This window comes from Heloderma suspectum, chromosome 3 (genome assembly GCF_057233095.1).
Source record: "Heloderma suspectum isolate Gila_16-S chromosome 3, 16-S_ref, whole genome shotgun sequence".
In the NCBI taxonomy this organism is placed as follows: Eukaryota; Metazoa; Chordata; class Lepidosauria; order Squamata; family Helodermatidae; genus Heloderma; species Heloderma suspectum.
Window position 1 is genome coordinate 21498560 of NC_139460.1, and position 144179 is coordinate 21642738.

Sequence of the window (144179 nt, forward strand, 5' to 3'; positions counted from 1 at the left end):
GTGGACCAGGAACCACAGCTGAGGCCTCAGAGGTGTGGTGGTGGTGGTGAAGACGGAACAAACAGACATACTACATGGCCGTGCTGACTAGGGATGGCGGGAATTGTAGAAGAACACATATGGTGGGCACCAGGATAGGGAAGTCTGAGTTAGAGCCACAGTGGCCAATTACAACAAGAACCATCAAAGAGGGAGTCCAGTTGTTGAGAATGGGCAGTGCTAGGTACCAAGAAAATCAGGAGGAGATTACACCTGCCCAATGTCAGAAAAATAGGTGCAGGTTTTTTGTGCAATGTGCCTTTATATTTTTATTTTCTTTTAAAGGGAACTGCCAATTATTCCATGGAAGAATTGGATGAAAACTTCATGATTCATTGCCCCATCAGAGAGGATAATATCTGCCAAATACCAGAATGATAGCCAGAGGGAGTTTTGTGCAAGGGTAGCCTTGACATTTTGAGGGTCTCCGTGAGAGGGCATACTTATCTCCAGATGTTCCTTGCAGACCATTGTTCTGAAAATTAGAGACAGCCTAGAGGTGTCCCTAAGAAAGAAACCAGAAACGTTTCTGAAGGATAAGTGCAGCAGTTCATGTGTAGGGGGAGCTGTCCAATTTGGAAGAAAGAGTGATTTGCTTTCCCTTCCCTTCACCCCCACCCCATGGTTTTTGGGTAAATTTGTGTGGAAATGCACAGGTCAGGCAAGAAACCTGCAAAGTTTCAGAAGGATAGGAGCAGGAGCTAGGGAATTATAATGCTTGAAATCCAGTTTAAGGCTTTTTCATAATGAAGTGTGCTGGCATTGGAAGAATGGCCATCTCATGGTCTCACCCTTACCCTCCCCCAAAGCGCAATGATGTAAGCCCATGATAAAAATGTGCCCTTCGATTAGAAGGTGGACCTGTATGTCATTGAACCAACTCCCTCCCTCCTCCTGCAGCACTTAGCAAAATTAAACCAAAATATGTTATTTTGAGACAAAAAGACTGCCCTATTCTGCTCGGGCTTCAAACTTGGTCCGAATTCAATGCACATCCCTAATTATGTATGCATGCAAATTTAGAATTACTGGAATTTATTTACATTGCACCACTGTTAGCAACAGGGGAACATGGGCAGGAAGGTGCTTTTGCACTCCTGTCCTGCTTGTGAGTTTCACATGGACAACTGGTTGGCTACTGTGTGAACAGAATGCTGGACTAGATGGACCCTTGGTCTGATGCAGCACAGCTTTTCTTATAGTCTTAAATATAGAGTGCATCTGAGAATACACAGAATGCTTTTCTTCCACCACTGAGCACTTTGTCTCCCCCAACCCTTCTCTTCCCCTCCATACAACAATGCCTCTTTATTCTTCCATCCTCCAGCAACTCTTCATAAAAACAGATGTTTTGTTTTGTGCACCTCTCCTCTACATCCTCCTTGTTGTGCACAAGGTCTCATTGTATCTTCCTCCCCATAACTTCATTTGTGCCAAGACTTCACCAGGATTCAGTCAAAGAGTCTTTTTGCAAAACCAGGGCTAAGTTGTGGAGAAACTCTGAGCTTATACTAAATGCCTTTCCCTCACTACTGAAGCTAGAGTTTATGCAAAATGAAAAACACAAATGACAAAACAAGCATAGGACTGGGCAGAAAGAGTAGTCAATTCACTGGATTGGAATCAGATGTGCAGTGCATGAAGCCTGCAGTACCATGCTCACAACTCAGGACTTATTTTTGAGTAAATGTGCAGAAGATCAGGCTGCAAACCTACCTACAAAAGTAACTTGTGTGAGAATCCTATGCACACTTTCCTGGGAGTAGGCATACATGTGTGAGTAGGCATACATAGGACTGCATAAGTAAGCAATATTTATCTCCCCTCCACTTAAAAAAAAAACCCTCCTATTTTTATTAAAGCCTTCTGTTCACAGGAACATAGGAAGCTGCCTTATACTGAATCAGAAGCTTGGTCCATCCAGCCCATTATTGTCTACACTGACTGGGTGTGGCTCTCCAGGGTTTCAAGCAGGATTCTTTCCTAGCCTACCAGGAATGGAACCTGGGACCTTCTGCATGCCAAACACGTGCTTGACCACCAAGCTACAGCCCTTCCTACTGTTGGATAATGGCAACTGACAAACAAAGCAGCCCTAGATTTGTTCCTCTGCAAGCATGTGAACCCACTTTTCTCAAAGGCTTGAGGGAGGAGGAGGAGAAAACCCAACCCTCTTGTCTGTTTGTATAAAGTCAAATACAGCTCAGAACTTCTCTTGCCCACCAAACAGAATTCTCTTTAAAAATTTCCCAAGATATGCTCTGGGTGGAATAAAGAAGAGAAAGAAAGACCAGGATAAGGAAGAGAAGGGGAAAAGAAGAGAAGAATCGTGACTGGAAATGGAGAGAGAGAATTCCCCAAGCCAAATGGCTCCTTTCAGAGAGGTAGCACTTCAGAGGAATGTAGGAGGCTTGTAAGGATTGCACAGGGAGCAAGTCCTATGGTCTCTCAGTAACTGAAAGGCTATTGAGCTCAGAGGGAAGAAGCAGGCCTGTAAGTAAGGCAGATGATGGCAATTGGCACAGTTCTAAGGATCTGGGGCCCATACTCAGGTGGCCTTTATTCACAATGCCCATGGTTGGCACTTGTAACTTGAATGGTAATGCTGTGGTAGAGTAGAAGTGGTAAGTTCAGAGAGGAGAATTCAGCATCAGAGGAGCTGAGAAAGATGATCTACACGTATAGCAAAACGAGAAGCCAGGGGAGAGTGCTGAGGTGGTATCATTTCCCCTAACAGCAAACTCAGGTGGTTTGCTGTTAGCAAAGCCTATCAGTCTGAAAGCAAAATGGGTCCACCCAAAATAAGGCAGTGGTTTCTACACACTTGGGGGCACACACACAACTACATATGCTTGTGAATTAAAAAGAAATACATTTTAAAAAAAGCCCGGCAAGAACCTCAACTAACAGAATGTTGATGGCAGCTGAACCTACAGAGAGGAGTGGCGGGGGGGACAGGGTTGGGTGGGAGAGAGAGTATTGCCTGGCAGCAGCTCTCCAGGGCTTTAGAGACAGTCTTTCTGAGCCCTGCCTAGAGATTTTGAAGACTGAATGTGCGACCTTCTGCATGCAGACCATTTGCTATGCCATTGCGCTATGGCCCTTACCTGTGGCACGTGCACGTGTGCCCTTGTTTTTATAACTGTATTTAACTTGCTTGCATCATCATCATCAATCATCATCACTATTATTATTTCTGCAGGCAGATTTGGCAAAGAAGGGCAGGATATAAATACTAAAATAAAGCGTACTTTCTGGCCTGAAATCCGATTTCCTCTGTTGTCAACTATATATGGGACAGTTGTGAGTATTCAGTGCTGTTGAGGGAAGCTACTCTACACATGCTGGAGAAGACTCTTACGAGTCCCCTGGACTGCAAGGAGGTCAAATCAGTCCATCCTAAAGGAAATCAACCCTGAGTGCTCACTGGAAGGACAGATACTGAAGCTGAAGCTCAAATATTTTGGCCACCTAATGCGAAGAGAAAACTCCCTGGAAAAGACCCTGATGCTGGGAAAGACTGAGGGCAAAAGGAGAAGGGGACAGCAGAGGATGAGATGGCTAGATAGCATCACTGATGCAATGAATATGGACTTGAGCACGCTCCGGGAGAGAGCGCAGGACAGGAAGGCCTGGCGTGCTATGGTCCGTGGGGTCACGAAGAGTCGGACACGACTGAACGACTGAACAACAACAACAACAACAACTCTACACATACTTCAGAAGCACGCTGCTATCTCTTCCGAGATGCCAGAGGTCTGGCGCTGACTGCACAATGTGCATCTGAGACCTGGATCAAAACTGAAGTGAGGGGTGGTGGTGGTAGGAATACATTTGGTTAACTTTAAAAAAAAAATGTATCTTAGGACACATCAAAATTTTAATGGTAGTAGGATTGAAGTGATCTGTTTGGATTGCTGCATTAGGTTTTGAAATGAATTAGTACTTAGTGTAATGGTATTCCAGTTTGTATATTCCTGTTCTTGTATTGCTATTCTTGAGTTGTGAGCTCTTTGTGGATAATAATAATTATTATGTGGATAATAATTATAATTAATTATTAATTATAATTAATAATTATTATGTGGATAATTATTTGTACAGCATTTATTAAGAGTGCAGTCCTAGCCATGTCTGTTCAGAAGTAAGCCCTACTGAGTTCAATGAGACTTACTCCCAGGTAAGCGTGTGTAGGCTTACAGACATAATCCTCCTCGCAACAACTGCTTAATCCAAGTGAGCATTTGACCCCATTTCCCAGGTCCGAGCAAGCAGTGGGTCTTCACAAAAAGGGGTTTATGTGTGTAAAAGAAAAAAAGGGAGAAAGACTCAAAGCATGCATAAAGGCGAAGCTTAGATGGTTATTTACTTTTTAAAGGAGGAAGGTTTGTTTTAAAACCAAATGGGGCCCTCATACAAAGGCACTTTATACTGCTAAATACCAGAAGCTAGGGACAAACAAGAAGGTTGGCTTCAGATTCTGTTTGGGAGCTTCTGGCTGGCTGCTGAAGTGAAAACAGGATACTGGGCTAAATAGAGCCTTGGTCTGATCTAGCAAGGCAGTTCTCAAGTTCCCATTATGAAGGCAGTTCAAAATGCTGGAAGGAGGCCAGTTGTCAAGCCCAGACATTAGATGGGTTCAGACACCAGGCTAAATCTCTTGTGAGTAGCACTTGGACCAATTTGAACCTTGAATTTTTATGCTAGGTCTGCCTTCTGCTTTCTGTGTGATTCCAGATTTCTGCTATGAATTTTTATTGAGCTTGCTGAGGTTTTTTTGGTGCTTTGGATTCATGCCCCCCTCCGTTTTGGTATTTTGTAATGCTTGCTTGCTTACTGTGATATTGTTTTAATGAAATATTATTAGCCGCTTTTGGTTATAAGAAAGGTGGAATGGGTGTGTGTGTGTGTGTGCATATACGCACACACGCACCACATTTTTATTTGTTACAATTATATCCTGCCTTTCCTCTAAGGAGAACAAAGTGGCATACATGGTTCTCCCCGGCATTTTATTCTCACCACAACCCTCCAAGGTGGGTTCAACTGTGAGAGCATGAGGAGGGGCCCAAGGTCACTTAGTGAGCTTTGTGGCTGAGCAGGGATTTCAACTTGGGTCTCCCTCATCCTACTCTGACATTCTAACAACTATACCACACTGGCACCAGAGGGATAAGATGGGATACACTGCTACATAAAAGCTAGCAGATGGACACTTGGAACCTCTGTCTAATATCTTTGAGAGATCCTGGAGAATATGTGAAGTACCAGAGGACTGGAGGAGGGCAAATTCGTCCCAGTGTTCAAAAACTGCAAAAGATCCAAGAAATTATAGACCAGCCAGTCTGACCTCAACACTTGGGAAGTTTCTGGAGCAGATTATAAAGCACTCGATCTGTACGCTCCTTGACACTAATGCAGTGATCACTCAGAGCCAGCTTGAATTTGTCAAGAACAAGTCCTGTCAGACTAATCTTATTTCGTTTTTTCATCAGGTAACTTCCTAGGTAGATTGTGGAAATGCTGTGGACTTAATATATCTTGACCTCAGCAAGGCATTTGACAAAGTTCCCCATGATATCCTGATTAGCAAGCTAGTTGTGTGAGTTGGATGGCACTCCTACCAGGTGGATCCACAGCTGGCTGGAGAACCATACTCAAAATGTGTTCATCAATGGTTCTTCATCAAACGGGGTGGGGGGGTATTGTGGGGTGCTGCAAGGCTCAGTCCTGGGCCCTGAACTCGTCAACATTTTTTATTAAGGGCTACGAGGAAGAGGTGGGGAAATGCTTATCAGATTTGCAAATGACACGAAATTGGGTAGGATACTAAATACCTCAGAAGACAGAAACAAAAGTCAAAATTATCTTCGTAGGTTAGAAAACTGGGAAGAAAATAACAGAATGGAATTTAACAGAGACAAGTGCAAAGTTTTTCATTTAGGAAAGAGAAATCAAATTGACAGGTATAAGATGGGGATACCTGGCTTGTCAACAGTACGTTTGAAAAGGATCTCGGAGTTGTAGTCAATCACAAGCTGAATACGTGTCAGCAGTGTGATGTGGCTGCAAAAAAAAAGCAAATGCAATTTTAGGTTGCAACATCAGAAGTAAAACTTCTAGGTCACGGGAAATCATATTTCCTCTATACTCCACACTATTTCCTCTATACTCCATATTTGAGACCTCACCTCAACTACTGTGTCCAGTTGTGGACACCACACTTTAAGAACAATTCAGACAAATTTAAACAAGTTTAGAGAAGGGCAACAAACATGATCAGGGGACTAGAAACTTGAGTCCTATGATGAAAGATTGAAGGAACTGGGTATGTTTAGCCTTGTGAAAAGAAGACTGCGGGGGGAGATATAATAGCACTTTTCAAGTACCTAAATGGTTGTCACACAAAAGAGGATTGGAACCTGTTCTCTATTGTCCAAGACTGGAAGACATGAAACAACACACTTAAGCTACAGAAAGGCAGATTTCTGTTGAACATCAGGAAAAACTTCCTAACAGTCAGTGAAATCAGACAATGGAACTAATTGCCTATGGAGCTCTCCTTTGCTGGAAGTATTCCAGTGGAGACTGGACAAGCCACCTGTCAGGGGTGCTTTAAACTGGATTCCCAAATGGCCCCTTCCAACTCTGATTCTATGATAAACATTTGCGAGAGACACATGTCAGATGTTTGGGAAGAAAAGTTTGCCTGACCTGTAGAGGCACCCAAGCCTTTTACCTATGCATTTTAAGGAAGTCATCAAGGCTGTTATAGCTGGACTGAAAGGAACAACGTTGCTCCCCCGCCCCCGCAACCCTTTAAGTACCACTTCCGTCAACTCAAACCTCATTACATCCTGGAAGACATAAAGAGCCCAGGCATGTTTCAAAGCAAGGTAATATATACCAGAGAGGCAGAGAAAAGAGCTGGGCAAGGGAACCTTAGAGATGTTAGGAAGCTTAATAAAGGTAAGGAAGAGATTTAAGAAGTTGCAGACGTCCTTAACCAGTGCATAGCTCTGCAGTCAATATGGTTTTAAGCCAAGGGAGATTAGCAGGCTGAGGGACAGAGTTCTATGACAGCCCCTTCCCCCTGGTGTGGGGCAGCCCCTCCCCCGCTCAGAGGAGTGGACAGACCCCTTCTTCAGGGACTATAGGGGTGCCAGTGCCTTTACTCAGATGGGGCAGACACAATGTGTCCAATTCTGAGAGCTGTGTAACTTTGCTTGAAGGCTTCACTGTATTAAACTAAGAGCTGTTCCAACCCGTGCAAAGTCAGATCCGTTCACTAGTGATAAATAATCATGCTTCAGTGTTAAAAGCATTTTATCTCAGTAATTTTTACAACAACCCTGTAAAGTATATCAGTATTAGTATCTCCCTCTCCCCATGGCAGATGGAGAGACTGAGGGTGAAAGAATAAGTACCTTCCCTATGGCCTCCTTGGTTAAGTTCATGGCAGAGTTAAAATTTGAACCCAGTATTTCCTTGTTCATGGAACTGGCCTAGCACTTCTCTTTGCCAAGATATCCTGTTCCAATTGGCTTTTGATATTCCTCCCACATACTACGCTGAATTGAGGAATTATGTTCTTTTAATGAGTTAGCTGGTATAGTGTCTTTTAATCAGTTTTTATTGCTCTGCTGCATTTTAAATTTAAATGGATTATAACTGAATGCCTGTTGCTGAGCAGTATACGTTAACATCTGTAATATAACCATGTATGTTTTGATGGATTAAAAAAAAACATGGCATTGTTTATCTTTTATTTGTAAACCACTTTGAATTTGATGGGCGGGGGGGAGAGGGGGGGTCTATACCAGGCTTCCTCAACCTAGAGCCCCCCAGATGAGTTGGACTGCAATTCCCATAATCCCCAGTCAGCATAATGGGGGTTGTAGTCCAACACATCTGGGGGCCTCTAGGTTGGTCTACACATTATAGGTCTACACTTTCCATTTTTCTTGGCAACACTGCGTATACCTTTTTATGGCAATAGCATAAAGCTTCAACCAAAAGCTGAACTGATTTTCTGAAAAGTGAATGGGGACCTGTGATCACCGTGATAGAAAGATCTGCACACAGAATATTTTTATGCTCTGGTTGAGGGTGGGTGGCATGACTAATTGGCTGATGCCCTGATTTGGGATGCAGGTGGCGAGACTTGCCTTGTATTGTGATGGCTAGAAGGACATTGTGCTAACTGGAGCTGGGATGCACAGAGGAGATCTGACCATTGTGGTGACCTCCTTGGTATTAGCCCTTTGGACGCTGCCTCACAGTAGGTCCATCTAGTCCAGTGCAGACTACTCTGGGGAGCATTCCCCATCACCTGCTACCTGGTCTTTTTAACTGGCCATGCCAAGGACTGAACCTGGGACCTTCTGTGTGCAAAGCAGGTGCTCGACCACCGAGCTCGGCTCCTCCCAAAACAGAGGCGGCTGGATATTTGGGGCGAATGGGGCAGCCACCCTCTGCCTCTCCCCCACCTACTTGTGGCACAGAAATCCCCCCCCCAACCTTCTCAGCAGAATATTGACTATCTGCCCTGCCCTCCACCCCACTAGTCCCAATAAGCACAAGCTGCTACTGTCCCAACAGGCAGCTCCTTGTGTCCATGTAGCCCAGCACTGTCTTTAACAGCCCTGCTGCCTGAGGTTCTTTTAACTAGAGCTGCTGGAGACTGAGCACTGGACCCTCACCTGTAGGGATTTGTTAGTAGGCCCTTGCAGGTGGCTGGCAAATACCTGCTTTTGGAAGGGTTGTGAGTTTTGGACTCAGTGAAACACAGGAAGCTGCCTTACACCATGTTAGACTGTTGGTCATCTGGCTCAGTACTGTTCACACAGACTGGCACTGGCTCTTCAGGCTTTCAGGCAGGGCTTTTTCTAGCCCTACCTGGAGATGTCAGAGGTTGAACCTGGGACTTGCGGCTCTCAAAGCATGTGCTGTAGCACTGAGCTGCACCACTTTCCCTATAGGGCAGGAGTGGGCAACCTGGGGCCCTCCTTTTGGTCAACAACTCCCTTGAACCTTCACCATTGGCTGTGCTGATGCGGGCTGATGGGGCTTGGAAGGCCAAAACATCTGGAGGGCCACAAGTTGCCTACTCCTGCTACAGGGGAAGGTATAGGGCAGGGGTATCGAACCTTTTTCAGCCTGAGGGCCACATTCCATTTCGGGGAAGGGGGGGAGAGACATTCGAGTGGTGCGCAAGGCCAAAGGCAAAAGCCCCCTCCCAAAATACCAGCCTATTTTTGCTAAAAGTTCTTACTGCTAATAACTGGGCCATGAGAGGCTTTTCAACCTTTCCAAATCATCAGTAGTTGGGGGAAAGGGTGTGGGGCCAGGGGAAAGGGCTATAGCCATCTGGGGGCCCCAGGTGGGCCCAATTGGGACCCCAAGCCTGGTGTAGGGGCTAGTATTGGCTAACCTCATGAGAAGTGGCTATGATGGGGATGGTTGTCCTATGCCTTACGTTGTGGGGAGCAAGGGAGTGTTCCTGGAGAATGTTACCCCCTGGAATTCAAACTCTAAAGAAGAGGGAAAGGAACTAAGAAAGTTATGTGCAGGGAGAGGGCTTTTTCTACTGTGGCACCCCAGTTGTGGAATGCCCTCCCCTTGGAGGCCCAATTGGCACAGACACTGGTTTCATTTCGGCGCCAAGTTAAAACATGCCTCTTTACCAAAGCCTTTGAGGGCTAATTGGATCCCCTGAGTTTGCACACTGTTTTAACTGTGTTATTGTTTTAGATTTTAAATTGGTATTAGCTAGCTTAATGATTTAATATGTTTTTAGCTATTTAAATTATTTATTGTTTTTCACTGTTTAAATTGATTTTATCTGTATGCTGCCCTGAGATCCTAATGATATAGGGCAGGATACAAAGGTTTTAAATAAATAAATAAATACATACATACATACATACATACATGTCAAGGAAAGGATTATTTCCCCATGTGCAAAGGAGCTTAGTTAGTGATAGAACAGCTGATGCCCTGGAGACAGCATGTGGCTAATCCTTTGCTGAGGGTGTGGAAGTAACTGGTGCCTTGATTTTGAGGGAAGGAGACAGGCAAGACTCAGGTCAGCTCTGGCCCCCGTTTTTAGTGCCAGGGCTATCTTTCCACCCCACCCCAGGATCCACCTCATCCATATACAATGCAATGCCCTTGAGCGTGCACAGAGCTCATTTCTTTCCTTGCTTAGTAATCACAACTTGAGTCTTATTCATTTGATTTTGAGTGACTGGCCGCTTGCCATGACTCTGCAAGTCTTGGCTTTCCTGGTTGTAGACACAAACCTCCAGCTCAGCCACCTTTCATACTAAAAACTTTAGGGTGCAATCCTATGCATGTTTAGACAGAAAAAAGCCCTACAACGCCCAGCATTGTTGAATGCTGGGAATTGTAGGATCCCCCCCCCCATCTCAACACTCATAACACTGTGCCCTTTTATCACTGTTTCTCTGAGCAGACCCGAATGGCAGAGGCAACACGGCTGATAATTTTAGACCCTGGACTAAATGGTCTTATGGGTACCCTCTTAAGATGGCCGTGTGTATTACCGAAACACATAGCTAACATTCCCCCTCCCGCCACAGCCCGTGCTGTGCTTTTACAACTGCTTCTACAAAACCATTTGCTGACCCTGGTAAAAGGAATACTCTAAACACCCGCAGTTTAGCACTGTAAACTCACATCACAGCACCACCAGAACTACAGAAATGAAATGGAGTTTGCTTCTGCTGCCAAGGCGCTCTCATCACCTGCCACCCTCGGGGCAGTAATGGGGGGGGGGGGGCGCGAGCTGCACCACTGGAGCCTGACGCTATGCTCGATTGCAGGGGCAGAGGCTGATAAGAACCACCGCCTGCCTTTCCAATGCTGGCACGGCGGGCAGAAATCCAGCCGACGAAGCCCTAACCTCCCCCATCTAGTTCCAGGCTGCACCGGACGAATCGCCGCCGATCTGCCCGGCGGCGGCTGTTGAAAGCCAAAGAAGCTTAATAAGAAGAACGGCCGCATCGCGTCCGGCGGCGCTCCAAGAAGGGGGATCCCCGGGGTGAAGCTGGCCCCGATGATGCCGGGGAGGGGAGAGGCTGCGCCGCCGCCAGGCAAGGCGGGACCGGGTGTGAAGAGCCCCGCGGGAGCATGGCCGGGCGGGGCTGCGCCTCCGGGCAGCTCGGCAGGCAGGACCGGGGCCCGCCGCAGGAGGGGCCAGGCGCTGGGCGGAGGCGGTGGCAACAGCAGCACCAGCAGCGGCGCGAGGATGCCTCACTCCCGGCCCCTCATTCGGCCCCTCGGGCGCCGCCGGCGGCCGCCTGCGCCTGGGCTGCCCCTGCGCCTGCTGCTCGCGGAGGCCGGCGGCGCCGGTGCCCGGACGAGGCCGAAGGCGCGCCCGCCATGGCAGCCGCCGCGCCGGGCTTGTGGCAGCGGCGAGCGCGCCGCCGCGCGCGCTGGGGCTTCCTCCGGCGCCGCCGCTGCCCGAGCTTGGCCAGGCGGCGGCGGCAGCTGCTGGCGGCCGGCCTGACCTGCTGCACCGCGCTGGCCTTGTACGCCGCCAGCAGCCTGCAGGCGCCGGCGCCCGCGGGGAGGCCCGAGGGCGGCGACGACGGCCCGCCCGTGACCGTGCTGCTGTGGTGGGAGCCCTTCGGGCGCAGCCGGCGCTTGGGCGACTGCCTGCGCCGCTTCAACGTCAGCGCCTGCCGGCTCACCACCGACCGCGCGCGCCAGCGGGAGGCGCACGCCGTCCTGTTCCACCACAGGGACCTCGTCCTGCAGGGGCCTGGGCAGCTGCCCCAGCTCAGGCCCCCTGCGCAGCGCTGGGTGTGGATGAACTTCGAGTCGCCCTCCCACACCCAGGGCCTCCGTGACCTGGCCGGCCTCTTCAACTGGACCATGTCCTACCGGGTGGACTCGGACGTCTTCGTGCCCTACGGCTACCTCCGGCCCCGCCGGGCCCCGGGGCCCCGCCTGGCCTTGCCCAGGAAGACCAAGCTGGTGGCCTGGGTCATCAGCAACTGGAACGAGGAACATGCCCGGGTGCGCTACTACCGCCAGCTGAGAGACTACCTCCCCATCGACGTGTACGGGGCACAGGGCCTGGAGCTGAAAGATGACAGCATTGTCAAGACCGTCTCAGAGTACAAGTTCTACTTGGCCTTCGAAAACTCCCAGCATCCGGACTACATCACCGAGAAGCTCTGGAGGAATGCCTTCAAGGCCTCGGCCGTGCCCATCGTGTTGGGGCCCCCCAGGCCCAACTACGAGCTTTTTGTGCCCTCGGATTCCTTCATTCATATAGATGACTTCTCCAGCCCCAGGCAGCTGGCCTTGTACCTGAAATTCCTCGATAAGAACAAGAGCAGCTACCGGAGGTATTTTGCCTGGAGGAAGCGGTACGACGTCCAGGTGACGTCCTTCTGGGACGAACATTGCTGCAGGGTTTGCGATGTGGTCAGGACTGCAGGAAAGCAACGCAAGACCATCCAGAATCTAGCCAACTGGTTTGAGAGTTCACCGCGTGGGGTTGGCTAGATTATCATGCAAGAACCTCTTTAAAAAAAAAAAAATTGAGGGGAGTATGAGGCATACTGAAGACTGGGGTTGACCTATTCTTGCACCCAGTGCACAAGAATAAAGTAAAGTCTCAGGGTTTGTTTTTTTAATCTGAAGGCAAATTCACAAGGATTGCTTGCTTCAGTCACCATGTGGTGAGTCATCGTGGCTTTTTAACTTTCAGTGCCTCTTGGCTCTTAGGGTAGATTTGCATGATTGCCGAGCACACATAGGAGACTCCTTGTAGGGTTCTATGTCAGATGGGGAAATTGCATATGAACACTTCCATTTTTTTCCTGCATCTAGAAAGCTAGTGCGTTAGGGAAGGCTATAGCTCTTCTCACTGATGTACTGGTTTTCCTATGTAGGGATTTTTTTTTAATGTGGGTAGCATTAAAAATGTGGTCCCTCCCATGCACAGAAAGTATGATATATAAGAGTCTCAGAAGCATTCCACCAAATAGTTTTGCTTTAACGTGTAACTCAGCTGTTATTTTGCAGAGGGTGGTTGAGGTGGTGATCTTAACTTGTGACTTAACACAAGTTGACTATTATGGCCAGTTTGAGATTGTGACGTTACCCACATTTTGAAGCTTTTCTTTGTCATGGTGAGACATGGAAACAGATGGTTTCACAAGACCAGTCATCACAGCAAAATCGCCTGGAAATGTCAGCACCCAGTCTCTTCACTGCATCAGCGCCACATGTGTATAATTGCATAAACTGGGCCCAGTACGGTCATTTTACAGGTTACCTGTTTCATGATATTAAAATGTGTGGACTTGTAGGAACCTGCTTTATACTGAGATGCCATTGGTCCATCTAACTCAGTATTGCCTAACAGGGGCGGGCAGTAGGTAGATCTCCAGATGTTTGGGACTTCAACTCCCCGAAGCCCCTGTGAGCATGGCCAATGTTCAGGAATGCTGGGAATTGAAGTCCAAAACATTTGAAGACCTACTTTCTGCCCACCTCTTGTCTACACCAGCATTGCCCATTCTGGCACAACTCTACCCAGCCATTAGCCCACCCTACCTGGAATTGTCAGGGATTGAACCTTGGACCTTTTTCATACAAAGCATGTTCTCTACCATTGAGCTATGACTCACCTTGATAAAGTATTGAGAGGGAGCATTATATGTCCCAACTACATAAAATTCCGTCGTTGCACACTGATAAACCCAGTGCTGCTTCAGAGCTGATGTTCTACCAATTATAAATGATCCTGGCTTTCTGCTGTGGAATTCATAGCTGCTACACAGATTGGATGTGCCATGCCAAGAAACTACAGATGTGTCGCTATAACTAATGTTAGCTCTTTGGATTGCTTGTCTCCGTTGTATCTAAAAGCATATCTAAACAGATCATTTTCATATAGTGTACCTAGGAACTCTGAGCTTGCTTAGAAGCTTCCCAGAGCTTCCTTTGTGAGAAGTTCAGCAAGAGTGGGGAAGCTTCTCTACCACCACTACTGAGTTTCCCATACAGTATGCATGGTGTAGGGATGTGTGCGTGTCTTTTCCAGTCACACTCTTAGGGGGAACACAGACATAATAGTTAAAGAGAAGTTACCCCTCCTGTATTTTAGATCTGTGTGATCAACTTGCCAGTGAATCCAGGGTAGGCAACCCTAATATCCTCCAGACCTTTTGGACTACAAGTCCAGTAATCCCTGACCATTGGCCATGCTGGCTGTGGCTTATGGGAACTGTGGTCTCAAACATTTGGAGGGCACCAGGTTGCCTACCCCACTTCAGACACTTAAAATATTAAGTGGCAGACGCATGTTTATATGTTCATCCTTCTCTCTTTTAAATGTCGTTGCATTGTGCTGATTGCAGTGAGGATGTTTTCAAATTAGCCCCACTGCTCTTCATTTATTATGTTTGTCATCACCCTTAATTCACACAAGACAGTGGCAAGGTCCAACAAGATTAGACAATGTCCTGCATATAGAGAGAGGGAGAAGACCGTAGCTTAGTAGTAAAACATGTGCTTTGCATGCAGAACATCCCAGGTTCAATCCCAGGTATGCCCAGTTTCAAAAAAAAAAGATCAAGATGCAAATGATGGGAAAAATCCTTGTTTGAGACCCTAGAGACCTGCTGCCAGGACTGGTTGAAAGATTTTGTATGTTTAGCCTGGAGAAGAGAAGATTAAAGGGAGACATGATAGCAGTCTTCAAATACCTGAAAGGCCGTCATGCAGAAAATGGAGCAGAGTTGTTCACTGTTGCTCCAGAGGGCAGGAGTAGAAATGATGGTTAGAAGTGCAGGGAAGCAGATTTTGGCTAAACATTAGGAGAATCTTCCTATCAGTGAGGACTGTTCTGCAGTAGAACAGATCGCCTTGGGAGGTGGTGGGTTCTCCTTCACTGGAGGTGTTTAAGAAGAGGTTGGATGGCCATTTGTCAGTGATGCTGTAGCTGCATCCTGCGCTGCAGGGCCTGCACTGAGCAGGGGATTGGACTAGATGATCTCTCCCTTCCAACTCTATGATTCTATGAGTGCTGACAATAATGAGCTAGATCAGTCTTTTCCAACCAGATGCCCTCCATGTGTGCCAATCTACAATTCCCATCAGCCCCAGCAGGCATGGGAGTTGTAGTCCCAACATACCTGGAAGGCACCAGGTTGGGGAAGACTGATCAAGACTGACCAATCTTCTAACTCAATATAATGAAGCTTCCTGCGTGTTTTCCATGCATGGGCGGATATTTGAGCTGCTGTGATTATCACAGATTCCTGCGTGCACACAAGATCTGTGTTCACATGTCTTCCCCCCTGGGCCCCTGTGCGTTTAACTCTCGCAGATGTAATGCCAAAGCCAAATCTCACATACATGCCCTCATAGAAATAATTTAAACTGAAAGTGCCTCAGTACAGTCCATATTTATGAATCTTGAGATAAATCCTGGCAGACAATAATTGTGGGGGGGAAAGTGCAGATGCTGTGATAACAAACAGCTCTGGAAAGTATAAAGGGTTTATTTCACTAAAAATAACTGTACTTGTGCCCAGGGAGAAGAGTGAAGAGCCAAGGCAGGAAAAAATGAAGCAAACATATGTTCAGAGCTTTAGCTGGGAGTTCGCATATGTTTACCGCTGTTTGCACAACTTTCCTATGTCATCATGGGGGAAAAAATTAGATGTGATCTCTTACTGCATCAGACTTATTTATGAAGGATGAAGGCTGCAATCCCATGCATGCTTACACTGGAGTAAGTCTCACTGAATTCAATGGGAACTACATCTAAATAGACATGTATAGGATGCTGCTATAATTTATTTATTTATTGTGTTAGTGGTATGAATCATGGTGCAGTGATTAATCAAGAGACTCTGGATTAAGAGACTGTGATTGGATGGCATTGTGCAAATCAGGCAAGTTTACATAGTCAATTTGCATTCATTCCAAAATTTGCCTAGCTTCAAATCTGGTTTATTGTGTGGGCTTCGAAAGGGAAAAGAGTGTTAAGTTAGATGACAGATCTGTTTTAGTAGAAACTGCCAGTGTGTTTTCACTCTGGTTCTTACAACCATGACGGCTACTAACTTGCTTCAAACAAATACAATGTAAATCAGCTCAGAAGCCTGAGATTTTTCTCTGGCTGCTGGATTCTGCATTGGACGCTCCAATCCACACTCTTGTGGTATGACTGCAGTAATACAGACCCGTTTTATTAATCCTAATCTGCTTTATGCATTTTATGTTACTCATATCAGAAGGTTTATATGGTACCCATATCAGTTTTGACAGCTGTTTTGCAATTTGTTCATTAGGATACAGGAATTGAATATTGCTGAATATCAGATCCAGGGTATATTTTAATCGTATTGGGTCAGAAAAGAATTCTGTGGAGAGAGGATAATGCTTTATTATTTCATCACTTTGGGCACAATCCAACTGCAAGCAAACACTTTTAAGCCCCATTAGTTTCAGTGGGGACATTAAGCATGTACTTGAGCTCTTCCGCTGAAATCACTGGGACTTAAAAGGGATTAACTTTGACTGGATGGGGCACTTTATTTTATGTCTGCAAATGTGTAGTTTCAGAATCTTTTCTTTCTCTTTAAAATAATGGAAATAATGGGCAGAATCCAATGTGGCGCTTATGGCCCTATCAATTCTCATGCACCCCACTGATTCCATTGCGCAAGCGGGATTCACCGCTTAGAATCATAGAATATGATTGGTTGGAAAGGGCCTATAAGACCGTCGAGTCCAACCCCCTGCTCAATGCAGGAATCCAAGTCAGAGCATCCCTGACAGGTGGCTGCCCATCCTTTTCTTGAATGCCTCCACTGTGGGAGAGCCTACCACTTCCCTAGGTCATTGGTTCCATTGTCGTATTGCTCTAACAGTCAGGATGTTTTTCCTGATGTTCAGCTGGAATCGGGCTTCCTGTAACTTGAGCCCATTATTCCGTGTTCTGCACTCTGGGATGATCGAGAAGAGGTCCTGGCCTTCCTCTCTGTGACAACCTTTCAAGTACTTGAAGAGTGCTATCATATCTCCCCTCAGTCTTCTCTTCTCAAGGCTAAACATGCCCAGTTCTTTCAGTCTCTCTTCATAGGGTTTTGTTTCCAGTCCCCTGATCATCTTTGTTGTCCTCCTCTGAACCCTCTCCGGTTTGTCTGCATCCTTCTTAAAGTGTGGTGCCCAGAACTGGACACAGTACTCCAGATGAGGCCTAACCAGTGCTGAGTAGAGGGGAACTAGTACTTCCCGGGATTGGAAGCTATGCTTCTATTAATGCAGCCCAAAATGGCATTTTCCTTTTTTGCAGCCACAACACATTGTTGGCTCGTATTCAGCTTGTGATCAACAACAATTCCAAGATCCTGATCGCTTGTAGTGTTGTTGAGCCACGTATCCCCCATCTTGTGCCCATAACTGTGCATTTGGTGTCTTTTTCCTAGGTGCAGAACTTGGCATTTATCCCTATTAAATGTCATTCTGTTGTTTTCTGCCCAGCACTCTAGTCTATCCAGATCACTTTGAATTTTGTTTCTGTCTTCCAAAATATTAGCTATCCCGCCCAATTCTGTGTCATCTGCAGATTTTATCAGCATTCCCTGTTCCTCCTCCTCCTCCTCCTCCAAGTCATTAATAAAAATGTTGAAGAGCAAAGAGCCCAGGACTGAGCCCTGCGGTACCCCACTCGTTACCTCTCCCCAGTTTGAGAAGGTCCCATTGATAAGCACTCTTTGAGTCCAATTCTGTAGCCAACGGTGGATCCACTGGATCATTGTTTCATCTAGCCCACTTTGAGCTAGTTTGCTCATCAGGATATCATGGGGCACTTTGTCGAAAGCTTTGCTGAAGTTGAGGTATATTATGTCTACAGCATTCCCACGGTCCACAAGGGAGGTTACTTGATCCAAAAATGAGATCAGATTAGTCTGGCAGGATTTGTCCTTGACAAATCCATGTTGGCTTCGAGTAATCACTGCATTGTTTTGAAGGTGCTTCCAGATGGATTGCTTTATCATCTGCTCCAGAATTTTCCCAGGGATTGATGTCAGACTGACTGGTCTGTAGTTCCTGGGTTTCTCCTTTTTACCCTTTTTGAAGAAAGGGACAACATTAGCCCTCCTCCAGTTATCTGGCACTTCACCCATCCTCCATGATTTCTCAAAGAGAATAGACAGTTCCTTTATGACTCTAGGATGCAGTTCATCTGGCCCTGGAGATTTGAACTCATTCAAAATAATTAGGTGTTCCTTGACCATATGCCTATCGATCTCAAGCTGCAATCCTGCCCCTTCAGCCTGTACTTCGCCTTTGCCAGGGGGGGTCATAGACCCTCTTTTGGGAGAAGACTGAGCCAAAGTAGGAATTGAGCACTTCTGCCTTTTCTTTGTCATCTGTTATCATTTTGCCATCCTTATTTAATAGCTTAACAACCATTTCTTTCCTCTGTCTTTTACTGTGCACGTAGCTGAAGAAAGTATTTTTGTTGCTTTTAGCATCCCTCGCTAACCTCAGCTCGTTCTCAGCTTTAGCCTTCCTGACGCCATCCCTGCAATTCTGTGCTACCTGCCTGTGCAATTCCTTGGTTGCTTGGCCTTCTTTCCACTTCCTATATGTGTCCTTTTTTGTTTTCAGCTTGTGCAAAAGAGATTTAATGTTTCCCAGGAGCCCCAAAATGAGCAGAAATGCTTGTTTCTTCATTGGAACAGGTTGGTGGAGCTTCCTTATGTGAGCTCCGCCAACCTGCCTTGTTCCAGAAACTAGTGTTTTCGCTCATTTTGGTTGCCCCCAGAAGTGCTGAATTTTGTTCCACAAGTGGTGGGTGCCGCTTGCAGATGGGAATTGGTGGGGTGCAAGATAATTGGTGGGGGCGTAAGTGCCCCATTGGATTCTGCCCAGTGTTTTGTTTTGTTTTTTACAAAGACTAGACCTTAGCTTTAGAAACAAAACAACGGGGGTCTTCTGATTTCACACTAAACCATCCTTCCCCAACCTGGAGACCTCCAGATGTGTTGGAGTACAACACGTGCTGGCTGAGGGATTATGGGAGTTGTAGCCCAACTCATCTGGAAGACACCAGGTTAGGGAAGGCTGCACAAACCACAGCTTAGTGTGACATGAACAGGCCTAGGAGAGCCTTGGGCTCATGCATTCCTTCCTCCCCTCTCCTCTAGCACAGCCATGTGGAGAGGTTCAGAAGCTTTTTGCTTCCACTTTTGCTTAACCACAGTTTAGCATTTCGTCCAAACCCTAAACTGTGGTTAATGCCAACTATGGTTTGTTTAAACAAGCCAGCTTCATAACCCATGGTTTGAAGTTGGCTTGTTACCTATGGTTTGCTTCAAACATTCATCATAGTTTGTCTGGACGACACAAGCCACAGATAAGCAAAAACAGAAGGCAAAGCTTCCGGTAATCCAACTGCATGTAAGGAAGAGTAGGGGTGTTCCCAAGGCTCACCTAAGCTCATTCATGCCATGCTGAAACTATGGTTTAGCATGAGATCTGAACATGGCCAATACCTTTTGCTAAATTAGTTGGACACTTAGACTGATCATCTGTGCAGATTATTCATGGGCCAAATCCAAGTTTTCTTTTGAGTTGTGGCTTTGCTCCCAGGGAGGTGAGGTGGATGACCAGCTCTACTGTTCAAGGTCCAAGCAGCCCTGCTGAAAACTGCCAGTACACTTTGCCTCAGAAATACAATAAAGTCATGAAGGAGAGTGAGTGTGTACCATTTTGAAGACAAAGAATGCCATTCTGCACCAGTAGTTGGAGTTATACCACCTACAGACATATTTTCCAAATGATTAACTGCTTAAGCATTGGGATTTGGCCAGCTCTCTCCTTAACTATTAAGGAGAGAACAGTCCAGATCTTAATGCGTAAGCATTTGATGCAGGCAGTGAAGAATTTGAATTTTTTTTTCCCCAAGCCCCAGTCAAGGTGGTGGTGTAATTTGAAATATTTGTAAACAAGTGAGACCTTTAACAAAGTTTTTCAGAGAGCTTCCCGCAGGCGAGGGGATATAGCTCATTGGTAGAGCATGTGCTTTGCCTGCTGTAGGTCTTAGGTTCAATCCCCAGCATCTCCAGGTAGGGCTAGGGGAAAAAATCCTGCCTGAAGCCTTGGAGAGCTGCTGCCAGTCAGTGTTGACAGTACTGGGCTAGATGGACCAATCAGGGGTAGGCATAGTTGGGCACCTGCCCAGGGCTCACATGCTGGCAGGGGCCCAACGACAAGAGTTCCTTGGAGTTGCTGCTCCTCTTCACCATTGCAACCTGCTTGTTCACCTGTCTTTTGCTCTGGCCCAAACAACAGAGGTGTTAAGAAGCAAGAGCAGTAGATGCCCTTACCCACCTGCTCGTTGACTCTCTGCCTGTCAAGCACGCAATGATGAGAGAGAGGATGAGGAGCAATAGCAGTTGGTGACAATGGTGGTAAGAAGGTAGACTTACTGAGTGAGGAAGGGGCCCACTGAGTGTGTCTTGCCCCAGGAGCCTCAAAACCTGGAGCTGCCACTGGGCCCAATGATCTGAGCTCAGTATAAGGCAGCTTCATATTTTCTAGTCAGTCATCTATGCCTGCTTCTACAATACTGCATTCAATTCCTCCTTCCTCCCAGTTTTCTGATCCCCCACTAACACTCAGCCCTCATTGGACTGTATTGGGGTTTTTCCTTCCTTTAGGGCTTTTCCGCCCTAAAGATTTGTTTGTACTTCTGCAAACTTTGGGGCTTTTCTGAACCTGCTCATACCTACTCCTTGGGTGTAGATGGTGCCATTTTGGCTACATATGCACCAGCACTCACCTGTGACATCAGAAATAGAGGGAATGATTGCATCAACAATAAGCTTAAAATATACCCCAGCAGCTGATATCAGGCCAATGAGTTGACTCATGAAATGACTGATAATTTCCCATGGACTGAATCCCAACAAATTTCTTGATTTAGTGCTTCCAAAGGAGGCTTCTTGAACATCTGTGCCACATTATTAAACTTGTTTGAAACTGAGAGGAGTTTCAAAAGCACTTGGCATGGATCTAGGGCTCTGCTGTTCAAAGTGAAAAAAAAGTTTTTAAAATAGGAAAATTCCACTGGGCATGCCCTAAAGCAATTCTATGGACACTGGCCGATGTCTGTATTCTCAGCAGAGCCTCCCATTCATATAGCAATTCATATAGAACAAAACCACAGGATACAGAATGAGAGAAAGTACCTTCTCCCGAAAGTAACTTGCTTCTCCCGTGACATTTTATACTCTGGTATGGAAAACCTGAGTACATAATACTCTCATCTTGCATCAGCTGTGAATTTACTTATTTATTAAAATATTTCTAGGCTGCCTTTTGGTTGAGTAGATGGTATTTGAGATTGGCTCGTTGTCTTCATTCAGCGGTCCAGCTTCAAAGGGCTGTATGGTGGGGAGAGGAGACTTTCATTGGTTAACTGTTATTTCTAATACTTTTTCCTCAGTCATTCCTTGCTATAGTTATTTGTAAAGAGAGCTTCCTGTTGACTTTGCAAACCTGGCCATTTATTTTAGCAAAATGATATTGCTATGTATCTCATTTCTGCGTTCTTACAATTTTAACCATCACATTTATACCAGCAGATTTAATTGTAGTTGAGAAACCAAAGATTTCAGGGCCCATACATAAACACACTTATATTCAAATCCTGTCATCCATATTCAATTCTAGTCTTGCTTTAAAAAGGTACTATTTACTCATGACCAGTTGGTGGGTGGGGATGTGCATTCCAATGTGCATCCGAGTGAAAGCAGTAGATGGCACCCACTTTGGGATGCACATCAAATTGACACCTGTGGTTTCTGATCCTGCAAGTAATATGTACCTGAAAGCCTCCTTATATGCACAGATTTCCCTTGCAGGTTGGCCTACATTTAATGCAACTTTGGGAGGTGCTACAACAGTTATAACTGGAAGTGTCACATTCTGCTGTGTAATACATCAAACATGCCCCCAAACCTCATTGCTTTCTGTTCAGAATTGCTTGTAAAATTACATCATTGTGTTAGGAAGTGTTGTCATTAATTCTGATGTGTGTGTCTTAAGCTGTGGGAGGATATTCTAAAAAGAAAAGAAAATGAAACAAAAATGAAGCAAGGCGAATGGTTGATTCAAATAACTGAAATACTGAGACAGAAACATGTACAGTACCATATTTTAATGCATTTGTGATGCAGGTAACTCAGGGAATTTTATACTTGCAGGTATTTTGCTCCCTATTACAAAAAGAAAATACTTTTATACTTGCAGTCATATTTCTGATAAGATGACAATAAAAGAAGTGAAATGAAGCAAATAAAGATGGTCCCTCCGCATTTTTCTTGAATGTTTGTGATTCTTAAACTTTTGTGATAGGCTTGGAAGTTTTCTTTCAGATCTGAACAGCAAGCAGGTAGGGGAACTTTTCTCTTTTTTTTTCCTTCTGTATCAAACACAGCAGCTTGAATACTATTTTACTGAAGAAACGTTCTTAAGAGTTTTTGTCTCCCATTATGAACAATGATAATTTTCTCAGCAACCACACTTCTTAAGGTATGTAATGACCATGAGGTACTCAACCACGTCTTCAGTCAACATCAGCGATAGAAACCTTTGATTTCCTGTGCCTTATCAAGAACAAGGCTGTGTTCAACCTTGACCTTTGAACTTGGCTTACCATTTTTGTTTGATTGTTCTCTCTTAACCACTCATAGCGGCCTTCCCCACCTGGTGTGCACCAGATGTGTTTGATGACAACTCCCATCATCCCCAGGCTGAGTGGCCCTGCTTCCACCTGCTCATGCTGCTCGCAAAATCTTTCCCCATCCCTCTGCCTTCTACGAATTGAACAGTGACCCGGACAGACAGCTCTGCTGCTGTTACATCTAGCTTGGCCCTCAACCTTGGAACCTGCCAGGTGTGCATGTTTTAAGTGTGTTACTCACAGGTGCTTCGAACAGGATCCGGTCTACATAATGGTGAGCTGAAGGAAGTAAATGCTTTGTCCATATAGTGCAGGGGTGGGGGGACTTTTTTTCAGCCCAAGGGCCACTTTCTCTTCTGGTGAACCTTCCGGAGGCCACATGCCAGAGGTGAGAGGCACAAGAAGTGGGCAGGGTTCAAGTGGGCAGTGCCACCCTTAGATACACTCACACATTCTCTCATATAACCAGTGGGGGCTGGGGGGTCCAATCTCCCATCCTGAAAATCTGCTGGCGGGGAATCCAACCCCCTGCCATGGGCTCTTGTGGAAAAAATTTCCCGGTCCCATTTTTGCACAAAAACGGGGCCAGGACATTTTTTCTAAAGGGCTCTGATCATGATCAAGATTGTGATCAGAGCTGGAAAGGGGGACTTGGTGGCAGATAACACAGGTCTGCCGCCAGGTCCCCTGGGATGCCTGAGGGGGACAAGGGGGCAAACAAGACATGCACTATGGGTTGTTTGCCCAATCATCTGGCACAGAGCAACTTCTGGAAATTCCATGAGACCACATGACCTTGCCCTCTCCTATAGGCATTCAGGAAGAATTCCTGGGCTGCAGAAGCTTTGCAAAATGTCTGAGGCTATCGCAAACAAGAACAAATGGGACTTTTGAAGCTTCAGAAAAAACTTTTGCTTGCTCTATGTTGCAGCCAGGAAGAAAATAATTTTTGTAAAGCTCTAAAAGTCCCTTTTGCTCTTGCTTTGCAGAGCTTCTGCAGCCTGGGAACCCCTCCTGAATGCCTATAAGAGAGAACATGGTCTCATGGAAGTTCAGAAATTGCTGCTGGGATGGAGAACCTTCTTTATAAAGAGTCCTGGGTAGCTGCAAGTGCGAGGGGGGGGGGTGCTTTTAAAGTAAAAGGATAAAAAATAAAAAAAAGATCCTCAGCCACATTTAAAGAGGTACAGGGAATTCCTGTCCTCTTCCCCAAAGAGAAAGCTACGCGAAGTTCTCATCTCCCCAGTCTCTTTCGCCAGAATTTCCGTTATGCACCCCCACACGCACATGAAAACCCCTTCATGGATCACTGCCTTGTTGTGGCAAAGGGGCTTGCGTAACTCAGTGAAGCCATAAGCTATGCCATGCAGGGCCACCCAAGACGGACAGGTCATGGCAGAGAGTTCTGACAAAATGTGGTCCACTGGAGAAGGAAATGGCAACCCACTCCACTATTCTTGCCAAGAAAACCCCATGGAACGTATCACAAGGCTAAAAGATATGATGCCGGAAGATGAGCCCCTCAGGTTGGAAGGTGTCCAATATACTACTGGGGAAGAGCAGAGGGTATTTCCAAGTAGCGCCAGAAAGAGTGAAGCGGCTAGGCTAAAGCCGAAAGGACACTCAGCTGTGGATGTGTCTGGTGGTGAAAAGAAAATCCGATGCTGTAAAGAACAATATTGTTTAGGAACCTGGAATGTAAGATCAATGAATCAAGGTAAGCTGGAGGTGGTCAAACATGAGATGGCAAGATTGAACATCGACATCTCGGGAATCAGCAAACTTAAATGGACAGGCATGGGCGAATTTAATTCAGGTGACCGTCATATCTACTACTGTGGGCAAGAATCCCTTAGAAGAAATGGAGTAGCACTCATAGTCAACAAAAGGGTGGGAAAAGCAGTACTGGAGGTACAATCCTAAAAAGGATAGAATGATCTCAGTACGAATCCAAGGCAAACCATTCAACATCACAGTAGTTCAAGACTATGCCCCAACCACTGATGCCGAAGAAGCTGAGGTTGATCGGTTCTATGGAGACCTACAACACCTTCTAGAACTAACACCAAAAAAAGATGTCCTCTTCATCATAGGGGATTGGAATGCTAAAGTAGGAAGTCAAGAAATCACCAGGATAACAGGCAGGCATGGCCTTGGTGTACAAAATGAAGCAGGATGAAAGCTAATAGAGTTTTGCCAAGAGAACACGCTGATCATAGCAAACACTCTTTTCCAACAGCACAAGAGGTGACTCTACACATGGACATCACCAGATGGTCAATATCGAAATCAGATTGATTATGTCCTTTGCAGCCAAAGATGGAGAAACGCCATACAGTCAGTAAAAACAAGACCTGGAGCTGACTGTGGCTCAGATCATGAGCTTCTTGTTGCAAAATTTCAGCTTAAATTGAAGAACGTAGGGAAAACCACTAAACCATTCAGGTATGTGCTTTCGAACTGTGGTGCTGGAGAAGACTCTTACGAGTCCCCTGGACTGCAAGGAGGTCAAATCAGTCCATCCTAAAGGAAATCAACCCTGACTGCTCATTGGAAGGACAGATAATGAAGCTGAAGCTCCAATATTTTGGCCACCTAATGCGAAGAGAAAACTCCCTGGAAAAGACCCTGATGCTGGGAAAGACTGAAGGCAAAAGGAGAAGGGGACGGCAGAGGATGAGATGGCTAGATAGCATCACGGATGCAATGAATATGAACTTGAGCATGCTCCGGGAGAGAGCGCAGGACAGGAAGGCCTGGCGTGCTATGGTCCATGGGGTCACGAAGAGTCGGACACGACTGAACGACTGAACAACAACAACAACAACATTCAGGTATGACCTAAATCATATCCCTTATGAACATACAGTGGAGGTGAGGAATAGATTTCAGGGATTAGACCTGATAGACAGAGTGCCTGAGGAACTATGGACGGAGGTCCGTAACATTGTTCAGGAGGCAGCAACTCAATCCATCCCAAAGAAAAAGAAATGCAAGAAAGCTAAGTGGCTTCCTGATGCGGCTTTACAAGTAGCTGAGGAAAGAAAAGAAGCAAAAAGCAAGGGAGAAAGGGGAAGAGATATCCAGCTGAATATCTAGTTCCAGAGAATAGCAAGGAGAGACAAGAAGGCCTTCTTAAATGAACTATGCAAAGAAATCGAGGAAAACAACAGAATGGGAAAGACTAGAGAACTCTTCAAGAAAATTGGAGATCTCAAGGGAACGTTTTGTGCAAAGACGGGCATGATAAAGGACAAAGAAGGCAGGGACCTAACAGAAGCAGATGAAATTAAGAAGAGGTGGAAAGAATACACAGAAGAACTATACAGGAAAGATCTGAATGTCCCTGATAGCCATGATAGTGCGGTCACTGAACTTGAGCCAGACATCCTAGAGAGTGAAGTCAAGTGGGCCTTAGGAAGCATTAGTAACAACAAAGCTAGCGGAGATGACAGTATTCCAGCTGAGCTATTTAAAATCCTAAAAGGTGATGCTGTTAAAGTGCTGCACTCAATATGCCAACACATTTGGAACACTCAACAATGGCCGCAAGACTGGAAAAGATCAGTTTACATTCCAATTCCAAAGAAGGGCAACGCCAAAGTGTGTTCAAACTACCGCACAATTGAGCTCATTTCACATGCCAGCAAGGTGATGCTTAAAATTCTACAAGCTAGGCTTCAGCAGTATGCGAACCGAGAACTACCAGAAGTACAAGCTGGGTTTCGAAGAGGCAAAGGAACTAGAGATCAAATCGCCAACATTCGCTGCATCATGGAGAAAGCAAGAGAATTCCAGAAAAACGTCTATTTCTGCTTCATTGACTACGCTAAAGCCTTTGATTGTGTGGATCACAACAAACTGTGGCAAATTCTTAAAGTGATGGGAGTACCAGACCACCTTACCTATCTCCTGAGAAACCTGTACGAGGGTCAAGAAGCAACAGTAAGAACCAGACATGGAACAACCGATTGGTTCAAAATTGGGAAAGGAGTACGACAAGGCTGCATATTGTCACCCTGCTTATTTAAATTATATGCAGTACATCATGAGAAAGGCCGGGTTGGATGAATCACAGCTCGGAATTAAGATTGCTGGGAGAATTATCAACAACCTCCAATATGCAGACGATACCACCCTAATGGCAGAAAGCGAAGAGGATCTAAAGAGCCTCTTGTTGAGGGTGAAAGAGGAGAGTGCAAAAGCTGGTTTGAAACTCAACATTCAAAAAACTAAGATCATGGCATCTGGCCCCATCACTTCCTGGCATATAGAAGGGGAAGAAATGGAAGCAGTGACAGATTTTACTTTCTTGGGCTCCAAGATCACCGCAGACGGTGACTGTAGCCATGAAATTAAAAGACGCTTGCTCCTGGGGAGGAAAGCTATGGCAAACCTAGACAGCATAGTAAGAAGCAGAGACATCACCTTGCCGACAAAGGTCCGTCTAATCAAAGCTATGGTTTTCCCAGTAGTAATGTATGGCTGTGAGAGCTGGACTATAAGGAAGGCTGAGCGCCGAAGAATAGATGCTTTCGAACTGTGGTGCTGGAGAAGACTCTTACGAGTCCCCTGGACTGCAAGGAGGTCAAATCAGTCAATCCTAAAGGAAATCAACCCTGAGTGCTCACTGGAAGGACAGATACTGAAGCTGAAGCTCAAATATTTTGGCCACCTAATGCGAAGAGAAAACTCTCTGGAAAAGACCCTGATGCTGGGAAAGACTGAAGGCAACAGGAGAAGGGGACGGCAGAGGATGAGATGGCTAGATAGCATCACCGATGCAATGAATATGAACTTGAGCACACTCCGGGAGAGAGCGCAGGACAGGAAGGCCTGACGTGCTATGGTCCATGGGGTCACGAAGAGTCGGACACGACTGAACGACTGAACAACAACGCACATGAAATGCTGAAAATGGAAGAATCAAAATTTTCAGCACAGCACTACAAGACGATGCTGTCCTGTTGCCAGCATGAAAGAAAGATTCAACTGCCAGTCCAGTCAGCTCTTGTACAAGGAATAGGAGGGGCAGGCAGCAAAATGTCTTGGGCCGACCCTGGGCACTCCTTTGCTGAAGGTATTTAAGCAGAGGCTGGACGGCCATCTGTCAGGAATCCTGTAGTTGTAAGATTCTTGCCTTCAGCAAGGGGTTGAGCTAGACGACCTCCAAGACCTTTTCCAGCACTAAAAATTCTATGATTATGAAATTCAGAAAGGAGGTGGTTCTGGACACCATGGATACAATCCAACTCTGTTAAAACAAATACAAGTTTTGCTAGCGATATCATTAGGAGCAGGATAGCACCCTACTGTGTGGAGGCACAGTGAGACACAGTCGTACATGGGGCCTGTTTCAGGCTCCACCCACCCCTATTGTGCGGTGTATACAATGCTGTGCTATGGCCTGGTTGATACATGTGTGCCATCATTTCATGACCACTCTTCAAGTGATGACCTGCATGTGTGAATGAGCCTTCACAACGATACCACTAAGACAACTTGCATATCGCCTCAGACGCAATGCTTGTTGGTTCACACGTTCAGCTGCCACTCATCCAATGCACAGCAACCGAAAGCAGAGAAAGCAGGTGATGGACTCGCATGTGTGAATAAGCCCTGACTTATCTGACTTCCCATATAGCCCTTGAAATGTACTCCCAACAGACTGGATTGATTTATGCACCCCTTTTGATAGCCACAAACCTCAACATCCCGATTATGTGAGCAAAGTATTCCCAGTGATATTTTTTATTCTATAGAAAACAAGGAGGCTGCTTTCCATAAGCTCAGACCATTGGTCCATCTAGCTGAATACTGTCTGCACCAGGGGTAGGGAACCTTAGGCCTGTGAGCCAACTCTACCCCTCCAGGGGTCCCAATCTAACAGGGGAGGCTGGTGGCTCCAATTTTGGTGGGGCGGAGATTCCATTCTGGGTTTTAGTTACAAACAGCCGGAAGCCTAAAGGAGCTATCCAAGGTGCTGGACCCATTTTTTAGATCGTGGCCAGCATCTTGGATAGCTCCTTTAGACTTCTGGTTGATTGTAACTAAAACCCAACATGGAAGCTCTGCCCCACCGAAATTGGAGCCACCAGCCTCCCCTGCAATCCAGCCCTCTGGGGTTTACCAAATGGCCTGACCGCCAATTGTTTTGTCGTTTCCCCATGTTTGTACAGTTTTTCCCCATTCTAAAAGGTTGAAATGCCTCTCCTAAAACTTAGTTACTGGCAGTAACTAAGAACTTTAAGCTAAAATAGGCTGCTTGGTTTGACCTCGCCCCTCTTGCCTTTGGCCCCACCCACCACTGGAATGCAGCCCCCAAAAGCTTCTCTGAAGTGGAATTTGGCCTTTGGGCTGAAAGAGGTTCCCTGCCCCTCTCCAGGGTTTCAGACAGGAATCATACACAGCCCTACCTGGAGATCAAACTTGGGACCCTTTGTGTAAAAGCTATGTGTTCCACCAGTGAGCTTGGGTCCTTCCTTCAGCAAACCCTCTCTTTTTTTCCACATAACAAATTGCATTTTCAACTCCTCGTGTGTTTAAACACACCATTTGTAGGTTTAGAAGGTGCAGCAGGCCTGCTGGATCTAGACCTTTAAAGACCATTTTTACACATACCACTTGCTCACTCTGTTTAGGGATAGAATCATAGAATCATAGAATAGTAGGGTTGGAAGGGGCCTACAAGACCATCGAATCCAACCCCCTACTCAATGCAGGAATCCGAGTCAGAGCATCCCTGACAGATGGCTGCCCAGCCTCATATATTTTCCTTTATATTTGCTCCAGTTTTGATACTGGTTGGGAAGAACTGAGTACTTTTAGATTGTCTTCTCCGTTCATTTAAAAGGGTATTCCCTATGGAGGGAGAAATACCAAGGACATGATAGCCCTTTCTTGTGAGGGCCATTTTCGTGGTTTACAATTTACAGTCAGTTGCAATCAGTTATGAACAATTGAAAAGTAGCAATTGAGAAGTTTCTGTCAGCCAGGCAGCATTTGTTTTCATAAGTTAATTAATTCAAACTTGTTTGTGGAAACTTGCCTGCAAAACCAAGGTAGTAACAATGCTAACAGCTGCAAGAAGTATTCAAAACATCAGCTTTCTGGTGCATTTAATATCCAAAACATCCAAAGTGGGAGCCAGCAGTCTCTGCAATCTTCAGACAAATGCATAGAGGAAACATAGGCTTCATTCATTCATATGAAGTCAGAAGTCCCTGATGGATAAAAAATAATAAAACAAAGCCTCACCACCAGCTGAGGCAGCCAGTAACTAAAACAGCAGCCTGGCAAAGCAATTAAAATACCAGGACCATAAAATAAAGACAAAACGTAGGTAAAAATATGTAAGTGAAGACACGGAGCTTACCAAAACACAACCCTCCAAACCCAACCCTGAGTTTCAGTTCTGCCTTGATGTCCAGATTCTTCTGCTGCAGCAATGATGTTCTGGGGAGATGTCATAGAATCATAGAACAGTAGGGTTGGAAGCAACAGTAAGAACCAGACATGGAACAACCGATTGGTTCAAAATTGGGAAAGGAGTACGACAAGGCTGCATATTGTCACCCTGCTTATTTAACTTATATGCAGAGTACATCATGAGAAATGCCGGGTTGGATGAATCAGAGGTCGGAATTAAGATTGCTGGGAGAATTATCAACAACCTCCGATATGCAGACGATACCACCCTAATGGCAGAAAGCGAAGAGGATCTAAAGAGCCTCTTGTTGAGGGTGAAAGAGGAGAGTGCAAAAGCTGGTTTGAAAGTCAACATTAAAAAAACTAAGATCATGGCATCTGGCCCCATCACTTCCTGGCATATAGAAGGGGAAGAAATGGAAGCAGTGACAGATTTTACTTTCTTGGGCTCCAAGATCACCGCAGACGGTGACTGTAGCCATGAAATTAAAAGACGCTTGCTCCTTGGGAGGAAAGCTATGGCCAACCTAGACAGCATAGTAAGAAGCAGAGACATCACCTTGCTGACAAAGGTCCGTCTAATCAAAGCTATGGTTTTCCCAGTAGTAATGTATGGCTGTGAGAGCTGGACTATAAGGAAGGCTGAGCGCCGAAGAATTGATGCTTTCGAACTGTGGTGCTGGAGAAGACTCTTACGAGTCCCCTGGACTGCAAGGAGGTCAAATCAGTCCATCCTGAAGGAAATCAACCCTGAGTGCTCATTGGAAGGACAGATACTGAAGCTGAAGCTCCAATATTTTGGCCACCTAATGCGAAGAGAAAACTCCCTGGAAAAGACCCTGATGCTGGGAAAGACTGAAGGCAAAAGGAGAAGGGGACGGCAGAGGATGAGATGGCTAGATAGCATCACCGATGCAATGAATATGAACTTGAGCACGCTCCGGGAGAGAGCGCAGGACAGGAAGGCCTGGCGTGCTATGGTCCATGGGGTCACGAAGAGTCGGACACGACTGAACGACTGAACAACAACAAGGGTTGGAAGGGGCCCATGCAGGTCAGAAAGGAGAAGAGAGCCACCCAACGCACACTGCATTTATTTTATTTAGAACATTCATATCCTGCCATTCTCTGTAGAATCAGTAACGTGACATGAGATAAGATTGTCCAGAACCTACCCGGATCCTGACACACCAGGTTAACTGAGCCAAGAGTTAGTTTTATTAGCAAACACAAAGGACAGAAAAGGGCAGTCAAGTAAAGAAACAGAGAAACTAACTTCTAATCATTGCCCTAGTTGATATGATAGGCTGCTAAGTCAAATCTTACACGGCACCAGAAGAACCTTTGTACCAGGACATAGGTGGAGGATAAAGCTATCAATAGCTAGTAGTTCCCCTTCATGGATCACTGCCTTGTTGTGGCGAAGGGGCTTGCGTAACTCAGTGAAGCCATAAGCTATGCCGTGCAGGGCCACCCAAGACGGACAGGTCATGGCAGAGAGTTCTGACAAAATGTGGTCCACTGGAGAAGGAAATGGCAACCCACTCCACTATTCTTGCCAAGAAAACCCCATGGAACGTATCACAAGGCTAAAAGAGATGACGCCGGAAGATGAGCCCCTCGGGTCGGAAGGTGTCCAATACGCTACTGGGGAAGAGCAGAGGGTATTTCCAAGTAGCGCCAGAAAGAGTGAAGCGGCTGAGCCAAACCCGAAAGGACACTCAGCTGTGGATGTGTCTGGTGGTGAAAAGAAAATCCGATGCTGTAAAGAACAATATTGTTTAGGAACCTGGAATGTCAGATCAATGAATCAAGGTAAGCTGGAGGTGGTCAAACATGAGATGGCAAGATTGAACATCGACATCTTGGGAATCAGCGAACTAAAATGGACAGGCATGGGCGAATTTAATTCAGGTGACCATCATATCTACTATTGTGGGCAAGAATCCCTTAGAAGAAATGGAGTAGCACTCATAGTCAACAAAAGGGTGGGAAAAGCAGTACTGGGGTACAATCTGAAAAATGATAGAATGATCTCAGTACGAATCCAAGGCAAACCATTCAACATCACAGTAATTCAAGTCTATGCCCCAACCACTGATGCCGAAGAAGCTGAGGTTGATCGGTTCTATGAAGACCTACAACACCTTCTAGAACTAACACCAAAAAAAGATGTCCTCTTCATCATAGGGGATTGGAATGCTAAAGTAGGAAGTCAAGAAATCACTGGGATAACAGGCAGGCATGGCCTTGGTGTACAAAATGAAGCAGGACAAAAGCTAATAGAGTTTTGCCAAGAGAACATGCTGATCATAGCAAACACTCTTTTCCAACAGCACAAGAGGCGACTCTACACATGGACGTCACCAGATGGTCAATATCGAAATCAGATTGATTATGTCCTTTGCAGCCAAAGATGGAGAAACGCCATACAGTCAGTAAAAACAAGACCTGGAGCTGACTGTGGCTCAGATCATGAGCTGCTTCTTGCAAAATTTCGGCTTAAATTGAAGAACGTCGGGAAAACCACTAAACCGTTCAGGTATGACCTAAATCATATCCCTGATGAATATACAGTGGAGGTGAGGAATAGATTTCAGGGATTAGACCTGATAGACAGAGTGCCTGAGGAACTCTGGACGGAGGTCCGTAACATTGTTCAGGAGGCAGCAACGAAATCCATCCCAAAGAAAAAGAAATGCAAGAAAGCCAAGTGGCTGTCTGATGAGGCTTTACAAGTAGCTGAGGAAAGAAGGGAAGCGAAAAGCAAGGGAGAAAGGGGAAGATATACCCAACTGAATGCAGAGTTCCAGAGAATAGCAAGGAGAGACAAGAAGGCCTTCTTAAATGAACTATGCAAAGAAATCGAGGAAAACAACAGAATGGGAAAGACTAGAGATCTCTTCAAGAAAATTGGAGATCTCAAGGGAACGTTTTGTGCAAAGACGGGCATGATAAAGGACAAAGAAGGCAGGGACCTAAGAGAAGCAGATGAGATTAAGAAGAGGTGGAAAGAATACACAGAAGAACTATACAGGAAAGATCTGAATGTCCCTGATAGCCATGATAGTGCGGTCACTGAACTTGAGCCGGACATCCTCGAGAGTGAAGTCAAGTGGGCCTTAGGAAGCATTAGTAACAACAAAGCTAGCGGAGATGACAGTATTCCAGCCGAGCTATTTAAAATCCTAAAAGATGATGCTGTTAAAGTGCTGCATTCAATATGCCAACAAATCTGGAACACTCAACAGTGGCCACAAGACTGGAAAAGGTCAGTTTACATTCCAATTCCAAAGAAGGGCAACGCCAAAGAGTGTTCAAACTACCGTACAATTGCGCTCCTTTCACATGCCAGCAAGGTGATGCTCAAAATCCTACAAGCTAGGCTTCAGCAGTATGCGAACCGAGAACTACCGGAAGTACAAGCTGGGTTTAGAAGAGGCAGAGGAACTAGAGATCAAATCGCCAACATTCGCTGCATCATGGAGAAAGCAAGAGAATTCCAGAAAAATGTCTATTTCTGCTTCATTGACTACGCTAAAGCCTTTGATTGTGTGGATCACAACAAACTGTGGCAAATTCTTAAAGTGATGGGAGTACCAGACCACCTTACCTGTCTCCTGAGAAACCTGTACGAGGGTCAAGAAGCAACAGTAAGAACCAGACTTGGAACAACCGATTGGTTCAAAATTGGGAAAGGAGTACGACAAGGCTGCATATTGTCACCCTGCTTATTTAACTTATATGCAGAGTACATCATGAGAAATGCCGGGTTGGATGAATCACAGCTCGGAATTAAGATTGCCGGGAGAATTATCAACAACCTCCAATATGCAGACGATACCACCCTAATGGCAGAAAGCGAAGAGGATCTCAAGAGCCTCTTGTTGAGGGTGAAAGAGGAGAGTGCAAAAGCTGGTTTGAAACTCAACATTAAAAAAACTAAGATCATGGCATCTGGCCCCATCACTTCCTGGCATATAGAAGGGGAAGAAATGGAAGCAGTGACAGATTTTACTTTCTTGGGCTCCAAGATCACCGCAGACGGTGACTGTAGCCATGAAATTAAAAGACGCTTGCTCCTTGGGAGGAAAGCTATGGCAAACCTAGACAGCATAGTAAGAAGCAGAGACATCACCTTGCCGACAAAGGTCCGTCTAATCAAAGCTATGGTTTTCCCAGTAGTAATGTATGGCTGTGAGCGCTGGACTATAAGGAAGGCTGAGCGCCGAAGAATTGATGCTTTCGAACTGTGGTGCTGGAGAAGACTCTTACGAGTCCCCTGGACTGCAAGGAGGTCAAATCAGTCCATCCTAAAGGAAATCAACCCTGACTGCTCATTGGAAGGACAGATACTGAAGCTGAAGCTCCAATATTTTGGCCACCTAATGCGAAGAGAAAACTCTCTGGAAAAGACCCTGATGCTGGGAAAGACTGAAGGCAACAGGAGAAGGGGACGGCAGAGGATGAGATGGCTAGATAGCATCACCGATGCAATGAATATGAACTTGAGCACGCTCCGGGAGAGAGCGCAGGACAGGAAGGCCTGGCGTGCTATGGTCCATGGGGTCACGAAGAGTCGGACACGACTGAACGACTGAACAACAACAACAGCTAGTAGTTATGTTATGATGGCTATATATTACCAAGAATCCGACCTCTGGCATCCACAGTGGACTGGCACCCCTTTACCTGGCGCATAAAAGGCTGCAATTTACATAGATGGAAGTGCTTTACAGCCCCCAATGCCGTAAACCACGCAATTTACGGCCATAATTTTCCCACAGTGACCTAATGGTGGCCACCATTAGCCCATCCAACCTTTTAGACAGCCGGAGAGCCGCCCCGCGAACTATGGTGGATGCACCAGGGCTCTGGGGAAATCCTCAGGGCTCTAAGCAGCCCGGATTTCGCCCCAGAGGACACCCCCCTGGACCGGGCATCAGGGGCTTCCCCCATCTCTAATCAGAGGCTTTAGTTCTGATCTAGCATGGCTCTTCTTATCTCCTTATGTAAAAATAAAGTCCTTCATGTCTGCCCTCCTGGTAGAAGATTCAGCATGAGATCCAAGGAACATGCCATCTGCTAACTCCAACTGAACACCTTCAACAGAAGACCTGGCTGTATATCATAGAACCTTGCCTGTGAAATTAAAACAAAAGGCATGCATGGCCTGCTTTAGGATATGGGACAGGATTGAGACAAATGTCAACCTGGCTGGGCATGATGGGATTTGTAGTCCACCGCATCTGGATGGTGGAAGGGTAGGTAGCAGCATGCACTTTTGCCTCAGGGGGTGAAGGCAGGTTGGGGCACAGACTTAACAGACTATGGGCGGGTTTACGTGACACGCTAGCCCATGATGGGTGACTAGCCATGTACTGTGGGTTGTTTTGTGAACAACCCACAGTGTGTGTGGTTAGCACACCTGCCAGATAATCGGGCAAACAACCCGCAGTGTGTGGCTTGTTCGACCCCTTGTCCCCCCTCCCTCCCCCTCAGTCCTCGACCCGGCATCCCAGGAGACCTGGCAGCTGACCATCTCCATAGGGTTGCACTGGGATTTAAAGTGCCCCATGCCAAAAATTAGCTGGGAGGGCAGAATCCAATGCCCCACCATGGGCCTTGTTGCCCCAAGGACCCATGGCAAGGACGCTGGTTTCCCCCCCACCACCAACTGATTTTCGGCACGGGGCACTTTTAAATAAAAAACAAAAGATTTGCGCACATTCCCCAGTCATGGAGAAGTGCAGAAAATTTTCCCAGCCCCATTTTTGCACGCAAAAGTCCCCGGGACTTTTTTTTTAAGGGCACCAACCACAATCAGAGTGAGGAAGAGGGATCAGCAGGGCTGAAAGCCCCTCTAAGGCACCATTGGGGCACCATTGGAGGGGCTGTCACTGGCAAGGGGAAAAGGGCATGGGCAGCGGCTTGGTGTGATCAGAAACAGTGATCACAGTCCTCAGCAAGAGCGGCAGAGGTTTCTGGCCCTCCTGCCGAGTGGCTTTCTTCCCAATGCCCTTTACCCAGGATGGGTTGGCATGTCTGTGTTTGCATGACAATGGAACCAATTACCTAGGGAGGTAGTGGGCTCTTCCACATTCAAAATGAGGCCGGACAGTCAGGGATGCTTTGACTTAGATTCCTGCACTGAGCAGGGAGTTGGACTCAATGTTTTTATAGGACCCTTCCAACCCTACTATTCTATGATTCTATGTGGGTAAACCCTTACTGCAGATCATTGCTTATCAGGGTGGGTTGTTTGGGAAAAAAAATCTCACTTCGATAAAAACAGTCCAGGTTCGCAGAACATGCTAACTCATCATGGGCAGTCACCCATGATGGGTTAGTGTGTCATGCAAACCCAGTCTAAATCTAATTTCTACCTTTTATCCTGTTGCATCCCTAATTGTAACAGTGTATGTCACTGTGACATTGTGGCAGTAGAGGGAAGTCTTGCCTTTGTTTGGACTCTGCACACACAGAGAAATACTTTGCACATTCACTGTGGGATCCCTGCCCCTTGAGGTCTCCAAGAGCAGTGGTAGGCAAACTATAGGCTTACAGGACTGGCTTTGCTTTTTACTAGAAACCCGAGATGCCCTAAGCAGAGCCAGTTGCAAAAGACACTTAAGGCTGGCTGGGGCATGCTGAGAATTGTAGGACTTTTTTCTGTTGAAACATGCACAGGATTGCACCCTTAGAAATCATATGCTAAGCCCAAGCCCTTGCTTTCAGTACCAGAATGGAGGATCATTGTCCTTTCACATAAAAATCCACCCCTGTGGTTCCCTCGCCTCTCCGCTGCCAAAAACACACACACCTTCCTTCATTTCAGCAGCATAAATTTCAAGGGGGAAAGTAGTTATGCTTTTGTTGTTAAGATAGGGTGGCCAGGTGTCCTACTTTACAGAGGACCGCCCTCTATTTTGGAGAGCTGGCAGAAGACAGGCCTTTATTTGATGGGCTGTCCAGTCCAAGTCTGGTTTAAAGTCAAAGAACCCTAAGGAGGGAGAGCACCAAGGGCCTTAAAGTAGCCCATCAACGGCACCAGGACAGCAGACTGGGCAGACACGCAGGTCACCTGGCTACTCTTCTCCACTATGGTGAGATGGATTGCTTTTCTATTTAAATTACAGTTATTATTTCTAAATTTGCACCTATATATACCTGCCTGGACCCTAAGATCGTCTTCAGCGGTCTTTCTCCAGGAGCTCCTGCCAAAGGGAGTGAGGTACTAAGAAGGAGACCTTTTCTGTTGTCGCACCCCAGTTAGGGAATGAGCTTCCCAAGGAGGCTGACCTGGTCCCCATTTTGTGTTCTTTTTGGCACCAGGTGAAGACCTTATTTCCCCAGGCATTTTAGTCTTTCAGTTTCTGTTGTTTTAAAACTGTTACTGTATTTTAAAACATTGCACTGCTGCTAGGTTTTATTTGGTTATTATTTTTATTTTATACTGTAGTTTTATACTTTTATATTGTATTTTAGCATGCTGTATTTTATAGTTTTAATTGTTGTGAACTGCCCAGAGAGCTTTGGCTATTAGGCAGTACAGAAATGTAATAAATAAATACATACATAAAATAAATTGGTATCCTCTTTTGTCTTTTTTTCTGGTGATGCAGTGACAGGAGGCCCTAGCCAGCCTCTTTCAGTCTACTCCAGTAGCCAACTCCAGACACAGACAAAGGATTTTTTTTAAGGCTTGATTCCTTTTATAACTTAATAACTCTATCACCAGTGACTAAGCTATGAACAGCAGAGTAATTTATGCCCTGGGTTAGAAACAGTTGGTCTCAGTTTGAACGAGAATCACTTGCAGACCCTGAACTTATGGGCTAGGGAGAGTCCCTCCCCTTTTTCCTTGGGTCTCCTGGACGCAACCGTTGCTTGCGCGCCGAACGGGTGCTGTGCCTCCTTTCTGCACCCTCCATAGCTCGTCACTCTCTGCATCTGCGTCAAGCATCCAGCCAGTCCTCCTCCCACGCTCTTTCACTCCCAGGACTGCTATCTATGTCTGGAATGCTGGTAGGAGGAATCTCTGCCAGCTGCAGGGCCAGGGAGGGAAGAGCGTGCTCCTCTCCCACGGAGGGCTGTTCCTCCTCAGAATCAGAACTGGTCTGAGGTTCTATGGGCTTAGTGTCCAACCTGACATGCAGTTCCTCTTTTTTGGCAATGTGTAAGTGGCCACCCTACAAATTACCCAGCAATCAACCAGTATTAGTAGATCCCAATATATTTTCTGCCCACCCTTGACATAGAGGCCTTCCTGGACTGAGCACTTTGTTTTTCTCCATGGTTGTGAATGGCAGCCATTTATTTCTGAGATGTAATGATGTGCACTGGGGACACCATTGGGTTGGAGGCTAAAGCTACTCCCCAATGTGGTGATCACAACCGTTGAAAAACAATCCTGATTCTGTTTGAATAGCTTTACATCAGCCGAGTCCCATCGAGAGCCTTTCTACATGACATTTTTATTGTGTGCTCGTGATTGCTCACTCATGGTAGTTTGTGGGTCCTTTACATAACATTGTCACCCTCCAGGGCCTCTCCCATACTTTGCAACCATTATCATTTTTTTTTCCTAATGAAAGTCTGCAATTATTTAGAAAATGCATTACAAAGCCCAGTGTAATTGCACAATTCCATTATAGCACAACACCATCTAGTGGCTGTATAATGAAACATATAGAAAAGCAAAGAAAGAAACCCCCCAGAAAAAAAGCATGTGGTGTAAAGGAGACGACCTTAATCCCGCAAAGAATCCGGAAGCAGAAGCCCCAATAAAGGTACGAGATAAAGGCCTCATGTAGAAATGCCCTTATTCGTGGACATGGGAAGCTGCTTTATGCTGTCAGACCACTTGTTCATCTCGTCTGGCCCAGTATAATCTATTTTGTTGGAAACCCTAGAGAGCTGCTACCACTCAGAGGTCAGTCTGTTCAGTCATGACCTAACCATTTAACTGAAGATGCCAAGAACTGGTGACCTCCTGTATGCAAAGCAGATACTGTCCCACTGAGCTATGGCCCTTCCCCACCCTGAGAGCTGACTTCCATGTGTTTATGTGATGTCTGTCTCTTGACTTTATTTTGGCATGACAGGGCTTGTTTTAAATCTATGGATTATATTTTTTGGCCTGTTATGGCTGCGTTGGGCTCAGTGGGTAAGGGCAGTGGTGAATGCCTCTTTATGGCAAGGTGTGATTTCTTATTGCCTAAAGGAGGCGGTGGTAAGAACTTTGTTAAAAAAAATCCCCCCCTGAATCCCACTGTATTGGATAATTTCCGGCTGGTCTCCAATATTCCATTTTTGGGCAAGGTGCTAGAGTGTGTGGTGGCTTCTCAGCTCCAGGGATTTCTGGATGAGATGGATTATCTAGATCCATTTCAATCTGGCTTCAGGCCTGGTTATGGGGCAGAGACCGCTTTGGTCACCTTGGTGGATGATCTCCACCAGAAATTGGACAGGGGGAGTGTGTCCCTGTTGGTTCTGTTGGACCTTTTGGCGGCTTTCAATACAATCAACCATAATATCCTTCTGAGGTGTCTGTCTGAAGTGGGACTGGGAGGCATTATTATATGGTGGCTTCGGTCTTTCTTGGAGGGGCAATCTCAGAAGATGGTGCTGGAGAATTCCTGTTCAATGCCATGGCCACTGGCCTGGGGTGTCCCTCAGGGTTCCATCTTATCCCCCTAGCTATTTAACACATAATGAAACCACACGGAGAGACTGTCCAGAGTTTTGAGATTCAGTGCCACCAGTATGCTGATGACACCCAACTCTATCTCTCTTTTCCATCTAAGTCCAAGGAAGCTGTTCTGATTCTAAATTGGTGCCTGATGTCAGTAATGGACTAGATGAGGGCAAACAAACTGAAGCTTAATCCAGACAAGACAGCAGTGCTTTTGGTCAGTTGAAAGAATAGGGATACAACCTGTGCTGGTTAGGTTTACACTCTCCCTGAAGACTCAGGCTCCAAGTTTGGGTGTACTGTTGGACTTGGCCCAGGACTTGGCAATGACCAGGAGTGCATTTGCACAGCTGAGGCCAGTGTGCAAACTGCGCCCATTGAATCTCATGTTTCTCACCCTTTTTTGAGAAATCCCAGGTCTACCAGACTCAAAAGCTTGACGTTGCCTATAGCTACAGTCCTCTTTCACCTGTGGTCTGTCCCCGTGTTTTGATTCTTTGTGAACAGAACTACTTTGGTAATGACAGTGAGCTCCTGAGCTTGGCTTTGATGCTGGATTAGCTATCTCCATTTTGGATTCCACCCAAAAAACAAACTTGTCCATACTACAAGTTTAGGGAAGGGCAGAGAGAAAATAAATACTTTAGAGTGTGTTTAACTGCTCCTTAAGGGTCCCTCCTTCTAGTCTTCTTGCTGACCTTTAGATTTCCCTTCCTGTTGGACAATCAAGGGAAAACTTTTTATAAAGTTTTATAAAGGACTAAGCGATTAGAAACTAACTGTGGAAAGCAATTGGAATTTTTTTTGCTTGTTGATTTTTCTGCCCAGAAACCCTGAAAAGGCCTCATGCTGAGCTGCACACACTGGGAAAATCAGAAATTAGGCCTCAGTTACTGTCTAGGTGGCTGGCCAGCCAGCCAGCTAACTTGAGAGTGCACATCAGTGTTGATATTCCTCTAGGGCTGTTTTTATCCTTTGCCATCATGTACTCAAGAAAAAAGAAGAAGAAATAACCACTATGACTGTGTGAGTGTTTTAAAAGAGTAAAGGATAACTTAGGATGGATGGGGGGAGTGCAAACCTGTTGGTTCTTCTGGACCTCTCAGCAGCTTTCGATACCATTGATCATGGTATCCTTCTGGATCATTTATCTGGATTGAGCTTGGGAAGCACAGTTTTAAGGTGGTTCTGGACCTTGATGGAGGAGCAGTCTCAGAAGGTGGTGCTGGAGAACTTCGGTTCCACCCCATGGCCATTAGCCTGTGGGGTGCTGCAAGGTTCTATCTTGTCCCCCATGCTTTTTAACATCTACATGAAACTGCTGGGGGAAGCCATCAGGAGGTTTGGGCTGAGATGTCATCAGTATGAGGATGATAGTCAGCTCTACCTCTCATTTCCATCTACACGTCCCAGGGAGGCTGTGGAACCCTTGAATCAGTGTCTGGAAGCTGTGGATGAGGGTGAACAAGCTGAAACTTAATCCAGATAAGACAGAGGTACTGTGGGTTGGGAAACCAACTACTTTGGATGGAGATTTACAACTGGTCTTAGATGGGGTTGCACTCCCTCTGAAAGATGAAGTGCACAGTCTGGGAGACCTCCTGGACTCTGAGCTAACTGGGGAAGCCCAGGTGGCTGCAGTGTTCAGGAGTGCTTTTTACCAGCTTAGGCTGGTACACCAACTGTGGCACTATGTGGAGAGGACAGACCTTGCCTCAGTTATCCATGCACTAGTCACGTCCAGGCTGGACTACTGTAATGCACTATATGTGGGGCTGCCTTTGAAGATGGTTCAGAAACTCCAGCTTGTGCAGAATGCAGCTGCCCAAGTATTGGAGGGGGCGAGGCAATTCGATCACATAACACTTATACTGCGCCGGCTGCACTTGTTACCAGTGTGTTTCCGAGCCCAATTCAAAGTGCTGGTTTTTACCTTTAAAGCCTTAAACCGTTTGGGACCAAGTTACTTGAAGGATCTCTTTCACCCGTATCAGCCTGCCTGCACTTTAAGATCAGAAAGAGAGGCCCTTCTCATTTGCCCACTGTGAGAGCAGTCAGGTGGGTGATCACACATGAGAGGGCCTTCTCTGCAGTGGCCCCACACTTTTGGAACAAACTGCCATCAGAGGTCCACCATGCTCTGTCATTGCAGACTTTTAAGAAGGCCTTGAAAACATATTATTTTACTTTGGCCTTCCCTTGATATGATTGCTATTTTTGCTGCTACTGCTGTTAATGTTGTTGCTGGTTTTATTGTTGGATTTTATTGTTGTTTTTATTGTTTTTACCACTTTTAATATTTTAACTGTTTTTATGTATTTTATTGTTGTAAGCCGCCTTGGGAGGACTTCTGCCCTGAAAGGCCGCCAGGAAATATGATAGATAGATAGATAGATAGATAGATAGGATAGATACTTTTTCAGATCACTTTACATTATCTCTCTATTTCACCCTTTAGCAATAAGCACCCAATCCTGCTGTACTTATCATAATGACAGCAGAATAAACAAACTTTTACTTCTTACTGCAGGCAGGCAAACACGCTTGCTGGCTGAGTGAAGAACACAACTGAAACTGAAAACAGAGCAAAGAGCAAAGAGCAAAGGAAAGCCCAAGGGGTGGACTATTAGAACAAAGGTCTAATATTTAACTCTTCGGGGGACATGTTACTATACAGGCTGTTTTTTTCAGGAACACTTTAGCTATTATAGGGTGATCTTGAAAAATCCACTCTCCATCAGGGAAAGTCTTGAGTAAACAGACTTTTGGGGGGTCCTCCAGACAAGGCTTTCTTGTGCGCTCACCCTGCCTTATTCACTGAATTTTTCAGAGGGTCCTATTCTTATAGTCCACAACATCTAGAGGATACCAGGTTGGGAAAGGCTGTTCTCCATAGTTTGAGAGCTTCTGTCTCTTGACTGGCTCATTTTGTATTTTACTCATTTGTGATTTGCCAGCTACTATACAGTCATGGAAACCAACTCACTTTGTTTTATTTATCTAAATGGCAATTCAGTCTGTGTCTCTTGGGTCACACGAGGTTCTTGGTGCAGTGCTTTCCTCTCCTTCGGTCTGCACATACCAAAAGTCCAACATGCCAAAGATCCAGTGAGAGGGGTGGGGAAGCAATGGGTTCCTCCACATGTAACCCCGAATCATCTTTCTTCACCAAGGCAACAAGTCTTTTGTTCGTCTCTTCCCTCCTTTCTTTGTGCACCAGTTACTTCCTGCTTGGTGTCAAACCACAGTTTACGATGATGTCTGAACTGTAAACGATGTCTTGCACTTGCCCTGCAAATTAGACTTGCAAACCAGAATCAAAAACTTTGGATTACAATCCCAATTTCTCGGGCAAGCACAATACACAAACCATGTTGTTGTTGTTTATTCGTTCATTCGTTTCTGACTCTTTGTGATTTCATGGACCAGCCCACGCCAGAGCTTCCTGTCAGCCGTCGCCACCCCCAGCTCGCCCAAGGTCGAGTCCGTCACCTCCAGAATATCATCCATCCATCTTGCCCTTGGTCGGCCCCTCTTCCTTTGGCCTTCCACTTTCCCTAGCATCAGCATCTTCTCCAGGGTATCCTATCTTCTCATTATGTGGCCAAGGTACTTCAGTTTTGCCTTTAACACAAACCATACTTTTGCCAATTCATACGTTTGGTGCAAACTAGGAAAAGGAGGAAGGAAGGAGTGTGTGAGCCTAATGCTTGCTCATGTAATGCCAAACCATCGTTTTTCATTACAAATGATCGTACCCATGGTGGTGCCATCTGGGCAGGACTTTTAGGTGGAAGTCCAGGGCCCCACTCAGCAGAATGAGAATGAGGGCCCCAGACCTAGCAGGGCTGGCTGACCGCATTTTGAAGTAAGTAAATTAATACACATTACTGTCTAAAGAGTTCCCCCACCCCCAGTAAGACCATTACGTCCAGAGTCTAAGGGCTTTTCTACATGAGGCATTTATAATGCACTATTCCCTATTCACGGTTGTTTGCAAGTTCTTTAGACACCACCGTGACCCTCCAGTTTCACTTCAGTGTCCAACCAGCACTTTCAATGACTGTTTTAGAGCAGGGAAAATAATAGAATCATAGAATAGTAGGGTTGGAAGGGGACTATAAGACCATCGAGTCTAACCCCCTGCTCAATGCAGGAATCCAAGTCACAGCATCCCTGACAGATGGCTGTCCAGCTTCATCTTGAATGCCTACAGTGTGGGAGAGCCCACTACCTCCCTAGGGAATTGGTTCCAGTCTCGTACTGCTCTAACAGTCAGAAAGTTTTTCCTGATGTTCAGCCGGAATCTGGCTTCCTGGAACTTGAGCCCATAATTCTGTGTCCTGCACTCTGGGATGATTGAGAAGAGATCCTGGCCTTCCTCTCTGTGACAACCTTTCAAGTACGTGAAGAGCACTATCATATCTCCCCTCAGTCTTCTCTTCTCAAGGCTAAACATGCCCAGTTCTTTCAGTCTCTCCTCATAGGGCTTTGTTTCCAAACTTTCCAGTCCCCTGATCACCTTTGTTGCCCTCCTCTGAACCCTCTCCGGTTTGTCTGCATCCTTCTTAAATTGTGGTGCCCAGGACTGGACACAGTACTCAAGTGGAGGCCTAACCAGTGCTGAGTAGAGGGGAACTAGTACTTCACATGATTTGGAAGCTATAATTCTATAAATGCAGCCCAAAATAGCGTTTGTCTTTTTTGCATCCACATCACGTTGTTGGCTCATATTCAGCTTGTGATCTACAACAATTCCAAGATCCTTGTCGCTTGTAATATTGTTGAGCCAAGTATCCCCCATCTTGTAACTGCATTTGGTTTCTTTTTCCTAGTTGCAAAACTTGGCATTTATCCCTATTAAATGTCATTCTGTTGTTTTCAGCCCAGCGCTCCAGTCTACTAAGATCACTTTTAATTTTGCTTCTGTCTTCCAGGGTATTAGCTATCCCACCCAATTTTGTGTCATCTGCAAATCTGATAAGCATTCCCTGCACCTCCTCATCCATGTGGGCATTTAATTGTGAAAGTGAAAGAAAGTGCAATTTCCTTTTGTGTATTTGCACTATTCCGCTATACCACAATCCCACCTAGAGGTTATATAATGGAAAAGCAGGAAAGGAAATGCTCTTCATCTATTTATTTAGTACATTTCTAATCCACTCAATAACTAATGTTCTAGTGCTCAGATCTCAATTCTGCAATGAAACCAAAAGCAGATACAGTGAATTAACAGCCAATTAACAGCCTTGTGTAGAAAAGCTCTGCAATTACCTAACTACACTACCTACCCGTTAAATCTCTCTGTCTTTCCCAGCCAACAGAACCTCACATGAGATGCAGGTCAGAGCCATTGTAAAGACTTGTGATTTTGCTGTGATGGGAGAAACAGCTCAGGGGTTCCCACACTTCCTGTTTCTCCTTTGCTAGCTCTCCTCCAGCCTATCCACCCACAGAGAAGCCAGTGAGAGGCTTATGGGGCTGCAGTTGGGAATCCAGTATCCTATCGCATGTTTTCTAACTCTTCATAATGCTAGTGTTCAGAATTGGAGGGAATTTTTGGAGGGGAGAATCAGTGGGTGGTAGGCAGTGCTTAACCAATTCCCTAGGGAGGTGGTGGGCTCTCCCACACTGGAGGCCTTCAAGACGAGGCTGGACAGCCATCTGTCAGGGATGCTCTGACTTGGATTCCTGCATTGAGCAGGGAGTTGCACTCAATGGCCTTGTAGGCCCCTTCCAACCCTACTATTCTATGATTCTATGATCCCTACTCCTGCCGTCTGATTCTTCCCTGCCAATGCCTCCTAGGCTATGAAACCAGACATCAGCCCAGCTTTAGGAGAAAATGACCTAGGGGATCATTTTCAAGGGGGTGGGATTTTTCTCCCTCTTGCTGATTCTTTATACAAATGGCCCCTCTGCCCTGTGTTTGTGTCTGCCAATGGAATTTTTCTTATTTTTTTAGCCTCTGCGCAACCCCCCCCCCCCGAATTTAAAGGAAAAAAAAGTGGTGGGGTGGGAAGGTTTAAACTTTCCCTACCAGTGCATGGTAGTCCTGATCTGGATCAGGGTCCTGCTCACTTGCACAGAAGTATGTATATAAAGGAGTGAGGATCAGCTATGTGCTACATATTTAACGTGACATTTAGGTTAGCTCTCAGCGAACACCAACTTGGGGATGAACACAGATTTGGTGGAATAAAGGTGCAGTTCTTCTGTGACACTAGGTCAGAGATGTAGGTTTTGGCCCCATTTCAACTGTGTCAGTTACATCCCCAGTGGCAACCCCTTAACTTTCTTGCACAAATGTCAAGGGGAGAAAGTAAATTTTGCATGGCATGGACACTTCACAACTATAGAGTTAAAGTTTTCTGGTGCATCCTCCAGCTGGTGCATTCCACAACCAGCATTACAGTGTGGAATATATGTAATGAATGCTTTCGAACACTAAACCCATGGGCTACCAGCCCCATCAGCATTTGAGCTGACATACCTTCCTCCATTCCCCTCTAGCTGCATTCTCCAAAGTATCTGTTATCTCGGTTATTACCTGTTACAGATCATGAGAAACACCGGGTTGGATGAATCACAGGTCAGAATTAAGATTGCTGGGAGAATTATCAACAACCTCAGATACTCAGATGATACCCACCCTAATGGCAGAAAGCGAAGAGGATCTAAACAGCCTCTTGTTGAGGGTGAAAGAGGAGAGTGCAAAAGCTGGTTTGAAACTCAACATTAAAAAAACGAAGATCATGGCATCTGGCCCCATCACTTCCTGGCATATGGAAGGGGAAGAAATGGAAGCAGTGACAGATTTTATTTTCTTGGGCTCCAAGATCACCGCAGACGGTGACTGTAGCCATGAAATGAAAAGACGCTTGCTCCTTGGGAGGAAAGCTATGGCAAACCTAGACAGCATAGTAAGAAGCAGAGACATCACCTTGCTGACAAAGGTCCGTCTAATCAAAGCTATGGTTTTCCCAGTAGTAACGTATGGCTGTGAGAGCTGGACTATAAGGAAGGCTGAGCGCCAAAGAATCGATGCTTTTGAACTGTGGTGCTGGAGAAGACTCTTACGAGTCCCCTGGACTGCAAGGAGGTCCAATCAGTCAATCCTAAAGGAAATCAACCCTGAGTGCTCATTGGAAGGACAGATACTGAAGCTGAAGCTCAAATATTTTGGCCACCTAATGCGAAGAGAAAACTCTCTGGAAAAGACCCTGATGCTGGGAAAGATTGAAGGCAAAAGGAGAAGGGGACGGCAGAGGATGAGATGGCTAGACAGCATCACTGATGCAACGAATATGAACTTGAGCACGCTCTGGGAGAGAGTGCAGGACAGGAAAGGCCTGGTGTGCTGTGGTCCATGGGGTCACGAAGAGTCGGACACGACTGAACGACTGAACAACAACAACAACCTGTTACAGAGGTGATCAGATCAGCCATCTGGAGTGTTTGATGCTAAGCATTCTGATGCATTTCCCAATATTGTTTGAAGACACATTGTAAAAATTTGCTTACCATATGCGATGCAGCTGAGGAATTATCCAAGTTCTTCCTTCCCAACACATCTACTCTAATAGAGGTGGGCAGACTTCAGGCTTACAGGATCTACTTTGTTTCTTAGAATCTTGACCAGTCAGGTGAAAAAAATAGCAGCTTGGTGGTGAAGCCTGATGCAAAATGGAAGCTCAGGGGATGGAGCAAGTGACTGGGAGTACTTTTATAATGCAAGAAGAAAATCCGGATGATGCCAATATCTCCTTACATATCTCCCAAAATGTACAGGAAATCCGAAAAAAAATGCAGACTTGAAGATGGGGCCTTTGGGGCCACTCGAAGCATTTTTGTTGCACTGCCTCTTACCTTTGTTATTTTTTAAACTTTATTTTGTGAGATTAGAACACGGCTGACAAAACTCACCCTTTCTGTAGTGGGTATGAAGCTCACTTTTTGAACTCACAGTGAGAGATGTATACCCACCACAGTAAAAAAAACCCCACCATTGCCTTAATTCCTGGAACATTCCAGTGCATTTTGAGAAGTTTTCAGGAACACACCTTCAGTCAGTTTCAACCTTGTTGTAGGATTGTTAGACTTTTATGGTCTTTGATAAAACATACAAGTGAACCTGCTAGTAAGGAATGGTGCCAACCCTGTATTATTTTCAGCACCAGGTTAAAACCTTTTTATTTTCACAGTAATTAAAAATATATATTAAATTTTTTTTAATGTACATTTGTATTTTTAAAGCTGATTGAAATAGTAAAATCTAGAGGCATAACACTATTTAGTTTTATGTTTAGATTTGGGGTTTGTTTAATTGTGTTGAAGGTTTAATTTTTATGTGCACTGCCCTGAAACCCTCTTCCAGATGAAGGTGCAATATATACATTTCTAAAATAAATAAATAGATAAATTCCAAAATTTGGACACAGCAAGCTCACATTAGGACCAATGCCCTATTTTCTGAGTCCCTTCTAGAGATGGATAATGTAAGGATTACTCAACCTTGTGTGATAGTCTCTTTGCAGCTATTTTAGTTTCTTAGTGTGGTCTGATATAGCAAAAGGGCTTTATCTAAGAGGACTAGTGGAGTCTCAGTGTATCAGATTCACATCACTTGTACCTTTTGGTATATCATTTGGTACATATGGGCTTCTAGGGCTCCGCTGTTAGATCCTAAATGCTTTTCCATTAGCAGTATTTGCTCCAAGTTTTGGCAGATCCTGCTTCCTGCGTAGTCCCACTTCCTTGCCACTGTCACCTTTACCTTTGCACTCTCCCTTTTGGCCCAATTTGCCAAGCAGCAAGTGGAAGCTGCTGTTGTCTCCTTGCTCTTGTCACTGCTCACACACTTGGAGAGGGGTGGTAAATGGGCAGGAACCACAAGGAGGAGAAGAAGGTCTAGAGAGCTCTGCAGGTTAGCAGTGAGCCACCAGCTGGGTTGGAAGCCTTGGCAGGTACCTGACAAAGTTGATCCCTCATGCTGGCCCTGCCCACTGGGAGTCTGAGGAACTATAACAGCAAGGGTGTCCATCTGGCCTCTTTTACAGAGGACAGTCCTCCATTTGGATGGCTGCCAGAGAAGTGTCCTTTATTTTAAGAGCTGTGCAGTCCAATTCCAATTTAAATGTACAGAACCATAAGAACGGTTGCCCATCAACAGTTAACAGCTGGTCAGCAGACTGAACAGGCAAGGCGCACAGGTCACCTGATTAGGTCACCTGATCGCAGTCTTCCGCACTATGATGAGATATACTGTATTTCTATTTAAATTATAATAATTATTTCTAAATTTGCATCTCTCTATACATGAATTAGCACATGCAAATTGTATGCAAGCCTCTGTCCTCTTTTGTGGTGGTGTATTCCTCTTTTTTGGTGATTCGTAAGTGGCCATCCTACTTTGTAAATAAGTTGTTTTTTAAGTTCCTAGTCCATAATATATTTTACTAGTCTCCCTATTAGGTGGCCTTATGCCCTACTTTACAGGGGACAGTCTTTTATTTGAATGTGTCCTCTGTCTGAAGGGCTGCACGGTCCAAGTTTATTTTATTTATTTATTTATTTATTGCATTTATACCCTGCCTTTTTTCCTCCTTAAGGAACCCAAGGCAGCGTACATAATCCTCCTCCTCCTCCAGTTTATCCTCACTCAGTTTAAAAATAAAGAACCCTATGAAGGGAGACCAGGAGCCTTGGAGTTGTCCATCAGCAGTTAGCCCCTGGAAAGCATGTTGGACAAGCATGCAGGTCATCTGGTCACAGTCTTCCCCACTAGGGTGAGATGTATTGTATTTCTATTTAAATTATAGTCATTATTTCTACATTTACAACTATGCATATAAATTAACATATGCAATTGCTATGCAAATTGCTGTCCTCTGTCCTCCTTTTTTGGACATATTTTCTCTTTTTCGGCAGTGTATAACGCAGCAAACACAATTCTAGTAAAAAAGACCTTTCTGAAAACACAAGGTACTATCCAATGTTTGCCCTACTTAGAGTAGACCTATTGAAATGAATGAGACATAGGTTGATCATGACTAATCATAGGATCATAGAATAGTAGGGTTGGGAGGGGCCTACAAGGCCATCGAGTCCAACCCCCTTAACCTAACTTAAGTTCCATTCATTTAAATGGGTCTACTCTAAGTGGGACTAAAATTGGATACTATCCACAGAGCAGAGGAACCGTAGCACTACAGCAATTAAAATCACAAAGCAGAGAAATAATAATAACAATAATAAATTAGCTAAAACAGTGTTAAAACTAGAGCTGTGCGCAAATGGCCTCTCAATATTCTCCACCTTACTTGTAGGCTGAGAAATCTGGGAGACAATGTCACCAAATTTCTCCAGGGGGAGGAGAAATTCTCCACAGTTTCTCCCAGGTAGGGCTCCCCATTGGCAGGGCTTGTAGCACAGCTTCTTTCTTTTTTGGTCAAGGTTTGGGGTTTCTGTGCTGGCACAACATTAACTGTGTCAGCAGGCTGGCCCCCAAGTTTGCATAATGCAGGTGTGCGTGTGTGTGTGAGGGGCAGTGTTGTATCCAGCTCCAGGGATGAGGTGGAGTTAGCGCTCTGCCAAAATCTGTCCTCCAATTTCCTGAAACTTTTCTCTCCCCATGAAAGAGGCTTCCCTTGTTCTGCCTCATTCAGGATGTTTTATCATGCATTTTCATGGTGTTCTTGATCTTATCTAATCACAGCCAGGCTCCCAGGCTGCCTGCATGTCCAGATCTGAAAAAGCCCTATGGGAGGAGTTACCTCCTGGTGCCTTAAACATGGCACTTTAATTGAACCATAGGAAGCTGAGGAGGCTACAGGTGGCCAGAGAGACGATTGTACAATGAAAAACAGGACACTTGAGCTCACTCCTCAGCCACTCCTCTTAAGTAAGGTAAGCCCAAAAGACCCAAACCCAACCCATGAGAATTTCTCCACCGTTGAACTTCTTTTCAGAAGAAATTTCTCTTTTATCAAATTGAATGAGAACGGCCAAAAAAAAAAAAAAAATGTGGGAGAATTTTTCGGCACAGCACTAGTTCAAACACCACCTCGTACATTAAAGAGCCTATGAAAATGTGAAAGTTCTTTGGGTGGTGCTGGAACCTAGCTCTGAGATTATTATTGTTGTTGTTGTTGTTGTGACAGGTGCTTCATAGAAATCTTTTGGCTCAAGGGCTTGGAGGTAGAACTATGGTAAGCCTAAAGAAGGAAGAATGTTTGGCCCCGAGGAAACTCCTCTAGACAAACTGGATTGGCTTGGCTGTCCACCCCAGCCTCTGACTGCCATGAGAAAGGAATTTCCCCTCAGGGTTAGATTAACAGGTGATCATGCCTGTGGTTGTCTTCCTTTTTAGCATTCGGTCTTCAGGGCAGGCAAGCCCTGAGTTAGGATCACCCCTTCATCCCCACCTGTGCCATTTGGGTGAGTTTCACAAAGGCTTCAGTCATCTGAGCCACTCCTATTGAACTTGGCTGGATTCATATCTAAGCAAACATGCTTTTTATTTCTTTCTTTGCAGCATTTATACCCCACCCTTAGGCCAAAAAAGCTCTCAGAGTGGGTTACAAAGAAAAGTAACAAGACAGTCCCTCCTCTTGGGTTTACAATCCCAATATGGTGGATGGTGAAGGAATTTGTTAATTCCTTCTCCCACAATGGCGACAGTTACCTCCTCTTCCTCTGCTGCTCAGCGGGTAGTTGGTTGCAACGGCCTCTGTGAAGGGAGGAGGGGCCCAGTCCCTGCCTGGTGAATTAATATGAATGTTTAAATTGTGGTTATTATTATTTTTATTAATGCTAGGGTGCAATCCTATGCATGTTTAGACAGAAAAATGCCCTACAACTCCCATCATGGCCCAGCCAGCCATGCTACCTGGGGCATGCTGGACGCTGAAGGACTTTTTTCTGTCTAAGGGTAGAGTCCTATGGCCACTAGACAGCACCTAGGCAGCCATAGGATTTTTTGTTTTCTGGGAACCGAGCTCACTGTCAGGAAAGAATCTGAGCGTGTGGAGATGTTTAGCAGCTCAGATTCAGAATGGGAACATCCGGAACAGGGAGAGGCTCCCTCCCTAGTGAGCTCAGATATGGCAAGGCCTTCTTCTGAAGACCTTGGCGCACAGATGGCTTAGCCTGAAAACCCCCCCCCCCTTCCTCCTCCACGAGAACCCAGGTTTTGAGGGAGGAGGAGCATACGGGGCATGACTTGAGAGATGCTAAAGTCCGTCTCTGAGCGAAGCGGGAAAAGTTAGAGGCGGAGCTCAGACGCTCCACCAGGTTGGCTATGTGTGAAAGCCTGCATAGGAAAGAGCCCCTTTAAGGGAGAGGCATCCCCCCTAAGCTAGTCTGGCCCAGAAGTTCTTGTTCAAACTGCTGGCAGCTTCTCTAACTTCCACTTCAGCTGCTCTGTTGATATTCATAATTGTGTGGAACAGCTGTTTCCATTGTAGTCTGAGAGTTTCCTAGAATTTGCGTTTGTAAGGAAGCTGGTCATTAACTAGTGAGCCTGAAGCCTGGTATCCTACAGTCGATTGCGAAGGTGGAGGACAAAGGAATGTCACACTCAGGTTCTCGGAAACCTGACTCCCTGCCACCTCGTAGGCAGTGCAGTTTGTCCCCGGCTCCAGGCTTGCAAGAGCAGCGTGGAGCGGTGGAAAAGGGGCGTTCCTGGGGGTGGGGACAGCAGAAGCACCATTACGACAGTCCCTATGTTCCGTCCTTCCTCCCCCCGCACTCCGAGGTGCCCTGGCTAGACAGCCGAAATCAGCCGTCTAGCCGCAAATGCGGGGCAGCTGGAGCGTGGAGAAGATCCCTTCCGCACTCTGCCCAATCAGCTCACCTGGCGCCTTCATTGTGGTCTTTTTGGTGTCAGGTGAAGACTTGTTTCCTTTCCAGGCTTTAACGTGTTAGTTTTGTTGTTTTAAATGTATTTGTGTGTTTTTAAAACTTTACACTGCTGCTAGCATTCACTCTGTTTTTTTTACTTTGACTTTATTATGTTTTAAAATTTTAGAGGTCTTATACTATGTTTTATTGTATTGTATTTTATGGTCTTAATATTTGTGGACCGCCCAGAGAGATTTGGCTATTAGGCAATATAGAAATGTCATAAATACAATAAAATACATAAATAAAATGGACACCCAAACCTGAGTCTCAGGGCCAAAGCCAGAGATCTGGTAATATTAGACATATTTGGCCGTGGGAGAGGGTCTGTCCCGCGGTGTACTTCATGGCTGAGTAGGGATTTAGACCTGGATCAAGTTCAAGTTTATCCTAGGAGTGCACGAAAGCCACTTACCTGGTCTCGCAGCTTGCTTCGCGGTGGGGGAGAGGCGCTTCGCTGCTCCCCCCGAAGTTCAGGCCGGTAAATCTTTATGTAAACTACGGTGAAAATAAACTACGTAGTCTACATAAAGTAAATCTTTATGTAGACTACGGCGAAAATAAGGGCAACGCAAATAGCGTTGCCCTTATTTTCGCCGTAGTCTACGTAATCTTTACGTAGACTACAGCGACCAAAAAAGGAACGTGAATGGCGGCTCCCTATGGGGGCCGCCATTTGCGTACGCGCTTTTTTTTTTTTTAAGTCACCCGTGATTGGCTACGTGATGATTTACGTAGCCTATCACGGCTGACTTTGCAAATCTAGCCGTGATAGGCTACGTTAATCGTCACGTAGCCCATCATGGGGGCGTTTTGTTTTTTTTTACTTTTATTGGAATGGCGGCAGCGGCAGCCGGTTGAAAGACCGGCTGCCGCCTCTGCCCCTTTCGAAGACCTGACGAACCGCCGCCGGGACCCGCCGCCGGGAGGGACATTCGGGAAAGGTAAGTCCCGTCCCGGGGGGGGTGCGGAAAATTTCTCCCCGAAACTACTTCGGGGGGCCGAACAAGTTGGCACTCGGCCCCCCGAAGTTTCAGGGAGAAATTCTCCCCCATCCCTAGTTTATCCCCTACACTGCAATGTCTCTTTTTTAAAACTTAGGACGCAATCCTATGCATGTTTAGACGGAAAAAAGTCCTACAACTCCCAGCATGCCCCAGTCACCCATGCTGGCTGGGTCTAAGGATGTACGAATCCCTTACCTGTTCCGTTTGGGGCATCCGCTGGGGGGGGAGGTGCTCCGTCTCTCCCCCCGGAATCCTCGATGGGGGGGAGGCGATCCAGTCCTCTCCCCCCAGAATCCTGCCTGGCCAGCTCTGCTCCGCCGCAGCTCCGCGGAGCAGCCAGCCAGGGCCGTCTGCAGCCGGACTTCCGGCCGCGGACAGGCTGCTGCAGACGCAAATGGCGGCCACTGTAGCGGCCGCCATTTGTGTCCTTCCAGGCTGCCGTGATAGGCTACGTAAGAATTTACATAGCCTATCACGGCATGCCCCCCCAAAACGGCATACGCAAATGGCTACGGCTACAGCGGCCGCCATTTGCGTTCCCTATTTTTCGCCGTTCTAGCCTATGTAAATATTTACGTAGGCAATTATGGCGAAAAAAAGGGAACTGCAAATAGCGTAGTGGGCACTATTTGCAGTTCCCTTTTTTTCGCCGTAATTGCCTACGTAAATATTTACATAGGCTAGAACGGTGAAAAATAGGGAATGCAAATGGCGGCAGCCATAGCCGCCGCCATTTGCATACGCTGGTTTTTTGGGGGGGGGGGTTAGCCGTGATAGGCTACATAAATTCTTACGTAGCCTATCACAGCTGCAAGGATGGCAATGGCGGCCGCAGCAGCCCGGCCACAGCCGGCCATGAGATCAGCCGCTGCCACCGGAACCGCCACCGCCACCGCCGCCAAATCCACCGCATCCGCCTCAGGTAAGTTCCATCCTGGGGGATTCCGCGGGAGGGGGGCGGGAGGGCAGGAGGCCATCCCACCATGGATTCCGGGGGGCCGGATTCTAAAGAATCCGGCTTCACTGGAATCTGTGGTGGAATTCTCTGCCATCCCTAGCTGGGTCATGCTGGGAATTGTAGGACTTTTTTTCCATCCACCCTGTTCAACCTAAATTATCAGTAAAGGTTTTAACTGGCAGTCTCATGGAACACCTACTGCATGCCTGTTCCTACTAAAATGGTTATGGACATACAGGGGCATCAACAGCCTCCTCCAAAAACACTTTATGTTGATTGGCCATAACACCAAGAATATTGTTCAGAACTTCAATATGTAGTTTCAGTGAAAAGAGTAACTAACGTAGCTCCATTTGGGAGTGAGTAAAGCAAACCGCTGTTCTGCCCCAGCACGCTTCCAGGTAGGGATGTCAGAGAATTTCGCCACGAATCTTGGGGAGGCCGAATGCCAGCGCATTTGGCCCCCCGAAATCGGTGGCGAAACGGTCTGCCCCCCCTGCCCCCCCCGGGATGGGACTTACCTTGGGCGAATCTCCCTGGTGGCGGCGGCTCCGGCAGCGGTGCGGCGGTGGCGGCAGACAGTCTTCCGACCGGCTGCCGCCACCACCATTTCCAAGTAAAAAACAAAACAAAAACATGATAGGCTATGTAAATCTTTACGTAGCCTATCACGACTAGATTTTTTAAAAATACCGTGCTAGGCTACATAAATGTTTACGTTAAAAACAAACAAACAAACAAACAAACAAACCGCGCCTTATTTTGGCACATCTAGTCTACGTAAACATTTACATAGACTACAGCGAAAATAAGGGGAACGCAAATAGCGTAGCGTCTATGCTATTTGCGTTCCCCTTATTTTCACCGTAGTCTACGTAAATGTTTACGTAGACTAGATGTGCCAAAATAAGGAACGCAAATGGCGGCGCCCATGGGCGCCGCCATTTGCGTACGCGCCGGGTTTTTTTTTTTAACTCAGCCGTGATAGGCTACGTAAACATTTACGTAGCCTATCTCGGCTGACTGCAGGGACGCAAACAGCGGCAGCTACGGCCGCCACCATTTGCAGTCCTGGCTGGCCAGGATTCGCGGCGGGAGGGACGAGGCGTCTCCCCCCCCGCCAGAATTTCGAGGGGAGGGACAGAGCACCTCCCCCCCACCGCGAATCAACTTTCGTAAAAGGTAAGTGACTTTCGTACATCCCTACTTCCAGTTAAAAAAAGTTTTGTTTTTTAAAAGCCTAAAGCAAATTGCCCACATGCTACTCTGTGCACTTCCTGCTTAATTTTTTTTAAAGGTGCATGCGCTGACGAATGGGCTCACTTGGATGCATTGCCTACAACGAAAGACAGAAGTAGGAGGAGGTAAATGAGTGGTGGGGGAGAGGTGGCAGTGGGGACTATTGGCAGGTATTGCTGCATTTGTGGCTTGCTCCGCCCACAATTGTGGATGGAAGTTTGCATGGCATGGCAGGATAAAGTAGTGCAAAATATCAGGATGCCTTCTGCAGTGTGAAACCATGTACCATGTCATTCTGTGGTTTAAACAATGAACACACTCAAAAACAGTGCCCTGCGCTTGCAACAAAGCTTCTGTCTGGAAGCACCCAGAGACGCTTCCAGCTAGGCAGGGCAGCTTCAGGTTTGGGGAGCTCTTGGGCAAGACACTCTCAATGGGTCCCCTTCACTCAGTCAGCCTATTTCCTCACTGCTCATAAGCTGCTGTGGCTCCTCTCCCTCATTCTGCTTGCTTGCAGAGAACCAGTGTGAAACAGTCAGTGGCGACAGCAACCGCTACTCCTTCCCACCAGTTCTGCTTGCTTGCTTCTTTGTTTGCTCACCACTCTGGGTGAATGAGCAGGCTGCAATGCTAAAAAGGAGACACAGCTCAAGGTGGCTCTTGTCATTGGGCCCCCAAGATAAGATATGGGCCCTCAGCAGGTGCCCAACCATGCCAAGCCTTGACACCAACCCTGCAGCCAGGCACCAGCTAGTGTTTGATTCACCATGAATCAAAGTCAGGCTGTGACCTATCCCCCAGACACCCTAAAATGTTCATGTGGATCAGCCTGCACATTACACCTTAATTGCTAGAACAACTTGCTATTTTATCTTTGCCTTCAGGAGAATATACTCTGTTCTATGTGTCACTTCAACAGGGAAGCACTTTGCTGCCAGTGTTCCAGAATCAGCCCTGATTGCATTTCAGTTCATCTGTGACCATATAATCCTCTTGTTCACAAGTACACGATTTGTGGAGTCTATTCTCTGTCTGCTGCTGGATTAGTCAAGAACAGTCTGGTAAATTCATAATAATAGAAGAGCTGTGGCTTGTTGTTGTTCAGTCGTTAAGTCGTGTCCGGCTCTTCGTGACCCCATGGACCATAGCATGCCAGGCCTTCCTGTCCTGCACTCTCTCCCGGAGTGTGCTCAAATTCATATTTGTTGCATTGGTGATGCTATCTAGCCATCTCATCCTCTGCCGTCCCCTTCTCCTTTTGCCTTCAGTCTTTCCCAGCATCAAGGTCTTTTCCAGGGAGTTTTCTCTTCGCATTAGGTGGCCAAAATATTTGAGCTTCAGCTTCAGTCTCTGTCCTTCCAATGAGCACTCAGGGTTGATTTCCTTTAGGATGGACTGATTGGACCTCCTTGCAGTCCAGGGGACTCGTCAGAATCTTTTCCAGCACCACAGTTCGAAGGCATCGATTCTTCGGCGCTCAGCCTTCCTTATAGTCCAGCGCTCACAGCCATACATTACTACTGGGAAAACCATAGCTTTGGTTATATGGACCTTTGTCAGCAAGGTGATGTCTCTGCTTCTTACTATGCTGTCTAGGTTTGCCATAGCTTTCCTCCCAAGGAGCAAGCGTCTTTTAATTTCATGGCTATAGTCACCGTCTACAGTGATCTTGGAGCCCAAGAAAGTAAAATCTGTCACTGCTTCCATTTGCCATATGCCAGGAAGTGATGGGGCCAGATGCCATGATCTTCATTTTTTTAATGTTGAGTTTCAAACCAGCTTTTGCACTCTCCACTTTCACCCTCAGCAAGAGGCTCTTTAGATCCTCTTCGCTTTCTGCAATTAGGGTGGTATCGTCTGTGTGTCTGAGGTTGTTGATAATTCTCCCGGCAATCTTAATTCCGACCTGTGATTCATCCAAACCGGCATTTCTCATGATGTTTGTTTGACCACCTCCAGCTTACCTTGATTCATTGATCTGACATTCCAGGTTCCTAAACAATATTGTTCTTTACAGCATCAGACTTTCTTTTCACCACCAGACACATCCACAGCTGAGTGTCCTTTCGGCTTTAGCCCAGCCGCTTCACTCTTTCTGGTGCTACTTGGAAATTCCCTCTGCTCTTCCCCGGTAGTATATTGGACACCTTCTGACCTGAGGGGCTCATCTTCTGGCGTCATATCTTTTAGCCTTGTGATACGTTCCATGGGGTTTTCTTGGCAAGAATACTGGAGTGGGTTGCCATTTCCTTCTCCAGTGGACCACATTTTGTCATAACTCTCCGCCATGACCTGTCCGTCTTGGGTGGCCCTGCACGGCATAGCTTATGGCTTCACTGAGTTACACAAGCCCCTTCTCCACAACAAGGCCGTGATCCATGAAGGGGAGAGCTGTGGCATAGAAACATAAATGCAACAAAAGAGCTAATACTCTGTGTTTCAGCTGAAACTGAAAAGGAGGGTGGTCACTTTTGCATTCCCCCCAAAGCAGAAATGCATCAATAAAAAAGAGAACACTGATCTGCATATGCTAATTATTATGTAAAAAAGGTAAAGGTGTCCCCAACCAGCCGTGTCCGACTCTAGGGTGCGGTGCTCATCCCCGTTTCTAAGCCGAAGAGCCAGCCCTGTCCGAAGACGCTTCCGTGGTCATGTGGCCGGCATGACTGAACACCGAGGTGCACAGAACGCTGTTACCTTTCCCGCCGAGGCGGTACCTATTTATCTCCTTGCAATTTCTTGCTTTCGAACTGCTAGGTTGGCAGAAGCTGGGACTGAAGACGGGAGCTCACTCCGTCATGCAGCACTCGGGTCTCGAACTGCTGACCTGCCGACCTTCCAGTCTGCAGTTCAGCGTCTTAACCACTAAGCCACCGCAGCCCCACATAATAATTATTATGTACATGTACATAAATGTACAGGTATATATATTTATATGTATAGATGCAAAATGAGAAATAATTGCTGTAATTTAAATAGGAATATTGTGTTTTAGATCTTTACACTGCTGCTGGTTTTTCCTCTGGTTTTATTCTGTTGTTTTAAACTTTTAAAGGCTTTTATGTTAAGTTTTATTATGTTGTATTTTATGGTTTTAAGTTTTGTGAACCACCCAGAGGGCTTTGGCTATTGGGTGGTATAGAAATGTAATAAATAAATAAATCTCGCCATAGTGGGGTGATCACCTGTGTGCCTGCTCAGTTTGCTGTCTAAGTGCTGATTCCTGATGGGCAACTTCAAGGCCTCTGCTCTCCCTTCTTAGGGTTCTTTATCTTTAAAAGCCCTTCAAATAGAGGATGCCTTCAGCTAGAGTACTGTCCTCTGAAAAGTAGGGCATGTGCTGCTATTTTAATACATTATTTTCCATTTTATTTTATGTAGGTAAGCCACAAACCCACTCCTTCTGGAAGGAAGGCTTATTGTAGAGCAGGGGTGGGGAACCTGTGGCTTTTGGACTACAACTCCCATAATCCCTGACCACTAGGCATGCTCACTGGAGAGGTTGGGAGTTGCAGGCCAGCACCTCTGGAGGACACCAGGTTGGGGAAAGCTGGTTTCTATCATAACCCTCCTTTTTCTCAGCCCTTGCACAGACACAGTGCTGAATCATGAGTAGAGGCATGGAGAAGAGCAAGCCGCTGGGTGCTTCCATATGAGGAGTAAGCAAGTCTCAGCTTGCAGAGAACGGGTCTACCGTGTAGCAGCACAACTAGCATAGTATGGCAGGGGAGTGGGAGGGTATGGTAGATCTCTATAAGGAGTGCCAAATGTACCTATGTGGATCACCTAGGTACAGGATTGGATTTAGGGGCAGGTGACCATTAACGGGCCATCTACTCAACTATCCACTCACTAACTGAAATACTGCACAAACATTCCCGTATCACCAGCTTGCTTGGCTAGCACTGCATTAATATTCTCTTCTTCACTGAAAAATTTGCATCAGTGGTCATTCAACAAATGGTGTGCATTTGACTTAGAACCACAGAAACATAGAATTAGGGTGGGAAGGTGTTTTGGAGATCATCTAGCCCACCCCATGCTCAGTGCAGGGATCTTGCAACTACAGCATCCATGAGAGATGGCCCTCCAGCCTCTGCTTAAATACCTCCAGTGAACGAGAGTCCACCCCCTCCTGAGGCAGTCTGTTCCACTGTCGACCACCTCTTAGAAAGTTTTCCCCCAGTGTTTACCCAAATTGTGCATCTAAGTCATAAAATGGGCTACAAGTGCAATGAAATAGAACAAAGAAAGGGTATTCAACAGCTGGATAAATGGAGCAGGGGAGTGCCAAGGAGACGCCTGGGGCACCACATGGCCCTGAAAAGATATGTGGACAAGGGTGCAATGTATCTGCTGCATCTACATACATGGTTAAAGTACTGGATCTCACAGTATGTCAAACAGCACTAAAAAGTGATTTAAGGTGCAATCCTATGGAAGTTTAGACGGAAAAAAGCCGACAACTCCCAGCATGCCCCAGCTGGGGCATGCTGAGAATTGTAGACTTTTTTCCCCATCTAAACTTGCATAGGATTGCACCTTTAGTGAGCCTGTTGCTCACTATTTGTACCATGTGTGAATGTTGTTAATATGGACTAGAGTGTTAAAGAGAAATGTATATTCTACTAGTTTCTGCTAGGTTTTACATTTGCTTTTATAGACAGATTGAAGCACAGTTTTATGTGACATCGGCCTTAATGTTGTGATGTGCAAATCTCACAAATGGAGCTTCTCACCTTACTCTGACAAACCTGGGGAATTGATGACGTGGCTTGATTAAAAACACACATACACGAAAAACAAAGACTGTTGCCAAGAGTAGACATGTCTGTACTTGTAGATTTCATCACCTCCCTGTAGAGTTTGTAAGGGGGTGTATGTGGGGCTCGGGGAGAGAGAAACATAAATCAGAAAAATGTCACTTCACAGCACTTCTAGAGTCAAGATAACAAGATAGTCATGTTTCACACTGCTGTGTTTCTGGGAGAATCACCCAACAGGAAATCTTTATCTGACTGGCAAATTTTAGTGAATTCACTCTGTACCACAGTTTCCTGGTTTTCAGGGCAGGTGGTAATGGATGCCAACTCTATGGCTGAAGAGGGATTGACTTGCATCCAATATATGGCTATCACAGACAATTTTAGTGCTGGAATACTGAGAGTTGCTAATGTTCAGGACTTTCCCTGCACCTGTGCTTTTTCAACAGGAGATTCATGAGCAGAAATTTAGCAGGCAAAGGTTTCCTTTTCTTTTTGTCTTTCTGGCAGGGGGAAAGAACTTTTGTCTCCTAAAATATTTGCTGGCTCTTGTGAAATGCACAGGAGCAGGGCAAATGTGAAAAGATGGCAACCTTAGGGATATTGGGCAGATTGTGTGGTTTCTGATCCAGGCAGCTGCAGTGGGTGGGACCAGAGGGCATCACTCCAAGCTCCTCTTTAACCTCAAGGAGGTGCTGGCATTGTCGTGTCTGCTCATGCAGTCAGTCAGGGACTGCCTCCTGTGACAGGACTCAGCCTTCACAATGGATCTTGGGAGGTTTTATAGCATCCTACTGGAAAGCACGATGAGACTTCTGGAGATACTTCTGTTTCCTGAAAATAAGCCCTGTGCCTTCAATGGATGCAAGGGAGCTTCCTGAAAATACATTGCTTCATGTATTTATTTATGCTTGACACACTGTCTGCGTCAATCATATATTTTCCAAAGCAAATCAATAATCAGAAACTGTTGGGCGCTTTATAACCGGGAACTATAACAAAATTAAAAGGCTGCAGCTTTCCCCTTCACTATTTTTCCATGCGTGTGTGGGCATAGGGGGCACAGGGTGAATTTCTGCCTGACATGCAGGTTTTAAAGGCACGTGAATCCGATCGGCACGCACGCACACAAAAGGTGCCAACTTTATATTATGTCTCCAACCCACTCCTTAGCTGCGGCCCTGTTCGCTTACACCTTGTTCCCATTTCCCTACATTTCCCCAACCTCGTGCCCTCCAGATGGCTGGGGATGCTAGGAACTGTAGTCCGACGCCTCCGGAGGGCACGAGGTTCGGGAAGGCTCCGGATAGTGAGGTTGCAATTCAATACGCACACTTACTTGGGAGGAAGCCCCATTGCGCTCAATGGGACTTCTGAGTAAAGATCGCACAGTTAAGGATACAACAAGATTTGCAGCCAGGCGGGTGCGCGCTTTGCTCCCCCTGCTGGTGGTAGGAAGGATAAATGATGACGGGCAGGAGGGGTGGAACAATGCCGCGTGTCTCAGGAAGCCCTCTAATTGCAGGGAGAGAAAGGGGAGGGCGGAGTCTCCTTGGGTGGGCGTTGCCGGTTTTAGTGGGCGTGGGCGTGGGCGTGGGCGTGGCGGCGTGCGCGGGGAAAGGAGCAGAGGGCGGTGCGCCAAAGTCCGAACTGTCGAGCTGAGCGGGTCGGCGAGTTGCAAACTCAAGGGCGGGGAAGACTGTGGGGAAGGGGGCGCCGTCGCCGCGATTTCTGCTTATAAAACGGCTCCACCACCTCCGAGGGTGAGCAGGATATTTTGATGCCCTTGAGGCTCTTATTCAAAATAAATAGGAGCTAGAACTCAGACTCTGCCCTCATCCAGAGCTCGATTCCCCCCACGCGCAAAACCTCGCAGGCGTTTGCTTTCCCCCCACGATTGTGATGATTTATTAAATTTATGAGTCGCTTCCCACGGCAACAAGCAGCCTCGGAGCGGCTTTAAACACACAAACACAGAAATCTGCCATTAATATAACAGAAAAAGCACCCCAAACTCAATGTAAACCTCAATCGAAACAATAATACAAATGCAAACAAACTCTAGTCTGTGAGAAGCTCTCCTCTGTCTCCCAGCAATTGGGAGAAAAGCGCTTTCTCCTATCTCTGCCCTCTTGAATTCCACATGGTTTATAAAGGTATGTATTAATTACATTCATATCCCGCCTTTTTTCCTCTTGAAAGCAATCCAAGGCTAAAATGTCCAAGTTAACTCAAGAACATAAGAAGAGCCATGCTGGATCAGAGCAGGGTCCATCCAGTCCAGCATTCTGTTCACACAGTGGCCAATCAGCTGCCCACAGGAAACCCACAAGCATGACATGAGTGCAACAGCACCATCCTGTCCATGTTCCTCAGCAACTGGTGTACATAGGAATACTGCTTGTGGTTATTTATTTATTTATTAATTAAATTTATTAATCGCCCATCTGACTGGTTACCCAGCCACTCTGGGCGATGTACAACCCACCATAAAACAATTTAAAACAATAAAATTTTACCATAATTTTTTTAAAAAAAAATACCCTAACCCACCCCAAATGCCTGCCTGAACAACCACGTTTTTAATGCACGACGGAAGCTCATTAAAGAGGGGGCATGACGGAGTTCCCTAGGGAGGGGGTTCCACAGAGTGGGGGCCACCACAGAGAAGGCCCTCTCCCTCGTCCCCACCAGTCTAGCTGTCCTGACTGATGGGACAGAGAGAAGGCCATCTGAGGCTGATCTTGTTAAGCGGCCTGTCTGGTGTTGCTGGTTAGAGGTAGCATATAGCCGTCAGGACTAGTATTCACCCATAGCCTTCTCCTCCATGAATTTGCCCAATCCCCTTTTAAAGTCATCCACATTGGTGGCCATCACCACATCTTGTGGCAGTGAATTCCATAGTTTATGGAATTCCATAGTTTTAACTATGCACTGTGTGAAGAAATTGAATAATACTGCTTTTGCTACAGGAGGTAGGATATAGCCATCAGGACTAGTAGCCACTGATAGCCTTATTCTCCATGAATTTAGCCTTATTCTCCATGAATTTAGACAAAGGTGTGATGATGGGTGGCTGCCAGGGAAAGAGCCTTCCCTGTGGTGGCCCTGGCCTGTGGAATGCTCTTCCCAGGGAGATCCACTTGCCATCTTGACTGTAAACATTTACAGGCATTTAGGCTGCAATCGTATGCACATTTATGTGGGAGTGTCATTGAACTCCATGGGGCTTACTTTTGAGTAGACATACCCAGGGCTGCACTGTTTAACCCTTGTTAATCTGTTGCTCTCTGATTGTTAGCTTTACTGATTAAGAGCTTTACTCTTAATGATTTGATATTTTTATTGTCCTGTTTATTGTGTTGGCTGTTACTGTGTTGTTACTCAGGGTTTTTTAGGATTGTAAATCTCCCCAAGGGCATCTGCTGGTTGGGTGGTATATAAATTTAATTAATAAATAAAATAAATTGAAGGAATCATACTGAATTGCAGACAGCCACTCTGCTAGAAAATGGGCTTTTATAGAAAAAGGGATTTTATTTGTTATGTTCTGGAGCAGTAAATTCCGGGACACTGTATGTCCCTTTGTGTTTTTTTTGCTCTTGTAGAATATTTTGTTTTGACTGATGATATGTGGATTTGATACTTTTCAATATTTTCTATTAAAGTTGTTTTAGCCTGTCACTGAAGAGCTTGCAGGAACCAAGCAAGGCAGGTTTCTGGGGCAGGGCGGGGGCAGGGGCAGGGGCAGAGGGGGACTTCCAAAACCTTGGTGCCACCACCACAAAAGCCCTGTCCCGCATAATCACTCACTGCACCTCTGATGGTTGGGGAGCAGAGAGCACGTATGATGTCAGTGAATGGGGTGGGCAGGTTCATATAGGAGGAAGTACCCACTTGAGGTACCCACAACCCTTTCTCTCTTGTCCGTCTCTTCCAGCAGAACTGATGCCGCTCAAACTAGAGTTACCAGGGTAGTATTAATTTCCTGCAGTTCGATTTCACTGTATCGTTTTGCTTGTTTCAGTGAATTAAAACCTGGAGGAATGACGGGACGAGCACGGGTAAAAGCCAGAGGGCAAATCCTTTCTAGAGAGCCGGTATGTTTGTGAAGCTTGTGACCATCCTTTACAAAATTTTATCTTCTTTCAAGTGCATCAGGCCTGGCCCTACCCTAAGGCAGGGTGAGGCAAGTCATCACAAGCAGCAGATTTGGGGGAGCTATTAAATGCCAGCAAATTTCAGTTATTTATATGTGATATTTTTCTCACCGTGGGGGTGGAGAGGGCACCTTTGGACTTTCTTTCTCAGGCATCCAAATGTCTTGGACAGTCTTTGGGAGTACTGGCCTTTGGCTATTACGACCCGTGCATCAGTCAGTCAGTATTGTTTATTTTCTTGTAGCCATTGGTCTTTGCTTAACAGGGAAAGGGTGTGAATCTTTTCAATTTAGCCTTTTAAAATGTGTAGTTTTAATGTTTTTGCTGTCTTTAATGTTCCTGTTTTATTGTTTTAAGTTTTTATTGTTTTAAATTGTTGTACACCACCTTGATGGCTTTTTAGCAGATACGGTGATATATAAAAGTTAATAATAAACCATTTTTAGGTTTATTTTTTGTATATCGTTTGCCAAATAAGTAAACAATACACAACTTAAAATGTAGAACCAGCTATAAAGTTTACAATGTAAAACAGACTGATAATAAATGAATGACATTATGGACTTGCCTATACACCAGTAGCTACATAATTTTTTTTTTTTGCTGCCATTGCAAAAAGAAAAAACATATCATTCACATATTTGTTCTTCTGGACAGCTAGCACTTTACTCCTGAGTTTAATATCAAATAGCATTTGGGTCTAGCAGGAACTGTGCTGAGAGGAGTGCTTATAATCTACAGTAGGGGTGGGCAACCAGTAGCCCTCAGCCTAATTTCAAAAGCCCTCTGTATGAGTGATGTGCCCCTCCTGTGGCATCCTTCTGGGTTAGCGGGGAGAGACAGTGAGAGAGGTAGAAAGAGGTGTCAGAGACAGAGAGAGAAGGGGTGGCCCTACCTACTTTTGGTTCTAGCCCCACCCACTGCTGGCTTCACTCCGCCCATCACTGGTATGCAACCCCACTCCCCAACAGATTACCCTCAAGGGAATGCTGTCCTTGACTGAAAAAAACCTGTTCCCTACCCATGGACTACATTAAATAGGTGAAGCTAGTGTAATATGCAGGTTAAGGGAGTGAGCTGTGAAAAATGAAGTCTCAGGTCCCAATTTTGCCTCTGCCATCAACTCAGAAGGTGACCTAGGCTTAGGCAATCCATTCAATTCTCTCAGGAAACAAATTGGCAGCCAGTGTAAAGATTTTAAAACCGGTGTAATATGGTCTCCTCGATGCTTGAAGCGGTTTTAGCCAGAGATAAGATAGGTGGGAACGGATGTGGGTATATACATTTGTACTTTGCATAATGTATTTTCAATGGTTTTTAATTTTTGTGAACCACCCAGAGAGCTTCAGCTATGGGGTATAGCTTCAGCTATGGGGTATTATATGGAATATAATATATATTCTATATATTATAGAAATATAATAAATGACATGAAATGAAACAAACCAGTTCTAGCAGTTTTCATCTCCACTAGGAGCAGACATTTTGTAAAGCTAATGAGACTTAATTGCTCCTTCAAGACCAAGCCACCCCCAAAATATGTCACGCTACAACAGGGGTAGCTCACAGCAATATATTTTGCATGGGAAAATCCATTTCTTCCTGTTACTGTGAGGATTGCAGCTAAGCGCAGAGGGAACAGGAAAGGCTGAAGGAGGTGGCAGATGATGTCAGTGTCCCTGCTAATGTTGTGAACCGCCTAGAGAGCTTCAGCTATTGGGCACTATAGAAATGTAATAAATAAATAATCGAAACGTACTGGCGCTCCAGCCCTGTGAGACCTGGCTTGACTACGCCACTAGTGATAGGTATCGGGTCCGGATCATTGGGATGTTTGTGTCTGTGTGTGTGCAACCCTTGAGCCAGCATCACATGTGGCCCTCGGGGCCAAAAAGGTGGTGTACCCCTGGTACACCATTTTCCTTACAAAGAAATTATCTTGATGCAGGAAAAAATGTGATGTGTTTAACGACTGTCATTTTTTACCTCTCTGCCACTGTCTATTCTGTCACCTCACTCTCATAGGGTTACTTGGGGAGTGACGATCCCCTTGTTTTGCAGGCTATGGAAGAAACTGCTAATAGCCACACAAGAGCTGGGAAGAGTCCACCAAAATGTAAGTGTATGACTTAAACGGTGTATATTGTTAGAATATTCTTGTCTTCAGAGCATGGTGTAATGTTCAAAGTGCTGGTGATTACCTTTAAAGCCCAGCATACCTGGGGGAACAGTTTCTCCCATGTGAATCACTTCACATCTCAGGTCATCTGGGGAGGCTTTACTCTGGGACCCATCCTTTTTTGAAGTAAAATCTTCTATGGCACAGAATAGAACAGCCTCCCCCAACCTGGTGCCCTCTAGCTGTGTTGGGCTGCAACTCCCGTCATTCCCAAGGTGATGGGAGTTGCACTCCTACACATCTGGTGGCACCAGGTTGGGGAAGGCTGGAGAAGGGCCTTCTCAGTGGTGGCCGTGTAGTGTGAAATACAGTCTCCAGGGAAGCTCACTGCGCTTCAGTCAGTCAGTATTGTTTGTTTGCTTGTAACCATTGGTCACTGCTAAACAGGGAACAGAAAAAAAAAAACCCTTAGGCTTGCAAAACAAGCAAACAATATGCACATTAAAAGGTAGAATTATAACACTGACATTCTAAAACAAACTAATGATAAATGAAATGCATGATGGGTCGGTCAGTGCACTATTAACTACACTCAATAATAGGCTAGCTGACCACATTTTGTGCAGTCACCATCGCTACTTAGATTTCTTTATGCTTTTATGTTCTTGGTGCCTTTCTCTCATTCTCCTTGAGGCCTCCCAGATTTAACTGTCTTCTTTTTTCCTCTTCAAGATGGCTTTTCTGTTGGAGGTTCTGGTTATACAGTGATGGACAGAGGAGGAAGGATCCATCGTGACTTTCAAGACATGGGAGTAAATACCAGGGAGACAATGGCCCACATCAAAGATTCTAAAACAGGTACAATTATCTTCTGTTTTCATCTGGAAGCAGGCATACTTTCCTGCTTTGTCGTACTTTCCAAACCAGCCTTTGTCCAGTGCTATATTAGTATTGGAGAGGCCAATGTATTTTAGTATTTTATTGTAATTGTTTTTAGCTCTTTAAATTGTTTTTAAATTTTGTACATTTACATTTTTATGCTGTACTTTAACTTGTGAATTGTTGTGAACCGCCCAGACAGCTTCAGCTATTGGGCAGTATAGAAATGAAATAACAACAACAACAACAACAACAGCAGCAATATCCCCTATCCCATGTTATGGACGAGGACAGGATTGCACATAAGAAGAACCATGCTGGATCAGACCAAGGTCCATCCAGTCCAGCATTCTGTTCGCACAGTGGCCAACCAGCTGCCTGCCGGAAACCCACAAGCAGGACATGAATGCAACAGCACCCTTCCACTCATGTTCCCCAGCAACTGGTGTACATAGACATGCTGCCTCTCATACTGGAGGCAGCATATAGCCTTCAGGACTAGTAGCCACTGATAGCCTTATATTTTATGAATTTGTCCAATCCCCTTATAAAGCCATCCAAATTGATGCTCATCACCACATCTTGTGGTAGTGAATTCCATAGTTTAACTATGCGCTGTGTGAAGAAAATGAAGAAGCCTTGTCACAGTGTGAAGTGGTGGTCGTTTTTAACCATTTTTACCTATTTTAACAGCTTCCAAAGGAACAAAAAAGGAGCAAAATACATATTTTTGGGGAGGGGCATGTCAGATGTCGCAGGGAGAGTTCAGAGGATCATTGGAGAACATTTACCTCAAAATAGACACTTCAGTAGCAAGGGTTGTGAAACGAGGGCATTCAGCCCTTACACATCTGTCACCTCCTGGTTTTGAGCTCCTTCCTCCTGATGTAGGGGAAGGAGGGCCCTGCCCCCTTACCAGGCTGGTCTTCCCAGTGGTCCTTTGTTGGCTTGGGGGTGCCTTCCTGGGGTTGGGGCCTGTCAGCCCAGTCACCCTAGCAGTGCCCTCCTAAGCTGTGTGTGTGTGTGGGGGGGGGGGGGGCTGTCAGCTTGGCTGCCACAGTGTTTCTAGCTGCAAATGTGTTTTTTCTGGAGCTTGTGCCTGGCCAGGTACCTTTGTATTAAACATTGCCACCCTGCTTTCAAGCTACACTGCTTTCAGATGTTACATTTGTCTTCCTCCTGAAATGCTAGACCAGCCTTCCCAAACTGGCACCCTCCACATATTTTGGGATCCAACCCCATCATCAGCCAGCCTGGGGACGATGGGGGATGTAGCCCAACACACCTGGAAGATACCAGGCTAGGGAAGGCTGCACTAGACCTCCTGGTAAACCAGCCTGAACAGAAAAACAGAATCTTGAAAAAAGGATCGCTGAAATTCAGTTCAGTAAAGTGTCATACGCACGCTCTGTATGTTTTCTTCTCCTACCAAGCTTCAGGTTTCAGGACTGGGCAGACAGATGAGGAAGTGGGAAAGGGCATAGCAATCACACTACGACAGAAAGTGAACCAGAACTAACCACACATAGACTCCGTAGCTGAGCTCTGGGCTAAATAGAAGCCTCAGTACAGAGTCTGCAGGTTTTTTTATGCCCTCTCTTCTCCCTTGTCTAAAGTACCCTATGACATGTTCAGATAAAGCAGGGGTGCAGAATCTTAGGCAGAGGGGCCTAGTCCGTCTTCCTGGGGTCCCAATCTGGCCCTACCGGGTGTCACTGGTTGCCTCATCCACCACCGGATGTGGCCCACGAGAGCTTCTCTAAAATAGAATTCAGCCCTCAGGCTGAAAGAGGTTCAACACCCCTGAGGTAAAGAGTCAGACACACGTTCAGCCCCTGTAGTGTGGCTCTGTATTACACACAGCACAGTTCTATTGCAGCTATAGCGTGTCACTCCATTGGTGTAGGAAGGGCGGTTTTAGAAGTCTGGTGCTTGGTCCAGGACACTCCTTCTGCACTGAAAAACTGCAGTAATACATATTGGTCAGCACAAAGTTAATTTTAAATCATCTTGTCCATTTCAGGCTCCAGCGGGATTCCTGTGAAAGTGATAACCAACCTGTTTAGTTTAGGTTTGCCCAGGGAATGGCAGCTCTACCAATACCATGTGACATTTATGCCGGAGCTGGAATCGAAGCGTTTGCGGGTTGCACTGTTATACAGCCATGCTGAACTTCTGGGCAAAGCCAAAGCATTCGATGGGGCGACCTTGTTTCTCATGCAGAAACTGGAAAACCAAGTAAGACTGTGTCTGTGTGCATGTCATTAAAACCGAGAAAAAGAAAAAAATACAGCAACTGCCATTACTGCCCTTGACAATTCAGTGGTGGGGTAGGGTAATATTTGGGGGAGATGGGAATTTCCACTTGCATTCTCCCAGCTCCTGTGAGGGGATTAGGCAATTTGATGGAAAATGGAGCTATCAGTGGATACTAATCTTGATGGCTACATTTTCCCTCCAGTGTTAGAGGCAGTATGCTGGGGAACAACAACGGGGGGTGCTGTTGCCCTTGCGTCCTGCTTCTGGGCTTCCCATAGGCAGGTGGTTAGGCACTGTTAGAGCTGGCTCCAGGTTTTGGAGGGCCCATGGGCAAGACACGCTCAGTGACTCTACCTTCTTACCAGCATTGTGACCAGCTGCTCCTCCTTCATTGCTACCGCCTTCTTGCTTGCCAGGGAGCCAATGAAGAAAAAAGTAGCGACATCTACTGTTTCTCCTTTACAGTACCACCATTGCTTTGGCCCAGAACGAAAGGAGAGTGAACAAGCATGTTGCCGTGGTGAAGAGGGGGAACAACATGTCCAGGGGGTTCTTACCAGTCGGTTCCCTGATGGGATATGGGCCCTTGGCCGGTGCCTAACCATGCTGACCCTGGGCCCTCTAGGAAACAGGATGCTGGACTAAATAAGCCTTTGATCTGATAAGCCAGCAAGGCTCTTCTTTTGTTCTTATGCCTTCCCCTGCCCCTCCCCTGGGAGGGCTGCCTTGGGGAATGGCCTTCTCCATTTTCTGAACTAAGCTGGCTTCTCCACCCATATGGTTCCTCTGTACTTTCTTGTTTCCAAAGCTGGTTTCCAAACTTCAGTTTATTCATGTCATGTTCTGAAGTGTTACTGCTGGTGTGTGAGAAATACAGAAGTTGTGACAAAAACAACAGTTTTTGGACTTTCCCCTTAAAGGATGTTTGGGAGCTTTAACCTTTCTTCTTCTTCTCCTTCTCCTTCTCCTTCTCCTTCTTCTTCTGTATCATCATCATTATTACATTTCTATACTGCCCAATAGCTGAAGCTCTCTAGACAATTCAAAAAGTTAAAACCATAAAATACAACAACATGATAAAACATAAGACAAAACTTTGAGAAATTTAAAACTAATATAAAACCAAAGTAAAAGCCAGGAGCAATGTAAAGATCTAAAAATACAGTAACATTTACAGACAAGAAAAACTGAAAGACTAAAATGCCTGGGAGATTTTAGTGGTGCAGAAAAAACCATAATGTAGGCGTCAGGCGAGCCTCTTTGGAGAGGGCACACCACAACCGGGGTGCCACCGCTGAAAAGGCCCTTTCCCAATCAGGTTTATGCTAGAAACCAGTGGCAGCTGGTGACTGCAGTTCTAGAGGGGCTGCTTCCATTCAGGGTTTTAGTTGCCACCAGCCAAAAATCATAACAGTGCTATTCAGTATACTGAAAGGTACTATCCAAGGTGCTCAACCCTATCCCCAAAATGGTTTCAGCACCTTGGACAGCACCATTTTGGCTAGTGGTGACTAAAACCGTGAATTAAATCACTGCCCCTGAGGAACTGCAGTCACCAGCCACCACTGCTAGAAACTAGAAACTTAATACTAGCTATCCAAAGCAAGAATGGCTTTTTAAAAACCCTCTGGGATACTCATATGTTAATAATATTAACTGCCTATTGCAAGTCCTAAGATGCATGTATTTCAGCGAATGAAATACGGGATCCTGCAGTGTCATATATGAAATGCAATCTATTTCTTCTGCTAAGCTTAAAGGGCTTATAGTGCAATCTTATCTATTTAGAAGTAAATTCCATTGAGTTCAATGGGACTTACTCCCAGGCAAGTGGGAATAGGATTGCAGTCTTAAGCTGCATTGGACTCAGTATGGTTTACTTCTGAGTTGACATGCATACGATTGCTCTATCAATCCTGTTTAGCCTCTAACTTCTTGTCTTTATACTTTATTATGCTGTAAGTTAGTCCAATGTGGCCTTTAGTTTTTCCCGTTTTTATTTTCTAAACTTTTTCTAAAAGCGTTGATGGTTGACCATCACATAACACTCGCTATGTTGTTTAACTCTCGGATAGCCCCCGACGGTCAGGTTTGCACGACACACCGCAACCCTATCTGGGGTTGCATTTTCAAAATGGCAGCCAGCACATGCTGTGGCTCATCATGGGTTGAATAACCCACGGTGAGCCCAGCATGTCATGCGAAATGGGCCAGAGAGAAAGGGGTACCATGCCCACTTTAGGCTGTGGCCCCAACTGCTGCTGTTTTGGGCCCTGCACACTGCTGGTATACAACCCCTGACAGCTCACCTCCAGGGAATGCAGCCCCACCCATCCTATTGTAAGAGATTTCTTTAAGGCAGGCGAGAGCTCTTTCTCAGGGTCTGTATTTCAAATCACAAACTGTCAGCAATCTTGTTGTCTTTCATGTGTCATTGTTAAGGCTGTTTCTGGCCCTGGAATGGTATTTTAAGTAAGAAGGAATCTTAATTTTAAAACAAGCTTTGTGTTTTGAAAGATACGTTTGTGCCAAGACACACAGACCACTGGGTTAGTTGGTTTTAAGACGTGCCCACTCATGTTCCTCAGCTTGTACATGGCTTGTTGTCTTTACTTAAAAGCTATAAGAATGTTTGCTGGAATCAGGATGTGGGAGAGAAGAAAGAACAGTTAAAAGGTGAGGGTTAACAGGGATGTTCATGCTTATTCCATTTATTATGTGAGCAAACTCATAGATCTTATGTATTTATTTGTTACATTTCAATCCTACCTTTCCTCCAAGGAACCCAAGGCATTATACATGATCTTGCTCTTCTCCATTTTATCCTCGCAACAACCCTGTGAGGTGAGTTAGGGTGAGAGTCAGGGACTGGCCCAAAGTCACCCAGTGAGCTTCATGGCATAGGTAGGGACTAGAACCTGGTTCTCCCCAGTCCCTGTCCAACACTCTAACCACTATGCCATACAGCACCACTACAGTTGTGGGGGTGCTTTTGCTGAGGGTGTGTTTTGTGGCCCCCACTTTGCTGAGAGTGAGGACGTTCCTGCAACAGCTTTTTTATAGGGTGAGTTGAAGTTGTTGTGCCCTCTAGATGTTTTGGATTACAATGCTCAGAATCCCTGACCATTGGCCATGCTGGCTGGGATTTATGGGTGTTGTAATCCAAAGGATGGACAGATTTAAGGCTTGACAGATCTAATTTGTGTTGTTCAATAGAATTTTAGAGCCCACTGATCAGAGCCAGATACAAAATGGTGGCTCGGGGGCTTCTGTACATATAGACTTTAGGACCAAAGTACCTCTGAGCACATGCTCAGCCCAAGGATTTGTTTTCAGAAGCAGAACTGAGCTCACAGTCCTTTCCTGCTCAGAGATTGATGTCTGATTTCCTTCACATGCTTTCTTTGTTGGAGTAGTCTAATTTAGAAAAAATGACCCCTTAGTTTCATTTCGTTTCTATACTGCCCAATAGCCAAAGCTCTCTGGGTGGTTCACAAAAATTACAACCGAAAAAAATACAGCATAATATAAAATGTTTGACATGCAAAATTTAAAATCAGTTTAAAACAGGTAAAAAAACAGTTACTGGGACCTGATAAAAACAACTGACATTAAAATCCCCATCCTATGCCATTAAATGCCTGGAAAGTAGAGGGAAGTCTTAACTTGGTGTTGAAAAGATGAATGTTGGCACTCGGCAGACCTCAGTAGGGAGAGCATTCCACGATCGGGATGGGGCTACCACCAAGAAAGCCCCCTCCCTCATTGCCATCATCCGAGCCTTCCTTGGAAGTGACTCTTGGAGGAGAGTCTCAGATGTTGATCGTAGTGTCTGGGTAAGGTCATACTGGGAGAGCCACTCCACCAGGTATTGTATTGTGTTGTTGTTGTTGTTGTACCATTGGGTTTTAGAAATTCTTGCTGATCTACTGCAAATCACACCAAGATTTACTGGGAGATCCTGATCTACCTTCTGCCCACCCCAACTGGATGGGACAGTATATAAGTCAAATAATAAACAGGTTTTCCACAGTGTAATGCTCCAGCATTCTCCAGAAAGTAATTTCAAGGAAAGAACTTGAAAAAGAAACGGACTGGAATTCCTGTAGTTGAGGTTAATTAGTGAAACGTTTTGGAGTCCTGGCCCTTTGCAGTATATGGAAATGAGAAGATGGTAGTCTGAAGAGAAGCTACATAACTCATTCCTTTTTCTCCTTAGGTCACGGAACTGTCCTGTGAAACACAACGAGGTGAGACTGTGAAGATCACCGTTTCACTAACCCACCAGCTGATTCCCAGCAACCCTGTGTGCATTCAGTTCTTAAACATCATCTTTAAGAAGTAAGTGTGTGTGAGAGAGAGAGACTTAAGTTTAGACAGATTGAAAAGCCATGCTATAAATCAGGGGCAGGCAACCTCTTTTGGTCTGGGGACTGGATTACTTGGGATCAAGCCGGACTTTACAGGCGCTTCAGGGCCGGCTCGGAGATCAGAGATAACATGGGGATTCCCCTCCCCTGCCTCCTCCCCAAGCCTCCAGGCCAGGGGGCAGGGCTTGGGGAGGGGGCCCAAACCTCCACAGGCCAGATTGGGAACCTCTGTGGGCCGGAGGTTGTCTTCCCCTGCCAGAAGTCAAATCAGACAGTTTATTGCCAAAAATTAATTGGCCATAACAAAAGTGTAAGAATTTAACAGCTAAACACCTGAAGATGTGATTTTTATTCTCTCCACTTTGTTTTTTTTTTTAATCTTGTATGCCATCTTGAGAGGGTTCCACCCTTAAAGGTGGCCAAAAAATAATTTTAAATAAATAAAGAGCAAGTTGTCAAAAAAACAGCCATTTTAAATATAGTTGGCAGACTATCATGTTTCTCTTTATATATTTTTAGTGCAATTCTATCACTTGTGCTATGCAATTAGTGCATAGGCCAACAAGATTACCTTCAATATTATGTTAACATTTCTGAATGCAATTAAATATTTCACTTTCTGGGGAGAAGATCATATATTTAATTCAGCCAGCAACTGGCTGGGTTCACACAACACGCTAACCCACACTTAGTGGTTGAGTGTGGGTTGTTGTTGAACCATGAGCTGTTTGTCCAAACCCAGGACATTTTCCTCAGGGTGGCTTGTTAACCATTCAGTGTGGTTTATTGGGTTGTTCAGGGTGGTTGACAAGCCACGCTGCAAAAAATGTCCTGGGTTTGGACAACTCGCTGACCCACAGTTCAACAACCAACCCACTGTTCAACAACAACTCACTCAGTGGTTGAGTGTGGGTTAACATGTTGTGTGAACCCAGCCACTGTGTTAGGTACTCATTTGCATTTAGATGTAACAGTTAAGCAGATCTTATCACCATATGCACGGATCCTTTTAAGGGATATTTCTAAATAGATTCGCTGGTCACTGTAGGCATCTGGCGGAACTTTAAAAGAGTAAACGTACTTCTTAGGTGGAATAGTCTGAAAGCTGATAAATAATCTTCATATCCATTGTCAATCATTGTTGTTGTAAAACCAAGAAACTGCTTTCAAATTGGCTTTATTGTACTTGGCTATAAAGGAGGGGCAGGTGTTGAACTTGGTTCCGCCTAAGGGCTGAATTCCATTTCAGAGAAGCTCTCGAGGGCTGCATTCCCATGGTGGGTGTCTCCCTATCCACTTTCTCGACCCCATACATAATTTTGTACACCTCTATCATGTCTCCCCTTACTTGCCTTGCCCAAAGAACCTCAAAGATCTGGAGCAGGCATGGTATGTATTTAAATATGGATTTTTGTGCAGATTTTTTTTTAATTGTTAGAATAATTTGGAAAGGGGATGGAATGTATTTAAAAATGAACACATATGAACCGAACACAGATCAGGCATAGACGGATCCATCCATCCCTAAACATGCTGCAAGTTGGCCGCCCATGATACATTAGATGACAATTTTGCCATTTTATATAAACGTCTTGAAAAATATAACTCCATTCTATAGTTCTAGGATCTGAACAGTTTCTGGCAAGGTAAATTGTAGTTTGAATGCCTCTCTAGATTTGAGAAATGTATCTTGTGTAAATCTAATTCATTCTGAAAATGATGCTTGTGTTGCATGGCATGTTAAATATATATGTTCAATGCTTAGGGTTTTGAAAAAGTTATCAATGCACCAAATTGGACGAAACTTCTATAATCCTTCAGATCCAGTGGAAATCCCCCAGCACAAGTAAGTTGGCTGATTCATCCTGTAATTCTACGATTGAATATCTTTGATAGCCTTAATCTTTTTGCAGCAAAATTAAGCTTTAGCTGTTAAATTCTATCTGTTAATAGATTTCCTCATGGGATGCTATCTTGGACGCAGTTATGTTTAAAATTTAATGTATTTCCCTAACTCTAGCATCATTCCAACACAGACATTTCTGAAATGGCTTTGCACCTTTGTCATCATCCAAGTGAATAGTATCTTTTCTGCCAGTTGATGGTGCAAATTGGTGGTTTTCAAGGTGTCTTCTGGGTAATCTTATACCTCTCTAGAAGCTTATCAGAGGGTTGACCAGTAATGGTGACACAAAGGCTGGGATGAACTTTTGAACCATCACATGTTTGCTCTGAATTTGGGGAGGGGGGCATAAACTGCCTCCCCTCTTTTGCATTTTGGGAATCTGCCATTTTTGGGTGGCGGCTGCAGTTTTTCCCCCCTGAACGCCCCTCAGAATGAGGCATTTGGAAAAGAAATATTGGGGCCAGCCAATCTGATCAAGAGAACTCCAGTAAGTTCCCTCTTGAGAGTCCCAACAATATGCAAATTACCCACCTCCCCATTTCAACAGGGCTGCAGAATTGGCCCAGCCCTGAGGTACTTCCCTGCAAGACCCTACGAGTCTTCTTCTGTAATGTGTGGCTTTATTGTTGGGTGTATTCCTGGTTACATGTTCACTTCATGTGAGGCAAGGGAAGAGGCCCAATATCTGGCTGGTACCTTCGTGAACTGAGCACGTACCCTGGGAAACATATCGGACTGCTTTGTGGCTTGTTGGCGTTCCTTGACAGACGAGTCAATGGCTGGGTTCACACAACGCGCTAACCCACACTCAGTGGTTGAGTGTGGGTTATTGTTAACCATGGGTTGTTTGTCAAACTGTAGGTTAGCATGTTCTCTGAACCCAGGATATTTTCCACAGGATGGCTTGTTAACCACCCTGAACAACCCAACAACAATTCTCAAGGTGGCTTGTTCAAGAAAAATAAGACACATTGCATGGTTAACAAGCTACCCTGCGGAAAATGTCCTGGGTAACCCATGGTTCAATAAACAACCCACAGTTCAACAACAACCCACACTCAACCACTGAGTATGGATTAGCGTGTTGTGTGAACCCAGCCAATGTGAAAAGGTTTCCTGAAAGAGAGACAATGGAATATCACTGGTGTAAGACATAGCAAGGACTGTGCGTGTTGCTCTGCGATCTCCACTGCTTCAGAATATACTTCCAGGCTGAAAACTTTGACATGGGGCTAGAAGCAGAGCTTCAGCTATGGAGACCTGCCCCCTTCTCACATTCCAGGCCTCTACATTGACATTTTTAGCTTTCATTATGAAAAGAAAAGTATCTAGCCCTTTTTTTGCTCAGAGATAAAGACAAATGTGCCAGAGGTCTTTCTGCCCAACCTCTTCTGTCTTCCAGCATTAGGGTCAATAAAAGCAAATGCACTAGGATGATTGACAAGCAAGGGTGATGCCTTTTTGCATGTCCTTCCATTGAATGTACTGAGTAGTCAAGGGGAAGAGGGCATGATTCCCCCCTCTCCCATTTGTCAATTTTAGCAGTGTTCACTTCCTGCAAGGCTATGCCGCTGCACACCAGTTGGCTTCATTCTTTTCCTATCTTGTATTTCTTTCAGGCTGTTAAGGTAGGCAGGATTTTTTCCAGCTTCACAACAAACTGGTCACTGTGTAGTTTTTAGTTTTTTGGCTTGGGAATAGATTAGCATTTTATTTTGTTTCACCAAAATGTTTATTTCATTAAAATCATTCCATAAATCAATTGAACATTTTACATAGTGTCTGTTGTTTGGTGCAGTATCTTAGGATGCTCTCCTTAGTTGACTGTTCTGGGCTGGCACCGATAGCCATCCTGGTGCAAGATGGATGTGTACTTGATGAACATTGTCCCCCCCCTCTAAAACCGTCATCTGGATCCACCCTTAAAAGTTTAGAACTTTACGGGGGGCGGGGGAGTTCAGGTTCAGGAAACCTCTTTCTTCCTCAGTTGGGGCTTCTCACTCATCCATAGCCTTTGGGAGAGGACATGTATCAGGTCAACCCAGATTTGTCTTTCTCTTCTTCTTTCAGGCTGACTCTTTGGCCAGGGTTCGCTGTGTCTGTTGGACAGTTTGAGAACAGCGTGATGCTATGTGCGGACGTTAGCCACAAAGTCATGCGCAGCGAAAATGTTTTGGAGTTCATGACAAACCTGTATGACAGTGTGGACCGGTCGCGTTTCCCAGAGACGTGTGAAAAGGAACTGGTGGGGCTGATCGTTCTTACAAGGTAATGTTTGCTGTTTTGGAAATTGCGTGGTGTCTTTCGAATGGATGCTGAGTTCATAAAAGGAGCCAAGAATTATAATCCATTTTATTGTTTTAAAATACATCTTGGAGAGCTTCTCCCTGTATGAATCTCCTTCCCCGTCAATTAACAGCTTGTAAGGCTGTGCTCAGAGCTGGGCAAGATTCAGTCTTGTCAGGTCTACTTTGTTTTTTACTGGAAGCCCCAAATCCACCACCCAAAACCAGATGCAAAAGACAGACACTTAGCATTAAAGAAAAGGGTGTTTCTGAGCACAATCTGAGCCTAGGAATTTGTTTTCGGAACTGAACTGACCTTACAGTCAAAGAGTTAGGGCCGTGGCTCAGTGGTAGAGCACCTGCTTCGCATGCAGAAGGTTCCAAGTTCAGTCCCCAGCATCTCCAGGTAAGGGCAGGTAAAACTCCTTCAGAAACCCTGGAGAACAGTCAGTGTTGACAATGCTAGGCCAGGCGGGCCAGTGGCCTGACTCAGTATAGGGCAGCTTCTTATGTTCCTTCCTTTTACACCAAAGTCTGCTCCTGGTTACCCCAACCTTTCTTTATTACAGCAGCCTAATTTAGGTGGAAAAGGTCATTATGTTGTTGCTGTTGCTAAACAATTGGGAGTCAGAAAGCCTTGCCAATCTGCTGCAAGTCATCCAGAGTTTGACTAGTAGATCTCAATCTACTTTCTGTCCACCCCCATAATCACCTAGAGAGATTAGGTTAGTATTGGGATGGAACATTTTCCTGCCAAGTAGCGGAAAAAACGTCTGCGGAGTTTTATGTTGTGTTTGGCTGCAATCCTGTACTTGGGAGGAAGCCCTACTGAATTTAATGGGACATACTTCTGAGTAGACATGTATAGATTGTGCTGTAAGTGTTTTTTAGGGCTGGGGAATGCTGGGAGGACTTTGTTGTAGGACTTCCCTCTGTCTAAACATGCATAGAATTGCACCCTTATTGTATTTTGTGTGATTTGATTCATACTTTTATGCATCATCTTGGTATCTGTAACAATATAGGGCACTTTTAAAATGTTTCAATAAAATAAATGAATAAATACACCAGGGCTAACTTCAGCTTTAAAAAAAGCCCTTCACACATACCCTTCCTGGAAAGAAAAATGGCAGTGTGTGTCTTTTCTTTTTTCCGTCTAGCCAGAATTGTTGACACTGACCAGCAGCGGCTCTCCAGGGTTTCAGGCAGGAGTTTTTCCAGCCCTCCTTGGTGATGCTGGGGATTGCACCTGGCACCTTCTGTATACAAAGCCTATGCTGTTCCACCGACCCATAGCCCTCCCCAACTGAGTTTACAGTTTTCACTGTAATAGAAGTAGAACTTTTTTTTTTTTTTAAGCGCAGGTCATCCCTGGCGTATTGTTGGCACTGAATCTTAGTGGAAGAGAGAATTCTGCTGAATCAGGTTGGGTCTATGACAGGCTAGGATGGGTATTTGGAATTAGGGTTGGGCGAACAAGTGATGTTCAAGTTCACCAAGATTATCCAAATATCTGTTTGCTGCTCATCTCGCGATCGATTTATATTGTGTTTGCAATCGCTGCTCATTTTGCGTGAACAGGAAAATTGCACAGAACAAATGTGAAATTTGCACAAAAACCACAACTTGCACGAATTTCCCCTGTAGACTGAACTGGAGCAGATCTTAAAATTAGTGTAAATTTGGACATTTGGGCAAAATCGAACATGGAAAGTTGCGCAAATCAAATGTGAGCACTTATTCCATAATTCGCAAACATTTTCAGTGGACATGTTCTCATGTTTGTGAGCAGAAACGAAATTCTCGTACATCCCTATTTGGAATATTTGTGCTCTTAATTATTTCAGATACAACAACAAGACCTACCGTATTGACGATATTGAGTGGTTTGTGAAGCCAACAGATACATTCCAGAAACGTGACGGCACACAGATCTCTTATGTAGATTACTACAAACAGGTAAATAAGAACCAGTGTTCTGTGGGAAGACTCTACTCTTTCTTGTTAGTCTAGACCAAACACAAAATAAGTATGTTAGAAAACTGGGGAAAGACCTCAGTTGTGAAATATTGGAAGAATGGGAGTCCAGTGGCTATGGAATCCCCTGCATAACTTGGCTGAAAGACCACATTCAGCCAAGTAAGACCACATTCTCCCATATGAACCTGCCCAGGTTTTAAGATCTTCTGGGGAGGTTCCATCACCGGCATGTTTGGTAGGGACGTGAGAGAGGGCCTTCTGTGTGGCCTCTTCCAGGCTCGGAACTACCTGCTGAGGGAGGCCAGGTTGGCTTCATCTCTGTTATCCTTCTGCGGGCAGGCAAAGCCATTGTTATTTAAGCAGGCCTTTGGTGTGTAAGCTGGTCTGTAGCTGATGGGGGTGTTAGTTGGCTGGGTGCTGTCTATTTCTTTCTTCGCTGTGTTTTAAATGGTGTTTTAATGGAGAGGTTTTTATGTTAGGTTGTAATTCATCTTTTATTTTTAATCTGTTTCATTATTGTTAGCTGACGAGTGCCATTTTTGGCGGCAAGGCACTTTGTAAAATATATAAATAAAATAAAGTCTGGGAAAATGTCCTTAGTAATGCAAATGCTCCAGTTCAGTGGGAAGTTCAATTTTGTCAGGTAACTTGTACTTCTGTCAATAGCACCATGGACACAAAACAAGATTCATTTGCCCACCTCTAGTTTTATATTTCCCTGAACAGCAGTATGATGCAGTCATGACTGACCTAAATCAACCCCTGCTGGTTAGCCACCTGAAGACTAAGGCTGGCAGCACTGTTGAGCCTCGTGTGGTCCACCTGATCCCTGAATTCTGCTACCTGACAGGTAAGGAACTGTTAACTTCAGAGATCTGCCCCATTAGAGCAGCAGTTTATGTTTAGAGTTGTGAACTTAAAGCAGCCAAACTGAATTTTGTCTGGTTCCTCGATATTCAAGGCTCATAGCAGGGGTTTTAAATCTCTTTGGGCCTGAGAGCCAAATTCCATTTCCGGGAAACTCGGGGGGGGGGGCACACACATTCTATCTGTGGGCAGGGTAAAAGGGATGGGGCCCAAAATACCAGCTTAAAGTTCTTACTGCCAGTAACTCAGCCTTAGGAGAGGCATTTCAACCTTTAAGAATGGGGGGAAAACTGCACAAAAGCCAGGAAACCACCAAACAATTAGTTTTTGTGAACTGCCCAGAGAGCTTTGGCTATGGGGCAGTATAGAAATGTAATAAATGAAATGAAATGGTTGGGGGAAAGGGGGTGGGGCCAAGAGACGGTGGCATGGCCATCTGGGAAACCCCGGGTGGGCTGGATTTGGCCCCCCAGGCCTGAGGTTCTCCAGCCCTGGCTTATAGACATAGCTCATGGCCAAATGGACTTCGAGGCAATTTGCTTTGGGAAAGTATGGAAGTTTCCAGCATAAGCCAGTGGAAGCTTGAATGTAGAGTACACATCACATGGGGGGAAGCCATAGTGACAGAGCACATTCTTTGCATGCAGAAGGCCCCGGGTTCAATCCCTGGCATCTCCAAGTAGAGGAAGGCTGGGAAAGGCCTCCATCTGAGGCCTTGGGGAGCTGCTGCCTGTCAGAGCAAGACGGTACTGGCCTTGATAGACCAGTCAGACATAGTATAAGGTGGTTCAATGTGTTTGTAAGTCTCCCTGCCCCTCCTAGCAGCCTCCCTGGATGTGGAGACACAGGGAAGGAGCCAACAGTGCCCATGCACTAGCACTATTGACACTACACTAGCAGAAATCAGCACTTGCACAGTGTCAATAGCACCTGCTAGTGCAATGGCTACAACACTCCCCAGTAATATGCTAGATTCCAAAGGTCAGGCAGGATTTGTTTGTTTTGATTTTACATTGGGAAAGCATTTAAATATGCAGTCCCACCTCCCTCCCACTGCAGTCTGAAGTGATACCATGGGATTATTCTGAATGTGTAGACCAGCTCTTAGGCATTCTAACTACATGGTGTTCAAAGTAGTGTAAATAATATCTCTTCTTGAAAGAGGTGGGAAATGGGATGCCTTTGCACCCCCCTTTTAACCCATTTTCCCCACCCCATCGGCCACAAAATTGATTTCACAGTCCATTAAAAGATCCCCAAATTGTCTGTTAGGTTTGAGCAGCCGTGCAACTTCTGACTTCCGTTTGATGAAAGATTTGGCCCAAGAAACTCACTTGTCTCCGGAGCGCAGACACCAACGGCTGTCTAGACTAGCTGACAACATTCAGAGGTAATTTGACATCAGGCTTGCTTCTAAAGTTCTCTTGCCTGATTTGCGCGTCTGCCGTGTTCTTGCTTGGGATGGCTTCAGTTACAGCTTCCAAAAGTGTGTTATAGACAGACAGATATTTCAGTTTGTGATAGTTGCACATGATAATGTACAGAACAATTGGCCAACTGTTGGCCCACGGGCCTGATCTGTCTCCAGTAGCCGAAGAGAGCTTCAGCTATTGGGCGGTATAGAAATTAAATTAAATAAATACATAAGCAGTTTTTCTCAGTTTTTTAATAAGGTACATTAGAAAGTTTCTCCACAGTTTCGATGTTAAAGAGTCATGCTTTCATGTTAAAAGAAAATGGAGGTATTCCACACTTTAATATTACATCTCTATTTTGGATGTAACATATATGTAAATTTACATGTTTATAAGTTATGCTAGGCGTGGGCACTTGTACTTCATAATGCCTCAGCCCTTACTAGTAGATGGTGCCTTCTTTATAATAGAGGTTGACCAACTTATCAAAGGGTCAAGGCGTGAGGCAAAATATTTTGGATAGAATCCAAGTAAAGTCCTACTTAGAGTAGACCCACTGAAATGAATGGGGCTTAAGTTAGACATCCCATTCATTTTAATGGGTCTACTGTAAGTAGGACTTTACTTGGATTCTACCCTTTATTTGGTTGATTTGTACCCCACGTTTCTACCAAGAAACATGGCACTCGAGGCCATATATGTATTTATTGTATTGTTTTGTACCTCCTTTCCACAAGAGCCACATACAAGGTTATGTTGTTGTTGTTGTTCAGTCGTTCAGTCGTGTCCGACTCTTCATGACCCCATGGACCATAGCACGCCAGGCCTTCCTGTCCTGCGCTCTCTCCCGGAGCGTGCTCAAGTTCATATTCATTGCATCCGTGATGCTATCTAGCCATCTCATCCTCTGCCGTCCCCTTCTCCTTTTGCCTTCAGTCTTTCCCAGCATCAGGGTCTTTTCCAGGGAGTTTTCTCTTCGCATTAGGTGGCCAAAATATTGGAGCTTCAGCTTCATTATCTGTCCTTCCAATGAGCACTCAGGGTTGATTTCCTTGAGGATGGACTGATTTGACCTCCTTGCAGTCCAGGGGACTCGTAAGAGTCTTCTCCAGCACCACAGTTCGAAAGCAAAGGTTATGTTATCGCCATACAAAGCCTTAAACAACTTGGGACCAGGATATCTAGCATACCGTCTTTCTGTATGTATGTATGTATGTATCCAGCCAACCTTTAAGATCATCAGAGGAGACCTTTGCTGATCATTCTGAACATAATGGAATGTTGCCATGCAATACTTGCACCCTTTGGAAATCCGTCCCCTGTGCAGTTCGGGAGGCAGAAAATGTGGCATCTTTCAAGCGCCTCCTGAAAATGCACGTGTTCACCCAGCCTTTCCCTGGGTTGTAATTAAATTAATCATGCTGCTCCATCTTACTGCTCCTTGTATGGCTTGTGTTGTCATTGGAATAGTTTTTAATGTTGTGTTTTGAAAGTGATTTTAATTTTTATATGTGAACCATATAGGGATTTTATTATATTTAGTGGTATATAAATATCACAGATAAATACGAGTCACCAAGGTGGTGTACAGCAAATCAGTAAAAAAACAGTAATAACAAAACAAAAAAAACCAACGATAAAACCATATCAAAATATGAAAACATTAAAGTCACTCAAACCATTTTAAAGGCCGAATTGAAAAGATGCTTTTCCCCTTCGAAAAGCCGAGAGAGTGGGAACAGCCTTCTCCCTGGAAGGAGAGCATTCCACACTTTGGGAGTGGTGCAGGAGAAAGAGGGGGCCCAGTGGATCTCCCCAGGGCAGAGAGTGCCACGGTCTGGGTGCAGCCACAGAGAAAGCGCTCTCCCAGGTTCCCACCAACTGTGCCTCAGATGCAGGTGGGATATGCAAGGGAACCTCCTTAGTGGTGCTTAAGGGACTATCGGATTCCTACGGAACAAGATGGTCCTTTAGGTATCCTAGCCTGAAATCATTTCAGGCTTAGGTAGTACTTCAATGTGTTCAAATAGCCTTCCCCAACCTGGTTCCCCCCAGATGTGTTGGACAGAAACTCCTCCCCCTATTGGAGGGGGGGACTCTGAGGCTGAGACAGGTGACTTGCTTCAGGCCACCTTTTGAATTCTTGGTAGATGTGCAGTTCAGACGGGCTTCCTGATTCTCCTAGCCGCTCTATCACTTCAGCCACATCTCAAGCTGGGATCCTAATATATCTGGATGTTCTCTCGCACAAGCACCATCGCAGTGCACAAGAGCTGTGCAAGAGAACTGCACCTGCCCTTCCCTTGTTGTGAGATGCATGTGTCTATGTTATGTTCAGTTGCAGAACAGAATGTTTTTAAAAAGTGATGTGAGAATTGGTTCTATATGTATACAAAGGAAATTATAGCTTGAAGTGAACCTTTTAACAGCATATATAAGGTAATCAGATAGGGGAAAAAACAATCAGGTTGTCTGGCATAAGTGATAGGGCCTTCTTGGCAGTGACCCTCAGCTATGGAAGTCCTATGGAATTACACTTAGCCCCTTCAGTTCAGGCTTTCAAAAAACGTATTCAGTGCTGCCTTCTAAGAGTGTAATTGGTTTAAATGACTTAAGAATGGCTTTTAAGTATTTGTGAATGCAAATTTGGTGTGACTCGTGTGTCTTTGTTATCATTTATTGTTACATATACTGCTTTGTGAGGTCATGGCCCTGAAAACTGGCCTAGAAATACATTGAGGGTGCAGTCCTGTACATCTTTAGACAGGAAAAAGTTCTACAACTCCCGGCATTCCCCAGCTAGCATGGCTGCCTGAGGCACACAGGGAGTTGTAGGAATGTGTTTGGCCACAGCATGAAGAACTTCATCAGGAGGGCTTTAAACTGAATCCTACAGGGGAGGGAGATGTAAAGTTGGGGGTAACAATGGACGAAGGCTCACATACCACAACGGAGAGAACAGCTCCAATAGCACCTAGTAATAGTCTTCAGAAACATGTAGGAAGAAAGTCAGACTATGAAGCACATGGTCTTCAATGTCTATACACTAATGCCCAGAGTCTGGGAAACAAACAGAACGAACTTGTACTCTTAATACAGGAGGGAAATTATGACTTGATAGGTGTAACTGAAATTTGGTGGGATGACTCCCATGACTGGAATACAGCAATTGAAGGATATAACTTGTTCAAAAAGAACAGGAGGAACAGAAAGGGAGGTGGAGTAGCACTATATGTTAAAAATACATATATCTGCACAGAAATACAGGAGGATGAGCTTGGTAGCCCCATCGAGAGCATCTGGGTTAAAATAAATGGAGCCAAGAATAAAAGAAACATGGTGGTTGGAGTCTACTACTGGCCACCCAGTCAAGGAGAAGACGAGGATGAAACTTTTGAAAAGCAAATAGCCAATGTTTCAAGGAAGCATGATGTAGTAGTAATGTGGTACTTAAATTTTTCCGATATTTGTTGGGAGACAAATTCTGCTAAACATGGCCCCTCCAAGAGATTCCTGACTTGTGTTGTGGATAACTTCCTCCTACAGAAAGTAGAGGAAGGAACTAGAGGATTGGCTATCCTTGACTTGATCCTAACCAACAGAGATGACTTAGTGGATAAAGTAGGAGTTGTGGAACTCTGGGGGAAAGTGACCATGTTATACTTGAGTTCTTGGTTCTAAAGGAAGCAAAAGCCGAGTGTAGCCAAACGCATACCCTGGATTTTAGGAAAGCCAATTTTAATAAACTCAGAACAATGATCAGTAAGGCCCCATGGCAAGCGACTCTAATGAGAAAAGGAGTAAAAGATGGGTGCGAGTTTTTTTAAAGGAAATTCTCAAGGCACAATTACAAACAATTCCAACAAGAAGAAAAGGTGGAAGACAACAGAAGAAGCCAATGTAGCTTCACAAAAAGCTTAGAGACGACCTGAAAACAAAAAAGGGCACATACAGGAATTGGACGGAAGGCCAAGCTACGAACGAAGAGTGCAGGCAGGTAGCACAGAACTCCAGGGATGGCGTCAGGAAGGCTAATGCTGAGAATGAGCTGAGGTTAGCGAGGAATGCTAAAAGCAACAAAAAGACTTTCTTCAGATACATGCATAGTAAAAGACAGAGGAAAGAAACGGTGGTTCAACTATTAAATAAGGATGGTGTCAGGAGCACCCTAGCTGCCTCTTAAAGTCTCCTCCAGTTGCCAAAACAAAATGCAGACAAAAGGGATTCTTTCCAAGGCTTTATTCCTTTACAACCTAATGACTCTTTCAGATGCTAATTGCCAGCGACTAAGCAAGGAGTAATATCATAGCAGAGTAACCTAAGCTCCATGTACGCAGTTGGTCCCCGTTTGGAGAAGGGCGGGAAAAGCTCTGAAACTTATGGGCTAGGAGGGGAGGCTCCCGCCCTTACCCATGGGGCATTGGGACGCAGCCGTTCCCGGAGTGCCAAGCAGGCTGAGCGCCTCCTCTCGGTGCCCTCTACCTCGCACCTCTCTCTGCGCCGGCGCCTTGCATCTAGTAACAACCGCTCTCCCGCTCTTTCGCTACCAGGGTCACTATCTCTCTCAGGAATGTGAACTGTGGGGGCCTCTCCCTGCAGCTTCGCCTCTGAGAGACGAGCGGGCTCCTCTCCCACGGGCTGTAGCTCTTCCTCAGAATCAGAGCTGCTTTGGGGCTCTATGGGCTCAGTTCCAACCCTGACAGATGGCAAAATGATAACAGATGACAAAGAAAAGACAGAAGTGCTCAATTCCTACTTTGACTCAGTCTTCTCCCAAAAGGGGGCTATGAGCCCCCAGGCAAAGGCGAAGTAGAGGCTGAAGGGGCAGGATTGCAGCTTGAGATCGATAGGCATATGGTCAAGGAACACCTAATTACTCTGAATGAGTTCAAATCTCCAGGGCCAGATGAACTGCACCCTAGAGTAATAAAGGAACTGGCAGAAGAACTCTCAGAACCACTGTCTATTCTCTTTGAGAAATCATGGAGGATGGGTGAAGTGCCAGATGATTGGAGGAGGGCTAATGTTGTCCTTGTCTTCAAAAAGGAGGAACCTGGGAACTACAGACCAGTCAGTCTGACATCAATCCCTGGGAAAATTCTGGAGCAGATGATAAAGCAATCCATCTGGGAGCACCTTGAAAACAATGCAGTGATTACTCGAAGCCAACATGGCTTTGTCAAGAACAAATCCTGCCAGACGAATCTGATCTCATTTTTTGATCAGGTCACCTCCCTTGTGGACTGTAGGAATGCTGTGGACATCATATACCTCGACTTCAGCAAAGCTTTTGACAAAGTGCCCCATGATCTCCTGATGAGCAAACTAGCTCAAAGTGGGCTAGATGAAACAACTATCAGGTGGATCCACAGTTGGCTACAGAATCGGACTCAAAGAGTGCTTCTCAATGGGATCTTCTCAAATTGGGGAGAGGTAACGAGTGGGGTAGCTCAGGGCTCAGTCCTGGGCCCAGTGCTCGTCAACATTTTTATTTATTATTTTTATTATTACCCTGGAAGACAGAAGCAAAATTCAAAGTGATCTTGATAGACTGGAGCGCTGGGCAGAAAACAACAGAATGACATTTAACAGGGATAAATGCCAATTTCTGCACCTAGGAAAAAGAAACCAAATGCACAGCTACAAGATGGGGAATACTTGCCTCAAAAATACTACAAGCAAGAAGGATCTTGGAATTGTTGTCGATATCAAGCTGAATATGAGCCGACAATGTGATGTGGCTGCAAAAATGGCAAATGCTATTTTGGGCTGCAGTCATAGAAGTATAGCTTCCAAATCGCGTGAAGTGCTAGTTCCCCTCTACTCAGCACTGGTTAGGCCTCATCTGGAGTACTGTGTCCAGTTCTGGGCGCCATACTTTAAGAAGGATGCAGACAAACTGGAGAGGGTTCAGAGGAGGGCAACAAAGATGATGATCAGGGGACTGGAAACAAAGCCCTACGAAGAGAGACGGAAAGAACTGGGCATGTTTAGCCTTGAGAAGAAAAGACTGATGGGAGATAGGATAGCGCTCTTCAAGTACTTGAAAGGTTGTCACAGAGAGGAAGGCCAGGCTCTCTTCTCGATCAGCCCAGAGTGCAGGACACAGAATTATGGGCTCAAGTTCCAGGAAGCCAGATCCCGTCTGAACATCAGGAAAAACGTCCTGACTGTTAGAGGAATATGACAATGGAACCAGTTACCTGGGGAGGTGGTGGGCTCTCCCACACTGGAGGCATTCAAGACGAGGCTGGACAGCCACTTGTCGGGGATGCTGTGACTTGGATTCCTGCATTGAGCAGGGGATTGGACTCGACGGTCTTATAGGCCCCTTCCAACCCTACTATTCTATGGTTCTATGACTTTTTTCTCCTAAATATGGAGAAAAAATATGCATAGGTTTGCACCTTAAATAAACAAATCCAAAAGGAGACAGCATTGATCTCTGTGCTGTGATGTGATTTTAAACTAACAGATATCAGTGTCATCAGTGAATTATTACCGAGCAGTCATATCCGTGTCTGCTCAGAAGTAAGTCTCATTGAATTCCATGGGGCTTACTCCCAGGAGTGTATTGGATTGCAGCTTTAGGCACTGTTCAGGTTATTCTGTGCCTACAACCCCTAGATGGAGTTAAAGGACCATAACCAGTTATTGCACAGACAGAATACAAAGAATATTTTTCCTTTAAACACCCTGAGATGCCTGTGGATGTTTTCACAGAAATTCTCTTGCTGCTGAACAGCCTTCTGTTTGGAATGGGCTTATCCCATTCCAGTTAAAAAGTCAAGATTTCAATAATTACTCCATAGAATTTAACTGATTTATTAATTCATGCTTTTTCTGTCAGACATTGCTTTCACTGCCATCTGATACAGTTAACTGTGTTTTGGTTCCCATGTGACAGTAGTGGTCCAGAACGGCTCCTTTGGGTTCTCATTCAGATATATGTTGTATAAAATCAGAGAACACCAGGGGAGACAGTGACCTTGTGGATGAGTCTTGAATGGGGGTGGCAGCGCCCCTGAAAAAATCTGGTGTGCAGCTTGGAGTTGATCTTGGATCTAGCCGTGTTCTTGAAATGTGAAAGAAAAGACCATAGCTCAGTGGTAGAGCACACACATTGCATGATGTAGGCCCTCCCAAATTCAGTCCCTGGCATCTCCAGGTAGAGCTGGGCACACCCTGTTAGAACATCTGGAGAGCCACTCCCAGTCAGTGTAGACCAGCCTTCTCCAGCCTTGGGTTCCCCAGATGATTTTTGGATTGCAGTCCCCATTATCCCCCAGCCACCACAGCCAATGGTTGGGTTGATGGGAGTTATAGTCCACCAACATCTGGGGACTGAAGGTTGGGAAAGGCTGGTGCCAAGCTAGATGGACCAGTGGTTTAATTCAATATAAGGCAACTTCCTATGTTCCTGTGAACACCTTTTACCACTTTGGGCTTATCTGCCAGCTGGGTTCTTTTCCACAGAAATTGGACCTGGCCTCAGTCATTCATGCCCTGGAGTCACTTCCACGATTGACCAAGCAATGTGTGGCCCTCCAGAGGTTTTGGCCTACAACTCCCATCAGCCTTAGCCAGTATCACCAGTGGTGACAGCCAAAACATCTGCAGGGCCACACTCCCCACTGCTTTAAATATTGTTTGGAAATTTCTGTCGATCCAAAATGCAGCTGCCAACATTTTCACTTGAATCTGTAGTCCAGGCCTAGGTTATTACTCCAATTCTGTGATATCTGCATCAGTTACCATTTTGTTTCTGGGCTGCCTGAAGCACTGGTTTTGACCTTCTAAAGCCCTAAAGAGCCTAGGAGGATCAGAGTATCTTAAGAGTCACCTCCTCCCACACAAACCTGCCCAAATGAGATCCACTTCAGAGGCCCTGCTCTGCGTCCCCCACTGTCTGAAAGATGGTGGGTGGGCATAAGAGAGAAGGCCTGTTCTGCTGTAATCGCCAGAATCTGGAACACACTTCTGAGGAAAGTCCGCCCAGCTCCATCATTACTGGTTTTTCCTTTTTCAATGGACAATTTTTGGATACTGCTGATTAAACAAAATGAGATCTGATGGGTGCTACCCTTTATATTTTTTATTAGATTTAGGGTATTGTTTTAGATTGCTTCTAATTAATGTTTATAGAGATTACTGTTTAATTGTATATTTTTACCATATCATAGTTGCTGCTTTTAGTAGCTTGTTGGAAAGGCGGGGTACAGATGCTAGTAATACCTAAACAAAGGAGCCCACCCTGATTAGGCGGTCTTCCTCAAGGACACCCAGCAGGGTTCTACAGATTCCGGCTGGTCTTGGGAACCAGCCAAAATTTATGTTCATTACTGTGACCTTGCTCTTCTTCTTGCTCGGGGCGGGGGGGGGGGGAAGCATCATCCCTGACATCATGCTGGGTTTAGAGGTGATCAGGAGCTTGTTCCACATCTTTCCCCATGGATCTTTGTCTTGCACAGCACAGAATCAGCCTTGAGTGCTTTGGGCCACTATTGCACCCTTCAAAAATTATAAGTGTGTGGGACATTTCACAAAGATAGGGCTATGGTGTGTGTGCTTGTTCACGGGCAGATGTGCAGCCCCCAGCCAATGCTGGATGTGGCCCTCAAGGCCAAAAAGGTTGTGTGCCTCTGGTGTAGGTCATATGGCTTGCTGTGTACAAACATGATGCTAGCCGTATGGGGGCCCCACACACAGAAGCAATTTTCAGCTATTGTGCCATGTTCTTATTGGACCTGTGATAGAAATCAGAAGATTTTAGAATCATAGAACAGTAGGGTTGGAAGGGGCCTACAAGACCATTGAGTCCAACCCCCTGCTCAGTGCAGGAATCCAAGTCACAACATCCCTGACAGATGGCTGTCCAGCCTCATCTTGAACACCCCCAGTGTGGGAAACCCCACTACCTCCCTAGGTCATTGGTTCCATTGTCATATTGCTCTAACAGTCAGGAAGTTTCTCCTGATGTTCAGCCAGAATCTGGCTTCCTGTCACTTGAGCCCATAATTCCATGTCCTGCACTCTGGGATGATCGAGAAGAGAGCCTGGCCTTCCTCTCTGTGACAGCCTTTCAAGTACTTGAAGAGTGCTATCAGATCTCCCCTGAGTCTTCTTTTCTCAAGGCTAAACATGCCCAGTTCTTTCGGTCTCTCTTCATAGGGCTTTGTTTCCAATCTCCTGATCATCTTTGTTGCCCTCCTCTGAACCCTCTCCAGCTTGTCAGGATCCTTCTTAAAGTGTGGTGCCCAGAACTGGACACAGTACTCCAGATGAGGCCTAACCAGTGCTGAGTAGAGGGGAACTAGGACTTCACGTGATTTGGAAGCTATACTTCTATTAATGCAGCCCAAAATAGCATTTGCCTTTTTTGCAGCCACATCAGATTGTTGGCTCATATTCAGCTTGTGATCTACATTTTGTAGCATGTAGGTTTGGATCCAGCACTCACATGAACGGAAGCACACTCATACAACAGGACTTAACCATCTTCTCCACACACAGCCACCCCCATTTGTGTCCTATATCTGCTCCAGAGGGCCCCCCAACCCTCCGGAGCAGATTTGGGGGGGGGCACAGCAGGAAGGGGGCAATCCATTCTGCCCACTGGTGGAAAGACACGGTTGGATACAACCCATAATTTGCCTCTTCAGCTTTATTTATCCTGAGAAGCGGGGAATCTTTGTTCCATTCAGCAAACATAACATTGAGGGCATACATTTTCTTGCAGAAACAAAGATGCTCGCTTAGAATTAGAAAGCTGGGGGCTACAGCTTGGGTGCCAGGCTTCTCTGACTGGCCGCGTGGTCACCTCAGAAAAAATCCTCATGCAGAACGAGATGGTAAGCATTAGAGGCCCAGTTTCTTACTCTACTTCATGTCATAGTTGAATGTGCTCCCTGTTCGGGGAGGCTCTGGCACAGTTCCAAGCACTGCCTTCAACGACAGGTTCTGTGGAACATTTCACTTCTCTCCTCCTCCCCACCCTTTCCCACATCTCCAGCAATTTTTTGGAATGTTTAGTGTTATGGGTGCTCTCACAAAATGGCTGTCATGGGGGGGCACTTGCTCATTCATAAAATGGCTGCTATGGGCTGTTATAAACCACTCATTTCCAAGAAGGCAAACTGGTGAAACTAAAAAAAAAAAAGTAACTTGCCCAGGAACTTAAGTACAAGGCAGAGGTGGGGTCTGAACTCCGAAACCACTCTTGTGAACCCAAATAAAGATGGTGTAGAAGGGCAGCCCTTTGCTTTGTAACATGGCAGCCTTCCATTTAAAAAATAATAATTTTTAGAAATCTTAAATAAAAATCAGAAGGGGCCGGGAGCCTGGTAGGTGCCGAGAGAGGTCTCTGTGGGCACCTTGATGCCCATGGTCACCGTGTTGGAGACTCCAGATCTAAACGATTAATTGAATAAATATTGCCATCATGCTTGTTAGAGTTTTACCTTACAAATTGGATGCTCAACCTTGCTATAAACACCTCTACCATGAAATCTCTTACAGCACAAGCATCTGCAGGTTTACTCAGAAGTAAGTCCCACTGTGCTCCATAGAGTTGATTCCTTAGGGCAGCCTTCCCCAACCTGTTGCCCTCCAGATGTTTTGGACTACAACTCCCAGGCTTCCTGACGATTGGCTATACTAGCAAGGGCTGATGGGAATTGAAGTCCAAAGCATCCGGAAGGCACCAGGTTGGGAAAGACTGCCCGAGGGCCTAGTAAATGTGTTTAGGATTGCAGCCTTAATGTTTGTAAATGCAGTATAACTGATTCCATCGTTGAAGATGGAAGCTACTGCAATATGAGCATTTTCACGATCGGCTAAGAACGAACACCATTAGGACAGTTCCTTACTGTGATATTTACTTGTGTGTGAGGTTTTGGAGGGAGAAGCTGAATTTCTGTACAATTTAAGGCCAGCCAGCTGGAGCTGCATTTAAAGTTTCCATAATTTGATTGTTCATGCATAACATTTCTCCCTTGAATTACTGATGTATTTGTGTCTCCATTTTCTTTCGACAGTGTATGCCAATAAACGCCAGTGATTGGATTGGAGATATGCGCAATATGAAGATAATTGGCGTTGTGCCTCTGGAGAACTGGATAGTGGCGTGCAGCAACAGAAATTCCGAGCTAGCCCATAATCTCGTGAACTGTTTGAGGAGAGTAGGAGGTCCCATGGGCTTTCGCATTGAATTTCCCAGAGTGTGAGAGACATCAGACCACAAACCTGTACATTTTTTTACCTCAATTCATGAGGCCTCTTCATACATTAAGGTTTTTTTAATAGATGTACATTTAAGATGTTTCAAATGTGCACACCTAAAAATGTAAAATGCGGGTGCATCAAACACATATTGATAAACTCAGTTGGGGAGCCAGGATTGGTTGTCTGCTGTCTGGCCATTGTATATATGGTGACAAACCCCTGCATAATGTATGAAATGGCCCTCAGCGGTGTGTTTTTCTTTGTACTGTGTGGCCCAGTTCACACATCACACATAATCCAGGAATTGTGGGGGCGAGTGGAGCATACAAGACATTTCCACTTCCTGGGTTGTTTCGTGATGTGCAAATCCAGAAACTCTGGGTTGTTTGTTGGTTAAACAACCCAGAGTTAACCCAACAACAAACCATGAGTGTTCCTGGGTTAATTAAAAGCGGAAGTGGCTCGTGGGCTCCGCTTGTCCCTGCAATTCCTAGGATAAATTCCCCAGGTATTGCTGCCATGATGTGCGAACCGGGTCTGTATGTCACTCACAATAAGGCAGGGGTGGAGAACGTCTTTCAGCCCAACGGCTGAATTCCATTTCAGAGAAGCGTTCAGAGGCCGCGTTCTGGTGGTGAGTGGGGCTGAAGGCAAAAGGGGCTGGGCCAAAAGTGCCAGCATATTTTCACTTAAAGCTCTTCCTGCCAGTAACTAAGCCTTAGGTGAGGCATTTCAGCCTTATAGAGAGGGGCATGGCATCCGGTCCCATCACTTCCTGGCATATGGAAGGGGAGGAAATGGGAGCAGTGACAGATTTCATTTTCTTGGGCTCCAAGATCACCGCAGACGGTGACTGTAGCCATGAAATTAAAAGACGCTTGCTCCTTGGGAGGAAAGCTATGGCACACCTAGATAGCTTGGTAAGAAGCAGAGACATCACCTTTCCAACAAAGGTCCATGTAATTAAAGCTATGGTTTTCCCAGTAGTAATGTATGGCTGTGAGAGCTGGACTGTAAGGAAGGCTGAGCGCTGAAGAATCGATGCTTTCGAACTGTGGTGCTAGAGAAGACTCTGACGAGTCCCCTGGACTGCAAGGAGGTCAAATCAGTCAATCCTAAAGAAATCAACCCTGAGTGCTCATTGGAAGGACAGAGACTGAAGCTGAAGCTCAACTATTTTGGCCACCTAATGCGAAGAGAAAACTCCCTGGAAAAGACCCTGATGCTGGGAAAGACTGAAGGCAAAAGGAGAAGGGGACGGCAGAGGATGAGATGGCTAGATAGCATCACGGATGCAATGAATATGGACTTGAGCACACTCCAGAAGAGAGCGGAGGACAGGAAGGCCTGGCATGCTATGGTCCATGGGGTCACGAAGAGTCGGACACGACTTAACGACTGAACAGCAACAACAACAAAACATGCAAAAGCTGGAAAACCACCCAGCGGTTGGCGATTGGGGGAAAGGAGCATGGGCATCTGAGGAACTCCAGTTGGGCTGGATTTGGCCCCCAAGTCTGACGTTCTGCACCCTGGCAATAAGGGATCTTACTGACCAACCATCGGGTGCATGGTGGCAGCTTGAAGCTGCCGTTCATGATGGCTCCTTGACAATAGCCAGCCAGTCATGCGCTACCACCACCACATGCAGGATTCAGCTTGTTGTACAGTACTGCAAAGCCACTTTCAGGGTGTTGTTTGGGAAGCTTGATCCTCCGCAAGTTTGCCTTGCTGCAAGCTAGAGCCAACACACACATACTTGAATTGGCGCTGGTGAAAACGAGGCCCACCCCTATGCCTTGGATTCTCTGTTTGATCATATTAGAGATCCCAGAAACCTGCTTGTATATAAGCTTCTTCCTTGCCATGTTTTTATACCGTTGTTCCTCCACACTGGCACGCTTATTTGATTGACTTTGCCCACATCTTTGACATCTTTGCTTTCTGCTCTATAGTCCATGTTGAATATTGACATTTTAGGCGAGTAAGAACTTGGAAGACAAAATACACAAACCCTGTCCCATGCTGAATGCACCTCTTTTCTTTCTGTGTTTATTATAGCAATGCAAGGGATGACTTGTGTGTAGTGGCTGATCCATACAACTACTTTGAACTGGCAGACCTTTCAGTGGAATTTCACACATGGGATGGGTTTTGCAAATTTTGGAACACTTTGTTCAGCTTGGGAGGAACGGTTGAAAGACCTAGGCATGTTTAGTGTAGAGAAGAGAAGATCAAGGGGAGACACGATAGTGGTCTTCAAATATCTGTAAGGCTGTCACACAGAAGATGGAATAGACTTGTTCTCTGTTGCTCCTGAGGGCAGGACTAGAACTAATGGGTGAAAATTGCAGGAAAGCAGGTTTTGGCTAAGCATTTGGAGAATCTTCCTAACGGTGAGAGCTGTTCAGCAGTGGAACAGATCACCTTGGGAGGTGGTGGGTTCTCCTTCACTGGAGGCATTTAAGCAGAGGCTGGATGGCCATCCGTCAGGGCTGCTGTAGCTGCACCCTGCTTTGCAGCACCTGCATTGAGCAGGGAGTTGGACTAGATGATTTCCAAGTCTTCCAACTCTCCGATTCTATCCTGGGATGGGGAATTTTCAGGGCACATCGAGTTATCATCTGGGAGCTTTTCTGAGACATTGCACTTTTACATACCCAGTTTATGTTGAGTTCTGTATAGAGAAAAATATCAGGATTGCCTAGTTCTTATTTGATGTAATAGTTTGTCCAACATCTTAGCATTCCTTTGTTGGGTTGTGGGAGCCCATTCCTTTTTCCAGTGTTGTGAGAGCCCATCTGGGAATAGAAATACTGAAGAGCAGTAGATAAATTTATTCAACAAATAAATAGCAAATTTGCTGCAATGAGAAGTTTTTACACAATCTTATATGGATCAGGCCCAACTCTTGTCCATAAATGGTTAACTGAGACATTGAACAGATGTTGGCTTTCTTCTGCTTTCTGCAATCTTCACATTTGTAAAAACAAAGCAAAAAAAGGTGGGGCTTGTTTATCTTACCAGATTACTATAGCCAAGATCAACCCTACCATCAGTGAACAGGTTTTGCACTGTTGGTTGTGAAACTCTGAAGATCAGCATTCACACAGGCGTTGCATTGATCTTTGCAGCTCCACAGCTTACTGTGCTTTCTTTTTCTTCTCTCTCTCATGTATTGAGTGGCTCCAGTCCTAGAATACGTCAGAGTTCTGGCTGAGTAATTTACCGGACACCAGCTGGCAATGGTGCCACAGCTCCACCAGCTGACAAGGGGAGTCAGTCTATAATCATGCTTTGGCACTATCTGTAGTTAGGCTTCCTCCTGTTCTTGGCAGAGTTGCCCTTTGTCAGGGCCAGGAAAGTTGGCACAGAGATCAGTTGCATTGGCTTCATCTACAACTTTCTGCTGCCGGGGGAGATATTCATGGCTAGCCATCAAGGAGTGGGTTTTAGAATGAAATCTGAACATTTAACCAGTCTGCCCCGAAGCATGTTGTCTCAAAAGTAAATTCCACTTGTAATTGTATTACGGGAATCTAAGAAAGATCTGACCCCTTCCCATATACTAACCGCAGATGTCTCGGGGTAGTGCAGTAAAAAAATTGTTTGAGGCTATCCTGGATAATGATTATCTACTAGATAATACTATTTTTAAAAATGATGTTTATGAACATGAACCGTGCTCTGAAATGGGCTTCCCCAACCTGGTGCCCTCCAGATGTGTTGGACTACAACCCCCATAACCCTTAGCTATGCTGGCTGGGGATTATGGGAGTTGTAGTCCAACCCATCTGAAGGGCGCCAGTTTGGGAACAGCGGCTCTAACATCTGTGGTGGGACTCATAAGGATATGAAAATTGCCTTCCTGCAATTTCCCCTGTTGCCCCCTGTCCTCACTACCATATGTTCTAGCAACTGAACCACTTCCCATTGTTTTAACACCTGTCAGTCCATCCAAGGCACATACATTGACAATAGAGAATATAAAGTGGTCTCTTTGTAGACAACATAACCAATCCAACTTTGCATAACTAATCCAGCATCAGCACTACTGAAAGTCTTGTCTTTGGAGAAGCATGTGGCTACAAATCCATAAGTTAGTCATTCATTATCAGCCTACCTGCAGAACCCCAATCCAGCTTGGAGAATAAATTTTCCTTTGTGAAATTTATTCACAAAACTTGAAAGACATTTGGGGGCTCCCCTCTCTCCCTCTTTCCCTGAATTCTATAAACCCAGCTATCAAGCCTTGTATGCACTAATCCATTCTGACATTAAGAAATGGAAATTCAGATTATCTTATTGAGTGAGCGAGGCTAGCAATGACACAGATGAATATCTTCCCAAGAATCATCTTCTTACTCCAAGCGGTCATGCTACACTGATTGATATCAAACTTACCTTAATCATTAGGCCCTATCTAATGTAACAAGTGTATGTTTTCACAAGCTGAGGCTGAAGCAAGTGATTCTTAGCAGACTCAAAGCTAAAGGAGGCAAACTATGCCAAAAATGGATTTATGCTATGCTGCTGCTCAATTCAAATTCCTTGTAGACTGGATGCACTTGTCTGCTGAGAGTCAATGGGCACATACAGAGCAAGCAGTTAGCAGCTATTTGCTGTAGAGCGTTTGATATGGACCAAATACAGACCCAAATGAATCCTAGACACCCAGAAATTAAAGATGATACACCTATCTGCGATCTTGGCAGGGACTCGCAGGGCCCAAGCTATCCCTGTTGATATTGAGTGGCCGGGTAGCCGGCCAGATGGGTGGCTAATAAATCAAATACATACATACATACATACATACATACAGGTGCTACACCACCTGGAATTCATGGCACATACAGTCAGGGCCAGAAATATTGGAACAAGGATCACTGTTTTGGCAGTTGGCCTCTGTACACCACCACATTGAAGTTGAAAGGAAACATACCCAGATGGGAGCGAATTCAAGGGGTTTGACAAACGTGGGGCACTAACCATTCAGGAAGTACAGCCAGTGGCATACACCCCCCCCCCCGTCATTGGTGGCTCATAAGTAATGGGATGAATGGCTGACAAGCAGCTGCATGGCCAGGTGTGGCCTGTTTCCTGGGTGCCCCATGACCAAGCAAGCAGATAAAAGGCCTGGAGGTGGTTCTGAGTGTTACATTTGCATTTGGAAGCTGTTCACTGGAACTCCCAGCATGAGGTCCAAAGAGGTGTCCATGCAAGTGAAGGAGGCCATCATTAGGCTGAGGAAACAACATAAACCCATCAGAGAGATAGCTAAAACAGTGGGAGTGGCCAATACAACAGTTTGGAACTTCCTGAAAAAGAAGGAATTAACTGGCAAGCTCAGCAACAGCAAAAGGCCTGGAAGACCACGGAAGACAACTAAAGTGGATGACCTCAGAATTCTGCTCATAGTGAAGAGGAACCCTTTCACAACATCTAGCCAGGTCACGAACGCTCTTGCGGAGGTAGGCATGTCATTGTCAACATCTACAGTCAAGAGATGGCTTTATGAATGTAAATACAGAGGCTTCACAACAAGGTGCAAACCACTGGTAACACTCAAGAACCGAAAGGCCAGATTAGCCTTTGCCAGCAAACACCTAAAAAAGCCTGCCCAGTTCTGGAATAAGATTCTTTGGACTGATGAAACCAAGATTAACTTGTACCAGAACGATGGGAAGAGAAAAGTATGGAGAAGGAAAGGAACAGCTCATGATCCAAAGTGTACCACAAAGCGTACCACATGTTCTGTCAAACATGGTGGAGGCAGTGTTATGGCATGGGCATGTATGGCTGCCAATGCAACCGGGTCACTGTTGTTTATTGATGACCTGACTGCTGATCAAAGCAGCAGGATGAATTCTGAAGTGTATAGGGCTATACTTTCTGCTCAGATTCAGCCGAATGCTGCCAAACTGATAGGACGCCGCTTCATATTGCAGATGGATAATGGCCCAAAACATACAGCAAAAGCTCCCCAAGAGTTTCTCCAGGTAAAGAAGTGGGATGTTCTTCAATGGCCAAGTCAGTCACCTGATCTCAACCCAATAGAGCATGCTTTTCACTTCCTGAAGACTAGACTGAAGGCAGAAAGTCCCACAAACAAGCAGCAGCTGAAGGCAGCTGCAGTCAAGGCCTGGCAAAGCATCTCGAGGGAGGACACTCAGCATTTGGTCATGTCCATGGGTTCCAGACTTCAGGCAGTCATTGACTGCAAAGGATTTTCATCCAGGTATTAAAGGCGACCCTTAAGTTTGAAATGATGTTGGTTTGTTCCATTACTTATGAGCCCCCAACGATGGGTGTGTGTGTAAGCCACTGGCTGTTCTTCCTGAATGGTTAGTGCCCCACTTCTGTCAAACCCTTTGAATTACAGCTGAACGTCCTGACTTCGCTCCCATCTGGGTGTGTTTCCTTTCAACTTCAATGTGGTGGTGTACAGAGGCCAACTGCCAAAACAGTTATCCTTGTTCCAATATTTCTGGCCCTGACTGTAATAACCCACATCTGGAGATAAGCAAAGACTTAATAGATCTGCTAAATTAGGGTTGGGCTACTTGCAGCCCTCCAGATGTTTTGGCCTACAAATCCCATCAGCCCTAGCCAGCATAGCCATTGGTGAGGGTTGATGGGAGTTGTAGGGCAAAACATTGGAGGGCCACAGGTTGCCCCCCCCCTTGTATTAGATAAAGAGAACCTTCTTTCCCTATGTGGCTGTCTTAAAGACAGTTTTCATACCTCCGTATGAAAGTTATGTGCAAATGTGATACTTAGCCCATCTTGCGTCAAACAGGCAGTCAAAGGCCCGCTCTGGCAATTAAGTCTAATATTCTCTATTTCTAATATCCTCAAGCGCCCCTCTTGAAGACACCCTCTCCTATGTACATGCATGGGAGAATGACCTAAGCAAGACATCAGGGGAAGGTGATTGGTGCACTATCTGGATCTCCCTCATTACCTTATTAATCAATACAGCTATAAAGGAAGCATAATATAAGGTTTTTGAGCAGGTGGTATATTACCCCTACAGAACCATATAACAGCAGCCAAATTCCATCCAGATCTGTCAGAAATAGTGTGGGCAGATTTGGTGGGGATATCGGACAGTGCACAAGTTCTAGGATGACCACTGGTTATTGCACTCCAAAACTGATTATTGCCAGGAATTTCTCCATATTAGACCATAGGTAACTCCCATGGAGATGCTGCTCCAGGATTTTAGGCAAGGTGACCCTGGATTTCTGCCCTGGGGCCTCCTTAACTATACACAGCAGCAAATTCATGCATAGCACGCAACTGGAAATCTCAGCAGCCTTCTAAACAGCTGTCAATCAAACTATGGGGAACCATGAGCCTGGGTGCTTCCAGAGGGAGGGCTCCTAATGCTACTCGTCAAAATTCATGGTGCAGCTATTTTGCCTTTTCCTCCCCTATGGCTATTTTGTGGAAAGAAAGAAGAAGCAGTGGGAAAACATGGGAGAGTTATATGCGGAAGAAGACCATGTCATCTGGACCATACCATTCTAGCCAAGGCTTTTATTGTGAAATCGCATTGCCTTATTCATAACATTTTACCAGGGTAGTGGTGGTAAAATGCCACAAATGAGGCAGTGTGATTACACAATAAAAGCCTGATCTGGAAATACCCCATGTATAAACTCATCCAGCATGTACAACTGGTAAGGAGCCCCAGCCTAAAGAAAGGCGCTATGACCACATAGTTTCTTTTTATTTCTTACCTGGAGACTCTTCAAGCTTCAAGTGCCCCTTAGGAAAAAAAATCCAAAAGCCACTGTATTGGTTGTGTACAGTGTATTGTACTATACTGGCTTTTGGGTTGTTGGGAGGGGGGGTTGCTCACTACTTTTATGACATTTTAATTGCCCCCATGTATGCACTGTAATTCCTCTGATTTACATTTCCACCGACCATCTTCCTCTTTCCACCCCCATAAAGTAATTTTGCATCTTAATCCCTGCAGAAATGTTGACTGCGTGGGGGTAGAATGCTGATGAGTCCTGTCTTAAGTTCAGTGTCATCTCTCTGGGAAGCTGTCGGTGTGCCACCTTCTATGAGATGTGCGTCAAACTGTCACTTCAACAGTGTTTAGCGTGCCTAAAGTTCACCGGTGTGTTCTGGTTTTTGTGTTCTGCAGCGTGCAAGTCCAAGAGAGTCCCATGGCGTTTGTACGAGTTCTGCAACAGCACGTGAATCCCAAACTACAGCTGGTGCGTATGCAGGGTAGAGACGCATGGCTTTTCAAAGGTGTTTGAAGAGAGGCATGTTACTTGCTGATGTTCAGGGTTGCTGGTGGGGCGTGGGGATGCTCTTGAAAACTTCCTGAGAAGGTACCGCTGTTGTCTGATTATACATACATACATACGTATTTGGACGATTACAACTGCCTTTTCGGTGTGCACCTTGTCAGCAGTTGTCCAGGTACCCTGCTATGGGAGCAGCTTCCCTCCCCCAGTTCTCAATCATAACTTGGCAGATCATGCTAACGTATCAAGGACTGTATATATCAGGGAGTTCAGAGCCTCACTCCCAGGAGCCAAATGAGGTGCCTCAGATGGCCTCACCCCCTTTCCCTCAATAACCATTGTTTGGTGACTTCCTGGCTTTTATGCAGTCTTTTGCTCATCCTAAAAGGTTGAAATGCCTCTCCTAACACTAAGTTAGTGGCACTAAGAGATTCAGGCTACAATATGCTGGGGTTGGGGGGAGTTTGCCTCTGCTTCTTATGCCTTCAGACCCACCCCCTTTTGCCGTTCAGCCACGCTCTCCAGTGGAACTCGGCCCCCGAAACATCTCTGAAATGGAATCAGCCTTCAGGCTGAAGGAGGTTCTGCACCCCTCATGTATATTCTATTGTCAGGAATGAATCTGAGCACTTGGAGATGTCTGGCAGCTCAGATTCAGAATCAGAATGGGAACAGCAGGAACAGAGGGAGGCACCCTCCTGAGTGAGCCCAGGTATGGTGAAACTTTTTTCCCCAAGACCTTGACACACAGATGGTCCAGGTTGAGCTGCTCCCCCATTCATTCCCCATGAGAACTCAAGTTTCGGAGGAGGAGAAGGGCAAGGGGGCATGACTTGAGGGGACGCTAGGGGTCCATTGCAGAATGAAGCGGGAAAGAGTTAGGGGCAGGGGCTCAGACACTCCACCAGGTTGGCCACTCATGGAAAGCCAGTGTAGGAGGGAGCCACCCTAAGGGGAGGGGCATTCCCTGCGGAGCAAGTCTGGCCGTGAAGTTCATGCCCAGACTGCTGGCACCTTCTCTAACTTCCACTTCGTCTCCTCTGTTGATATTCGTAAATGTGTGGATTAGCTGGTTCTGTGCAGTCTGAGAGTTTCCTAGAATCTGCATTTGTAAAGAAGCTAGTCCTTTACTAATAAAGTAGCGTTAGCCTGAAGCTTTGTTTCCTGGGGTGTGTTGATTGCGAAGGGAGCAGATGAAGGAACGTGACATATATAATACACTGAACTGGGACCCATAACAAAAAGTTGCAGTGTGGGGCGCTGCTGTTGAGGACTCCAGCCACTCCATGCGATTCCCCCCCCCCCGGTTCCCCCTCAGCAGTCAGTTGGCATTCCATGGCCACTGAGCACACTCTGTCCTCACTAGACTGTTTTGGGGCTTCTCCCCTATCACTAGGTTTCACCCTCCGCTTCTACACACCCTCGTACTTGGTTGTATTTCTATAAGGCTGCTGATGCCTCCCTATTGTGCACGGATGGTGCTCTTCTGACTATACAAGTAACAGCGCTCACAACCTGAATAGCAGAAATAGAGGGAATTATATTCTTTACATAGAAAATCCTTTTCCAAGGTGTAACCCAAATTTCATGCCAGGAAATATTATACTTGGCAAATATTTCCAAAAACTTAGTGCTCTGTTTCGTAAATTCTTTTGGGGTTCCTTTCCACCAAGACTATCTTTGAAAAGGATGCAACTTCCAGTTAACGAAGGCAGGTTCGGTTTTCCAGATCTAGCTACATACCATGGGGCTTGCTTGCTGACCTGTGCTAAATGTTGGTCTTTTCCACTCAGATTTGATTTTCCATCTTGGTCAGTGTTGGAATCTTCTTATCTGGATCTTCTCTTTAAATGGATGGCATTGGGTTCTCTGCACATTAAGGCAGACAGAGTGCCTCTTACAATCATTGCAGTCAGAGATGTGTGGCGTTTAATGTCACGCCAATTGCACTTTGACCATTTTCCCATGCCAAATTGACTTTATGGGGAAATCCAGATTTAAGAATTGGAAAAAAAATGTTTTTATGGTGGACCTGGACAGATAAAAGGATTTTTACCCTGGATTAATTAGTGGGTGTTGATTATGAGTTTTTGCTATTTACAACTTTGTGAGATAAATGTGGTGTGCCCACTACAGTGGAATGGCAGTATTTGCAGTTGAAACATTTATTGGTATCTAGATTCGGTCCTGCTGCTTTTACTGCTTTGGAGTCTCCTTCTTTACTGGAAATACTTATTGAAGCTGACGAGATATATCAACCTACGATTCATGTTTATACATACTTATTATCAATGAACAAATATGATACATGTGGTTTACAACAGCAATGGAATAGGAAATTGGAATATCCTATTTTGTTTAATCAATGGACTGCCGTTTTGGTGTCTGTATTGGATATCTCTATGGATCTTCAGTTACGCCGTATTCAGCAAAAACTTTTGTTTTGTGTCTATCAGATGCCACAACGTCTCTTTAATAAAGGCCTGTCAAATTTGGCCAATTGTTGGTGGTGTAATGTAGTCAGCGCTTCTCTTCTTCATATGTTTGGGAAATGCCCAATTGTTGCCTCCTTTTGGGAGGAAGTTGTTATACAGATAAATTTTGTATTGGAAAGCTCTTTTATATTTACTGATGTAAATGTTATCTTAAATTACTTACCTGTTTTTTGGAATGTGACACATAGTCAGCAGAAATTGCTCTTTCACACCCTTTTGGTTGCTTAACGACTAATACTACGATACTGGAAGGATAAAAGCTCACCGCCTATAATGCAATGGACTGAAGACTTTACGCTAGCAACATTTGAAAGTGTGGTATATAGGTGTCACTTGCAAATGGATTTATATTTGGATATCTGGTCTGTTTTTACTGAAGTTTATGTGTAACCTATTTTTCCCCTCTTTTTTTTCTCCTTAGAATATTGCAGTATTTGAAACAGGATTTTAGAATATGCTCTTATATTTTTAATTGTTTCCTTTGTTGTTTTTTTGTTTGTTTGTTTTAGTTTGGTTAAAATTCACAATAAAAATTGATTGAAAAAAATTCATGCCAGGAAAAGCCAAATCCCAGGACTGGCATAAAATCTGCAAAGTCAATAAATCTGCACAATTATTTTATTAGTGATTATTTCAATTTATATCCTGTCTTTCTGCATATAGTATCCAAGACAGCTAACAACAGTAATAATAATTTTAACAATATGATGAACCAATTTTTAAAAGTCAATAAGGAGAAAGTAAAAAAGAAGAGCAGTTAAAACCAATAAAAGATCGCAACAGAGACAACATTAATATATTAAGATGAGCCATAAATAAGGAAGTCATATCAGTTCAACAGGTCAAGGGCCTGTCTAAATAAGAAAAGTCTTAGTGTGACAGTGGAAGGACATTTTTGTATAATTTATTCTGCTGCAGCTTGGTATGGGGAGATACAAGGGCTTCTACAGAGCATGGAAATTCTGCCTCCTGACCATTAGAAGTCTAACTTACGTCTGATGTCCACGAGGGATAGGACCTGTATTTTAAATGAAAACTTGGTTTCTCTAGATGCTGAATTCTACACCAGACACAATATTCTGCTGGGGTATCATGTGAAATACATATGCTGCCAAAAAATATCTTGCTTCCTAACTTGTGGGGGGAGCTTGCCTTTTCTCAGTTGTGGCGTTGAGGAACCTGTCAGGCCTACAAACATTTCTGCCTTTGTAGGTCTGCTTAAAACTAATGAAAATTAACCGGGAGCAGGAAGGGTGTTGGATATCAGGTACCATGGAATTGGATCTCCTTTTCAGGACTTCTGGGTATTCCACACACACCCCCGCTCCAGTTTGTGATTAAGAGACAAGCGTTTTTTATTACTTTTGCGGGCAGCCCCTTATTATTTTTGCAGCTTGCTGATTTGGAACAAGCATAATCTTTTCAGTTATCGGGAGAAAAGCCTGACAGCATGCTTTTGACAGCTGAAACATGGCTTCAGGGTGGGGCGATTGTCAGCAGAAAGTGAGGAGGGTTAAGCTTCCCCTCCAATTTTTCTGCTGCAATTGCCCACCCCACCCCTATTTATTTTATTTATGTAAAATATGTATGTATGCATGCATTTATTTAAAATATTTCTTGGCCGCCTTTCAGGGCAGAAGCCCTTCCAAGGTGGCTTACAACAATAAAATACATAAAAAACATTAAAATATTAAAAGTGATAAAAAATATAAAAAACAATAAAAACAAGAATAAAAGCCAACAATAAAACTAACAGTGTTGTTAAAAGCAGCAGCACCCCTAGGGTTCCAGCTGTGTTTATCGTGGCAGGTCACAGGTTATGCAGGCCTGCCTTGTCAACAGACTTCAGCAAGAGGATCTGCCTGTCCTGTTTCCCACTTTTAGGTGCTCTGTGTGCTGCCTTCCAATCAGAAGGACTGTTACGATGCCGTGAAGAAGTTCCTGAGTCTCGAGCAGCCCATTCCAAGCCAGTGCATACTTGCTCGCACCCTGAGCAAGCAAGGGATGATGATGAGTGTGGCCACAAAGGTTGCGATGCAGGTCGCCTGTAAGCTTGGAGGAGAGCTGTGGGGAGTTGAGATACCAGTAAGTTCTTTTGTGTAGAACCTTCCCCACATTCCCAACAAAGCAAGTGTAGACCAGTTCCAAAATCCAGATTAGCATAATATCTTTCTTAGGCCGGTCAAAAGGTCAGAAAAAGTGTGCACAGTTTTGAGATCTCCAGATCTCTTAATTGGGAAAGACCTTACAAAACGGGGGGGGGGGGGGCTGGGGCAGGATGGAGAGAGAAAAGGCTGATGTGACATTGCAGTCACAGTGTCTGCATGATCACGGTCTTGAGATGGAATGAGGGAGGAAGGGTCTCTGTAGACTTTCAAATAAAGCTGGAGCAGGTGATGTAGAATCATAGAATAGTAGGGTTGGAAGGGGCCTATATGATCACTGAGTCCAACCCCCTGCTCAGTGCAGGGATCCAAGTCAAAGCATCCCTGACAGATGGCTGTCCAGCCTCATCTTGAATGCCTCCAGTGTGGGAGAGCCCACCACCTCCCTAGGGAATTGGTTCCATTGTCGTATTGGTCTAACAGTCAGGAAGCTTTTCCTGATGTTCAGCCGGAATCTGGCTTCCTGTCACTTGAGCCCATTCTTCTGTGTCCTGCACTCTGGGATGACTGAGAAGAGATCCTGGCCTTCCTCTCTGTGACAACCTTTCAAGTACTTGAAGAGCGCTATCCTATCTCCCCTCAGTCTTCTCTTCGCAAGGCTAAACATGCCCAGTTCTTTCAGTCTCTGTGATGTGATGGTTTCAGGTTTCTGCTGGGAGTAAGAAAGGCAGCTCCTAGCAACCCTAGAGGCAGCATCAGGTGACCTGCCCTGAGCCTCTGCTTTGAGTTTGTTGTTTTCTCAACAGTTGAAGTCCCTCATGGTGGTCGGCATTGATGTCAACAAAGATGCAGTGGCCAGAGGAAGTTCAGTGGTTGGGTTCGTGGCCAGCACGAATATCTCAATAACTAGGTAAGATTTGCAAACTGGATGCTCTTGGAAGATTTCTGCATATGTCAGAAATTGCAGCAGCAGCTCCACGGCTGTGTAGTGCAAAGGTGCCATTGCTGCACGACTGTCTGCTGCTCTGTTGATGCTACTGGTCATTCCTCTGAATCAGCCTTCTCCAGCCTGGTGTCCTCCAGATGTGTTGGGCTACAACTCCCATCACCCCTATTGACTGTGCTGTCTGGGGATGATGAGAGTTGTAGTCTGGCATGTCTGGAGGACACCAGGTTGGGGAAGGCTGTTCTGGATGATGGAGAATGTACAGCACCCAAGTGAAAGCAGTACAGACAATTATAGAAAGATGGAGCCTCGTCAGCCTCTGTTGGTAGAACTGTGTTGATTGCCTGGTAACTCATTTCCTTTCCTTTTCTGCCCAGGTGGTACTCTCGCTGCATTGTGCAGCACACAGGAGTGAACACTGCAGATTGCTTGAAGGTCTGCCTGAAAGGTATTTATCAAACTGCAGGAAGTGAAAGGAAGGGGTATTGTGTCGAACTAAGGGTAGTGAAAGTTAGGGGTATTGCATCAAGCAGCAGCATAAATATTGCTAATCAGTGAAATATAAATGTAACATTAACAGAGCACCCCCATGCTTCTGAAGCAACGCTCCATTGTCAGAGCACTCCAAACATCTAATGTCCTCCCAGTAGGTGCCCAGCAGAGCAGGAGGAAGGATGGAGGCAATCTTCACCTCTCCGTCCTCCTTTCTGTTCCTTTCCCCCCCCTAGACACACTTTTGACCACATTTAGTGGAGTCACGGTGATGAGAGCAGGGAGGATTCAGGGTATTGTGCATCCTCAGCACTTCCCCTCCCTGTCCCCTTCCCCCTCATTTGCATCCTCACCCAAGGTCAGATCACTGACCTCAGATGAAGAAGCCACTGCGGTTCTTTCCATGGTGCTGCAAGCAGGGGGTGGGGTGGGGGGTTCCCCAACTGGATTTCCTTTCCCATGATGATAGCGATGCTCTCCCAGGGACTCTGGGATTGCTTCCTAAAACAGTTTTCAAGAGCATAAAACACTGTGACCACTACAAGCAAAAAACAAAACAAAACCCCTATGAAAATAAAAAGATATTCACCTGGTCCTAAAAGGCATCAGGCAAGCCTCCCTGGGGAGAGCATTCTGAACATGGAGCGCCATGACCAAGGAGATCCTTTCCCCATTGCCACCTGCTGCACTTCAGACAGTGGGGCACCTGGAAAGGGGTTTCCGTAGATGATGGAATTATGTGGCCTACCAGGTCTTTGACAGTCCCCTCTTTATTTTTGTAGCGCTAGGCAGCGAAAGCAAGTGTTTTACTGAGTCTCTGCTGGGGTGCCATGCATGGTTAGCGAGCTGCATTTATCATGGTGGGTTGCAAGCTAAGCTGGCATGTATATACACCACAGGTGGGCAACATGAAGCTTTCGGGCCTCATGCTTCCTGATGCAGCCTTTGCTGCCCCCCCTAAAGAAAATTAAGCAAAAGTGCCATTTATAGCAGTTACAGAGTACAAAAAAAGGTTAAATTCAGCTTCAAGCATTTTTGGTTTTGGTTTGCTTTGTGGGGCCCATGACCCACAGAGTGTGGCCCGCTGGGGGCGGAGGCAATCCAGGGGCCAAAAGTAGCACCCAGACGTCCCGAAGTTCCCCTCACCTGATATACACCATGGTCAACAGTGCCTCCATCATAGCATTTTTACTGCTGAATAATCTTCCTCCAGCTTCATTCAGTGCCATAGGGAGACTTTTTTCTCCATTTTCCCAAGCAAGTTGCATCAGCTTTTTAAAACTGCAGTGGCAACGATAAGATATCCTTTGTGGTTGCAAGTGAAGTAAAATGCAAATGGAGGCACCACCTGCCAATGTGAAGGGAAACTTTGATGTGATAAGCTTGCCCCTGCAGATTTATTATTTCCCCCCGTTCTTGTTCAGTCGTTAAGTTGTGTCCGACTCTTTGTGACCCCATGGACCATAGCACGCCAGGCGTTCCTGTCCTCCACTCTCTCCCGGAGTGTGCTCAAGTTCATATTCATTGCATCGTTGATGCTATCTAGCCATCTCATCCTCTGCTGTCCCATTCTCCTTTTGCCTTCAATCTTTCCCAGCATCAGGGTCTTTTCCAGTGAGTTTTCTCCCCGCATTAGGTGGCCGAAATATTTGAGCTTCAGCTTCAGTATCTGTCCTTCCAATGAGCACTCAGGGTTGATTTCCTTTAGGATGGACTGATTGGACCTCCTTGCAGTCCAGGGGCTCATAAGAGTCTTCTCTAGCACCACAGTTTGAAAGCATCAATTCTTCAGCGCTCAGCCTTCCTTATAGTCGAGCTCTCACAGCCATACGTTACTACTGGGAAAACCATAGCTTTGATTATGTGGACCTTTGTTAGCAAGGTGATGTCTCTGCTTCTCACTATGCTGTCTAGGTTTGCCATAGCTTTCTTCCCAAGGAGCAAGCGTCTTTTAATTTCATGGCTCCAGTCACCGTCTGCGGTGATCTTGGAGCCCAAGAAAGTTAAATTTGTCACTGCTTCCATTTCTTCCCCTTCTAAATGCCAGGAAGTGATGGGGCCAGATGCCATGATTTTAGTTTTTTTAATGTTGAGTTTCAAACCAGCTTTTGCACCCTCCACTTTCACCGTCAACAAGAAGCTCTTTAGATCCATTAGGGTGGTATCGTCTGTCTATCTGAGGTTGTTGATAATTGTCCCGGCAATCTTAATTCCGACCTGTGATTCATCCAACCTGGCGTTTCTCATGATGTACTCTGCATATAAGTTAAATAAGCAGGGCGACAATATACAGCCTTGTCGTACTCCTTTCCCAGTTTTGAACCAATCGGTTGTTCCATGTCTGGTTCTTACTGTTGCTTCTTGACCCTCGTACAGGTTTCTCAGGAGACAGGTAAGGTGGTCTGGTACTCCCATCTCTTTAAGAATTTGCCACAGTTTGTTGTGATCGACACAATCAAAGGCTTTAGCGTAGTCAATGAAGCAGAAATAGACGTTTTTCTGGAATTCTCTTGCTTTCTCCATGATCCAGTGAATGTTGGCGATTTGGTCTCTAGTTCCTCTGCCTCTTTGAAACCCAGCTTGTACTTCTGGTAGTTCTCGGTTCACATACTGCTGAAGCCTAGCTTGTAGGATTTTGAGCATCACCTTGCTGGCATGTGAAATGAGCGCAATTGTATGGTAGTTTGAACACTCTTTGGCGTTGCCCTTTTTTGGAATTGGAATGTAAACTGACCTTTTCCAGTCTTGTGGCCACCGTTGAGTGTTCCAAATTTGTTGGCATATTGAGTGCAGCACTTTAACAGCATCATCTTTTAGGATTTTAAATAGCTCAGCTGGAATACTGTCATCTCCGCTAGCTTTGTTGTTAGTAATGATTCCTAAGGCCCACTTGACTTCACTCTCTAGGATGTCCGGCTCAAGTTCAGTGACCGCACTATCATGGCTATCAGGGACATTCAGATCTTTCCTGTATAGTTCTTCTGTGTATTCTTTCCACCTCTTCTTAATCTCATCTGCTTCTCTTAGGTCCCTGCCTTCTTTGTCCTTTATCATGCCCGTCTTTGCACAAAACGTTCCCTTGAGATCTCCGATTTTCTTGAAAAGATCTCTAGTCTTTCCCATTCTGTTGTTTTCCTTGATTTCTTTACATTGTTTATCTTGTCTCTCCTTGCTATTCTCTGGAACTCTGCATTCAGTTGGGTATATCTTCCCCTTTCTCCCTTGCTTTTTGCTTCCCTTCTTTCCTCAGCTACTTCTAATGCCTCATCAGACAGCCACTTGGCTTTCTTGCATTTCTTTTTCTTTGGGATGGATTGAGTTGCTGCCTCCTGAACAATGTTACGGACCTCCGTCCATAGTTGCTCAGGCACTCTTTCTGTCAGGTCTAATCCCTGAAATCTATTCCTCACCTCCACTGTATATTCATAAGGGATATGATTTAGGTCATACCTGAATGGTTTAGTGGTTTTCCCTACATTCTTCAATTTAAGCCGAAATTGTGCAAATTTTGAGCCACAGTCAGCTCCAGGTCTTGTTTTTACTGACTGTATGGAGCTTCTCCATCTTTGGCTGCAAAGGACATAATCAATCTGATTTCGATATTGACCATCTGGTGATGTCCATGTGTAGAGTCGCCTCTTGTGCTGTTGGAAAAGAGTGTTTGCTATGATCAGCGTGTTCTCTTGACAGAACTCTATTAGCTTTTGTCCTGCTTCATTTTGTACACCACGGCCATGCTTGCCTGTTATCCCAGTTATTTCTTGACTTCCTACTTTAGCATTCCAATCCCCTATGATGAAGAGGACATCTTTTTTTGGTGTTAGTTCTAGAAGGTGTTGTAGGTCTTCATAGAACCGATCAACCTCAGCTTCTTGGGCATCAGTGGTTGGGGCATAGACTTGAATTACTGTGATGTTGAATGGTTTGCCTTGGATTCTTACTGAGATCATTCTGTTGTTTTTGAGATTGTACCCCAGTACTGCTTTTCCCACCTTTTTATTGACTATGAGTGCTACTCCATTTCTTCTAAGGGATTCTTGCCCACAGTAGTAGATATAATGGTCACCTGAATTAAATTCGCCCATGCTTGTCCATTTTAGTTCGCTGATTCCCAAGATGTCGATGTTCAATCTTGCCATCTCATGTTTGACCACCTCCAGCTTACCTTGATTCATTGATCTGACATTCCAGGTTCCTAAACAATATTGTTCTTTACAGCATCAGATTTCCTTTTCACCACCAGACACATCCACAGTTGAGTGTCCTTTCGGCTTTGGCCCAGCCGCTTCACTCTTTCTGGCGCTACTTGGAAATTCCCTCTGCTCTTCCCCAGTAGTATATTGGACACCTTCCGACCTGAGGGGCTCATCTTCCAGCGTCATCTCTTTTAGCCTTGTGATACGTTCCATGGGGTTTTCTTGGCAAGAATAGTGGAGTGGGTTGCCATTTCCTTCTCCAGTGGACCACATTTTGTCAGAACTCTCTGCCATGACCTGTCCATCTTGGGTGGCCCTGCATGGCATAGCTTATGGCTTCACTGAGTTACACAAGCCCCTTCGCCACAACAAGGCAGTGATCCATGAAGGAGTATTTCCCCCCAGGGACCTGTTTATATGAACCCCTTCTGTATTTCTTTCTTGCCATTCTGTAGGTGCTTTAAGCAAATGGCAAAAGTGTAATGGGCAGCTACCTGCACGCATCATAATATATCGTGATGGAGTTGGAGACGGGCAGCTGAAGATGGTGGTGGACTATGAGGTTCTACAATTACTTACTGGGCTTGATGAATGCTGTAGAAATTGCAGGTAAATGGATCCCTGACCAAAATGTCACAAGCCCCTCCTTATGTCCTTCTCCAAGGGTATGCCCAATCTTCGAACCATGGTTAGGAGATTGGAAGCGCCCCAAAAGTTTGCAAGCTCCAGCACTCTACTTCCTCCTCCACTCTTGCAGGTGAATTCTTCCTTCTGTTCCATTTTCTGAGATATCTATCCGTAGTGCTACAGATGAGTCTATGCTGGGGTGGCATGCATGACTAGCGAGCAGCATTTATCATGGTGGGTTGTAAGCTGAGCTGGTGTGTATTTATACCAGGGGTGGGCAACACGCAGCCTGCAGGCCGCATGCAGCCCCATGCTTTGCTCAAGCCGCACTTTCCAAGCCTGCTTCTAACCATGGATGTAAACCTGGGGTTCAGAACCTTTTTTTGGGTGGGGGCAAATTGTGCCCCATTGAGCCTTCTGTGGGCTTGATTATGGCAGTAGTTGTGGCCACGCCCCCTGACAACACTTGGTTTGGCCATGCCCCACATTCTGCCTATTTTGTTTTTTGATCTGCTGGGAGGAGTAGCAAGTCCTAGGTTTCATGTGGCGTGCATCATCCCAAATAATTTGGCCAGCACTCCACAAGCCAGATTAAGCCCGTGGAGGATCCATATAACGTTGTAAACTCTGGTTTGGAGCGAATAGTCATTTCTGAAAACATTGGTACAAAAGTAGTGCTAAAAGTAGTTCTGAAAATGAAAGAAGAGGAGGATTCATGCAAGGGGGAAGGCAGGAGTTCTTGAGCCCAGGATAACTTGTTGACATGTTTAAATATTTTAAAATAAATAAAATCGCCTGACCATAGTTAAGAGATTGGGGAGCACTGCGTTTGCGTTCCACCACCCTGTGGTGATGGCCTCCTGTTTCAACCACCATCCATAAACCCAATTGTGGGAGCAAGACATGCTCTTTATCAGTAACTCCTGTTTAGCAGTGGCAGTGCAGAGCACTGATTAACCATGCAGTTACTTATTTGCCTTTTAAAGTTTTCTTTCCTTTAATAGCAGACGACCCAAGCTGTCTGTGATTATAGTAAAAAAGAGATGCCCGTGTCGCTTCTTCACCGAAGCCAACAGAAGCCTGCAAAATCCTCCCATTGGGACAGTTGTCGACACGGAAGCCACTCGACCTGAATGGCAAGTATTATACATTGGCATAACAGCAGAACCAATGTGATGCTGTCTTCATGGAGAACAGCTTCAGATCAACTGAAGCACTTTGGATGGCTCCTTTAGAGTTCTGACTGAAACCCAGAGCAGATTTAATGCCCCACTGACATCAGAGCCACCAGCCTCCACTGAACATAACCATGGAATCATAGAATCATAGAACAGTAGGGTTGGAAGGGGCCTACAAGTCCATTGAGTCCAACTCCCTGCTCAGTGCAGGAATCCAAGTCAGAGCATCCTTGACAGGTGGCTGTCCAGCCTCATCTTGAATGCCTCCAGTGTGCGAGAGCCCACCACCTCCCTAGGTCATTGGTTCCATTGTCGTATTGCTCTAACAGTCAGGAAGTTTTTCATGATGTTCAGCCGGAATCTGGCTTCCTGTAACTTGAGCCCATTATTCCATGTCTTGCACTCTGGGATGATCGAGAAGAGATCCTGGCCTTCCTCTCTGTGACAACCTTTCAAGGACTTGAAGAGCGCTATTGTCAGGTGCGCCCTGGCGGCCTCTTTCAGTAGACTCTAATAGCCAACTCAAGACACAGACAAAAGGATTGTTTCAAAGCTTTAATCCTTTTACAACTTAATGATTCTTTCAGATGCTTATCACCAGCGACTAAAGCAAGGAACAGCAGAGTGGCCTAAGCTTCGAATAGGCAGTTGATCCCCGTTTGAAAGAGAGTCACTTGAAGACCCAGAACTTATGGGCTAGGGAGAGATCCTCCCTCTTTTCCTTGGGTCCATGGGAGGCAGCCGTTGCTTGCGTGCCAAATGGGCGCTATGCCTCCTTTCCGCACCTTCCATCGCTCGTCGCTCTCTGCGTCCGCGTCGAGCATCTAGCAAGCCTCGTTCCCGCACTTTCTCACTGCTAGGATCACTATCTGTCTCAGGAATGCCAGCAGGAGGAATCTCTGCCAGCTGCTGTGCCTGTGAGGAATGAGCTGGCTCCTCTCCCACGGATTGCTGTTCCTTCTCAGAATCAGAACTGCTCTGGGGCTCTATGGGCTCAGTTTCCACCCTGACAGCTATCATATTTCCCCTCAGTCTTCTCTTCTCAAGGCCAAACATGCCAAGTTCTTTCTGTCTCTCTTCATAGGTCTTTGTTTCCAGTCCCCTGATCATCTTTGTTGCCCTCCTCTGAACCCTCTCCAGCTTGTCTGCATCCTTCTTAAAGTGTGGTGCCCAGAACTGGACACAGTACTCCAGATGAGGCCTAGCCAGTGCTGAGTAGAGGGGAACTAGTACTTCCCGGGATTTGGAAGCTATGCTTCTATTAAAGCAGCCCCAAATAGCATTTGCCTTTTTTGCAGCCACATCTCATTGTTGGCTCATATTCAGCTTGTGATCGACAACAATTCCAAGATCCTTCTCGTTTGTAGTGTTGTTGAACCACGTATCCCCCATCTTGTAACTGTGCATTTGGTGTCTTTTTCCTAGGTGCAGAACTTGGCATTTATCCCTATTAAATGTCATTCTGTTGTTTTCTGCCCAGCGCTCCAGCCTATCAAGATCACTTTGAATTTTGTTTCTGTCTTCCAAAGTATTAGCTATCCCTCCCAATTTTGTGTCATCTGCAAATTTGATCAGCATTCCCTGCTGATCAAATTACTAAACCTTACTAAACAGGTGCTTTCCTTTGGTTCCGATCCAGAAGGAAACCTCTTGAAGACTTCTTCCATGTTTATTTGCTTTGCTTGCTCAGTTTAATACCCGTGATTGCCAGAATGGCTTAACCGTCTGGATAACATGTGGATAACCAGATGCTACAGCAGGGATGGGGAACCTCTTTCAGTCTGAGGGCCGAATTCCATTTTGGAGAAGCTCTTGGACACCGCATTCCAGTGGTGGGTGGAGCCAAAGGCAAAACAGGTGAGGCCAAAATACCAGCATATTTTAGCTTAAAACTCTTCCTGCCTAACTAAGCCTTAATGAGAGGCATTTGAACCTTTTAGAATGAGGGAAACGTGCACACAAGCCAGGAAACCATCCAGTGATCAGTGGTTGGGGGAAAGGGGGCATGGTTAGTGGAAGGGGGCATGGCAGACTAGGGAACCTTGGAGAGCCAGATTTGGCCCCTGGACCTCAAGGTCCTACTCCTGTGCTGTGATACAATGGAAGTTATCTTTATGTGTGATGTTTTGAAGCTTCATGTTCTAGGAATTGGCGGGGGGGTCAACAAGAGCTTAACCAGTAGGTCCCCTTTACCAGCAAGAGGTACAGAGGTTGAAATGTGCAAACAGTGAACCCCTGAGTCTTGTGTCTAAAGGATTTATGCAACAAGCCAAGTCCCTTTCCAAATTCCTTGTTAACAATGTCACCTTCCAACTATCTTTGGTGAAGAGCACTCTTTTCCAAATCACTGGTGTCCAAGAACAGTATCCTTCCCCTGCTGCCCAGTCTTTTGGTCTACCAGTACAAGATCATACCCTTTATATTCTGCATTAATCGAGAATAACATCCTGTGTCCATACTCACAATCACTAATGGAGATTAGAATCCCGAAATCACCCACTCCGGGATGCATAAAACGTTGGCATTTCAGCTGGGATGGATATGGGTTAGTTTATAATCGAGGGCCAATGTGTTGCAGTGGTTAGATTGTTGGACTTGGAAGATCTGGGTTAGAATCTCTGTTCCCTGGGTGACCCTGGGCCAGTCACACACCCTCAACCTAACCTACCTCACAGGGTTGTTATGATCATAAAGGGGAGTAACCTCATCCATCTCTACCACACTGATCTCCTTGAAGGAAGGCTGGGATATAAATGTGAGGAATAAATAAAATGATAGCAAACCTGGTTGAGACACAAAGCTTTATGACAGTTCCCATGGTTACCCCAGTTCATTGATTTTGTTACAGCGCCCTCAGTTATGAAGACTCATTTGCTACAGGGCCCTCACTTATGAAGACGAAAGGAGAAGCTCTGCATTCACCTTCCTCTGCACTGAAATAATGCATAGTGCCCCCTTGCAGAACACACAGAGCTCCAGACATCGGACGTGTGTGAGAGTGTAGGGTAACGGTTACAATGTTAGACTTGAACGTAGAAGATACAGGTTCAAATCACCACTCAGCCCTTATGCTCCGCTTCGTGTCTGGCCAAAGCCTATCTTTCAGGCTAACCCACCTCTCAGGATTGTCATGAGGATAAAATCAGAGGGGACGGGACCATATATGCTTCCTTGGAGAAAGGGTGGGAAGCAAATCTGCTTTAATGAAACAGTAACATTTCGATCACTTGATATGCATCAAGAAACTAATCAAGCCCACTAAGTTAGCATATGCTTCTCATAATGTAGATTGACTACTTGTAGTCTTTGGGGTTATTAATTAGCCCATGGTACATGGACCTTTTCCCACTACTAATCCTAACCTTGCCCAGCAGGTATGATTTTTTCTTGATCAGCCAACTTGCACGCCAGGGGACCGTCAACCCCACCTACTATAACGTGATCTATGATGACAATGGGTTAAAGCCAGACCATATGCAGCGCCTGACCTACAAGATGTGCCACCTGTACTACAACTGGCCTGTAAGTAACACCGTTGCAAACAGCATTGTGAATGGTCACTCCTCGCCCCCCCCCATGAGGTTAGGAAAGGAATGGTTTATTGTTGCCTTCCCAAAATGCATTGGACTATGTCAAGGAAGGAGGGGAGGGGAAGGAAGGGACTGGCCCCAACCTCCCTGCAAGGGAGGACCGTCCAGGACCCAATCCCAGGACCCCCTCCCCAAAAACAGGACTGGCCAAACCTGGCCTTTCAGCCCCCCAAAATACCCAGTAACCACCCTCGTAAGCCAAGAGGCACTGAAATTAGCACTGAGGTTATGTAGAGAGTTCACACCAACTAAAGGTTGGATAAAGGTTTATTAAGATCAAAATAAAAGGGTAGAAGGAAAGGGAAGAATGGAAATAGCAGGTTACACAGAGGGTACAAAGCTAAATCACTTAATTACAAACAGAGAGCTTCATGAATGCACACCCAAGCAAAATAATAAATCTACCTGGCCTATCCTTACATACCTAAGTATGGATGTCCCTGGATAGCAACCAGCCGTCTGCAGGTCCAGGACCACCAGGATGAAGGGAGACCCCATGTCTCGGCCTCAGCCCACTTTTAAAGCCCAGCCCTGGCAACCCAGGGCAGATTTTGCCTCAGCCAATCCCTGGCTCAATCCCTGGGTGGGCCGCCCTGGCCTCCAAGAGGCTGGAACTCCCCACCACCTCCAGCTGTTGGCACTTTCCAGGTAGCAGGGGCTGCCTCTGGCCTTGGGCAAAGGGCCAAGGAGCCTCTAGATTACAAACAATTCCAGGCGGTTACATCCGACGTGACAGCCTGACCCGATCTTATGGCGGAAAGCAGGCCGTTATCCTTGACAGACTACAACTCCCAACATCCCCAGCCAGCATGACCAGAGGGGGATAGGTTTGCAGCCTAAATGGCCTCCCAGGAAGTCAGCCTTGAAAACTGCCTCAAAATGGGAGAGATTTTATTCTTTTTTCCCCTCCCCTTTCAAGCCATCGCTGTGCCAAAAATGACCAACAAAGTTTGGCAGCCAGACTTGTAAACCTTTTTTTTAATGGGCTAAATAACAGTCTAGGGCTTGTTTGCCAGGCTGTGTTTCAATCAAGAAAGAGTTGGGAGGACTGGCCAGAAAATATGGGCAGACACCCATCTCCCATCAAATCCCCAGGGGATCTTTTTTTTAAGTGGTTAGAACACAGCAAAATCCTCTTGTGCTCAGTAGAACTTTGTAAATAATAAGTGGCATGAAGTGAAAATCATGCTGATAATTTTCTGTCTCCCCCCAGTGGTTGGTAAGGTAATGAATGCACATGGCTGTCTAAAGTGGGGCTGGTGGGATAGGGGGAAATATAAGACCATTAAATTCAGGATCTAAAGTTACCTAGCTGCACCACTGTTTTCCAGGTGTTGGCTGTGCTGGCTGGGAATGATGGGCATTGTCCAACACATCTGGAGAGTGCTGGGTTGGGGAAGGCCGGCCTGTTGTTTCAAATACAACAGTGCCGGCCTCAGTCCTCCATGCCAAACATGCAGTCCACCAGGGGCTCCATAAACCACCAGCTTTTGTTACCCACCTGGAAGTGCAAAAACAGCCGGACCCCTGGCTGAAGAAAGAGCAACTTTTAATATCTTGAAAACTGCCTTCCCCAACCTGGTGCCCTCTAGATGTGTTGGACTACAATCCCCATAATACCCCAGGTTGGGGAAGGCTGTCATATGGTTTCAGGACATTGGAAGGTGCTGCTTTCAGCAACACACCTCAGAGCAGGCTCTCTGATTTCCTCTCCCTTTTGTTGTCCAGGGCCTCATCCGAGTCCCAGCACCATGCCAATACGCCAGCAAGCTGACTTTCCTGGTGGGCCAGAGCATCCACTGCGAGCCAAGCCTGGAACTTGCAGACAAGCTGTTCTATTTGTGAAGGGCCTTGAGAGGGTAGCTGCCAAGCAGAAGCAGCACTGAGCAGCGCGGTCTTGGTTTCAAAAGGACATTGCTCTAGAATCTAGGCAGCAGAGGTTTTGCATGTTTTTCTTGTGTGCTGTTCATAACCATGTTTTCCCGTTAGCAATTATGGCACAACATTTTCAGCCACATTTCAGTTGTATGTCTTTAGTGAGATTTCGCCCCATGCAAATCTGCATCCTTTCAAGGTGATTTTTGATTTTGCAAGTAGATGTTTTAATTCAAAATTGTGCAAATATTTTAGAAGAGGGCTATTTCTATATATAGTTGAACTGTTGTTTTTCAAATTAAAGTTAAGATACTATGTGCATATGAATACTGGGTTTTCTTTTTATTGGCGAAGAACTACTTGGGTACATTATTAGCATTTTTTAATATTATTAGTATTAGTGCTGATTTCATTTATTTTGCACAATGTATTCTGCTCCTCTTGATCACAGAAAAGAGGAGCAGAATCTCTTCTGGAATCTAAACTCCATCTTGACAACTTGAACTCCATCTATTTGGCTTTTGAGGTTTTGGCAGATGTTGGCCACACACGCTTATGAAATCTAGTGTCATAGCTTGTCATAAGGGCTAGAAACTGGCATTTAAGAAATGAAAACAACATACTCTTTAATTATTATTGCAGCTCCCCCACACACACAAATGCACAATTGTATGTACAACTACTTAATGCACTTAAAAAGACCACAACCACAATTATTTCCAGTTGTACTGGTATGCCAGCTCTTTGTTTATTTCACAGTGTCATAAACTTATTCTCCATATCTATATGACCGAGTAACTCTCCCCTCCGCCCCAATACATATTGTAACTGGATTCAAAGGGTAGAATCTAACTAAAGTCCTCCTTAGAGGAGAGCCATTGAAATGAATGGGAATTATTGAAATGAATGGGAGTTAAGTAAGTCATGACTAGTCTAAGTAGGACTTTAGTTGGATTCTACCCAAACTCACCACAGCCAGATTTTTGTGAATTTCTCAATAAAGCAGTCCACTTCCCCAAGTCCAGTAGTTCCTGAAAGCAAAATTCTCAGGATGACATGTTCTGCACATGATGATACCAAGTTCATTGCTTTATATGTTGCAGTCCTACAGGCAGCCTTGGCCGTAACAGTTCTACATGGGCTTGAAATCAACCATGCTTCTAAACCAGGGGTACAGAACCTCTGGCACACGGCCTAATGCAGCCCACGGATGCTCCTCATTGGGCCTGCAGAAGCTTGAGCCACCTCCTCCCTAAGCTGGCCTAAGCCCTGTGTGGCCAAGACAGCTCTTCTTTTGACAGCAGTGTTTCACCTCGCAGTCAGTCCTCGTGATTGAAAAGTAGAACATTTCCCCCCCTATCAAATATGGTTGAATATTTCAAGATGGGGTGGGGGAAGGGTTTGAATACAAAGCAGATCCTGTTGAAGAACGTGTTTGAACTCTAAATTTTAAACAAGCCAATATACTTGTTGGTTTTTATATAGAGATCTGACATTTACTCTTCAGAAGCTTCGAAAAGTTCTTTGAAAGGTCAAATTTCATTTCCTGTTCAGACATGCCATGTTGGCTTTCTGTTCCCATTCTTCCTTGATGTATGATATGAACTGCCATGGGTTGCAGACTTTATGCTTCCTGGGAATAATATTTAACACTTATACAACTCTGATGGTGTGTTCAAATCACTTCATGTATATATTTCAATAATCCTTACACTGGCTGTAAGGCAGATGGATGGATGGATGGATGGATGGATGGATGAATAACTGAATAAAAAATGAGAGTAGACCAAAAGAAAAATGCTAAAATCCACATTAGTGTAATACTTTTATTAGGCTAACTCAGAGGTCACGAAACACTGTACGAGCTTTCGACTTCTTCAGAACACGCCAGGCTAGATGGTAAGCAAAGCACAAAAAAGCAGGGGGCAGGGAGGGGGAAAAAGGAGCTGATCTTAAGGCCACGGAGTTTGCATTTGGTTACAGTCTTAAGACAGAAAGTGGAAGGGTGCTGCAGACATTGGGTAGTATCCAATGTTAGTCCTTCTTAGAGTAGAACCATTGAAACGAATCGGGCTTAAGTTAGTATGAGTTGAGTCACATTCATTTCCATGGGTCTACTGTACGTAGGATTAACATTAGATACTACTCAGTAAAATTAGGCGTTACCAGGTACTGAGATGGTTTCAGCGTATACCTGGGACCCTTCCAAGGATAGCTGGGAAAATGAAAAAAATAATGGTAGATTCCCCATTTTTGAAAATATAAAATCTAGCTGTTTACTCAAAACCTAGCTAAATAAAATTGTTATCACCATATTGGGGAAAGGGGATTGAAACAGAGTGGTTTGCCTAAGGCAGGGGTAGGCAACCTTTTTGGGCCATGGGCATATCTGGCAATTTGAGAAATTGTCTTGGGTGCCACCACAAAAGGCTGCCATGGGAGGTGTGGAAAAGGAGAGGTAATCTGCCAGAAAGGCTGAGTACAAGGCAGAGGTGGGGTCTGAGCCCCAACACACTGAACAACCTTGAACCCATAGTTTTCAGCATCAGTGGAAACCTCTTTCACAGCAATCTTGTTAAGAAAATCTGTTAATTTTTTTTTTAAGTGGAAGGGCTAGGGAACCTTGGTGCATGCCAAGAAAGCTGTCCGGGCCCACCAGGTTGCTTCCCCCTGGCTTAAGGCCATCTGGTGGGGTATGTATGTTTGTATGTATTTATTTACATTAAGGGTATGCCAGACTAGATAGATCTTTGGTTGACCCAGTATGGGTGTTTTTGAAAATTATCCTTTCATTGGGTTTCATAAGAATAACAGTAATAAGAGAAATGAAAAGAAATGAAAAACTCTGTAAACATACACGGTTGGGGGATGAGGATAATAATATTACAAAAACAGCGAAGAGGGCCTCAGTTCACAGCATTTGAAGGCGAGAAAGGTCCAGGAGGTAGAAGAAAACAGGATTATACCAGAGCAGCTATGAAATCGATAGCTCATCCCTCTAGTTGTTGTTGTGATAATCCAACCAGAACAATTTATGAGGTTTAGAAATATGTCGACAGATTGAGTGCTATTTGCTTTTTAAAAGCCGTTCACACAATTGCTAATAAGCATAATAGTGCATAACAATTTCCCATAACCTAATTCTTGTAATAATAACAATCTGGTCTTTGAACATAAAATATCCCTACCATTTCCCAACTGGAGGCTGGTCCACTGAGCTGTTTCAAGCTAGATATGGGCCTTTCTACATGAGGCGTTTATTGTGCGCTTGTGATTCCTCACAGTCGCTTGCAGATCCTTTACACAACCTCCTCCTCCTCCAAGGCCTCTCCTGTGCTTTGCAACCACTTTAGCGGGGGGGGGGGGTGTCTAACGAGGAAAGCCTGGTAATATTTGTGAATTGTGTTAAAAAGCCCCATGTAATTGTGCAATTCCGCTATACCACAGGGCCACCTAATGCTTGTGTAATGGAATATAAGGAAGAGAAAGAAGCCTCCCAGAAAAAACAAGTGTAGAAGAGCTGATCTTAATCCTGCAAAGAATCCGTAAACAGAAGCCTCGGTAAAGTGGCGGGTTAAGTCTGTGATATAAATATGCCCTTAATTTATATTTTTCTCATGGATGCAGGTGACCAAACATCCAGTTATTAGGCTCCATATAAAGTTCACTAAAGACGCCATTTCATATTCAGAAAAACAATTTCTTTGCCAGGTGAAGAGGCTTTTTATATATAAGGTGTGGCAACTTTTCTTCTGCATCCTCATCCTACACAGCAGCCGAATGCCATTCAGCAAAGATTTCCCAACTGAACGATCCAGAAAGTCATCCTTCGTGTTCATGTGTGTGTGGGAGGAGAGCCTACTCTCAAAGTTCCTGCTTGGATGATCACTTGCTAGCCCAAGGGGAGGGAACAAGGTATGAAACAGGAACACGTTCACATTTTCAAGGTTGTCTATGCTTTGCAGCAGCCTGCCCCAATTTGTTGCCCTCAGCTCCCATCAGCCCCAGCTGGCAAGGCCTACAGTCAGGAATGCTGGGAGTTGTGGTCCAAAATATTAAAGGGCACAAGTTAGGGAAGGTTGTACTACTTAACTGTAAAATCATAGGCAAAGCTATATTTCCACTCTGGGCAGCCATGCAGAGTCAGGAACAAGGTGGCCGCTTAGATTTTCATAAAATGTGCATACTATATACGTATAGATGCCAATTCAGAAATAATTACTATAATTTAAATAGTAATAGAGCCAATGTGGTGTAGTGATTAGAGGGTTGGACTGGGACTGGACCCGGGTTCTAGTCCCCACTTGGCCATGAAGCTCACTGGGTGACTTTGGGCCAATCACTGACTCTCAGCCTAAAAAACAAAAAGGTGAAAAAGCGAAAGAGTATCCAAAACAGACTCATGAATGGAAAGTCTCAAGATGCTAGAACAAAGACTTTATTTGTAAAAAAAAAAAAGCCCAATGCATTTCAGCCTATTTTTATTTTAATACCTTCTGGTATGTATGTATGTATGTATGTATGTATTTAATATCCCATCTTTCTTCCAATGTGGAACTTGGCAACATGTGGTTCCCAGGTGGTCTCCCCTCCAAGCACTGACCAGACCCAGACCTGCGTAGCTTCAGCAAGGTGGATGCCTCATGTGCCTTCAGGCTATGCCCTGGAACATTATAGAAACGTCTGCAGAAATTCCTGACATAATGTCTCCTACTAAAATTCACTGGCCACTCCTTCATTGGGCCTTTAAAAAAATAACATTGCTGGCTTGGGCATGCTGGGAGTTGTAGGACTTTTTTCTGTCTAAACATGCATAGGATTGCGCCCTTGAGCCTGTTAAAAGCCGGTCTTCAGTAGTAGCTATGAGATGGTATTGGACTCAAACTTCCAGCCTATGTGGCTAATGGTCAAGGATATGACAGGTGAAATCGGGCCTAGTACCATAGTAGGCTCTGGTTAGTGGATCTCAAGGTTCTAGGGTTCTAGATCCCGCAAGCCTGACATTTGCCTGCCCGTGCCCTAAGATACAAATGCTGCACACATCAGCCAACAGTGAACATTTGAACAGTGACCAGGCAAATATCTGTGGGGAGGAATCTGCTTTTAAAAAAAAAAAGAAAAAGAAAAAAAGAAATGCTTTATGCTACCCTGTAGCAGGGGTGTTGAACCTCTTTCAGCCCAAGGGCCAAATTCCATTTTGGAGAAGCTCTCGGGCTGCATTCCAGTGGTGGGTGTGGCCAAAGACAAAGAGAGTGAGGTCCAAAGGTAAAAAGGGCAGGGCCAAAATACCAGCATCTTTTTTACCTTAAAATTCTTACTGCCAATAATTACGCCTTAGAACAGGTATTTTAACCTTTTAGAATGGGCAAAAAAACTTCTCGAAAGTCAGGATGCCATCAAATGATTGGAGGTTGGGGGAAAGCAGGTGGGGCCATCTGGGAATCCCAGGGGGCCAAGTTGGGCCATATTTAGCCCCCAGGTCTGAGGTTCTAAACCCCTGCTATACACCCTGGTGCCTATAGATAACCCCATTGTAATCGTATAATAACAAGGAAAACAGATTTTGTTCCTCAGACCTGATTGGACCCATCCTAAGGCATTTCCCTGTCTTCTAGGGATTTATAAACAATTCATGCTTTTGTCTCCTCTATCTTTCCAGCAGCACTGCCATGGTTTAATTTTCCAGAGTTAATTATATGCTTCTACACAATGAATATGTACTTCAGATACTCCCAGTATTTACAGTGCTGGCTGGGAGGCTTGGAGGAGTCTTTTGAAGCTCTTTGAAAATGCAGGAACAGTCTAATTTCAGTCCTTTCCCTGTACAAACCGTCAGCAAGTCCAGGCAACAGCCGCATACTTTCAGGAGAGTCATCACCGGATGAAAAGCAAAGAATTTGCAAGGAGGACGAGTGTTGGGCTTCTTAAAGGGTGAAGGAGAAGAAAGTTTACAGTGTACAGGTAAGATTTTCCCCTTTGTATTCTGGCATCTATTAAAAAGGTTTCTTGTTCTGATTTAGGCAGGAATATTTACTGTTGATACACTGAAAAATATGACAGAGTCTCAGCGTTGCTGAGAAACCACAAAGAGATTATTCTTTTGTGAAATTTCCTGTTTAGGAAAAGCAGCTTGATATCTTTGAATCCATGCAACAGTGTTGGGATCTTGGTGTGTCATGGCTGCATTTTTACACTCTTAAAGTTGACTGCAGCTTTCAATTGGGTACAAGAAATAGAGAGATAGACCCACATGCGTAGAAAGAGAGAGGTGGAAGTTGATAATCTGAGCCAGGACTAACAAGGGCTCTGGGTGGATTCTGGTTTTGGTACCAGAAACAAATCACCCATCATCATAGCTGCAATGTTTAGTCAATTAAACAGTTTAATTAATTGCTTCAGGCATTTTGATCACGTAAAAAGGTGCCTTCAATTAATTGGATGGCAGATTTTAAAGTTCTTTTAAAATTATTTCTAATGCAAGGACTTATTGAAAACTACAGACAGCAAGCACCATCTTAGAAGAGGCATTCCCCAGTGTGTGTGTGTGTGTGTGAGAGAGAGAGAGAGAGAGAGAGAAGGGGGGTTGCCTCTTCTAAGGTGATGCTTTCTGTGACATATGCACACTGGAGCAACCGTTTTTTCCCCATATGCACATATATGTAGGTGGCCAGAGCAATTCTAAGTAGGATGGGGTTTTGTGGTGGAAAATTTTTGTGAAGAGCTTCAGCCATTGGGCAGTATAGAAATGTAATAAATACATTCTCCACTTCCAAAGCCCTGCCAGTTAATTCCAGGCAGGGTGGGAGTGGAAGGTGTTCTTTCCCCCTATTTTCCCAGCACATGGGGGGAGGGGTTACCCAATTTCCCTCCTATTGAAAATGGAAGGGAAACATGCCAGTCTGGACAAGGCATCATTCAGGACCCTGTTGGGGGAACAAGGGAGCTTTGGAATCAGTGGATCCAAGGCCACCACAATATGCCCCTGGAATGCCCTGGGTCAGGCCCAATGCCAGCAGAAACACTGGCAGTACTCGTACACCTGTGGAGCTTTCTGCTGGCATGCCAGACCTCCAGGGTGAACATGCCACACCGCTATGGAGCTCCTCTCTGCCAGTGCTTCCGCTCCATTCTAACTCCCCTCATCGGACCTTCGGTGGGGGTTAGAATTGCTCTGTTCATCAGTTAATTAATGGATAGATTCACTGAGATCTTGTTAATCTGATGGCAGTCCTATATTAGTAAAAATTCTGGTTGTTATGACTACAATAGATTCATCACTGTTTACTGGGCAGGATCCATCCAAGGTTAAGCACTTTTTCATCCCATCGATTTCAATGCAAAATTTAAGTACTTGCTTAAGCCTTCCCCAGTGAAAGCAATGGGGGTCATGGAGTTTACATTGAGCTAGATTGTTCCAATTGCGCTTTACAATACAAGCCAAAAAGACTGGTCCCTGCACCAAGGAGTTTACAATCAAAATGTTGTCAGTGGCTTACAAAAGAGGAAGGGGGAGCAAGGGTGATGACAACCAAGAGATATAGGAAGGAAGGAGCAGGGGATCAAGAGATGAATATTCACGCCAATGCATAGGTACAAATAACAGAGCATGTAACAACTGAGAAAATGCAGAATGCCTTCACCTTGCCAGAGTGTCCCCGACCAGCTGCATACATTTTTGTGGGTTGTATCCAATATTAGTCCTACTTAGAGTAGACACATTGAAATGAATTGGACTTGTTAGCCTAACATTGGATGCAGTCATTAAATCCCACCAACTTTCTGCATATATGTAAAGCTGGCCTTCCCTAATGTTGTGCCCTCCAGATGTTTTGGATGATAATTGACATCATCCCTGATCATTGGCCATGCTGGCTGAGACTGATGGGAGCTGGAGTCCAATAACATCTGGAAGGCTGCAGCTTCCCCATCCCTGCTTTAGAAGCTGCTTGGGGATCAGCTGAGACAATCAGTGAGCAACCGGGAATCACGTGGATGGTAGTGATAGTCTCCACTGATGGGGGTTGAAGCTTGAGGAGACTTGCCTCCTTTGCTGAAGTAATTAATATGGGCAGCGTGAGAGGCATATATACACTTGGGCAACTTGAATCTGTGCAGACTTCTTTTTAAAAATGGCATTCAAAATTCAAACATAGGCAGCTATTGCTACTATTAAGAAATACAGGAACCTCCCAAATGATCCTGTACAGAAAGTTCAATGTACAATGGAAGCTTGATTCACATCACCCAGGGGTCCCCAACTTTTTTGGACCTCTGGGCACAGTTGGGAATTTGAGAAGCTGCTGTGGGCACCACCACAAAATGGTTCCATGGAAGATGTGGTTAGTCACATAATGGCTGCTGTGGGGCCCTGGAGGTGCAGGGAGGCAGGAGAGAAATGGCAAGGCTATAGACTGGGTGGGAGCAGGAAATGGAAAGAGTTGCTTCCTGGTCTGCCCAATCTTCTTCTGTCCTCACAGACCTTTCCTCTTTGCTCTCTCTCCCCACACCCAGGCTTTAGCCTTGCTATTTCTCTCCCTCTTTCCTCACTATTTCTCTCCCTTCCCCATCCCTAGCCTTCTTTTTCTCCCGCTCCTAGCCTCTAGCGTTGCTCTTTCTCTCCCACTCACCCCTTTATCATGATGTCCCCCCCTCCAGAGCCTCTAGCCTTCATCTTTCTCTCCCTCTATCCCTTTGTCTCTTTCTTCCCCCTGAACATCAGATCAGCGGCTGGTTCAGGAACAGGAAGGAGAACCTGGAGCCCTAACATATTTCCATGTGTTATTAAAAACCATTTTTTTTTGAAGGGGACAGGGAGTGAAGAGCTGTGCGAGCACCAAGGGAGGTGTCTGTGGGCGCCATAGTGCCCACGGACCTTGTCTTGGGCGGCCCTGGCATAACCATTCTGAGCTCACATTAGCTGAAAAGAGACTGAGTGTCAAACTGGAAGTTATCTGAATGTGTAGCTAGCGATGATGTCAGGGCATTTTAAAAATGTAATGCTAGGTTCGGACATCCCAGTTTTAATCTGGACTTCAGCATGCCTGAAAAAAAAAGTGTTGTCCCCCCAGTGCAGCGATTAACGTTTTTTCTAAGTTCCCATTGGTGCCAGTTGGAACTTCCCCCCACCAAGCTAACTGCAGCCTGGGGGCAATTTTGCTGAGATTGAAGCTGAGGAGAGAAAGTGTAAACCTGTCCTCCCTGCATGCTTCCTGCATTAAAATTGGGAGCCCACACCTAGTACTAATTTTTTTAAAATCCCCTGATGTAGTTTCTAGCTACACGCTTAGAATAATGTCTTGTTTGACTCTTCGCAATTCTAATAAGGGTACCAATGAAAGGGTGAGTACACAAATGTTCATGCAGTGTCACTTTTTACAATTAAAGACAAAAAGGCAGACAGCCTTTCTGAAGCATGGAGGGTGTGGCAGGACTGACGCCTGAGCCAGGTTTTGATTAGCTGGGAAGCACGGCTGTCATTTCAGTTGGAAAATGGCAGGAGGTGAAGGACACTCCCGAAGAGATTGCGGGGAGGGGCAAGCAGGGGGCTGCAGGAGAGCAAGGGGAAGTCCTGTTGCGCAAGCAGATTCCACTTGCATGACACTGGATTTAACCCATTGTAACCTGCCAAATATGTATCGGGTCAAAAGATTGTTTTTCCAGACAAAACTAGCATAATCACCCTCTTAACTTCCCCAGGATCAATTTCCATTTTAATTAGCCTGCTGTTAATCAGCCAACAGTGCTAGTCACTAGTGGCTTTTCTGCACGAGGCATTTATCATGTGCTCGTCATTTCCTGCTCGTGGTTGTCTACTGGTTCTTTAGATGACATTGTGACCCTCCAGTTTCAGTTGTGTGTCTAACGAGCACTTTCTGTGACTTGTTTTAGAGCAGGGAAAATGCGGCATTTAATTGTGAAAGCAAAAGGAAAGGCAATTTCCTCTTGTGTATTTGCACTATTTTACTTTACTGCAGTGCCACCTAGAGGTTATATAGCAGAAAAGCAGGAAAGGTCGGATCTCAATTCTGTGACAAAACTGGAAGTAGACATTAATGGCCGATTAACAACCTCATGTAGAAAAGTTCTAGATATTTCCCTGCATTACATTATCTACCCAAAGAACTTTGGTCATTGAGTGGATTAAAATGATAATTACTTATTAATAAAATGATGTCACTGTAGACTAGGCCACTATTTCCATCCCCACCCCCACTCCACTAGGTCTTCTATGTCTTTAAGAGCTGAACAGCCAACAGAAATTCAACAGGTGCAATTTTTCCTGGCAGGAATTTGCAGTCGTGGGGAAAGCTTAAACTGCTGGATTTCTGCCCATCATGCAACAGTTCAAAGGATAGGTGGCAAATGACCTTGCCCTGGATTCACAAAAGGAGAGTGGAAACTGATTGTTTGCCTCCTTGGTTTGGCCAGCTTTCAAGGGCAGGAGGACATTGTTCTCTACAAAATGGTCTAGGCAAATTTGTTTATGTATTTATTTATGAATGATGCTTATGTACTGCCCTATAACAAAATGCTTTCAGGGTGGTTCACGCAGGAAAAACTGTGGACATTTCTACAGCTGTCAGACTTTAGGCTCGGTCTGGTAGTATTGAACAGGATGTCTCTGTGTGCAAACAGATGATAAGCCAGGAATTCTGGCTTAATAAACCACAATATGGATGAGCTGTGTGCTCGTGCATGTAGCCCATTCACAGGAGTGGGTGAACAAATCAGGAAAGGAAGAGCTTCATGTGACGTCTGGACCAGGGATTCCGGTTAACTGCATCTGAACTAGCCAGGATTGTAAGCCATCTTTAAATCAAGGTGGTTTGTTGGCTTATGAATCCCAGCTTGTTTTGGGCACAGTTAGTCATAATCCCAGTTTTGGATGTGAAAGCTCTCCCTTTCCCGGTTTGTTTACCCACACATGCAAAGGGAGGAGTGAACTGGGAGCAAACAGGCTGTGTGCATGAGCACACTTGTTCATTCACGTCCTGATTTATTAAGCCAGCATTCCTAGCTTTTGCGCAAACATGGCCATCACTAAGACAGTGTGCTGCTAATAATAATAATAATATTTTATGTCTATTTTCTCATCTGCCTGACCTCCCATCTTTCTTCTTCTTCTTCTTCTTCTTCTTCTTCTTCGCATTTCTATACTACCCCTATGCTCTCTGGGCGATTTACAGAAGTTAAAACATTAAAATACAATATACAAAGTTTAAAAGTCATCTACATGAAAGCACACAGACAACATACACAAACAACATATAGTTAAAAACAACTTTGAACAGTCAGTGATAACTAAAGACACATCCTGAGCCGATTAAAACTCATTATGTACTGCCAAATGCCTGGGAAAAGAGATAGGTCTTAACCCGGCGCCGAAAAGATAACAATGTTGGCACCAGGTGGACCTCATGGGGGAGCTTGTTCTACAGATGGGGGGCCACCACTGAGAAGGCCCTCCCCCTTGCTGCCACCTTCTGAGCTTCCCTCTGAGGAGGCACTTGGAGGAGGATCTTAGATGCTGAACGTGGAGTACGGGTAGGTTCATTTTGGGAGAGGCATGCTGTCAGGTACTGCAGTCATAACAGTGTGCATTGTCCCAGGGTTATTCTGTAAACAAAAATGGTCCAGTATATGAGTCTTAACAACCATGTGTCGTGTGCCTTTTTCACCATTATGTAACCAGTATAAGCAGACAAACATTCTTTGCAATTAGGGGCTTTGGGTTTCCAGCTCGAAGGCGCCTCTCATCTCATTCTAGAAATTAATCACTGGGGGAATGGAGATGCACACATGTTGAAACACGAAAAATGGATTCTTATTGTGATTAGCACTCATATGCCGTGTGCAAACTTGTGACTGTCTCTGCATTAATGTAGCAGTTTTCCTTTTTTAATACACCAAGACACCAGGCTTGGCTAAAACATGTTCCATGCTTGCATTTGGAGTCCCTAATTTTAGGCTGTGTAGCGAGATTTAACAATGGGTTACATCAAGGTCACAAGTGTAAATTCTTGTAAGTAACATAGTGATCTGATTCTTGCTTAGCCCATTCATACTCAACTTTGATAGGTGCAGTGGAGGTATTACTCCACACATGCCGTTCTTCCTGTACAGATTCCACTTTTGTGCAGGAAAAATCAACTATGCCTTCCAGCAGCCCAATTTTTTATTTTTTTAAAATAATAGGCTCTATTCCCTGCTCAGCATGTGAGGCTAAGGGCATCGGGCATCTCTACACCAGCCTAAAATCCTGCATTTAAAATGGGGCTTTCTGCTTCCGTTTTAAATGCAGGATCACGACTCCCTCTTTCACCTGCTTCCTTTTCCTGCTCCCCTTTCCCCCTCCTCCTCCCCGTATCTGAGTCTTCTGTTGTCCTTCATTGATCTCGCTCCTGGATTGGAATTAGCATGAGTATAGTTTTAAGAGCAGGGGTGGGCAACATGGGGTCTGCAGGCTGTATATGGCTTGCATGGCCATTTCTGCGGCCCTGCCTGGTCCCTGCTGCCGCCGCCATTGCCACACCTCTGAAATCCCTGTGATTCTCCTGGGAAACAGGCAGGCAGGGAGTGTGCACCTTGTTTCCCAGCAGAACGGGGCTCTCGACAGCCCGCCAAGCAGTTGGCAAGATGCTGGGAGCATGATTCTACTAAACTCCCCAAATGTCTTGTTTCCCAGTAGAATTGCTGTTTCTGTAGAACTTCATCTCCCATCAGCCCTAGCCAGCATGGCCAATGGTCAAGAATGGTGGGAGTTGTAGTCCAGCACATCTGGAGGGCACCAGTTTGGGGAAGGCTGCTGTAAGCTAACAAGATTTTGAGGTTGGCTTACAGAGTCCAAAACCTCAGCTCTCTGTGCCCTTCTCTTCATCTTTGTCTGACTTCCAGACTGCAGTTTCTGCTTTACACACAAGCCCTATTCAGGCATTGTATTTAAGAGGAAGCCCAGCACATGAATGGGGCTGTGCCAAGCAGCTCTGTCCCGATGTCACACGTGCTGAATAGCTGCTCGTGCGGCATCTGCGTTTGCAGGGCAAACATCCGTAGGGAGAGGGCCTTCATGCGCATTGCTGTATGCGGAAAGGTGTTCATGGTCTGTCTAAAGCAGCAAACATCCTTGCTCGATGGAATGTTCTGAAATAGAGTCTTGTAAAGGCCGAACGTCACGTAGTGATTCTGATGGTACATCACACATCGGGGTGGGGCAGAAATTTGTTTGGCCTGAATTTTTCTACAAACATACCTAATTTGCCAAACCAAATACGCAAACAGAAAAGCAGTTGTGGTCAGAAGCTCGCATTTTACCCCATGTTGGTGTACAGCCTTCCACTCAAAAAGTGTGTATGAAAACATGTACATGAGAGAAGTTGTTTGCAAAAAAAAAAGTACAGTAGGAAAACGGACAGACAAAAATACATATGTTAGAAAAAAGTGACCACAAGAATGTGTCCATGAGAAGTGAAGACAAAAATGCGTGCAATTTCTTTCTTTCTTTTAAACGTACTCTCATTTAACAAAATTATGCTCAGAAAAAGGGCTAGATGCGCCCGATCTCGTCTGATCTCGGAAGCTAAGCAGGGTCAGCCCTGGTTAGTACTTAGATGGGAGACTGCCTGGGAATCAGGCTTCCTGCCTTGAGCAGGGGGTTGGACTCGATGGTCTTGTAGGCCCCTTCCAACCCTATGGTTCTATGATTCTAAATGAGAACTGAGCAGTACTGAAATGGACAGATTTGCAAATTACAGATAGCAAAGAAGGGAGCAGTAAACCAGCCCCTACCAAAGTGCCTTCAAGGTGTGTACTGTAACTGTTTCTCACTGTAACTGTTTTCTCACTAAAAATGAGAAAAAATATTGAATTTATTTATTTATTTGTTTATTACATTTACATTTACATTCTGCCTTTTTTCCTTGTTAAGAAACCCAAGGCAGCATACATAATCCTCCTCCATTTTATCTTCACAACAACCCTGTGAGGTGAGTTGGGCTGAGAGTCTGTGACTGTCCCAAAGTCACCCAGTGAGCTTCCATGGCCAACTGGGGACTAGAACCCAGATCTCCCGACTCCCAGTCCAACAACCTAGCCGCTACACCACACTGGCTTATCAAAGCAAACAAACTGTAGGTCAGGAGAGGAATACTCATGTCTAGATGCGGTAGAAGCTTCGCACAACCAGTTCACCACAGGCAAAATGTAAGTGCATGGTAATTTAGAAGGGTGGGAGGGAGGGTCACAGGAGTTAATAGGTCAGAAATTGGAGATTTGTGTTTAAATAACATCTGGAGGTCTTTTTGAGCAGAAGTGAGCAGGAAGTTTTTAAATGTTTTGAATGTGCTAAGTCCAAATCTGCTGTCGGTCAGATTGTATTTCTGCCCCTTCACCCTTGAAAACTCTTTTAAAAAACCCAAATGGCTGCATGTTTTCACTGAGAATAAAAGATCAAAGCAGAGTAGAACAACTGTGATGCTGGAAATGAATTTAAAAAACACAATAATCTGCTATGATGAAAGAATCAGCTGCCAGCTCCTTTCGGAAGGACCAAAGACCTAACTTCATGGGCAGCAGCCAGTAACTGAATGTCCACAACTCTTTGGCTCAACAAGAAATTTGCAAGGTTGGGTCCTAATCCCATAAATCTTCTTGCTTGTGTGGGTTGATCCCACCCTATTCCCATCTCTTTTCTCTGACAATGTGTGAAATGAGAAGAGTACATGAAGGCTAACAAAACTCTGGCACAGCTGTTCCTTTCCAGGGAATACATGCAGCGGCAGATTGTTTTAAATTGGAGACATTCCAGGCCAAAAGCTTAGCTGGCCTTTGTTCCCTGGCATCCAGTTCTTAAAGATTAGAGGTTTTAGAAAAAAGCAACTGGAATAATACTTCACATACTAGAGTAATTTTTTGCAAACAGGAAAGGGAAGGAAGGAGAGAGAGAGAGAGAGAGGAAGAAAAGAAAGAACGAAAGAAAGGAAGAGGCACACAGGCCAAGGAAGGCAGAGAGGGAAATAAGAAAAGTGTAGGAGAAAGAAGAAACAATGCAACATTTAATTGATTAGATTAATCAGCTAAAATGTTTTTATTAAGTAAAAAGGTGCCTCTCATTAATTTGGCAAGTATTAATTATTTCAAATGTAAGAGCTTGGAAACTCATCAATGGCAGGAACCATCTTAGGAAATAAATTTTGCAGGCATCCTCTAATGATGAAGCAGGGGGAGGAGAAAATGTTTTGTCCTTCAGCACTATTGTTTTATTTATATGCAAATGTATGCAGAATTAATTAATTATTTGACTGCATATGGTCACTCAACTGAGCTGTCTTTAAACTGAGCGACAGCCCCTGGGTTATGGGCAGGAATCCCATCACCAATGAGGGCTGAGAGGGAGGGTGGGGTAAGTCTGTAGAGTGTTTTAAAGAACAAAGAGCTTGTGTCAGGTGTTGAGCTTTTCTACATGAGGCAATTATTGTGCGCTCATGGTTCCTTACTCATGGTTGTTTATCGGTTCCTTTGCTGACGTCGTATTCCTCTAGATTCACTTCTATTTTTTAAGAGCACTTCCTGGTTTGTTTGTTTTTTAGAGTGGGGAAAACTGGGTATTATTTCTGAAAGTGAATGAAAAGGTATTTTCCTACTTGTGTAATTGCGATATTCTGCTATAGCGCAGTACTACCCAGAGGTTATGTAGCAGAAAAGCAGGAAAGGAAAAGTTACAGTCAGGGCCAGAAATATTGAAACAAGGATAACTGTTTTGGCACTTGGCCTCTGCACACCACCACATTGAAGTTCAAAGGAAACACACCCAGATGGGAGCGAAGTCAGGATGTTGAGCTGTAATTCAAGGGGTTTGATAAAAGTGGGGCACTAACCATTCAGGAAGGACAGCCAGTGGCATACACACACACCCATCATTGGTGGCTCATAAGTAATGGAACAAACCAACATCATTTCAAACTTAAGGGTCGCCTTTAATGCCTGGAGGAAAATCCTTTGCAATCAATGACTGCCTGAAGTCTGGAACCCATGGACATGACCAAATGCTGAGTGTCCTCCCTCGAGATGCTTTGCCAGGCCTTGACTGCAGCTGCCTTCAGCTGCTGCTTGTTTGTGGGTCTTTCTGCCTTCAGTCTTGTCTTCAGTAAGTGAAAAGCATGCTCTATTGGGTTGAGATCAGGTGACTGACTTGGCCATTGAAGAACATCCCACTTCTTTGCCTGGAGAAACTCTTGGGGAGCTTTTGCTGTATGTTTTGGGTCATTATCCATCTACAATATGAAGAGGTGTCCTATCAGTTCGGCAGCATTCAGCTGAATCTGAGCCTATACACTTCAGAATTCATCCTGCTGCTTTGATCAGCAGTCAGGTCATCAATAAACACCAGTGACCCACTTCCATTGGCAGCCATACATGCCCATGCCATAACACTTCCTCCACCATGTTTGACAGATGATGTGGTATGCTTTGGATCATGAGCTGCTCCTTTCCTTCTCCATACTTTTCTCTTCCAATCATTCTGATGCAAGTTAATCTTGGCTTCATAAGTCCAAAGAATCTTATTCCAGAGCTGGGCAGGCTTTTTTACGTGTTTGCTGGCAAAGGCTAATCTGGCCTTTCAGTTCTTGAGCATTACCAGTGGTTTGCACCTTGTTGTGAAGCTTCTGTATTTACATTCATAAAGCCATCTCTTGACTGTAGATGTTGACAATGACATGCCTACCTCCTCAAGAGCATTCGTGACCTGGCTAGATGTTGTGAAAGGGTTCCTCTTCACCATGAGCAGAATTCTGCAGTCATCCACTTTAGTTGTATTCCGTGGTCTTCCAGGCCTTTTGCTGTTGCTGAGCTTGCAGGTTAATTCCTTCTTTTTCAGGATGTTCCAAACTGTTGTTTTGGCCACTCCCACTGTTTTTGCTGTCTCTCTGATGGGTTTAGTTTGTTCCCTCAGCCTAATGATGGCCTCCTTCACTTGCATGGACACCTCTTTGGACCTCATGCTGGGAGTTCCATTGAACAGCTTCCAAATGCAATGTAACACTTAGCACCACCTCCAGGCCTTTTATCTGCTTGATTGGTCATGGGGTACCCAGGAAACAAGCCACACCTGGCCATGCAGCTGCTTGTCAGCCATTTGTTCCATTACTTATGAGCCACCAACGATGGGGTGTGTGTATGCTGCTGGCTGTCCTTCCTGAATGGGTAGTGCCCCACTTTTGTCAAACCCCTTGAACTACAGCTGAAAGTCCTGACTTCGCTCCCATCTGGGTGTGTTTCCTTTGAACTTCAATATGGTGGTGTACAGAGGCCAACTGCCAAAACAGTGATCCTTGTTCCAATATTTCTGGCCCTGACTGTATTTGTGTAGAGCTAAGAGCTTAGTTCTGCAACAAGACCAAAAATAGATACAGCGATTAACAACCTTGTATAGAAAAGCTTCTAGAAAAGCCCATGGAAGTGGATGAAAGCATTTAGATTCCATGAGGTATCTGAGACAGAGCAAGAGTGCTGGGTGTACAATGGGGGTTTCTAATTATACTCAACTGGAGAGGACTGTAGTGTGGTGAAGGGGTCCACCATATTGCATTTTGCAGTGAAACTAGCTCATGAAACATTGGAGTTCAGTGCCTTTAGCCCTCCTAGACCAGTCTCACCCCTCCTAGTTGAAGTTTTGGCTTTGGTTTGGTCTGCTACAGCTTTAAAAAAATAAAAGGCAAAGTACCCTCCTCCTTTTGATCTTAGCCATTTTTCTGTAGTCTCTTGCTGGCTGCTGCAATTTGGCTTCATCCATTTTGCAGAAGGTTCTGGTTTCTGAATTGCTGGCAGGCAGCTCGCACGGAGCAAATGAAGCCAGGAGCTTTGTAGCTGTACTTGCAAATATTGTGCTGGAGAGAAGCTGGTGATTTCATGGATTTTAGTCAGTGAGGGACAGGCAGCCGGTGGCTGGCATGTGGAACATAGAGTGTTTCAGCTAAATGGGCAAGCCACAAAAGAAGCATTTGGGTGCACTGGGAATGACAAGTTAGTTTTAGCTTTGTATAGGAGGAGGAAGCCTACCACAGTTCCAGCTAGGGTTGCCTCCTGGCCATTCTTGAGCATTTTCAGTGGGCTGGATGGCTACTGGACTGGGCTATTTGTTTATTTATTTATTTATTTATTACATTTTAACATATAAACCATACATAGGAACAGAGGAAGCTGGCTCATACTGGATCAGACCATCAGACTGGATCAATACTGACCATCTAGCTCAGTATTGTTGACACTGTCTGACAGTGGCTCTCCAGGGTCTAGACAAGGGTCTTTCCTAGCCCTCCCTGGAGATGCTGAGGCCTTCTGCATGCAAAACAGGGGCTCTACCACTGAGCTACTGTCCTTCCCATTATTTTGCAAGGTGGGAGGAGGCACCGCATTCATACTCCCCAGTTTCACCTATCCAGTAAGGCACCGTACCATTTTTTAAAAAAACTTTGTGTGCCTGGTTTTTTTTTTATTATTATTATGCACTGCTAATACTGGGGAAAAAAGGTAAAAAAGGTAAAGGTGTCCCCAACCAGTCGTGTCTGACTCTAGGGTGTGGTGCTCATCTCCATTTCTAAGCCGAAGAGCCAGCGCTGTCCGAAGACGCTTCCGTGGTCATGTGGCCGGCATGACTGAACACCGAGGTGCACGGAACGCTGTTACCTTTCCCGCCAAAGCGGTACCTATTTATCTACTTGCAATTTCTTGCTTTCGAATGGCTAGGTTGGCAGGAGCTGGGACTGAAGACGGGAGCTCACTCCGTCACGCGGCACTCGGGTCTCGAACTGCTGTCCTGCTGACCTTCTGGTCTGCAGTTCAGTGTCTTAACCACTAAGCCACCGCTGCCAATTGTCCTTATTGGTAGGATTATCATTCTGTCTCATTCACACAATTTTAAAGGAGGTGCAGACATTGTTATCTTCCACTTATAACTATGGATGTTGAAGAAATCAAATGAATTCGGATTTCTCTGAATTCGACCCACAGATTCTGCAATAGACTGGGTTTTCCCGAGTCCCACAGATTCCGCAGACTTGCAGATCAGTTTTTTTACTTTCCAGAATGTAATCCAAATGTAGTTGTAGAAAAATAGGTAAAATTTAAAAAACACCAGCCGAAAATGCACGTTTTCCCTATGGGCTAAAGCATGAAAACGTGCATCGGGGGTGGTTGGGATTTGTGCATTTTCGCAAGCATGAATTTGCACATATGTGAATTTGTGCCAATTTGGGGAACTGGAAAAATCCAATTCCGTCAGTGAGCAGATGATGGGATGGAAAGCATCTAACAGTCTGCGAAACACAGATGGAACAAATTTTACAAAATCTGTACATCCCTACTTATAACCCTCTGTGTTTTCCCACCTCTTCTTCCAACTTCTTTCCACACAAAAAAATCCATGATGGAGGAAAAGTTAGAATAGCTGTGCAATGCCTTTTGATTGGCAGTGCTCAGAGCCATCCATGTGGAATCACCCATATTCTTTGGGTTACAGTCTGGTACCCCTACCTATTGGGCTAGCACAGATGTTGTCTAAAGGCCAAACTACAGACAATGTTAAACGTGGGGGGCCCTAGCAGAACTGAGACACAGGGCCCTGTTGGGATTGAAAAAGTTGCTAGCAGACTGCTTGGCCAGAGTGTTTCTACACCTTCCAACATTGGTAGGGCCAGCATCAAGGGTAGGCATGGCTGGGTACCTGCTGAAGCATCACACCCAAGCAGGGGCCCACTACCAAGAGCCCTGTGGACTTCTCCTCTTCACTATTGCAACCTGCTTCTTTACTAGCCTCTTGCTCTGGCCCAGACAATGGAGGTGGTGAGAAGGAAAAACAGCAGATGCCACTGCCTACTTGCTCCCCGGCTCTGTGCCTATCGAGCAAGCAACTGGTGGCAATGAAGATGAGGAGCAGTAGCAACTAGTACCTTCCTTCGGAGCCTTTTTCTCTGGCATTGTCCGAGGGTAAGTGGGATGCCAGGTTTGCCTTTCTCTCCTGTCACCTATTTAACCTGGTTAGTTGCTGCCTGGCCATTTTGCTCTGTGCTTAAGACATGGCCCATCTCAAGACACATTTTAAAGGGACATATTTTTCCATCACTGCCTAGACCAAGGAGTTTCACTGCTCCCCAGTATCCAGCTGCAGGATCAGCCCTCCAGCCCAGGACAAGGTACCGTTAAGAGCCCCATCTTTGGAGGACTTTCTACCAGTGGAGGCTGGTGGCTCTGGTGTCAGTGGAGCACATTCACCAGCCCACTGACATCGGAGTCAACAGCCTTCACTACTTTCTACCATTGTAGCCTCCAACCCTACTTTCCTATACTGTCTCTGTGTTACTGTTAATTGGAATTATTCTTAATCTGTTTCGGTTGGAGTCCCAATCTTTAGTGCATCCAACGGAGGCTGGTGGCTCTGCTTTCGGTGGGGCTGTGAATCCATTCTGGGTTTCATTCAAAATCAGCCAGAACTATAAAAGAGCTATCCAAGGGCCTGAACCTATCTCGGGATTAAGGTTCAGCAGCTTGGATAGCTTCTTTGGAGTTCTGGCTGGTTTTGACTAAAACTCAGAATGGATTTACAGCCCCACCAAAACCGGAGCCACCGGCCTCCACTAAGTGCAGCCTTCCTTGGTTAACTGATGGAAAGGATCACGGCTGAGAGTTCACACTGCACCCTCTTCTAGTTCCTTTGTTGGCAGTTCTGAACGGAGAGAGAAAGAGAGAGAGAAACTGGGAGTGTGGCCTTCGGGTGGGGCCTCACACATAATTCTCTGGGCTTCTGCTACCAGCTGCAGGGGTAGCTGTTTGTTTCCACTGCACTCTGCTTGTCTATAGGGATGTCAAAGAATTTCACCATGGATCTTGGTAAGGCCGAATGCCAGTGCATTCGGCCCCCCGAAATCTGTGGCGAAACGGCCTGCCCCCCCGCCCCCCCACAGATCACCCCTGGGACGAGACTTACCTGGGGCGGATGTTCCGGGCAGCGGCGGCGGCGGTGGCGGCAGCTGGTCTTCTGACTGGCCACCGCCGCCGCCATTTGCAGTCTGGAGGTTTTTTTCTTTTTTTACAGAGACGAGATAGGCTACGTAAAGATTTACGTAGTCTATCATGGCTGGGTTAAAAAAAAAAAAAGCCGCATACGCAAATGGCGGCGGCTACGGCTGCCGCCATTTGCGTTCCTTCTTTTTGGCCGTCTTAGTCTACGTAAATATTTACGTAGACTATTACGGCGAAAATAAAGGGGAACACAAATAGCGTAGCGAGCGCTATTTTCGCTCCCCTTTATTTTCGCCATAATAGTCTACGTAAATATTTACGTAGACTAAGACGGCCAAAAAGAAGGAACGCAAATGGCGGCGGCCATAGCCGCCGCCATTTGCGTACGTGGGTTTTTTTGGTTTTTTTTAAATCGGAAATCCGGCTGCGGACGGCTCTGGCCTGGGCCTGGCCAGCTGCTCCGTGGAGCCGTCGCGGAGCACAGCCGGCCGTTCGAAGATTCCGGGGGGGAGGAACGGATCGCCTCCCCCCCCGTCGAGGATTCCGGGGGGAGGGACGGAACGCCTCCCCCCCCCATAAATGTAATCCGCGGAAAGGTAAGTGACTTTTGTACATCCCTACTTGTCTATTGGCAAATAAAGCAAATATCACGAACATATCATAAGACTCCAGTGCTTGCATCCAAAGGAAACTACACCCTGTACTGCTGCCTCTGGAACCTTTTCACGGCTTGGACAAGTGGGGAGCACACAGCAATATAACAAAGCCTATTGGGTGACCTTGGCACGTTCTCATGGCCTAGTCTACTTTGCAAGGTGGTTGTGGGGATCAGGGTTGACAGAAGGATAGGCATGGTTGGACCCCTGCTAAGGTTCCACACCCCAGCAGAGGCCCACTGACAAGTGTGCCCTGGGCTTGCTCTTTCTCTTCACCATTGCAACATCATTGTTCCCCTGGCCCAGACAATGATGGCGGTGAGGAGGAGGAGCAGTAGTTGCCACCACATACTTCCGGCTGGCTCTCTGCCTGTCAGGCACACAAACGGTTACAATGACAGGAGAGAGGATGACCTGGTGACAATGGCAGTGAGAAGGCAGACTCAGTGAAGGAGGGGGCCCATTGTGGGTGTCTTCCTCAAGGACCTGGAGGTGCCCGATCTCATTTGATCTTGGAAGCTAAGCAGGGTCAGCCCTGGTTAGTACTTGGATGGGCGACCGCCTGGGAATCAGGCTTCCTGAATGGAGCAGGGGGTTGGACTTGATGGTCTTGTAAGCCCCTTCCAACCCTACTATTCTATAAATTGACCCTCGGAAACACATGAATTATTTTTAATTAATTTAAATGTATCCATGCGGTTGAAGCCTGCAGTAACAACTTCAGCCACTAGGGGCAGGCTTCCCTAACCAGCACACAGCCTTGCAGTCCATACAGTCTGAAGCCAGGGGAGATTAGTAGGCCGAGGGACAGACTCATACGCCTGCCCCTCCCCTCTGCTGAGGGGCATTCCTTCCCCCAGGGAATGGAGTGGGCAGACCCCTCCCTCAGGGGCTATAGAGTTACACCATGTCAGGGGCTGTGTCTAGGGGTGCCACTGGGTGTGGCTTTGCTAGGACAGGACAGGCACAATGTGTCTTTGCTGCCCCCAGCTCTGTAGTGTATGAAAGTATAAGAAATGCATATGTTTATACTGTGGGTGGAGATATCAAGGATCATAGAATCATAGAATAGTAGGGTTGGAAGGGGCCTACAAGGCCATCGAGTCCAACCCCCTGCTCAATGCAGGAATCCAAGTCAGAGCATCCCTGACAGATGGCTGTCCAGCCTCGTCTTGAATGCCTCCAGTGTGGGAATGCCCACCACCTCCCCAGCTAATTGGTTCCATTGCCATATTGCTCTAACAGTCAGGAAGTTTTTCCAGATGTTCAGCCGGAATCTGGCATCCTGTAACTTGAGCCCATTATTTCGTGTCCTGCACTCTGGGATGATGGAGAAAAGATGCTGGCCTTCCTCTCTGTGACAACCTTTCAAGTACTTGAAGAGCGCTATCATATCTCCCTTCAGTCTTCTCAAGGCTAAACATGCCCAGTTCTTTCAGTCTCTCCTCATAGGGCTTTGTTTCCAGTCCCCCAATCATCTTTGTTGCCCTCCTCTGAACCCTCTCCAGTTTGTCTGCATCCTTCTTAAAATGTGTTGCCCAGAACTGGACACAGTACTCCAGATGAGGCCTAACCAGTGCTGAGTAGAGGGGAACTAGTACTGGAGAGGAACTGAGTACAGGGGAACTAGGGGATCTGCTAGCCAGGCCTGCTGTAGCTGGATCCTAGCAGTCTGAGGCGAACTAGTAGAGAATTTCCTTTGGTGGGAGTCTTTACTTTCAGCTGAACCAGCAAAAAGCACGAGGTTCAGAAGACCCGGTAGAGAATACTCTGTTTATACCAGGCCTCACCCCTTTTTATCCAGCATCCACCAATAATTTCCCACTGGACCTAACCCTCATTTGTGACAACCTCCTTATTTCCTGTGGACTGTGAGTTATTATTTCTTTGTTGTTCCATTGAAAGAGACTGTTCAATAAAGAACTATTTGTTGGATTTAAAGAGGCTTGAGTTAAACCGGTTGAAAAGTGCCTATGCGCAGGACAAATAGGCATGGAGACAGCACAGTGTCCAACTCTGGCACCTGTGTAACTTTGCTTGATGGCTTCTGTGTATCAATCTAAGGACTATTCCAACCAGTGCAAAGTTGGGTCCATTCAGTAGTATAAGACAAGACAAAACAAGCCATGCCAGCTTGGAATGATGGGAGTTACAATCCAGCACATCTGGAGGCACCAGGTTGGGGAGGGCTGACATAACAATATAATATATTGCATTATCCTGGCGCCAGTGTTTCTTTTAAAAAGCAGCATGGCCAAAAATGGGTTTGCGTAAAGGAGGAGGATGGGAATACAACTGCACCTGCAAGAGATCCCCCACTCTTGCTTAACACCACTGATACCATGTGACCAGCCTTTGAGATTAGGCAGGGAGGAAAATCTTAAATACATGACAACATTTCCATTTCTGTAGCAACCTTCCATTCTTTCATATCCTGAAATCGATGGCAACCATCATTAACTATATGTTGTGCTGTTTTCCTTGGAA

At 45.4% G+C, this 144179-nt stretch overlaps 2 protein-coding genes across 5 annotated transcripts; both read left to right on the top strand.

Moving 5' to 3' along the window:
* The first annotated feature begins 4597 nt into the window (after window positions 1–4597).
* PIWIL4 (piwi like RNA-mediated gene silencing 4) lies at window positions 4598–120349 on the top strand. 4 transcript variants are annotated; one of them, XM_084842623.1, is made up of 21 exons: window positions 4598–4701; window positions 64815–64887; window positions 66973–67063; window positions 67799–67924; window positions 69969–70183; window positions 74424–74545; window positions 76340–76420; window positions 78551–78748; window positions 80613–80724; window positions 81472–81595; window positions 82885–83002; window positions 92767–92878; window positions 94064–94248; window positions 102412–102484; window positions 106900–107100; window positions 107927–108030; window positions 108444–108514; window positions 113210–113363; window positions 114386–114517; window positions 117934–118081; window positions 119878–120349. In XM_084842623.1, the coding sequence occupies exons 1-21, from the start codon at window positions 4673–4675 to the stop codon at window positions 119992–119994; spliced, it is 2586 nt and encodes an 861-aa protein (XP_084698749.1). In that variant the 5' UTR covers window positions 4598–4672; the 3' UTR covers window positions 119995–120349. The 4 variants fall into 4 exon arrangements, with proteins under 4 accessions (XP_084698749.1, XP_084698750.1, XP_084698751.1 ...); XM_084842624.1 differs by lacking the exon at window positions 4598–4701 and adding an exon at window positions 62346–62550; XM_084842625.1 differs by lacking the exon at window positions 4598–4701 and adding an exon at window positions 62346–62550 and having other exon boundaries at window positions 114389–114517; window positions 119878–120348.
* On the top strand, window positions 11194–14637 carry FUT4 (fucosyltransferase 4). Its single transcript, XM_084841905.1, has one exon. The coding sequence runs from the start codon at window positions 11194–11196 to the stop codon at window positions 12577–12579; it is 1386 nt and encodes a 461-aa protein (XP_084698031.1). The 3' UTR covers window positions 12580–14637.
* Window positions 120350–144179: the final 23830 nt, after the last annotated feature.

What these genes read in the sequence shown, in the direction of transcription:
- PIWIL4 (XM_084842623.1), top strand. Translation starts at nt 4,673, where the DNA reads ATGGGTTCAGACACCAGGCTAAATCTCTT. An exon ending in TGCAGAAACTGGAAAACCAA is followed by an intron (nt 70,184 to 74,423) that starts GTAAGACTGTGT and finishes TTTTCTCCTTAG; the next exon opens with GTCACGGAACTGTCCTGTGA. An exon ending in CGCATTGAATTTCCCAGAGT is followed by an intron (nt 94,249 to 102,411) that starts GTGAGAGACATC and finishes TGTGTTCTGCAG; the next exon opens with CGTGCAAGTCCAAGAGAGTC.
- FUT4 (XM_084841905.1), top strand. Translation starts at nt 11,194, where the DNA reads ATGGCCGGGCGGGGCTGCGCCTCCGGGCAGCTCGGCAGGCAGGACCGG.